This window comes from Aythya marila (genome assembly GCF_965140915.1).
Source record: "Aythya marila genome assembly, chromosome: 11".
Classification (NCBI taxonomy): domain Eukaryota; kingdom Metazoa; phylum Chordata; class Aves; order Anseriformes; family Anatidae; genus Aythya; species Aythya marila.
The window spans coordinates 1,703,067-1,847,245 of NC_139052.1; the positions used below are offsets into that span (position 1 = coordinate 1,703,067).

General features: G+C 35.0%; 3 protein-coding genes across 5 annotated transcripts; 2 read left to right on the top strand and 1 right to left on the bottom strand.

Moving 5' to 3' along the window:
- Positions 1-1,937: 1,937 nt before the first annotated feature.
- Positions 1,938-29,612, top strand: FGF7 (fibroblast growth factor 7). Its single transcript, XM_082769496.1, has 3 exons — positions 1,938-2,454; positions 28,771-28,874; positions 29,411-29,612. Exons 1-3 carry the CDS (start codon positions 2,169-2,171, stop codon positions 29,603-29,605), a joined length of 585 nt encoding a protein of 194 aa, XP_082625622.1. The 5' UTR covers positions 1,938-2,168; the 3' UTR covers positions 29,606-29,612.
- Positions 29,613-34,868: 5,256 nt separating this feature from the next.
- FAM227B (family with sequence similarity 227 member B) lies at positions 34,869-50,891 on the bottom strand (the record flags this gene model as incomplete). The annotated part of the gene is made up of 8 exons (XM_082769142.1): positions 34,869-34,957; positions 38,207-38,338; positions 40,711-40,837; positions 41,529-41,630; positions 46,651-46,755; positions 48,259-48,326; positions 48,986-49,235; positions 50,841-50,891. The coding sequence occupies 8 exons, from the start codon at positions 50,889-50,891 to the stop codon at positions 34,869-34,871; spliced, it is 924 nt and encodes a 307-aa protein (XP_082625268.1).
- Positions 50,892-53,019: 2,128 nt separating this feature from the next.
- On the top strand, positions 53,020-62,760 carry DTWD1 (DTW domain containing 1). 3 transcript variants are annotated; one of them, XM_082769479.1, is made up of 6 exons: positions 53,072-53,149; positions 53,520-53,699; positions 55,197-55,501; positions 56,526-56,669; positions 57,515-57,788; positions 60,808-62,760. In XM_082769479.1, the coding sequence occupies exons 2-6, from the start codon at positions 53,624-53,626 to the stop codon at positions 61,035-61,037; spliced, it is 1,029 nt and encodes a 342-aa protein (XP_082625605.1). In that variant the 5' UTR covers positions 53,072-53,149; positions 53,520-53,623; the 3' UTR covers positions 61,038-62,760. The 3 variants fall into 3 exon arrangements, with proteins under 3 accessions (XP_082625606.1, XP_082625605.1, XP_082625604.1); XM_082769480.1 differs by lacking the exon at positions 53,520-53,699 and having other exon boundaries at positions 53,020-53,149; positions 60,808-62,758; XM_082769478.1 differs by lacking the exon at positions 53,072-53,149 and having other exon boundaries at positions 53,229-53,699.
- The last annotated feature ends 81,419 nt before the right edge of the window (positions 62,761-144,179 follow it).

Below are 144,179 nucleotides of genomic sequence, written 5' to 3' on the forward strand. Positions count from 1 at the left end.
TCTACAGAGTGGGAGGAGTGGCAATAGAAGAAAAGCAGGTAATGATAAAAAGCATTGTTATATCAAGTACAGACAACTAAAGGTAAGTAAACTATTCTTGATTCATGAACTAATTCCAAACTCTCCTTCTTACTAGTATCCTGCAGAAGGGTCTGAAGCGTATTCACATTAAGCATGGAAATTAGACAAGATAGAGCTATTGAAAACCTAGCTTCCATATATTTTACAGATACATTCATCAGAATCTCAACAGAATTTAAGGGTGAAACAGAACATGGGCTTTGGATAGCAGACTGATGCCAAAGAAGGTTATAAGCACAGAGAAGCAGAAAGCCAGGCACATCTATCCATGTCTTTGACTCTGTGAAGTTTAAGCCTCCTGGTTATCCATTGGTTGAAGTATGAGGCCTTATTTCCATCACTACACCTTTTCATTCTCATGTTGTGAGTTTCAGAAACTAATAACTACCTCAATGATCCTTGTGGGTCCCCACCAACTCAGATATTCTATGATTCTACCTACATTAAGGAAGGCTATTTCCTAGGAGCACTTTTTCCTTCATGTTAATAAAAGTTGTGCTTAAACGTCAGGCTTTCAAATATCCAAATATGCATTCTCATTTTCCCCTAGTGGCTAATCAAGTGAAAATCTCAGTGATTTTCCTTGCAGTTGTTCCTCTTTTCAAGTCCATGATATAAAAATATGCAGCACAATCTATAATGGTCACAGCACACTCTCCACAATACATAATGGATCCACATGTTTCATATACCCATCAGAAATGCAATAAGCAGACTATGAATCCACCAAGCTGTACAAAAGATTTCAAAGAAAAGTGAGATAAATGTGTATGAAAGAGGAGGAGACATTTTTTTTAAAGACAGAAAAATACTGAACTAAACCAAAGCACAGAAACATTAAGTAGCACGCAAAGCAATTCTATCCACACACCATGGGATGTGTACTTTTAGAAAGTAGATTCTTGGAGATTTAAAGTATAAACTATGTACATAGCTCCCTCTGATGACCATTGGACACGATACAATGCAAGTCTCCTTTTATTTTTGTTCGTGCATTCAACTGACAGCTGACTGGTTAAATTCTAATTGCTTCCAAGTGAGGTCAGCAAAGGTATTTATCGAAAAGGACTGAACAACAGACTCAACACACACATGCACGCGCACGCATAAGCACACACATCTCTCTAGCGTGTTGATTTATGGAAACAATTACAATTTTGGTGGAGTCTTTCTGAGCTGAGAAAGTTTGTAGCTACAATAGAGTATCTCATGTTGCAAAAAGCAGACAACAGAAATGGAATACTTGAGTATCCAGCTCTTATCAACAGGAACAAGTAAGTTATCTGTCCTTTACAGGAACATTCAACAGTTTCTAACAACTAATAACCTTTATCTTCATTTGTATATGCTAGATGCTAAAAAGCATTAAGAAAACTATTTCTTTTAATAAACTGTAAAATGTAGGAATAAAAATACAGGCTAAGACTGAAGTCTGTCTTGAAATTTGAACTAGAGAAAAGTTATCTGATAGATTGTGCTAATAGCGAAGATATATGTATGAAGCAGAATTTTACCATGCATGATAAAGTTGTTCAACTGAATAAATATGGGATTTTTGGACTGATTTAAGACTGAGACAGAACTATGTTTACAATCAGTTTAAATGTCTGTTTATGTAAGTTGATATGTGAAAGATATCTATTGTATATCTATATATATTTGCATATTTGTAAAAGTCAGCTTAGCATGTCACACATTTATGTATAGTACTTTTCAGTAGCATAATGTGTCCTTGCACGTTTGTAACAATTGAGCATAAAGACTTACACTTGAACCTTTTCTCACAGATCTTTTACTTTCAGTGCAAGCAGCAAATTCAAGTAGTACAGAAGGTCACAACAACAAAGGTTTTTATAACTTGTGTCTTTAAAGGATATTCTGACTGAAGAGATTTTTAAGAAGCTCTTCTATTTCGCCATTAACTATTAAGGAATAAACGATCAGAATTCTAGAAGAGGGAACTATCTCGTTTAAATGAATCTGTAACTCGTAAAGACAGAAGGCAGGTCGGTGACCTAACAGCAACAGTCTACTTGAGATTTAATTTTCATTATGTTGTTCATGAACACCCAGAACACTGCACTATAATGCACAAATGGATACTGACATGGATCCTGCCAATTTTGCTCTACAGATCATACTTTTACATTATCTTTCTAATGGGCACTATATCTTTAGCTTGCAATGACATGACTCCAGAGCAAATGGCTACAAATGTGAACTGTTCCAGCCCTGAGCGACATACCAGAAGCTATGATTATATGGAAGGGGGGGATGTAAGAGTAAGAAGACTTTTCTGTCGAACTCAGTGGTATATGAGGATTGATAAGCGAGGCAAAGTAAAAGGGACAAGAGAAGCAAACAACAACTACAGTAAGTAATATCTTTGCTTTTCCTATTTGACTTCTAAGTTTTTAGGCACCATTGTTTCCCCATTCCTTGATTTACAGTAATTTCAAAAGAATTTTGTATAATGTACTGACCATTGTATAAGACAAGTTTTCCAATTAATCCTACAGCAGGACATTTGTTATTGATTTTGAGATGCGTCATTTTAAACACTACATTGTAGATCTGCTAATGTATTAGTTACAGCTGGTAACTATTAGCAAACAGAGCCTATTTTAACAAGTGAATTAGGTTGTAAGAATTAAAATGTATAACCACAAACTCTGCTCATAAAATACTTATGAAACATTAAGCCACGCTTATATAGTCCACAAACTACCTAAAAGTTCTGTATATTTGAGTTCACAATTAAAATATATGCAATACTAGAAAGTTCAATGGAAAGAATTATGTAAACTGTCTTGCAAAATCTTTTAGATAGCTTGCCAAGCCAGGAACAAAATCTATTATAGTTTCTGCAGTTCATTATTACAATGATCATGATGATGAAAAAATATTCTCTCCTCTTTCTTCCAAAAAGATGACTCATCTACAGAGAATGGACATATAATATTTTGCAAAGCTGTACCAAATACAACTTTTGAACTGGCAAAAGAATTGTTGTACTAATCTGTGTTTTTCACACATACACTATATAACTTCAATTTACAACTACTTGAAGGCATCAGTTTTACAATCACTATTCCTGACACTTTGGCTTTCATGTTATTACACATATACTGCATATTTAGAGAAATATGACAAACTTTAAAAGATTATATATATATATATTTTTTAAATATAACAAAAGTACTTAAGATTATATTGCATGTTTCAAAACAAAATTAGAAGGAAAAAGTGCCAGAGACTTGCTGGTCTAGTGTTTATAGTCATCTGAAAGATCAAACCTTTTCCAAAGATGCTATTAAATACAGTTTTAATATAGGTTGCATGTCATTGTATTTTTTTAATAACAGCAGCGAAATATAAATAAAAAGTAAACTTCAAGAACTGTTCTTAGTGTGATTCAGCTTTCAGCTGAAGTTGACTGCATATTTTCTGTAAAAATAGCACTCCTCCATGTTAAGCACCTAGATAGTGAGCTTCAAAGTTTATTTCTTTACTTCATGATTACATTAAGTATTTGACAACTTATGTGGCTAAAACTTCATTGATTAATGTTACCATTTCTTTTGAAATTTGTTTCCATATGTCTCCTTTCTTTCTACTCTATTACGTAGTGCAAACCCTATTGCTCATTCATATGGCCAGCAGCCAAATGAATTATTTGGTCCATATTCAAGAAGACTCCCATTGAGTTTCAGGAAAACATTGTTACAATAGAGATCCATAGGGGTAGTTTGGAAGTGAATGTTGCTCCCACAAAAATAACTGGAAAAAACTATTGAAGTAATTTCTTCTGAGTTTTCGCATATAAGTGAATATCCTCTGTGCCCATTTTTTTTTCCTGTTATTATTTACAAACAAATACTTTGAAAAGATTGTGGCAGTATATAGAGCTGAACAATTTCATACATTTGCTCTTTTGCGGTTCCATGCTACTAAACTAAGAACTTGGTTAGTAATTTAGCATTATTTCAAATTCAAGTTTCTCAATTCTCTGCAGGATTCCATGTTGCTGAAGCACACTAATGATACCCTGAAATGTTCTGTAGTAAAACCACTAGAGAATATCAGATCATCTTGTACTAAAGGCAAACCGTTTTCTTGTAGAGTTTTCTGAGCACTTTATTAAAATTTACTGATTTTTTTTTTTTTTTTGCCATCATGAATTATAGAAACACAACCTTGAGTCATTAAACCCTTACATATATATTGCAGAGAAAAAAAAAAAAAAAAAACAACAAAAAAAAAAACTTTGAACACTTTCTGGTAAATGTAAAGCAAATCAGGAGAAAAATAACAATCAATACTCGAAGGGTTTATCTGGTAACTGAGACACACTACAATGAAATGTCTCCATTAAATTTAACTAAAGTATATGGGAAAACTCCCACCATCTTAAACTTAGGTCTCTTGCTTGAATTTAGCAATTCTACATTAGGAAATAATGCTTTTGTTGGATAAGCAGAATAGGGAAATATAAGCAAAAGAAACTTGAAAAATGAGAACACATTCTCAGAGAAACTCAAAACTATCATAAAAAAACACAACATTTTTTGTCATATCCTCTAATCAACAAAATATGTAAAAGGCCTTTTTGAAGATGTGTTTATGGTTCTATACTAAAATACACTTAACAAAAGTGGTATGAGGGGGGAAAAAAAGACACTAACCTGCTTTCCCTATTTTTTTTTTTTTTTTTTTTTAAACATTAGAAGACTAAACTGGATATTTTTATCCAGGGCTTCTGAAAATCAACATTTAAAAATTATATCCATTACTAAGATGGATCAATTTGTGTGTTCAAGCATTCTTGTTCTGTGAACTTCAGTTCTGGAAGTTTTACATTAGTAAAATGTAAATTAAACCTGTTTCACAGGATTGAATCCCAGAACAGTTGCAGCAAAATTGATCAACACAGTATGAAAAACACTGCTCTTATTAGGAGTATCTTCATATTTTATCCTAGTTTTCCACTAATAAGTTCCATTTTGTATCGTTTACATGTGTTACTAAAATAAAAACATGAAAAAAATCACATTTTTAACCATAACGACTTCATAAAAGAAGCTGCACTGACAGTCTTGCAGACAGAGTACATTACTTGTTTTCAGCCCATGAATTGTGAAACAATTTTCACAATTAGAAATGTCTGTAAAATGATAGACTCATCATTCTACATCATAATCTTGGCAAGTGCCAAAAATTTGCAGAGTTTGTCTCATCAGTCAGAACCACGAATATAAGAATGCAAAGATAGTGAGAAATTAAAGTCTTTGTGTTCTAAACTTCTCTATTAAGTTACGGAATAAATATATACATATTTTATAGATATCTTATAAAGGTAACACCTGAAAAAAATCTTAAGATGCTAATTTAAGAGCCACTGTATTAAATGTATATGGACTGAAATTCTCAAACTTAATACTGGAAGAAATCTTTACTGATTGTAATTAACCTGTATTCATCATACACTTGTTTAAAAATACAATAGAAGTTAACTGTTTTGCCCAAAAAAAGTGTGTACTGTGTCAATAAAAGCAAATTGATGAGTCCTGTTTACAACAGTGATGACCTCATTAGTTACCCAAAGAAAATTATTCTGTGCACATTTCAAAAAGCAGTAGAGCCTTCTGGTGAACACAAAACTGATATAATACAATAGTAAAATAAACAAATAACTCAAGAGTAAACAAAGCAAATTTCCAATAAGCAGAGGAAATCTCCTTGCACCTGATAGAAACAGCTCTGCTTTCAGTCTGAAAACTAAAATGTAGAGTGAGAATTGCCACACACTGAAAAACTAAAACAAGAAGCCAAGCAGCCAAGATACAAGGCCATCCAGAAAAATCTGTCATTACTCATAACACCTTTTTTCTTTGACAATCACTTCTTATACCTTGTCCACACATAAACTATTGGCTTTTTATTCAAAAGTAAATTTTGTATCTTGTTCACATAACATAATCTAAGTTAGCACACAAAATAGACTTCCAAAATTCATGATTGTAAGAAGAGTGCCTGAGCAGATCATGAAGATACTATGGCATTTTGTTAATTCTCTGTCTCTGACAAAAAATAAATCTCTCCATATTGCTGCTTAGCTTTTAATTCCATTTTGCGTGTGAACAGAATTTCACATGAATTATTTGGTTTTGTTCCGGAAAAAGGAAAGCAAAAATCAGAGTTTATTTTGCTTCTATCTGAGAGGATTTAAAACTACAACTGGATGATGCATTTAGGACTTTCCATGCTCTGTTGCCTTTGGAATCTCATTTTAAAGACTTCAAAGGGCCTCTTAGTTACAAGAAAAGCCTTCCTGGAACCTGAATCCTAACATGTCTGATCCTATCATATTCCATGTGTGCTCTAAACCCAGAAAGTGCCTATTTCTTCCTCTTCTCAGTGGAGACAGCCAACCAAAAATATAAGAAAATAAAAGATAGCCTAGTGACATCTTGGCACAAAATGGGCTGAAATCTTGGAATAAAGTTCTTTTGAAAACTACTTCTCTTTTGATCAAAATCCAACAAATAAGTGTTCAGCATCATTAAATGAACTCTAATTCAGTTTTGTTCAAACAAACCGTAAACTGCTAACAAAATGCAGTTTATATGCATCTTAGTGGTTAAATATTCAAACCTTCTTAGAAATCAAAAGTACTTCCAATAGCATTTTATATATACTTCTTAGGGAAAAACAGATGTCAGGCTACGTATGCTATGCTGTTGCACCAAATTTTATTTCTGTTGTTTATATGCACCAAATTTTATTTCTGTTGTTTATATACACATTAAATAAAGGAGCAAGAAGATAAAATATTTGAAAATTAGGTAACTCAAGGCAGGTATTGATGCACTAGATTCAATTAAGTGTTAGCAAGCTCCAGCTGTAAAGCCTGACTCTGCAGCTGCATTCTTGATTTTTCAAGAGTTTGTTGGTTCAGCCAATGAATTGGCCTAAGTAGAAGACAAACCCACACTAAAGTGAAAGTGCTTTTGCTTCACTGCTAATCTTTTCAATCATTAGAATAGAAAGAGATTTTGTTCAAATGACAACATATACATAGCTTCCAATAACAGCCAACATGGCCAATGATGACATTCTCTCATACAGGGGATTAATTAGATCTAAATATAACAGATTTCCCTACTCTTTCCCTATCTCTAGTTCTTTGTCTAGCACTGGTGGTAATTACTAGCCCCTCAAGTTTGAACCTGCAGAAGAGACACTGTCTATCCCTTGCCCATATCTTACCACAAATCCCAGCTTTTCACTATCAATTGCTGCTGAAGATGGTTAAGTTTAAGCAAAGATATTTACTGAAGCAGCTGGGGCATGGCTGTCTTCCTGCTTTTACTGACTTGTTTGATAACAGTAGCCTCTGGGGGAAGTGAGGAGAAGAAAGGAGGGAATTAAGTCGAACTACCGCAGCAAGATTCTTGAGAGCTCACTTACCAATGCCCAGACCAGAGTTCAACTGACATTGTGCCATGAAACACACTAAAAAGTGTTAATTACTTCTGAATTTACCTCCTGAATCTCCATCACCTTGTCTTTGGTGTGGTATTTACCAGAGGAAAAATAGATGTGAAATCAGAACAGTAGCAGTTCATACTCAACATTCTTCTCACTCTGAACAGGAGGTGATTGCATAAGCTTTGTGAGGGGAGAATCAAGCCTCTGGGCTCGGGCACAGTCAGCAGCTTCAGAAGCTAGAATATACTGACAGGGCCATGTCTGTTTGTGCTTCAAAAGGATGAGCTGAGAGATGTGATTAGCAGAAAAAAAATAGGTTGAGTTTACATACATTGTGCTTAAAATGATTCATGTGTCTTTGATACACCTTTATAATTCAGACGTGTATTGAGTTTTTCTGAATCTCTCAATATTGAGATTTATCAGAAGTGAGAAATGTTACATTTTTATGGAACCATCAATTAAGTCTAGCAGCTGGCTGCATAAGGTGGTAATGAATATATTTTAAAAGATAAAAATGCAGGTTTTCACCCCCACATTTTCCTCCACTATTTAAAATTTATCAATGAAAAAACAAACAAACAAACAAACAAAAACAAAACACACACACACAAACAAACAGTATTGTATCACTAAGCATGTTATTGCTCCATCCTGAAGAAAATTTGCTGAAGTAGCCCTGACCTGAGACTCAAGAGACTTGAGGCTAATCCAAGTTTTTAAGCAACTTGCTTACAGACTCTGGGAAAATTCTTCAACCTCTCTGGGTCTCTACAAAAGACAAATTACACACCCCTATGTTAAGAGCTTCAAAAATGATTAGTGAAAAAAATTCCAAGCCTACAAAAGAATTGTGTGCTAATGTTCTAGACATTAAATACTTTTATTATAGAATATTGACTAATAGAATATTAATTAACTAAAATAAACAAAGGCAACAGCTAGACAGAAAAACACAGAACTCAAATCTTAATGAAGCAATTTTCCATGTAGATAAAAAGATTTTGGTAGACAATTCCTTATACAGCCTTTCTTACAACACAAAACCAAACTCCAGACACATCCCTTCATAGCTTCTAGCTTTCTGTATTGTTTGAGTATCTGAAAGCGAATTTTTTTTTTTTATTATTTTTTTTTACATTTCTAGGATTCTGGAGTACTATGCAAAGCTGATTTATCCCCCTACATCTTTCTTAAAGCTCAGGAAGATCAAGACATCCTAAATCATGTAATTATACCATTCCACACTGCAAGATATACCAGCTAGCAGTATATTTTGGAATGTTTTCTTCATTAAAACAGAAGAAGTTTAGGCAAATGAAGGCTGTTACTCTCCTTGGGTGGCACACTGCTTTCATTACATAATTGGCTGTCTATGACTATATTTGGCAACTGTATTTCAATTGTCTTTTTTGACCTTTGACTTTATTTTTACTTCTGGATATGAGCTGATGGAAAGGTCAAGTTAGCCTCCTGGTGTATGTAATTTAGAAACAGTACTAAGGAAAAGTTAACAGTGAAGATTCCTATGACAATAACAGAGGCTAACAATCATAGCACTGAATTGTCACACTTTAAAGCTTTCATAACACATGACATCATTTATACAAATGGAAAAAATTCTTTGTAACAATTGGTGTTGAAAAGTTGGAAATGGATATTCACAGATGTGGCCCACAACTTCGTGAAAACACACACAAAAAAGTAATAAAAATACCAATGCAATCAATACATTCTCCTGACTGTTATTTAGCTTTGGAAACAAATAACAAGATGAGGATTAAATCATAGTGGGATTTGTTTACAGTATACACACACTGTTTATGACCTGAACATTTTATCAACAGAACACTGAAATGTTCTAAAACAGGCTGAATCAGACAAAGAGACGAGTAAATCCAAGTTAGCATCAGAAGAACTATTTCAATTAATTCCAAGTGAATACTTGCTCTTATGAAGTTATAGCAGGAATCTGACAATTCAAACTAAAAACAACAGGCTGAAATGATAAAAGAATACAGATATTCAATTAAAAACACTGACAGCTTCCTACAAGATGTCATCTTTCAAATTTAACCACAGTCAGAACATGGACAGATCAATGAAAAACCATAAATGAAAACACAGATAACATGTCCATTCCATAGCACCAAAATAACTTCTAAAACAGGGGGAGCAACAAATATCACTCAAGTCCACCACTTCAACCAAAATATCTTGTGAATACCTCTATTACTTGTAGTTTTTTTTCTGAGTCTTGCGGCATTAGTACTTCAACCTTTAATAGCACATATGCCACGCCTAACTTCTATTTTTGGTAAGCTGCTTTGCTTTTTTTTAATGTATTAATAAACACTGGGAGGTGCTATAGACTAAAAAGACGATGATCAGACTTGTCCTTGGTCATTTTGACAAACAGGAATTTGTCTAACTAGAAAGCCACATCTTCAAAATAAAAGAAAGCCCATGCTAATATTTTCATTGATCATGTGTGCTAATTTTATAAGCTTTTATTATGACCTTTAAATGTCAAGTGTGATTTAATACTTCAATCAGAAGGGACTGTTTACAGTAAATACATGTAAATTGAGAAATTTTGACTCTTACAGACATAGATTATTATATGAACATACAGCTGAAGATACTAGTCAGAAAACTCACAGTCAACATCAGATCTTGAAAAGGTCGGATATGGATCTGGTCTGGGTCAAAGTCCCAGAGCTGCTCAGGTGTCATAGTTCTATGGGCTGTTTGCATGCACAGCTGTAAGCAATACAGTGGCAAATGTAAAGTATCAAGTGCTTGTCAGGTGTGTGGAAGTGCCCACTACAGAAGCTTTCTGGCCCTTTTGAATAACAGGTACACACCGTTGTATGATGATGGTAGGTTTGAACTTGAGTGGCTTACATGAACTCTGAGAGGGACAATGGTCAGGCTTTCTAGCTAGCCATTGAGCCAATGGATTTGGTAGAAAATTGGGGTGTTCGCCAACTCAAGAGAAGGCAGCACAGAGCAGATTCCATTCACTCCCCCTGTAGCTTCTGCAGCAAGGGCTTTGTGAAAACAAGAGTTGTACTCCCTGACAGACACTCAGAAGGAAAATGGTAAAGATAACTGAATCCTAGGGAGTGCAGACAGTACTAATACAATTGGAGAGTACACCTTTCACCAGCAAAAGCAACTTCAGTTCCACCCTCCTAATTTATTTCCACCGGAACAGCTTAGGGGCTGCATGATGAAACAGAAATCCAAGCAACTGAGTCCTCATTGGTGAGATTTTACAGGGATTTAGGAAACAGCTATGTGAATCTAGTAATGAGATTCAAACAATGAGATTTGCTTGCTAGGGCTGCCTTACAAGCAAGTACAAAATCTTCCTCATCAACAGTCCGTCATGTTTGCTCATGGGGGGAAACTGCACCTGAGAAGCCTTCAACTCATCACAACCATATCACTTAGTATATTATCACAACCCCACATAAGGACAGTGAAAGATGTTGGTCCACAGTGAGATTCACTGTACACTACCCAGCACTATTGCTTGTATTAGTTTAGCACAACTTACCAATATAATTCCATAGAAGTACAAAAAGAAAATCTCTACCACATAATAAACACCTGACATATGAGCTACAAGCATGACAAATAAACAATATTTGGGGACAGGGAATTGGTATTCAGCAAAAGAGGCTACGTGCAAATTAGCAGGTGACAAAAGTGATTATCCCATTTCAAGCAAGCTCCATTCTTCTAAATGAACCTTCTATTTCTTTAACTAAGCATGGAGATCCTGGCCAATATTTCCAACACAGATTTATAACCAAAACTGAAGAGAAGGTACATGAGACCCAGGGCAAGTGAGTATTTCTTTAGAAGACTCTAAGATACTGTACAAGTCAGAAAAAAAAAAAAAAAAAAAGAAAAAAAAAAGATTTTTTTTTTCATAATTATGATTCCAAAAAAAGTATTCATCCACTCAAGAAACAAATACTACCCCCTACCTCATCAGATAAGAAATGTAGAGAAAGCCATAAAGAGATCCGATGCGGGAGCCTTTTCCCTGTAACAAACCCCCCTTGCTCACTGTTAGCCTCTCCTTCCTTCCACTTACTCATGTAATCATGTTCAAAACACCTGTGTTTTGCTCTCTTTCACATCCTGCCACCCCTACAGTAGCGGTACTCTGTTTTAGAGTGCTCCTATTCAGTCTAAGCAGTCTCAGCAGTCAAGAGACAAGTTTTCTTACTGAGGTTCTACAGTAAAAGTGGTCTGGCATATTCCTCTACCTTACCGCCAATGTAACAGCCATACATTGGGTGAACTGGTGTTGGAGTTTGTAGTTAATATTCATTAGCTCAAAGGAAAACAAGTGTTACAAGAATTTTGAGTGTAAGCTAAGGAGAGCCTACATAAATTATAAACAGCAAGAATTCCAGGCTGCTTTCACACGTCCCTTTAAATGCATTTAATCTTGAGCAGCAAAAACAATACACCGTTAGTACAACTATTCTTCTAAATTATTGTACACCCATTTCAGTCAGAATGTTCAAATGAGCAAAATGGTGCTCAGGCTACTTGAATGTAAACATCAAATTAAAATTACTTAGTATGCCTTCTATTCTGTCTGCTTCTCTGTGTGGCTTGAGAAATTCAGTCTATAATACTGCAAATAACTGTCATGCAACAAAATTAAAGGAAAAAAAAAAAGATTGCCACATTTTTCTAGGAAACTATTACCACATCTTTCAAGGAAATCATGCTCTGCTAATTTTCTTAACTAAGTAATCCAGTGTTTTGAATTTGAATACATCTATTTTAATCATATTGTTTTAGGGCATGTTCTGAATGATTTAATTATGATTTCTAAAATGGCACTTTCATCCAAAAGGGACACTGGAAGCAAAACCGGTCTATACTAAGATGGTAAAACTAGCATCATTTAGACAAAACGCATGTGATTTTTCATATGACTCATAAAACAGCAGGCATAAAAATCCTAATTTAGTAAGGTGGTGAACAGCCTAGCTCTGATCCAACCAGACTATTTAAGAGGATGTGATGAGTTCCAGTGCCTATATCATTTAAGCACAAAATGATCTAGTGATAATGATGTATTTATGACAATTATTGTGGAGAAATTATTCAAAATTGTTTTAACATTTGGAATGTTATACATACCTATCTTGGGCAAGAGCAAAGTGAAAATTAATCCAATTTTTTCTTCTTATATAGCAAAATATTTTATAAATATGAGCAGGTATTATATACATACTTTCTCCTTTTCAGACAAGATCTGTAGACATCTCAAAGACAATTTTCTAGAAGTGATGACAAGCACTTGAGTGATATTTCAAGTTACATTTCCAAAAGGAATACTTAAGCCTAAACCTCACAGCATATATATATGGTACTTACATTTCTAAATTACTTCAGGTGATATTTTCAAAAGAGTGAAAGTAGACATTGTTATCCACTGAGACAAAATAAGTAATAAAACCTGCATTTCCTGGCCTCCTAATCACTTGCAAGTGACAATCTTGTATCCATAAGATATACTTATTATTTTTTTTTTTTTAACCTGCTGGGGCTAAATTAAAATGCATGACTATCATTAAACAAACAAACCTCTTTCCTTCCCTTTCCACCTCTTCACATTAGCTGTTCACTATTTGTTTGTATCTGTGATGCCTTTTTGTTTGTGGTATATGAGAAAATATAACAAACTTCAGTTTTGTACATGGTACACAAGAAGGTAATTATGCTTGTTTCCTCAAAGAAAATTATGTGAATTCCAAAACTAGAATGTGTTCTCATCCCACTGTAGGCAAGGCAGGAAAATGCACAGTATTTCTGCCTGTATATAGCACTGTAAATAATGATGACCTTTGCTCACAACTTAGTATACTGTCTTATTCACACTTCAACAGTGCAGGTATGGATACTTTCAGATGACTTCAACTTAAGTGTAATTACTAGTTAAAGCTCCTGTTCCTAGGAGTTAGTTACAACTCCTAGAAAAAATTTACTTTATTCCAGCTCTAGACCCATCAGAGGGGGATGCTTCTTTTTTTGTTCTCCTCTTAGTCTCTGTTAGTTACCCCTGGCAAATTATGTATATGTCATCTATGGTGTGCTGCAGTTTATCTCATAGGTGGTATTGTACAAATAAAATAAAGTAAATAAAAAATACTGATTTAGTTTCTGTTGAGCTGTGCCATGTTTATTTCATTAACATAGGTTTCTGCCTAAAAAAAATATTCCTTTCTTAGTGTTTATGATATTTGATTGAAACATTCTCAACAATGCAGAGATGTAATCAACATGAGAAAGTAATTGTAGAGAAGTACAGCATTAACTCTCTTTTCAACATATAGTCAAGATATGGGTGTTCTACTCTTGCAGACATAATGATCAACTATAAAGAACTATCAATAACAGTCTAAATAGTTGCTTTTGAAAGTAGGAAAAAAAATTGCACAGCTGTGGAGGAGTTAAGTTACTCACTAGTGGAAAAGCTATCTATCCCTGTGATTCATCAGGAAAAGTTTGCTCAGGAGTTGAAAGACCCATATTAAGAAAGAGAAAAATACAGTCAGTTTGTAAAAGCCTGGCTCTATTGAAATCAGCAAGAGTTTTGATACTGATGCCTTCTAATGGACTGAGGAGTCAATCTGAAGGATGCCAAATAATAACTATTGCTTTTGCAAATCCACGTGCTTTTACTTTAAAATGGAGTTTCATAAAATTGGCAATACAGACTAGGCATAAAGAAAAATGAAATTCTTCTTCCACCATTAATACCATTAATCTCTTCTTGACTTTCAAGTCAGAATTACTTATCTAGCTTACCAACAGCTATCTCTATTATTCTACTGAAGGTACACGCTTAAGGGCACAGTACATCATAATACACCCAACTGATGATATTCAATTTGAAAAATATCTGGATATAACTCCTCAAATATATGTTGAAAAGTATATTTCTGCATAGAAGATACAAATGGAAGTTTATACTAAGTTTTTGGACCTATATTAAAACCACAGGTCCACATATCTATACCAAGTAGAAACTGATTGGATTATTTACACTGAATAAATTTAACAGTAGAAATAATATAATCTATTTTTGTACACATCTTTTACAGTGTAACATTTGCATTCAGATATGAGTCATGTATACACTTATAGTCACGCAGGTGGCACAAAAGGAGCAAGTTAAGAACAGCAGTAGTACTTTGTTTCATTCTGTATGGTAAAAACAGACCTTCCTGGTCAATTTTGATACTATTTCTCCTGCTTCTTGTTGCAATACAGCTGAAGTCACAAATATTTTTAAAAAGAAAAGGTTTATTCACTACATTAAGTGCTTGGAATAGACATAATTGTTTCAGTCACAGCAAATAGCATAACAAATTCTTTACCAAGAACAAGAATTTATATATAATTTTAGAACGTATTAGTATGGTTACAGCCAAGCTCCGTGCTGGCATAATTTCATGGTCTTCAACTCAGTTCTAAAATTTCCTGCAGAGTTTAATATTACACAGTAACTTTTTCTTTTATGTTACAATCACTAGTAAGAGAAGAAATAATCTTCTCCTTACTTCATAAGGAGAAGAAACAATCATAAATACAATGCAGAAACAAAAAAAAAAAAGACCTGTAAACCGAATTTCATAAACACAAATTTATAAAATCTTAATGCAAATCATCCACTAAAGAAAAATTAAACTGAGGCAAACCCTTTATTTGTATGTATAGCTTCAGCTTCCCAGTTCACATCCTAATATTAAAAACCCACCAAGATTCATCTGAGTCCTCTTGCTCTATGAACCTATAGTAGAAATCTCTGCCATGTTACTCTGCTTCCTTACAGAGAACATTTTACTTTCCTTGCTTGAACAAGGTTCTTGTTTAAACCTATTAGCTGAAATGCATTTTCAAATATCTACATATTATAGGCCAGCTTCTTTCCAGATTTTAAAGTGGTCCATGTATTCTGGTACAGATTGCTTATGTATTACTTCTGTGGAGCTCACTAAACTTCAAGACATCAATACATATAAAAGCAAAATAAGAATTATGTAAATTGTCACAAAGAAATTAAAAAGTGAGGCATTCCCAAAGGCTGTTGTCTAAAGCTGTTATCAAATGCTTGAGTGGCATGAAATCTTCCATTTGTCTTAAGATCAAGAGAAAAGTATGTCTTAATGCTTATGCCAGTGACTGCACTGTAGTTTATCAAATTGGCTGTTTGATATTGTCACAGATGGAAATTTGGAATTCTACCAATATAATAATATGGCTGCCAGCATGAATCTGAATTTAAGATATTAAACATTTTAACAGACTGGTCATAGACAACTTTATTATCAGCAGTCACAAAATAGCGATATAGTATCCGTGTGCTGAGAGCCAAGAAAACTACTGCAGGCAAAGAAAAACTCACATCTTTCCTTCTGCAGTTCAGGGCCACAGAACATATTCCTTAGTTGGTAAAGAAATTGAAGTAGTTTCTATCCCATTTTAAATAGTTTTATGTAGTTTATTGAGAGACCACTGTTATGGCATAACAATTTTACTAATGTTTTAAAATTGAAGTTTTAGTTTAATTTCTGTCAAAGTGATTAAAGAATTTTTTTAAAGGACTTGATCACTAAGAGCTAGGTTTTTAAGGATGTTTCAGTAACAAAGGTGGAGTTTGGCAGTAGTACATTCATGAAAATCCTCCTTTTAAACAAGCCTGTAGGTGGGGCTATCTGAGGTAATGCAAAGGACGGCTGATAATGACACAAGGCAGCTTTCTAGCTTCATGGTTTCCATTTAATATACCCTTAACTGATCTAAACAATCATAATGTAATTGAAATAAAGGTAACTGCACTTGGCATATAACAATTAGAACAAAAGCAAGGGAAACTGTTTATATGTGTATATATATATATACTAACAAATAATGCATAATAAAAATGTGTTGTGCTTTAAAGATTTTTTTTTTTTTCATATAATTTGGCTAAACCTATGCTCTGTTAACTGTTTAGTCTGCTAACTTTATTCCATTACATTTTACATTTTAGCTATGACCAATAAATTCTCTTCAGAAGATACTACTGTCACAACACCCTGGAATGTGTGCAGCCCTTAGTTCTTTCTTTCTACTTTTAAGGGTACAAGTAATTTCAACTAAAATTCTAGGACATTATTTACATGCAACACTTGAGAAGACCAAAGCACAGAAAGGCTGTGGACCTGTGACAGATGATGCTTATTACCTTCTATACTGTAATGAGCAATCCCAGTTGCTACTGGAATCAGGTTTCATGGCCACCACAAGTACTGTTATGACACAATTGTTCTGGAAAATAAGATCTGTCAGCATATTCTACTAAAATAAAAACAATTAGTTATATACCCAAAGTATCTGTATACAAACCAAGCCCATATCAGAATCTGACACAAACAGTATTCACCATAGAAAATATTTACATGACACTAGCTGCATTTGTCTTCACACTTGCTTCATGATAATATGCACGTGAGCAAAACTTGGTAGATAATGCATAAGCATTTCTATCACCAAACTCAAAATGGTTACCACCTCATTTCCCTCTACATCCTAACATTTGAAGTCAAAGCTGAAAAGAAAAAAAGAAAAAAGATGGGTTTTGATGTGGCATCATAAAGCTAGAAGAGAACTAAAGATTAACGAGGAAAGTAAAACATTTATAAACATTTTATCGTGTAAATAAAAACAGAGGTTTAAAAAATCTGCCTGTGTGTAAATCAATGGCAAATATCCTACTGATTTTCTTAGAGTCAGTTTTACATCTTACACAAAATTTTTGGACTGTTAAAATGGTGTGTAAATAGAAGTAAATTAATGATATCAGATTAAATAAAGACAAGGAGTTATTAAGCTATTTAGGAAAAAAAAAAAAAGGATTATTGGATAATTGATGTACATTTTGATCAATATACTAAGACAGGAAAATATCAGGTAAAAAAGCTATGAAAAAAAAAGATTTATTTATTGGAATTAGATTAGATGATCTGGATTAGATGAGATTAGATTAGATGGATTAAATTAGATGATCTGGTTGATCTGTATTTTGAGTTGTTTTTATTTATGTTTTTTCATTTTCTCTTTCTGCTTGCTTAGTGTTCAGTGTTTGGTCTAATATTCCTTTTAAACATTCAACTAAAATCTAAACTATTTGTCAGCAGCAAGCCAGAACGATTTGAGGGGCTATATCATATATTTATATGTCCAACAATGTTTTGAAGGCAGAAAGAATGAGCCAGATGGTTTTTATCACTTCCCACTCTGTGGTGCAGCAAGGGGTTAGGATGGTTTTCTTATCAGATTCTTACATTTTGTACCTTGAAAGGAATTATTTACTGCCTACTTGTGTTCTTGTAGACACTGTAATTGATGTATTTAGATGTCTGTTGTCAGCTATTCCTGCCCCAGGTAGCAAATCTGATTTAGAAATCTAACTAAAATGTATTCAATTGGGTAGTGCTTGCCCTACATTTTATAAAAGTACTTAGAGGAGGAAAAGATGTATCTATTCCAATAGGGATTGCAGTGTTTATGAATTAAATGCTCTCCTAACTGCATGAAACAAAATCTTACAGTTCGAACTTTAAAATCATCTAAATACATTTGCTCCTATGCCAGAGGCCCTTAAGTATAAAATTAAGCTCTGGAATACTGCAGCCAGCTTCTCTCTTGTGTGTTTACTTTCTCAATTTTATTTAAGTAATTCAGTTCCTAGCCGCATTGGGAAACATTTTCACTATTAAAAATATATTTTAGTACAGTTCTAAATAACCCTGAAAAATAGGAAGGGAGTTTTGTCATTATTTGTCTCCAGCATCTAGCTACAGCACTCATTCTCCCAAGCCCACGTCAGTGGGCCAGAAAAGCTGCCACAGGAGCAGCTAGAGAAACTACATGATGCAGAACAAAACAGCTAGACCTTGAGGGTGATGGGATACTTCATTCAGAAAAAATGAGTTCAGAGCACAGTACCATGTTATGCTATCTTTACTACTGCCTGCAACCAGTTTATACCAGTAATAAGCTGTAATATCACATAAAATGCACTTGGAATTGAATTTATTCAGAACATAGAACAGATAACATATAATTCAATTTCTTATACACACAAAAGATATCTGAATATGGACTACATTTCTTAGAAAATCAGAAAAAAAAGTCTTCCACAGAAAAGACATGACTAATTTTATGACAACTATGATGCCTAACTCTACACAGGAAAGAGGTAAGGAAATTTAATTGCCTGTGGCACAGGAATAATATTAAGACACCATCTCTTTATTAGATAAAAATACTGGATAATAACAAATATTGAAGAACAAGGTAATTTATTTGTAGCTTTACTTTACAGAAAAATTTGGAGAGACCTGTGGCTCTGGTCTTATGTGAAATTTTCCAAATTTTAGATTATTAAAATAGTTGTAGGGACTGAAACTCTAAAACTGGGAAGTTTTGTACCACTAAATGAATGTATCTCATTTTGCTGTGAAAAGGTTAATCAGCAGTTTTACATACAGTTACACTATTCTGAAGCTAGATCCAAGAAATCTGCAAAACTAAGATAGATCATTTATTCTAGCGAAATTAGCACAACAGACTTAAGTAAGAGATATCACTGATTTGAGTTCGATTTGTTGTACACATTCAGCTCTAAACTATTAAATCATTAATTTTCATAGTGGTTTGAAACAGTTTTGTTTTTGTGAACAGGCTTATCACACTTTTTTCCATTTTTAGTATCAGTAAATATTAATATTAATATCAATAAATATTAATACTTTAATAAAAGAGTGCTTTTTAAGATAGGGGATTAAGATTTGGATTTTATAGGACACTATTAATTCTAAATATATATATATATTTTTTCATTGTAACCATATGTTTAGCTCCATGGCAGTTTTTATTGAAGGGAAACAGTTTCCAGCAAAAATGAGAAATGACTATGTGCTATATGAGAAGCTGATCAAGAAAATATTTTTATGAAATGCACAGCAGAGATCAGCAAAAGTGACAGGTTCTAAATAAGTTTAACAAGAAATGCACAAGTGAATGACTGACTGGGACAGCATTTTATTCAGTTGTTGATACTATATCCTACTGTTCACATGTCAGACCTTTAAACTGAAATTTCCATAGTTTCACAATCTACTTTAGAGAAAATTGTCACACCCTTTTGGTTTTGAAGATCAAATCAACAGAAATATTGGAAAGACAGTGGTCCAAAGCACTAATGTTCCAAAGTGACATTTAGAGGAGAGGAGGCAATTTAGGGTCAGAATAGCTAAGATCAATTCTTCTTATTCTGTCATTTAGGATGAAAAAGGAAGCATTTGTTTTACAATCCTATCTAACCCACCAACATGAGCAGAAAGCCAACATGAAACCAAACCCAAACAATACAGTATAACAATGGAAAACACCCTTAGAAATTCTAAGCTATTTCTCTTCAGTTCTCTATTCACCACAATATCGTTACTAAAATCCACACTACTCCACTACCGTATGTAGTGGAGGTAAGCTTTACTGAGTGTTGTAAAACAATGAACACTGCTTTACATTTATCAATCTGAACAGACATTTCAGTTCCCTACTCTATCTTCTCCCCTCTGTTCTGTTCTTATCTTACATGTTTTATGCTATCTTCATGGAATTATCAAGTCAGCAGTTTCTTTCAGATACCTTGACACAGCACAAATTCTGTAACTAACATAACTGTCAGCTGCTGAGTATCCCCAGGACAATGGCTTATTATGAAGTTGCTCTATCTAGCAATTAACTGTTTTAATCAGTTTTTAGTATTAACAGTGGAGAAATTTATGAACCGTATAATGTCAAGTAAGAAATCTTTAAAATAACCAATACATGAAAATCCAACAAAGTACAAAAATATTTCGATTAACTTCTGTTTAGCAATTAGTGCACTATTTTTATTAAGTATGTCTACTGTTCTTGTGCCCAATGAATTGCAAAACAAACAAACAAAATAATTAAACATCAGCCACTGATGCTTAACTAAACAGATGTTCTGCATGCAGGCTGTCTTATAAATAAATATTGCTTCTTGAGGATGCTTGACCTGAAAATACGTTGTATCAGGTCCTCTAGGAATACCTCTCCATTGTTGGTCATGCTTCCTCAGACAATTACAACTTTCCTGTCTGGAAATCACAAACGGGAGTGAAGCTGGAGTTTTAAGTGCTTTGGGTATTTGTCCATGGTATCCAGATGTCTGGCACCTCACTGAAGCAGTAGATTCAGCCGTTCTACTGAAAGTCCTTGACAGGACTTTCACACTTTTACAGTCCTCTTCATACCTAGAGTGCTTCAGATAGTCTATGCATGCACAGCAAATGCATGCATGGAAACAGCACACAGACTTGAAATAACAGCTTTTTAGTCTTTCATACTTTCATATTGGTCTCTGCCATAAATAGCAACATAATTTACATGTGTTTACACCATAAAGTCCATGTTCTGAGTATCATGCAGAGAAGCAGGAGCATTAGAGGGGAAAAAAAAAAAAAAAAAAAAAAAAAAAAAAAAAAAAAAGTGATAATGAATGTATGGATGTATGTACCTGATAAGACATGTATGACACCTTGTTTTCTGTTACCGTAATTAATGGTATATTCAAAACATATATACAGACAGAAAACTCCTGAGTATGGAGGGACCAATCTCATCTCTGCTGTGAAAATTATTATGACATACACTTTTTACCTAGTTTATCTTACTAAGCATAAGAACATGTGTTCTATGAGGTACTGCCTCGGAAACTCTTTTACTCTCTTGTTAAGGAGAGTACAAAATACAAATGAAAATTTGACATTCTATCAATTGTAATTTAATAATGGGTGGATAGTAGAAAAAGACTTAAATATTACAATATCTCTTAAATCAATAGCTTTGTTTGTTGTGAATTTTTTACTGTTAGATTTGAGAGGGAATGAGCACAGAAATTGCTCTACCTGAAAACAAACTTTAAAACATATGTGTTTAAAAATATTACTGGGAACTAAAATAGTAAGCACAAACTAATGCTTTGCATATACATACATACATATATTTTTTTCTTTTAAGAAATACAAGGGGATAAATATTCTTGAAACCAGTAACTTGCAAAACTACACAATGAAACTACTCATTCACTTTCAGAAAACAAATACCAGTAGACTTCTCTGGAAAAACATTTCAAATGCAATAAGCCAGCTAATGTATTTACTGTGCTCCCTCACTGAATGCACACATGCACTAATAACACCATGAAAGTTTTCCAGAATTCTCAGTGCTTGACAATCATGATCTGTACTTTCTTGCTTTAAGAGGCACAAATATTAACTTATTAAATCCCAAATCAAAAGAACAAATTGCATTAAATACCATAAAATATCATCTTGTAAGCAATGACGAGAGCATTTTTCTTGGCCTTGAATCATCTCTCTAAAGGTCACTTGAATTCATAAATATGTACTCCAAATCTAATTAGAAACACAAGTCAGACATATTTTAGAAGTTTCATTTTGTTTTGACTTATTCTCCATCCAAGTTTTTTCTACCCCCTCTTTTTGTATTTGAGATTTCACATACTTTATCTCAAGACAATCCTGCCTAGGAAAGGGTGTTTCACAAGCACATTCTTTGCAAGTGCTTAGCTGTCAGTGCCAGCCTCCTAACCCCTAAAAATCAGCAACAGAATGTTTTTTCCACTTCACTGCACAGAGAGGCCACAAGAAATAAAGTACTGCAAATATTAAAAAAAAAAAAAAAAAAAAAAAAAAAAAAAAAGTAGATTAAAAAATGGTATTGGTATTTTAAAGCATTTAGAATATTTTAAAAATCAGTCTTAGGTATAATATGTTAGCTGGTTCCTTAAAAGGAAATGATAATAATATATAATAATAACTAGCTTCTGGACTTTTGATTTTACTTTTCTTTTGTTAAAAATCCCCATTTCCCTTTTTTCCAGCATTTAGAAGACTACAGAAGTCTTATTAGCAGTAGGAAAAAATTAACCTCTCTCTTGTAAGAAAGAATATCACATATTCATATATAATATACATGAAACATACGTACCCAACAGAACAGAAAAAAACACCCGGATGAAATTGCTGTTGGCCTTACTGAAAAATGTACTGAATGCCAAAATTTCTCTTTGTATTAATGTCTACAGAAATTCTGATACTAACAAATAGAAAAGTAGTGACCAGAAACATGAGACATCCAGAGGATATCAGCAACATATGAAACATTTAGAAACAACTCCAGCTGATGAGGGACTGAATACAGTATACTTTAAAAACTCCTCCTAAATCTTCCTGAACAATCTTATCACCCATCATACTGAGGCAGTTCCCTAGCATGTGAAAAGATATCTATCTAGCTCAGTAGTTTTGTTCTCTGTTCTTTTCCAAAGAAGCCCCAGGTGATTCAAAACAAAACTATCAAATACCACTGGCCCAGGAAAAATAAATAAATAAATAAATAAATAAAGATCTCACATGAGAATGCTCAATTTTGTATAATTGATATAGTAAAATGCCAATTTTTCCACATAAATTTCCAGCCCAAGGTACTGTCCTGTCCTCCAGGTCATAGCCATGAAGTCCGTAAGTACAAGTGTCTAAAGCACTGAGAGAAACTGTCATTCTAGACCACAATGCCAGGAAACTCACCTAATTTATTATGCAATTATTGCCAAAAAATTAAAAAAAAAAAAATCTACCTACTAAAACTGCTGTGTCAACTTAAAGGGCTGCTTTGTGTCTTTTTTTTTTTTTTTTTCTCTTCTTTTTCTTCCCCTAACGTGTTTTATATCAACTATCTGATACTTCATTTTCCCCAAGTGGTTAAAAGACTGTTGCCAACACCCATAATCACCTTCTTCTAAAGAGAAATTATAGTCCATCTCAGCTGAGTGTCCTTTAAGTACAGCATACAGAATTTCATCTCTGCAGGAAACTTCATTCACTTTGGGAATTTTAAGCTATACTGGATACACGGACCATACAACCATATAGAATTGTTTGGAATTTCATGCTGACTTAATAGAAATTACAGTTGTTTTCAGTTTTATATGCCCATTTTCTTTCTTTTTTTATTTTTTTTTCTCTTTCTGGCTTTAATTTGATTTTTTCCCAGTTATTTCGTGGTGTATTCAAGTCTTCTTTTAATCCCCTTCTAAATTTTTACATGGATCCTTTAGAAAGTAAAAACTGAAAAACATAGTTTATATTTTCATTTTTATCTGATGATATATAAGACCTCTTTGTAGTTTGGCCATGTTGACTTCTCATCAGCAGCATCTTACCAATTTAAGCATATCTTTAAATAAATTCTGAATTTATTAAAATATCAAAAGAGTACTTAAATGGAATGATTTACATATAATAATTTTCTCTTTCCTATACTAGATTGGAAGCTTTTTTCCTTTTTCATGAATAGATATTGAAAGGATGAGAAGTTCTTACTTCAAAAGGAAGCATCTAAGAATGGACTTGATAAAATATGGCAGTGAATTGTATACTATTACATTGAGGTTATCCTTACAAGGTCTTCTGACTGTGCATTTTAGTTCGTCGTCATTTCTCTGAAGAATCTGATGCTACATAAACAATTAGAAACTGACAGAGATAAATCCCACATATAAGCCAGTTTAGTATTTTTTCTTTTTGTGTGGTGTATACCCTTTAGGTGTAAAAGTGCCTACAAATGTTACACAGCATAGTAGGTTTAGTGGTTTACTTCTATTATCATTTTTCTGTGGATACAGATATTTACCTTCTTCCAGTCAACCAGCTAACTACAATTAAGCATGAAGACTTAAAGGTCAGCTACACTGTTCATAGCAGAGGAGTAATGAAAGTAATACGTTTTCATTCATGTAAATTCATGTCTTAAGGGCAGTTGAAAGTGGTGTATTAGAAAAAACACTCTTTAGCTTTGGAGAGATTTGCTTGACTCAGGTTACCATCCTTGCAAAGCTGATAAAGCTAATCTTTAGAGTATACTGCTATTTTGTTGGTAATTTTAAAACTATCAGTTACTCAGAATCAATCATCTTCCTGCATTTGTAGAAAAACAAGATTATTAGGTTACTTCCCAGTAAACTAAATGTCGTTACTGTTGAGTCCCATTAAAGACTTAATGGTACAGAATTAAAAAAAAAAAAAAAAAAAGAAAAAAAAAAAAAGAGAGAGAGAGAGATAAAAGGAGAGTTTAAAACAGAAGAAGAACAAAAGAAAACCTGAAAAGATCTCATAGAAAGATCTTATTCACAGACTTGGCTGAATGTAACAGTCAAAACTGTATTATGAAACGTATACACTAAGAATATAAGGATATAACCATATCAGCTCAGATCCAAATTTAATTTAGCCCCACATCCTGTTGGCAAGAATCCCCAGTAGCAGATAATACAGAACAGACAGAAGAAACAGGAAATATTGGTAGCTGACCAAACCTCTGGTTGAACAGAGTTATTACCTCTTGACACCTACTGACGTATTAGATTCCTATTTGAAAACAAACAAACAAACAAACAAACCAACCTGTCTTTTTGCTATTATGTAATTTTTCTTGTAGTAACGGAGTATCAAGAACACATACAAAATAAAGACAGACCAATGCGATTACAGTGCCATATGGTGTAGTATAATGTGATATGTTGGCTTAATACAGATTCTGAATGAAAATTAAATGAGGAAGGACAAATCAAATCACTTTATTTTAGGGATTTTATATTTTATTCTTTTGTATATTCTCTAGCAATTCCCTGCTTTAGTGACAAAATTATTAATAATATAAAAGCTCATTTTTATATTTAAATACATTATGAAATTATAATTTGAAGAGACAGTGATTTCCATTATGCACATCTCTTTAACCTCAAAGTTTGTGCTGTGTTTAAATCAAGGAGTTTAGAAGTTTCACAGTGATAGTATCTTGTAAATAAGTATTAAAGATTCCTTTAACTATTTCATCAAAGAACTTGATGCATATCAAGTGCATAACAGGTCTAGAGGAATGGCTGGTTACCTTATGGATCTAGTATGTTCAGAAGCACCATGTAAAACAGTTAAACTAATGAAAGCTCTGTCTGTATTAAATTTAATATTACTCAAATATTCTTCCTGGTGGGAGACCTTCAATACTGGATGAGAAATTTACATATGTGATACAAGAAATGCTGATACAGATAAACTAAAAAACTTCCAGTATACGACTTCTCAACCATAGAAATCTCTATAGCTTCTGTACATAAAGGAAATAAAGGAAAGCATTTTGACTTCATTTATGTACATGATGGCACTTTGTAATTAACAGAACAAGCGAGTTCCACACAAAATACTATATACTGAAAGATCACTGATGAAATTCTCAGTTAACATCAGCTATCACAGTTATAAATAATCATAATGTCATACTTTCCCCAAAGTTTCCTAGAAATATTTCAATTTCCTATATGCTTTTATTTAAAAATATAATTTATTGTAGTAGTTCTACATTTCTGAAATGAACAGAATTACTGAGGCAGAGACTCAAGACGAAGAAAAGGGGGCTTACAATATGCTGTCTTATTGCTAACTAACTTGGGTCACATGCCTTAAAATAGAATGAGGAACTTAGTGATGATTCACTTGCAGATCAAGTAAGAAAGTGCATGTGAGATGCTGCTTGAGAGACCTAAATCACAAAAGTGCTTTGCTGAAAAGGGAAAAAATCATGGTAGTTTCTCCTTTGAGGATTGATTAAGACACAACAGAACAGAAGAGACATGATCTAGATCTGGGAACAGAAAAACGAGTACTTGCATTGCCTGTGATAGGCTAGAGCATTCTGTGAAGAGAATCACAAGTACACAAGCAATATTTCCACTGACCTCTTAATGGTCTCTTTTATTTGTCTTTAACTTTGCTAATAGTACAACGTTTTTTATGTTACATATATATTGGAGAGTTCATGTCAGAGAGAGTTTAGTTCCCTCACTAAAATTTATGGAAAGATGCACAGAGAACACCTTAGAAAAGTGGGATTAAAAGACCTAAAAACATCTTTGGATGAGAATAAAGCAGAAAAAACAAGTACCCCAAACCAAAATATAGTAATTTCTACAAGTAGTATGTCAACTTCCACTTCAATAAACAGAAAAAAAAAAATCTAAAATAATATAAAAATTCTAATAATAATATTGCTTTAGGCAAAAGCTTTTGGCATTTCGTTTTTAAAAGTAGTACTATTTCTTACTTCTGTGACTTCAGGCAACAGCAGATTACTGAAGGAAACTCAGTTCCTATTAGCATGATTTGTTTTACAAAGTTATTCTGAATCTTTCATTTTTTTTAGTTCTGTATAAATAGAAAATTCAAACATAGACTTAAAAACAAACAAACAAACAAACAAACAAACAAAAAAAAAAACCAACTCCTTAAGATAATGGCCAGCACAGGCAGAAGAACAAATGGATATAAACTGTTGCTGAAAAAATGCAGATTGCAAATTACTACAGAGTCTCTAGCCATTAAAATAAATCAAACTCTGGAACAGACTTTGGCGGAAACACTGGGGCAAAGAAATAACAACTCCAATTTAGTATTGGAAAAGTTTATGAAAAGAGAATTATCTGATGCAATTCCCAGGCTAGCAGAGCACTGGACTTGATGACCCAGAGATCCCGTCCACTCTTATATTCTTTGTTTGGCTAGATGCAGATTTTCATCTGTTTTTCAGCCTCACTGTGGTTTCTCTAAAGAGAAATTTAAATGAAAGTTAATATAATTTTTGTAAGTTTCAGTTAGAAATTACCCTTTTTAAGAATTGTTGCTAGGCCTGCAGCAGAGTGGAACTTGTCAAGGAATTCTAAAAGCTTTACTTAAAGTTGGCTTAGCGTAAAGAAGTAAATGTGTTCAGAGAGATGAATGCCCAGCAGGGGACACACCAAGAGTAAGCAATAACAAGCTAGGACTGATCCATCAGTAATACCAAGGAAAAGGAAGAAGAGCAAAACGGAACAGAAGAGAAAGGAAAGGACAATAGGATATAGTAAAAAAATATAGGGAAAGAGAAATACCAGCAATATTCATGCCTTTAAAAACAAAACAAAACAAAAACAAACAAAACAAAACTAACCAAACGAAAACTAATTAATGAAAAAAAATATGATATGTCGTAGCTGTAATGAGTCAATAAAAAAGTGAAAGAGAAAGAAAGGAAATGTTTTGTTTGGAAGGAAGGTCATCTTTCAGGTGACAAACTAACACCACTCTCTTTTGCTCCCCCTTCCACACAGGTATAATTATAAACTATTGCTTAAAACAAAAAAAAATAATTATACTTAAGCTTGAAGACAACCTGGCGTTCCTTAATACCATGTACCAACTCCCTGCCTTTTCTGTCTTTTTTGTTTGTTTGTTTTTTTAACCTAAATATATTTTTATATTGCAGGTAACTTATATGTATTGTAGGAACTATAGAAAGGTGTTGCAGATATACATCATCCACGTGAAAATAAAGTAATTTATAGAAATTTGTAGAAAAACACCAAATGTCTTCTGTTTTTGAATAAATAAGTTCTTGGTGAAACTTTTAATTATTTTCAAATACAGGTAACTTTGCCATTTCTATCAGTCATAGAAGCATACAAAGGTCAAGCAAATACTTTATCTTATTTAAGTCACTATGGTCTGTTTTCTATCACTTGCAGGTTCTAAGGTTTACACTTGTTCAAGGCAGTGATACAGCTACATCAGTCTTCAAAATCAAGGCTTTACACAAATTCTATGAACCTTGATGGCTATGCTATGTATATAATTCTTTCAAATGAATCCTGAGTATAATAAATTCTAAGATACAATGGTTCTTTGAAAATGTAAATGTTGCTTGTATTAACATGGCAATTTCAGTAGACATTTAAAATTTATCATGTAATTTTTAAGTGGCCGTATGCACATGTGGTCTCATAAAGAAGATTTAAAAAATCTAGCCCTTTCTTCACATGAATAAATACATGTTTTTTCTGTTTTCTAAGAACTACTGATGTGGATATTCAATAAGCACAGAAGTATATTCATTTAAATAAATCTTATAAATTGACTAGAGAATAAACAGACATTTTACGGTACTTACTGTGTAACTTTGCAGGTATTCTAGAAATCAGAACAGTGGCAGTTGGAATAGTGGCAATCAAAGGAGTGGAAAGTGAATACTTTCTAGCAATGAACAAGTCAGGAAGACTCTATGGAAAGGTATGGATGCTAAATTCTCTTCAGTTGTCTAACAATCATGCTGACTTTTCCAACAATGATCATGTACAATCTTTAAAGAAATGTATTTTTAGCTGTAGCACCTACAGCTTCATATGAAATAGTTTGTATAAAATACAGTTTGTATAAAATACATTTCTAACATCTTAAAATGTATCCAACACATACCTAACTTTCATGCCCACTTAAAAAATCAGGGATCAGAATTTGTATACTTTTTTAAAATGTGAAATATTAATGGGGAATGTACAAAGCTATACTATCCAATACTCAGATTTCCTAAGCCAAAGTTTACTGAAGTAAAAGTTACATTTTCTGAAGTTACTTATACTTAACTAATATTACTACTAATATTATTATTTATTTAGCTTTCTTATTCAATTAATATATGTTAATAATATTAATATGTGGATTGTATGATGCATATTCTTCTCCCATCTTCCCCAATCTAATTATTGTATGATTCTTTTTAAGAAAGACATGTACTTACTTTACTCTAAATTATTTACTCTCAACAGAAAGTATGCAATGAAGATTGCAACTTCATAGAACTAATTGAAGAAAACCATTATAATACATATGCTTCTGCAAAATGGACACACAAAGGAAAAGAGATGTTTGTTACACTAAACCACAAAGGTGTTCCTATGAAAGGTAAAAAAACAAAGAAAGAACACAGAGCATCCCACTTTCTTCCTCTGGCAATATCCTAATAAAACATGATCTATAAAGAACTAGTTCCAGCAGGAAGATTATTTTTAAAGAAGACTATTTGACAAGGTATCAAGAGAGGCTGGAATACTACTGAGAAACTGAACAAGCTGGACTTGCGCATTTATGTTTATTTTTAAGAGACTACATGGAAAAGATTTGAAAATATACACAAAACGAGATTTGTTAACTAAAAGCTGTAAAGAATTCTAAAGAGTTGTACAATCATTATCTTAGTCATTGTAACTGGGTAGTTTCTTAAATTAATTTACCCTGAAGAATAAGTCATGACTTGATTATCTGATAATATTTTATTTAAAAAAATAAAAAATAATAAAAAAATCTATCTGTTTCTTAAATATGGCTGCTATAATAATAATAAGCAGATGATAATGTTGTGTAAAATATGTCAGACTTTAAGGCTGCTGGAATGAGTTGTCAGATTATCAAGTCAATAGGAAGTGTGGAGGCTGAGCAGTATTTTAAATACTTCCCCCAAGAAACTGCTATCCTATACATAAACTATATGAAGAAAAATATATAATCTTTTAAATGTCTATTGTTGTATTCAGATAAAAGAGTTAGTTTGGAAAAAATAAGTTTACTCTACTACAAAATGTTCCTATCTATTAATGAAACAAATACTTAATGCTGCTCTAAAAGATGTTTCAAAATAGTGTATGTAAAAAAAGAATAGGAATAAATAATGTACTTCATCTCACTTTTCACAAAGTAACATTTTATATAACGATGAAGCAAAAATTCAGACATATTAAGGTATTTTATGTAACATATCCTATCGTTTGTATAATTCCTGTTAGGGCATACAGCTTTTAATGTTTTTGTTTGTTTGTTTTTGTTTTTGTTTTTTTGTTTGTTTGTTTGTTTTGTTGTTTTTTTTTTATCCTTATACATGCTTTTTCTGTTGTTACAGCATTAAACTTTATTTTAAGTTGTATTTGAACTTCATTGTTTTAAGTTATTTAAATATAAATATATTTAAGTTATTTATAAAAAAAGAAAAAAAAAAAAACTTATTAAGCTGCATCTGTTTCATATGCTTTTAATTCTAAAGGAATAACAAAATGGTCTGGCTGAGATGCATGAATTTTTTTCTGTGACCAGACACAAAGTCTAGTACACAACCCTCTTGCCAACATACATTGGATGGCAGACAAAAATGACAGCCTGCAGCAAATCGCACAATGGACATCTCAAAGGAAACAATGCAAAAACGTACAAAAATCTTCACCACACACTCATGCTAATTGAATTTAATAGGAAGCTCAGAGTTATACTAGGTAAAAGATAGTTGCAACAGGTACTGAATAAATCCTCAAATGGTGAAACCTATACTCACAAGTACAGAACTATGTAAGAGCCTATATAACTGATCTGAACCTTCAGCTAAGATCCATGTGACCTGATGAAGAAGAGACATTTTACTTTTCTAGCTATTAAAGTGTTCAGCTAAGCCCTACATGACTAAAGAGTTATATCTGTTCAGTTTGCCTACAGTTTTCTTGGTATTGCAATTTCTGCTTAAAGATCACCAAAACTTAGATAAAACAGATCCTGGATGATCACTACAAACTCGGGATGGAGTCAAGTCAGTTACCAATGGATTTATATGCTCTACTTTTCATTACAAGTGACAAGAGCCAATCATTTTTTTTCTACATATCAAGTCACTTCTTTGTAACTGCACTCAAGCAAAACTGTCTGCAACAATTCTCTTTAACAAATATATACTTTTTAAGAAGTACTTGTTTAACAGATACCGTGATTTGGAAATAATTTGTGATTTTTGACTTGCTAATATCAAACATCAAAGTGTAGATATAAACTAATCTATGCAGAAAAAATTGTCAACACAGCTACATCTGTAAAGTTTCGCTATGCTTTTGCCAGTTTATCTATTACTTGTTCACTAAACATAAGACTGTACTATCAAACTAAGAAATTTCTTTCAACTTTTGAACAAACAGTCTTAAAGGTTAGGACATATCCTTGTTTGTTTTATTCCAGTATCTTATGGAAAAGGTGAACAGAAAAGCTGGATCAGATCATCTTGATCAATTTTCAGAGTACTTTTAACTTAGAAAATCTCTTCTAGAAACAAATAAATTTTCAGCTGCCTCCATAAAAAAGGGTCTACTGCTAAAAAGAGAGAATGTTCATAGCAATGACCAGCAGTAGCAAACTATTAAAAGATGAGGATGAATCAAACAAAGGAGAGATTCTACTAGAGTTTAACAAGTATTATTCAAATAAATGCCAGAAATCCCAATAAAAGCCTTTCATATCCATTATACTACGATCCAGTCTCAACTTCCATCATGCAATATACCATACGGGAGGTTAAATGATTCTTATGAAAACAAACAGATATACCTTTGAGGATATGATTTGGTATTAACCTTTATAACACTAAAAGTTCAAGAAAACCCAAAGAAAATGGGATACAAAAGCCATTGTACACTGTAATTTCTTTGTTATTGCTACAGATACCTTGGTTTTAATCTAGCTTTATTGTTTGTTTACCACAGATATTACAAAATATAAATAGACTGTGTTTCAGAACTGAAATATAAACTCCTGTGGTTTAAACAGCCATTCTATTTAGCTACCTTCAACAACTACTCACATTTCCCAGAAACTGTTCCATTACACAGGCTCTGAATTTTAATTAACAAGGTTTTTCTTATTTCTTATCTTTTGTATTAGTGTTGATAAATACACTGTGACACAGAAATGAGCTAATCTCACTTGGGGAATCTTATAGGAGACTGCAGAATCTCTATCCTTGGAGACTTTCAAGACCTGACTGGACAAAGATTAAGCAAATCAGTCTGAATTCAGTGTGAGTCCCACTTTGAGCAGGAGATTGATCAAGTGACCTCTTTCATCCTTCCAACCCAAATAAGCCCATGATTCTAGATTAAAGTTATTTTTTCTTAAAATAGCCATATAGAATTCAAAGTTCAACTTATTTGAGCAACTACATAAAACACATTTTCTATGTTAGGAAGATAATTACACATTTGCCTTGTAGTAGATCTATAATAATTTGTATACCGTTATAGGTATGCAAAGTGATGTAAATGCATTCCATAAAACAAGAGATAATGACAATTGGACAATTTCCATGACCTTTAAAAGATGAGATGTGTTATGGTATAATACAGCCTCACATTTAGTTTTCTGTATGAAAAAAGTATGAACTGCATGAAGTTCAACAAGGCCAAGTGCCGGGTCCTGCACCTGGGGCGCAATAACCCCAAGCAGAGCTACAGGCTGGGAGAGGAATGGTTGGAGAGCTGCCAGGCAGAGAAGGACCTGGGAGTGATGGTGGATAGTCGGCTGAATATGAGCCAGCAGTGTGCTCAGCTGGCCAAGAAGGCCAACGGCATCCTGGCTTGTATCAGAAACAGTGTGACCAGCAGGGCTAGGGAGGTGATCGTCCCCCTGTATTCGGCTCTGGTGGGGCCGCACCTCGAGTACTGTGTTCAGTTTTGGGCCCCTCGCTACAAGAAGGACATCGAGGTGCTTGAGCGGGTGCAGAGAAGGGCGACGAAGCTGGTGAGGGGCCTGGAGAACAAGTCCTACGAGGAGCAGCTGAGGGAGCTGGGCTTGTTCAGCCTGGAGAAGAGGAGGCTCAGGGGCGACCTTATCGCTCTCTATAGGTACCTCAAGGGAGGCTGTAGCGAGGTGGGGGTTGGCGTGTTCTCCCACATGACTGGTGACAGGACAAGGGGGAATGGGCTTAAGTTGAGCCAGGGGAGTTTTAGGTTGGATATTAGGAAGATCTTTACTGAAAGGGTTGTTAGGCATTGGAACAGGCTGCCCAGGGAAGTGGTGGAGTCACCATCCCTGGAGGTCTTTAAAAGACGTTTAGATGTAGAGCTTAGGGATATGGTTTAGTGGGGACTGCTAGCGTTAGGTCAGAGGTTGGACTCGATGATCTTGAGGTCTCTTCCAACCTAGAAATTCTGTGATTCTGTGATTCTGTGATTCTGTATCTATACTTTTCTGTACTTTAAACCAACACCATGCATGTCATCTGCAATAATCAGATTACTAAATGATTAATCAAGTCAATAATAATTGAAATACACTTGCCTACATTTTAAATGACTATCTGAAGAAAAGAGGCATTTTCTTTATAAATAAGATGGAACAAAAATTAAGTTCACATTAAATCAATAGAGTAATAAGAAAACACCAGCATTTCACACTCAGCAACCAGTATTTGAATGGTCTAAACATTTCATAAGCCTATGTAATTTAACTCCTTGATATTTTTTTAAAAACATACAAATTCCATAACATTTAACATATGCAGAAAATGAAAATGGTAGGTTAGTTGATTCTTACAAAATCAGGGAAACTCTCCTAATCAGAGTAGAGATACATACTCATAAATAACTATTATACTTTTTATATTAATATTTAATAACAAGAACCAAAAATTCAACTGTTTACATCACTAGATGAGTTTTAAAATGTTAACAGTTATTTTTTTTTTATTTAAAACAGGAAAGAAGCAGAACTTATTAAGAGAAAAAAAATAATTTCTCTGCGCTGTTAGCAGAAGATTAGGACTGTATTTAAACCAGAAACTCAGAAGGGAAAATATTTTAACATGACCTTCTATTAACTTTAATGATATTCAGATAGTAAAATTTCTGGAAAAGCTTTTTAGCAGTGTACATTTAAATTAACAGTCTTACATAGAATACAATTGCAGAATTTAATTATAAAAATTGTCAAACAATCAACCACATATCATTAAAGTTACCAAGAATTAAAACTTGAGCTCTGTAGATAGCTTTGCAATACCTGTCTGAGGAAAGCTAACTTGTAAATCTCATTCCAGACAATGAAATTCTGTAACTGCTTACTTTTCAGACCTAAATAAAGAAGACTATTTCCTTCAGTTCTGTTTAGAAGGCAGATTCTAGTTTACCAATATTGGTTTGTTTTATTAGGAAACGGTTTTACTAAGAGGCCCAGCACTTGACAAGTTTGACTCATAACACAGAGGGAAAAAAAAGAACTCAACTCAGAGGAAATTACTTCCTGATGAGAATAATGTTCCTTCAGCAGTAACCAGAAAATATTACTTTGAATGAATATGCATATGCTTGTCACATAAATTTTACAGTGCTTTCAGACTGAAGTCCAACACAGAATCACAAAATCACAGAATTGTTGAGGCATGGTGGAAGGCACCTCTGGAGGTCATCTGGTCCAACGCCCCCACTACAGCAGGTTGCCCGCAACCATGTCCTCAGGGCTTTTGAAGATCTCCAAGGAGGGAGACCCCAAGGAGAGCTCCATTGCTCTGTCACCTACACAATAAGGAAGCGCTTCCTGATGTTCAGGCAGAACATCCCATGTTTCAGTTTGTGCCCACTGCCTGACACCAGGCACCATTAAAGAGTCTGGAGCCAGCTTCTTTGCACACTCCCTTCAGGTTTTTATAAACATTGATAAAATCCTCCAGAAGCCTTGCCTTCTCCAGGCTGAAGAATGCCAGTTCTCTCATCCTTTCCTCATATAAGATGCTCCAGTCCCTTTATCATCAATGTGACCTTTATTTCATTGCCTCTCTTTAGTCCATGTCTCCCTTGTCCTTGGAAGCTCAGAACTGGATGCAGTACTCCAGGGGAAGGATCTCCCTCCCTATTCTAACTAATTCAGTATTATCTTCATTCCCACATTCCCATTATAAACATGTTGCTTTTTTATTTTTTTTTAAATAATAATGTTACATGTTTTAGTCAGAACTCAGGACAGACTCCCTTCACAGTTACAACAGGTTGTCTACACATAAACGCCATTTACTATTACCTTGGACAGCACCAGTTTTAATGGACATAAAGCAAGTCATTGGCTAGTGGCTGCTGAGTCATGATTCATCTACCAGCCTTTGAAACTTGGTTCTGCTACAGATTTCTCATATAACTTTAAGCAAGTCACTCTCAATGTCCTATTCCCTACATAAGAAAAACAGGTACAAGTCTGATATGTGCTGCTAATACATTAAAAAATATGGCCACACTAGTTTTACACTGCCATAATAATCTCAGCAGGGCTCTAGTCAGCAAAGAGGATGTTGCTGAGTTTCTACCCAGACTCACATTTCTGTCAGTGTACAGGACACCACTCTGTCACAGCCAGATTGTTCTGTGTTTTCATGCTAGCTAACAAGGCTAGCTTGTTATGTCTAAATGAGTTGCTGTGTATGCATAGTACAGGACCATAGTAATAAGTGTATTGCATAGTACAGGAACACTACATGCAACCTCCAGAGGAAAGAGAACATGTGGAAACCATGGACACTCAATTCTTGTGTAGGACACTAAATTCTTGTGTAAGATAGCTAACTTGCCTATACAATCAATTCCTATTGATCTCACTGGAAATTAGGCAACAGAGAGGATCTGGGAAAGCAAGAAGCTTCTCAGCAGTTTTAAGTAAGAACAAGAGATTATTAAACAAAAGTGAGAGCGTCCTGCAAGCTTAAAGCAATGTGGTAGAGCACAGAGCAGGATATTAATAGGAAGAGTTAAAATAGTAAGGCTGCTCCCTTTTATTTTATTTTCATAGGAAAAAACAAGTCGTTCTATCTTCTTTTGGAGCGAAGTATTAAGACCACATAGCTTCAGTGACTTCAAAAATTACTGCCATTAAAATAACCTCAGGCTAGAATTATTATTATAATCAACAGCTGAGGTGATTTATTGAACCTGCTGCACAAATAATCACTTTCTACTCAGTTTCATATTGTTGTTTTCATATACTAGCAAAGTACTATAAGGTTCAAAGGGCAAAGGAAATATGATTATACCAGAACAAAACCATTGGAATTTATAAGTCATGCAGATGTTTCCACTGGTTTTAGGTTTTCTAAAAGCATATTGTATTTTATACCCAAATGTTTATCTGACAATTGTCTTCAACAACATAGATATATTTCTGTTTCTAAAAACTGTACTGCAAACAGAGCAACACACCAGAAATGGATTTGGTAAACAAGAATTTCCTTTCAAAACCATAACTTGATGAAAATAACACAGACTTTCAATTTAAAAGAAACAGCAGTTTTTGCTTTCTTTTATTTTTTCCCAATTGTACTTGAGAAGAAGTACTAAAGTAAAAAAGGAAAATGATTTAGGAAAGCTAACAGACAATATGTAAGTGAAAGTGAAATTATTCACTTTATTTAGCCACAGGTGTATGTAGCCAATCCATACAAAGATTCTACAAAGCTGTAATTTGTAGAGACCAAATCCTTCAGATTGTTATCAAGCAACTCTCCTTGTTGCTTAGATAGCCCACCCCACTAGGAAAAATCCACACCGTTCTCTTAAATCTACATTACAAGAGAAAGCTTTGTGAGAATGATGGCACACACTAGAACACTTCCCTGTCTCTTACATGTCCACAGAATTTCACTATTTCAAGGTTTCCTGAGTACAGCATGTTCCAAACTTTCTCTCCTAAACGTTAACGAGTACAAACCACTACCTTTTCTTAAACGTTTAACATAACTTTAAAGAAAACTTGTCAGTGTAATATTGAAAATGATAGAGGGTGGGGAGCAGGAAAAAAATTGCACAGAGATATCTTAGCCCATTCACATAGATTCCATCACTAAAAATTCCTAAAATCATTCTTCAGCTTAAGACTGGCTAAGAATTTCTATTTTATATAGCCAATCATACACTAGAAAATGCACAACCAAAGAATCACAGACTTCACTGCCTTAAATGACACCTTTGATGCAAATTTATGAGTTTTCATCTGAATTGTTTTGCAATAAAAATAAGGTTTCCTTACCTTGGTGACTGGATAGTGATCTAAATCCAGAATTAGGATGAGCCCATTAAAAAAAAAAAAAAAAAAGGAGGGGGAAAAAAAAGGCAAAGATGGGAAAAGTTGGGGCAGAAGGAAGACTAAAAGTAGCAAGAGAAGACTGGCAGCCTAAAACAATGGCTGTAACTTCCGGAAGGAAAACTGAAACTTTAGACATGGGAAATATGATAGAAGAATCTAGCCAGCTTGAAGAAATAAAATGTCGGATCACACATTCAAAAAGGGAGCAAGCTAGAAGCATCAGCACAAAAAGCTTGAGATAAGATGTTAATACAGAAGTAGTGAGAAAAAACAGTGGTCTAATATCAAAGAATATTGCAGCCAAAGATCTGGTCCACCACGACAGGGAAGACAAAGGGGAAGACAGCGTAAGTGAGAGCCAGCAGCAAGAGAAAGGAATGGGAACAGTCATAAGTAGTAGAGGACATGACCTACTGAAACCATCAGATTTTACTAGCTGAGTCTTAGCTTCGGCAACTTCTTTAAATACCTTGTAAAATTGTTTACAATAAAATACAAGCGTCAGTATATGGGAGGATATATGCTTAGAGTTGATCCACAATTTATCATAAATTGCTACAACATTTTGATTCTGTGCAAAATAAAAATATTACTAGTAATTTATGCTGACAATTAGATTTTGCAATCTACTATAAGTTACATTCCAATATTCACAAAGTAACATGCATTATGAGATAAAAAATGTTTACAAGACTTACAGGCTGCTGGGGATCTGGCAGATCCACGAGCCTGTATGTTAGCAGTAGCACCTTCACTATTAGGATTTACTGTGGAAGCCTTAAAGCTCTCAAGATTCCATTTCTCCCATACACATTTCCTTGGTTTCAGACCTGGAAAACAAAAATTAAATTTAGAAAAATGTTGGTGTTACTTCTGAAAATTACCCCATGAATCTTTCCAAATTAAATTAAAATTATTTTATTTCTTTCCTGACTCCAATGTTCAAATTTTTATGCCCATGCTCAACCTTAAGCTTAGGAGCCACGCCTGTTTAACTGAAATATAGCCATATATTTAAAGTAAACCAGCATCTTTATGGACAGATTTTGCTATCTCCTTTCTACTTCTGCTTGGTTTTGCACATGAACGAATATCCGTATTTTGTGGTTGTTCCAATTCCAGTAATTTAATACATTTGCATATTTTTTGGTGAGGTTGTGAATTACTCTGGCAGCAATACATAATTTACTTTACTCAGTGGTTTTCAGTATTCATTCCAGTAGAATTTTGCACAGCTCTCACACTATAAATTTCATGCAGATACAGAATCTCTGCCATAGCAATAGTCTTCTAGTTTCTTGGGGTTTTGTTGTTGTTGTTGTTATGTTTTGTTTTGTTTTGTTTTTCAGTCTGACTAAATTTTGGTTAATTCTGTCCATCATCTCTTTATAGTGGTTACACATTACAGACTCTACTGTGGGTTTATCCAGCTCTTCCAAGTTAAAGGCCCACTTGAGGTTTGGTGCACATAACCTTGAAATACGTAAACCTTCTCTAAATTAGATTTTTCAGGGTATTTTTTTCCATACATAATTTTCTCTGTCTGTAACTAAAAAGAAAATTCTGCCCAAGAAATGGTGACTGACATAGAGAAAGGTTTTGAGAAAATGTTTTTGTATTTTGTGTCTACTTCAAAAACATATTTCTATTGCATTTGTCAATCAGCTTCAACATACAAGATAATGAATTCCACATTGTTATGAAACCTGAATAAATGAGCACTAAAGATAGAAATCTGCTCTAAATCTAAGTTTTGGAATGGATATTAAGTAACGTATACAATCTAAGAATCATAAACTCTTACTGTTAAGACAGTAAATACAGATATTTGATCACAATACTATTGCAAGAGAAGCTTCTAGTATAGGTACAGTCAAAGCACTGTAAGAATATTTTATACAAACTGACTGTTTTTTCTATAGGGAGATCAAGGAATGATCTCCTAGTCTTCTGTTTAACTAAAATATATATATATATATAATTACTATGTTCAGCAGCTTTTCTGGTAATAAGTACAGTTTTTCTCAGGGCTTGAATTTTAAGACTTGTATCCTGACTGCATTTATGTGCTTACCATAGATTCTTCCAAAATATTTCTCCTACAGGATATCATAAAGAAAGCAGTGAAATTAAATCTGCATTCATCAGTTCAATTATAAGCTATGTCTTCAGATACGATTATATCCTTGCTGGATAATTCTGCAATAGTTAAGCACTTTTACAGCTAAAACAGTTATTCCAGAACAGTCACTGCAGTAAAGCAATGACTGGGCTGGATTACAGACTGTATATAACCTTAAAAATAGAGTACTTTCTTTTCAGTGTCATCCTGATAATCACCACCTCTAAAAAGATTATCAATTCCTATCCACTCAAACTTTGAGACATACAAACTTTGAAAGACAGAGACATCAGAGCTCATATAGTTCTAATACAACATGAATAAGGGGGACTAGATTTTCAGATTTAACTTTGCCCTTGAAATAGCTTCATTTAATGGGGAAAATATTTAATTCTCATCTTATACATAATCTTATCAGGATATACAATCATCTTATACAGGAACATTTCCAAAAGTGTAGGTAGATTGTATCATGATAGAGAGATAGAAAGACAAGCAGGTTCTGTGAAATGTCTCACATTCTCAGCAAGACTTCCTCACTATTGAACACCGGAAGGTCCAGTTCAGCTTATCTCACCATGCAAATAAATAATTAGAATGTAGTATGCTTCCACAGGATCAGCTGCGTTCAGACAATAGAATACTAAACAGGTTTGCCAAGACATTTATACAGCATAGTTTAAAGTAGGTTACGTACTTTGTTTGACATTGTTTTGCCAAAAACACTTTGAAATGTCAGATCCAGTTTTATTTTTTCTTAAACTAGAAAGAGAAATAATGTCATGGATATCCAGCTCAGATTCTTTGTCTTCTTTCCAGACTACTGTTTTACACTGTTTATTCATATTTATATACCAATAATAAAAATAATAAAGATATTGTTATCAGTGCTATTACCAGCATTATCACCTGAGCACAGACTGGCAGCTTTGACAATAGTATTCCCAGTACTGAATTTTCTATATATGTATATCATTACTAGGGAAAAAAGCATTAGATTCTCACTGAAATGTACATCTGGTGGCCTGGACAAAATATGTCTCATAAAAAAATAAAACACAAAAGAACAACTACCAGTACCTGATATCCACTGAAAAATTAAGTCTACCAATCCATCCTTAAAATCATCATCAAAATTTTTAATGGATTCAGGAAATGCTTCACAGAACGTGACATAGATGACTTGTGACAAACAGTCAGGATACACCTACCAAAATAAGAATAACACTGTATCTACCCAGGTGACAAGAAGAGCTTTCATATTACATTTTTTTTTTTAGTTAATGTAAAAATATTAAAGTGAAGTGTAGTAATTGCAAAACCATTCTGCTAAAAAAAAAAAAAAAAAAAGTACAACCTTTTATTACTTCTGTGAAACTTTAGGCAACAGTATCATCTGTAAGGGAACTGATTTGGGAACTCAATAATTTGCTTAGCCAATGTATAAGTCTAAGTCCCCAGATAAGACTCGGCTAGACAATACTAATTTAAACAAATTATGTACTTTGAATGAGTCGCTTAGGGCTAAAATTAGGATGCAGAATAAAGCATTACATTAATAACATATTAAGTATATTAATTTGTTAATATTTAGCTAATCACAATAGTTAATTAAAAACAAGAAAATTGGAAATATCTCATCTTTTAATATTGTATTATTCATGCATTATGTGAGCCAAAATTTGACTTTTGATAAAGAAGTGATAAGTTCTCTCTTTTCTTCAATATTTGTTTCCTCTCTTCTACTTACATGCATGTATCTCCAGTTCTATTTTGTACCAAATGCTGCCAAACTGATTACATGTAAATTTGTTTATGTGACATGTTAATAGTTTTATGAGCCCAAATATAGTATCTCTATACATATCATTGAAAATACTACGTAAGTGTTCATTTACCTGAAAAAAAGTGTCTTTAGCCTCAATGGGAACAAGAAGAAAAAGCACCACAAAGTTTTCTGCAATTCTATCAAAAAAGTGGTCTTGATCTTCTTGGTTAGGCTTCAAAGGGAAAAAACAAATCAGGAGAGAATACATCAGCGTAAATTCAGATATTGTTGTGTGCTAATATACTGATGCAAGAGATTACTGAAGCTCATGTTTATTCACATATGATGGGAGGCATTGACAATGCAAAGGAGCACCACTTATTCCTAAAATAATTCCACCTCTTCCTACAATATTTTGTTCTAAATGTATTAAGAGTTTTTTTTTTTTTTTGTAGTATATTGTAGTAGTTCCTGATTCAGAATAGCACTTAAGAACATGAGTTATCTGAAGCGTATGTTAAGTATATCAGCTAATAATTAAGATGGACTCTAAGTGCTGTACTGAATCAAAACCGGTGTACATAATCATAGTCTCCTACCATGTGAGTATTTTCCTTTTCTTCTTAATAATTGTGACTACCCAAGATAATAGAATACATGCATTATGTTTGTAACCTAAATATTGCAAAATCATATCCTATGTAAGTCCTAGCACCGTTACAACTGTGTAGACAATTTTGATCTAAAGGCATTGTAAGCATCGTGGTATACACCTGCTAACTAAAGTAGCTCATCATGTGCTCAACTACTGCTGTTTAAAGGTACATGTAAAGTTAGTCTTGGACCTACATTTGATGTAATTAATCTTAATTAGTAACTTGTTGCATTTTTCTACTTACAGAATCTATAGATTATTTCTTGGATAATAACAGACCAAAGAATGCTTTAAATTCATTCGTACCTTAAACTTTTGGAGAAACCACCACCAAAAAGAATCCTGAAACACTGAAATAGATGATTTTGAGAGAAACAAGCTTCTCCAAACTTTAAGAATGTCTTTCTGTCAAAACAACAGTAAAACATTTATTATATTGAGATTTAAAAACAACAACAACAAAAATAGACAAAAAGTACAAAGATTTTCATTTCGAACACAGTCTACAAGAAAGTAGGAAACTTCTTTCAGTTCAAGGAAATACTGATGGGAAAAAAGCTTGCAAAGGAAATGCTTAGCTTTTACTGAGAAGAAAAGGTACCTTTGGGTACCTCAGCATTAAGTTATCAAAATATGGGGACTGATCTGCATTTGCTGGATACCTGCAAATCTCTCAGCAGTTTAGTGCTTTTATTTTCTGTAAACCTTAAACTAAAAGTTTAAATATATAAAAATATATTATTGGATATATATATATTATCCAAAAAGACAAAAACTAAAGTATACAGAATGAATAAGACAGCAAGTCACATTTGTTACATTAAAATCCTAACACGATTAAAAATATTTAAAATCACAAATATTGTAAATTACCACAACAGCAAAGCAGATACAGACACTGGATTAACTTTGACATTAGGAGGCAAGCACTGATTCTAAATTGTGTCAGAACTCTGTGCAGAAGCACTAACATGATCTTGATATTCCTTGCATCTTGGTTAGCTCTGTACATTTGCACATATTCAAACAAAAATTTTAAACCAGTCCTACAATGACTTTTTAAAAAATGTGGTATTCAGAAAGCTCTATGAGGTTCTAGCTTCGTACTAAAAACAGAGCTATTAGGAATAGCTGTAGATTATAAACTCATATGAGACTTTTATCCAGTCTAAATAGTAAGGTCAGCAACCAGTCTTTGAGCTCCAAGACATTAACATTAGGGTTTATGAAAAAACAAAAAAACAACAAAACAAAACAAAACAAAACAACAACAACAAAAAAACAGTTTTATATTTTGTAGGACTAGAGATTATTTCTGTATTGATATTGTACTTTCAACTTAAACAAGAATATTTCTGTTTGTATTTAAACATTTTTACTCAGAAAAGTTACACTCATTCACAGATATGCTTTGTGTCTTGTCAGTGGGCCACTATTTAGACAGAAATTATCAAAGCTGCTCAGTTATCTGAAATTTAAATCCATCCTCCACACTGCACTACTCCTTTCAATCAGTGTGACAGTATTTGGACTGGGACAAATGACAAGAATTGACAGTTTCTTTCCTTTATAAGTATATTCATTCAGAAAAATGTAATATATAAATAACATAACATTTCCAATATTCTTCAACTGTTTTAACAGGATAGACCCGGGGAACTATAGGCCTGTTAGTTTGACCTCAGTGCCAGGGAAGCTCATAGAGTAGATTATCTTGAGTGTCATCACGTGGCATTTGCAGGAGAAGCAGGAAATCAGGCCCAGTCAGCATGGGTTTATGAAAGGCAGGTCCTGTTTGATGAACCTGATCTCCTTCTATGACAAAGTGACGCACTTAGTAGATGAGGGAAAGGCTGTGGATGTGGTCTACCTTGACTTCAGTAAGGCTTTTGACACCGTTCTCCACAACATTCTCCTCAAGAGACTGGCTGCTCATGACTTGGACTGGCATATTCTTTGTTGGGTTAAAAACTGGCTGGATAGCCGGGCCCGAAGAGTTGTGGTGAATGGAGTCAAATCCAGTTGGAGGCCAGTCACTAGTGGAGTCCCCCAAGGCTCAGTGCTGGGGCCGGTCCTCTTTAATATCTTTATCTATGATCTGGATGAGGGGATCGAGTGCACCCTCAGTAAGTTTGCAGATGACACCAAGTTAGGTGCGTGTGTTGATCTGCTCAAGGGTAGGAAAGCTCTGCAGGAGGATCTGGATAGGCTGCACCGATGGGCTGAGGCCAACTGTATGAGGTTCAACAAGGCCAAGTGCCGGGTCCTGCACCTGGAGCACAACAGCCCCAAGCAGAGCTACAGGCTGGGAGATGAGTGGTTGGAGAGCTGCCTGGCAGAGAAGGACCTGGGAGTGATGGTGGATAGTCAGCTGAATGTGAGCCAGCAGTGTGCTCAGCTGGCCAAGAAGGCCAATGGCATCCTGGCTTGCATAAGAAGCAGGGTGGCCAGCAGGGCTAGGGAAGTGATCGTCCCCCTGTACTCAGCTCTGGTGAGGCCGCACCTCAAGTACTGTGTTCAGTTTTGGGCCCCTCATTACAAGAAGGACATCGAGGTACTCAAGCAAGTCCAGAGAAGGGCAACGAAGCTGGTGAGGGGCCTGGAGAACAAGTCTTACGAGGAGTGGCTGAGGGAGCTGGGCTTGTTCAGCCTGGAGAAAAGGAGGCTCAGGGGCGACCTTATCATACTCTACAGGTACCTTAAAGGAGGCTGTAGCGAGGTGGGGGTTGGTCTGTTCTCCCATGTGCCTGGTAACAGGACGAGGGGGAATGAGCTAAAGTTGCGCCAGGGGAGGTTGAGGTTGGATATTAGGAAGAACTTAATTGAAAAGGTTGTTAGGCATTGGAATGGGCTGCCCAGGGAAGTGGTGGAGTCACCATCCCTGGAGGTCTTTAAAAGATGTTTAGGTGTAGAGCTTAGTGATATGGTTTAGTGGAGGACTGGTTAGTGTTAGCTCAGAGGTTGGACTAGGTGATCTTGGAGGTCTCTTCCAAACTAGACGATTATGTGATTCTGTGAACATAGATTGTGAAATTCAGTATGTATAATACTATTTAATGATAAGGTAATTTTCATAGTCACAAAAGTATTTTTTTCTTTTGATTAATAATAAATTCTTGTTATGAAAAATGGATCAAAAGTCTTGATTTCAGAGTATCTGATGACACCAGTAATCCAAATTAGTGACAGTTTTATGTTAGTAACAACTAGACTCATATTACTTTTAGGAATCTGTTCTTTTTCTTTATACATATTTCTTTAGCAATGCAATCCTACTGATGCTACATAATGAAGCAATTTTTTATATCCACTTAAGTTATCAAATTTTTAAAATGTTTCTATAATTAGAATCTAAATTCATCCTTAAAATAAATTACTTTTCCCCTTGTCATTAAATTTATATGCTAAGTATGTTTAATTATCTAATTTGTATTAGATTACATTAAATATTTGCATTTTAAAAATAAATATTAATTATGGATTAAAAACTTCCACTTCAAGGGAAAACTAGAAAAAGAATCTAATGTACTGTATCTTGGCCTTTCACAGTGCCATGAATTCTTACTCTACTCTACTACAAAATGACTTATTCAAGGAAAATGTTATCCTGGGTCAACTAACTGGCGACAGGAATAGAGATCACTACCTGAAGCTGATCACATACACAGGAGAAACATAGCTCTAAATTACCCCTATTTTTCAAACATTACTGAAAGCACTGAATTCACACACAAAGAATATGCCTTCTCATATGTCTGCTAGGGAAATAACTGAAGAATTTAAAGACATTGCTAATTCCCACTGAAACCAGTAAAAAAATAGAATAGAAGGGTTAGTGTTACAATAATACTGTAAACTGTCATTTACAAATCTCATGGCTAATTTAGTCCAGGTGGAAAAGCTTTACCTTTACATAGAAAAATTACCTCACATCAGTCATATAAAAGATGGGTGCATGCACACCAAAGGAATTAGCATATTGTCAAATAAATCCTTCCTTGCCTGACAAAACAGAACTGTTAACTAGCATTAATTAACAGTACACATGAAGCATCTTTCTCACATTTTTCTGTTGCAGGTCATATACAAAGTATAAGGAGTATCTTCACTTTTTAGGCCCTCAGGTGGGAGACAAGGATATACTAGAGTATGCAAAAAAAAACACCAAACAAAACAAAAAAAGCATGCAATTTAAGATGATGTGTAACATACATGCCAAAGGGGAATGAAAACAAAACAAAACAAACAAACAAACAAAAAACAAAACAAAACAAAAAGCATATTCTATATTGTAATTCTGGGTTTACCTTGGTTTTGAAATTCTTTTTAAGTTTAATATTAGTTTATCATTATTTATTTTAGTACTTTCATTATTGGTCAACTCTGGGACAAAGGACAGGGCAGCAAGAAGAATCCTCCAACAATAATGACTCCTAAACATAAAAAGCTCCTAGATTTGTCAGTTTTGTAACTTCAAGAAATGCTAACAGCAATACTAAAACATGTATGAAAATGAAACACGATGAATGAGTCAAAATATTTGCAATACTCCTTATCAGCAGCTTCTGATTAGGCTACTGAAACAAACAGTACATACTTGGAAATGCTGAGCTTTTATAACTAAGTTCCAAAGTTTTGGAGCTTCCAAATGTCTTGGTAATTCTAAAAGTTGTTTTATCTTGAAACCAGGGTAGTTACAGTTCTAAAAAGAAAAGAAAAACCTTTAGTAACTAAAGCTGATTATCATGTTCCCTTTGTGTTAATGTACAGAGAAAATACTATTTCAAACATATACTTTTTTTTTTTTCTAAAGTAAGAAAAAACTATTTCAAATGTAAACTTTTTTTTTTTCTTTTCTAAAGTAAAACCTAAAGACTATTCTATAACAGATGTGTTCACTTGCTGGTGATGCCATTCTATAAAATATTTTCTTTAGTAGTTGCTTTATTTTATTACACTAAGAATCAGTCAAAATACATGAAATGACCACTGCAGTCTTTGATACAGTTTGTTTCTTGTGGATTTCTACTTCCTCAAAACTTTATTTTCTATCAGAAAATATGACTAATTTAATTCCATGTTTGTTTGTTTGTTTGTTTGTTTGTTTTTTATAGTTGTTGTGCTTTTTGCTTCTTTCAACCTATATATATTATTTTTTTTCAATTTCAGATGATATTAACTATTTCTTGGCCACTTTGACTATATCTGCTCTGTCTTGTCAGCTCTGGTATGAGTTTCCAGTCATGCACAAACTTTTGATTGTCCATAAAGCTGAACTTTAATAAGCCAAGCTACAAATATATTTCCTTATGTTAAAATTTTTGCATCCCTCAACATATTAACTCTATGGGTTATTACTAATTTATGGCCCAGTTTGGGGAGTATTCACATTAGCATTTCAAATACCACATTCAAATATAAGAACTCATTTATGCCTGATTATGCCCAGAGTTTAACCAACAACCAAGACCTATTAGGGTTGAGACATTCCAAACAATCAAGAGACACATTTGTTCTTCTTCAAGTCCCTCGCCTAGCACACTGGAAAGTCACAGACACTAGTCTCCAAAGATGTGACTGTAATATGTCAAATGAATAATATTAATCGCCATATTTATACTATGTGGAATTTCCATTATGCAATATATCTAAAATTATATAGTCTAAAAAAATTGATACTGAATTCTGAATGAGTGAATCTCAAGAGTTTTCTTTCCCTTTGGTATCGGAGGTATTTCTCTGATTTCCAGTTTGAAGAATATTCATAAGACAAAATACTATGTAGTTTTAAAAATATAATTAATGTAATAAAGCTCACCTCTACGTTTCTACCTTTTGATTCCTCAACAATGTAGTTGGCAAACTGAAAAATGTTTAAATTCATAATTCAAAATTAATGCTATTTAACTGAATTATATAAATAGTATTTTCAGCTAAGACAATTCATAAAATGAAATGTGAATTTACTTGAGACTAGGAGCAATGGTTTAAAACTGAAAGTTATATGTATTACAAAATATCCTTGGAGATAACAAAGAAAAAACATTTTTCAAGTTTTTTTGTTGTTGTTATTGTTTTGTTTTGTTTTGTTTTTCCCACAAGGATACAGAGATAAATGTAATCTCACTTCTGGATCCAAGGAAAAGATTTGTAAATTTTGTCTTTCTCATTTAACCATTAAATAGAATTAAAAATAAGAATATACCTTTACTTTCTGCATCTCACTTGTCCGAGTCAGTAGTTTTTCTGCATCAGTTTGCTCAGAAGTAATCTCTTTAAAAAAAAGGCAAGTTTTAGCTAGAAATAGGGTCTGGATTGATGACTTTATGGATTAAAATTTAATCAGGAAAAGACTTTTCAAATATCTGGATCTACATCTAAATGTTTACATGCATAAAACTTAACACACTGTATCATCCCACTGCATCACTGGAATGATTGGAAAGCTTAAAAATACCTATTTTTATCTTTCTATATGTCTCATATTTTCTTTATAACACCAACATCTGTGGAGAATGACATGTTTTCGTAGTCACTTTGGTTAGGCATGAAACAAAATGTTCATAAGATCTAGGCAGAACTGGAACTTTAGCTTATTAGATTTTTTTTTAATTACAAATTTAACACTTCACACTTACAAACTGAGGAAAAGCTGAAAACAATGATCTGGAACAGCACCTTTCATTTAAATAGTACCTAGAAAATTTGTAATGTGCACATTTTATTTTACTTAAATTTCTAGAATTTAGCAAGCTGTTAACCTCCAATTTGTATCTACATATGCAGTCTTAATTTCTTTGGCTATTACTCCAAGCTGTTTCCAAGAAGTAGGCAGAAATCACCAGTTATGTAGGCTTTTTAAAGGTATTAGATTTTTTTTTCCTCATTTTCTAACTATAGTTGCTATTTGAAAAATATAAAATGACTGTTACTCCGTTCAAGGTCAATAAGCTGTTCCTCTAGATATGCTGGTCCACACTGTAATGAAGATATTTTTTCAGCATGTTTCTTTAGATCAGTGATGCATGATTTTATTCTGTTCTCCAAATCTGAGAGTGAGCTGACGTTCAATGGAAAATGTTCATACAGAGATTTAGATAGAGCATTGAAGGAACAGTCTTTTTGTAACTTATCCACCAAAGAATGAGGCTCATCCAGAGAGACGCACCTTGGCCAGCTGTTCTGTAATCGATACATAGTAAAAATAGTTATTTTTGAATATAATACAAATTAAAAGATTAAAACCTGTGAAATTTATTTTGAATAAAGATTTGTAATACTGGCATAAACGCATTTTACGTATATCTCATAAGAACTTCTAATGTTGGCAACATTATTAACATAGACTGCAATTTCCTCCTGTCCCATGTCCTGCATCCAGAGGTGATTATATCATCTCAAAAAGAGAGAAAAACAGAAATAGGCCAGGGAGGCCATTAGAGCATACACAGAGTAATTAAAAAGACTATAACTTTTCAGTTAGAAAAGGAGATAACTGAAGGAAAAAAAGGTTGTTATGTTTCTAAACAGACAAATAAAATCACGTTCAATTTAAGTTCTCTGAAGGGATGGTAATGCCTTCCATCTGTTGAGAACAGTCTTGGAAGCATAAGAAGAAACTCTGCTCCTTGGTCTAGCAAAGAATTTAAACCAGTAGCTTAAATATTAGAACAAATTGTTGAAACCAGTAGTAGTCTTTTGAAGTTAATCATCAACTTGGTTACTTTCCTGAAATAACTTAGGAAGCGTTAATACAGAGTAGTCAATCTGTTTTTAAAACCTCTAATACAGCTGAAAGACAATGATATGTTTTATCATAATAGTAGGACAGCAAGACAAATTATTCACCACTACCACCCCCAAATCAAACGGAAAGCAAACTGTTAATACACGTGTTCATTTTAGTGTAAAAAAGGAAAGGTAAGTAAAACCAATTAGAAAATTAAAACATAATCATATTTTGTTTTGATGTTATCCCTAATTAAAATGTTTCATCTTTTTAATGTAAGATTGCTCCTCTTAAAAACATGTCTTTTAAATAAAAATTAAATTCTTATAAGGAAATGTTCCACTTGTCAAAATATTTTTACACATTGTTGTGTCATTGTTTCTGTAAGAAAAAAAGTTTTGGTTCGATGCAGAAGATCAATTTTTCTCATAGTTCTGTAGTTAAAGGCTTTGAGTGAGGCTTTGATTTGCAAATAATGTAGGTAGGTCAAAAAGAATTTTCTGTTTCCTCCAAAAATAATGTAATTTGGAAGAATCACTGATATCCACATTACATTAAATTCTTTAACAAAATATAAAGTCATATTGAAAGATTTCCTAACAGTCTTATCAGTACAAGAAAACAAAGAAAGCTCATTAAAAAACAAAACTAGCTATTCCCCTTGTCATACTCATCAGAATGTTTTGCCTCAGGACTCAGGACTTTGTGTTATGTTAGTAATGCTGTGGACCAATCAAATATTTTAAGCAAAGCTTGGGTCTGTGTCATCACTCAAGCATGATTCCAAGAGTACAAAACTTCTATACAGCAGACAAAAATTTTCTCCATGGTTTATCTTTGAGAAAAAGGAAAGTTAACAACAGAAAGGTTGCTCTCTTGAAGATTTGCCATTTCTACAGACCTCTTAGTTTCCACTGCCTGAGGGTCTAGGAAATACAATCTATGTTCAAACTCAGTTCTCAATATTTATATTCACATGGCTTTGCTCATGACCCCACTCCTGCACATTCACTTCACCATACACATGGGTAGTTAAAATAATAAGCACTCAGACTCACCAAACCTTGAGACTGTAAGAATTCTTCAAAAGTCAAAGGAGGCTTTTGCATTTTTCTACTGACATACGGTAAGAATTGTCCTTGCCAGAATGCCTTAAAAAAAAACTAAGATAACACATATCAGCATGTATTTAAACTTTAGATAATTAAAATTGACAGTCAAAGCAATCACCGTAGCTTACATAGAGCATGCTCATGGTCATTTCTTGCAATAAACAGAAGAATCACCCCACAATCTTAATAGAAACATGCTGAAAATGTGAAAAATACTCAGTTTTTCAGTAATCATAGAAAATAATCATAGATGCAAAACTTCCATTTTCTTCTAAATATCTCCACACAAAATATTTATGATATTTTTAATGTACTTATAAAATGCACACACACACACAAAGCGAATGTCCCCATCACCTGGTCGTGCTGTTTTTATATATTCAGTTTTTGTTCAGGAGTTGCAAGCAATGTGAGGGAAGCAGATTAGCAGAAGTCTTAATGAAATCAGTCAACTAGTATATCCCAATTTCAGCACAATTAAAAACACAAACACAAATTTACACTGTTACTATGTCTGAGCAGAAACCAAATTTGAGAAATACCTGTTTAAATATATATACACGTACATATTTTTAATAACTTGTGAAATTAAGAACTTGAAACAGAAACAATATAACAACAATTTTGAAGAATGGTTTTGTTTTGTTAATATCAGAGCTTTCAGGTGCACATAACTGCACAGTATAAAATACAAAGCAGTAATTCAGATTTCAGATCCAGCCTTTAAATGATGAGCTCTGTTGTTCCCAAAAAGCTCCTCTCTGGATTAAGCATCCAGGGAAATCATTTAAGCAAAGTAGGAAATAGGATGTTTAGTAAAACCAACTATAAATAATTTGGCAAGAAAGAATTTTAGAAGCTATTACAAAAGTCTTCTCTGTGTCAAACATTTGTCATTCCAACATAATTAACAACTGCATATCAAGAGGTGTTGTCACAGCATGAGAAGAAAAAAATATATGCATCATGAAAGGTAGACTTTTTTCTTACTACTGCAATGTATTACATACTGCTAGCATGAAAAACAAATCAACTCAAAGCAAAACAAATAACAGAATTCTGGTAGATATCCTCTGCCATTGACTGCAATACCACTGAGGTCAATGAGGTTTTAGGGATGTAACTGAGATCAAAGTTTGGCATGAAATCTGCCTATAACGTTAATTTTTTCCCCTAAGGCTATTGTAATTAATATATCACAAACTTTATTTGACCGAGTCAAGAGAAATATTTTCTACACCAAAATTACTGCTTCAGTTCAGTCATTTCAACCTAAAAATTCAGTTACTAAACACAGAATATTGGATGTTACTGTAGAGCAACATCCTTAATCAGGTCAAAGAGTTCCAAGGAAAAGGTCCGAAGTCCCTGTTTAGAGAGAAACGTAAAACAACAAAAAAGAAATACCACAGCAAAATTCTTCAGCGCTTGGTGTCAACCACAAGTACTACTTAAGTAGACTAGGTGAAAAAAGTTCAGGGTAAAAAAAAAAAAGTGAAGTAAACTAGCATTCCAGGAGTTAACAAGGGACCAAAACCTTCCACCACAAGCAGGGGTGCCAGGGAGCAACCAGAGCCCACGGGGCAGTACTGCCTCCCCTGGAGACACTGCCTCACGGCGATTAAAACGAGGGTGTCAATTTCATAGGGAGTGCAAAACCCCGGAATAAAAAAAAAAAAAAAAAAATCTCTCGCTGCAGGTAATGGGATGTGTGTGGTTTCTGTTCACGTTTTTTTAGCACAAAACATAGAAATGGGGCAGAGCCCGTTCAGGGCAGGAGGCCTGGCCGTTAAAAACGACACCTCAGCGTCTGGGCTGCTAAGATGGTCCCGCTCTGCTGCTGCTCACAAGAAACGGGGCAAAGCCCTGAGCTGGAGGCAGATGAAGGGCCAGGGAGGTGTGCGAAGACCTCACAACTTCAGGCCGCAGTGAGGACACGGTTCTGTGGGAAGGAGTCAGTGAGCCAGACAGACAGCTAGTCAGCCAGTCAGTGTGTCTGTCAGTCAGTCCATCAGTCTGTTAGACAGACAGACAGTCTGTCAGCCAGACCGCGCTGCCCACAGGCCCGCGCGTGCCGTTGCTAAGGCCCCTTAGCAACCGCTCCCCGCCACCGCCCTGCCGCTCACGTCCTTACGTCCCCGCACTCCGCGGCTGCCGCAGCCCGGCACTTCCGTTCCGGGGCCTCGGGGGGCCGCGGAGGCCGCAGCGGAGGGAGCGGCGAGGCGCGGAGCGGGGCCGGGCCGGGCCCTGCGCGGGTGAGGAGCGCCGCGGGGCCGAGGCCCGCACCTCGCCGCCCGGGGCTGGGGAGGGAGCGCGGCGCGGGGCAGCTCCAGGCCACGGCCGCCCTCCGAGGCCTTTGCGGCCTCCGCGAGGCCGGGGCAGGCGGTGGCAAAAAACCTGCGAGATTTAAATTCCGAATTGCAAGCAGGATGCGGAGGGAGACCCCCGCAAGTGATACTTCCCGGGTTTTGGAGATTAACTACAGATGGAGTGGTTATTTGCATTCTTGCAACTTGCTGTCTGAATCAGGATTTGGATCTTACAGATGGTGTAAACTGCATTGTTGTCTTGTTCTTTTTTTCTTTTTTTCTTTTCTTTTTTTTTTTTCCTCCTTCTTTGGAGAAGTCTGCTGTACATATTGTGAAGTAACATTTTGAACAGCTGTTATTCTGAGACAACAGAGGTTTTCCCGTGCCATTTCAACAGCACAGCTCTTATCAGTAGCAACAATGAAGGTGTTTTGGGGCATCACAGTTAAACGCTGCAGTTCTGTAAGGCATCCTATCAAAAAGAATCGGTTTGCAGGTAGGGAATGTCTGTCAAGTTACAGGGCCTTTTTGCTTCTTGAGGATAATTATACATGTTAGTAGAGGCACAGCAAGCTATCACTGAGACATAGTGGATGTTTCTCCCTTGGCTTTCTCTGAGATACTTAAAGGCAAATTGCACTAAAGAATCTGTATGCTTTGGTGTTTTTGGTATGATTTGGTGTTTATTGTAATGGCCATCCCTGATCTTTCGAAAGTTAAAGCTTGTCACTGGAGCAGGGGGAGATACCAATGCATGCATAAGTATTTATTTTTACCAGAAAATAGCAACTAATTTTTCTGGGATTAGTTAATTTAAATTTATAATGGAAATTAGCTATTTTGTTTTTGTTGTATGTCAAGTAAATTACATTTGTTTTTATCTAAACAATTCATTTTGGATCACATCTCAGGAATTATTGTTTGTTTTTGTCAAGCATAACTGTTTTGTTAGATCATTTCACAAGCGTGATTCCTGACATAAAAGGCAATGTAAAGTAGCCATAAGCAAATATGAGGGATGACTGCTTTCATTGTAAATGGTGCAGCACCAAGCGCAGAAGGCAGTTCATAACTGCTGAAGGCTGCTCAGGGTCATGAATATGGACTGCTTTGAAGACCAGGGAAGACCTTGAGTAACCTAGTCAAAAGGGTTTCACTAAAGCTGTGCCTGAAAACACAAACCTCTGCACAAAGCAATACTGATTCCACCTGGATCAGGTATACAGTTGAGATTCTGATATGTTATTCAGAGCACACAGAGAAAACGTTACGCCAGCCTCAAAGGGTGAGACAATGTCATGAAGAAAGCATGAAAAAAAATATTCTGTCAGTGTTATTAAATCAATATGAACCTGCAGAATGAATCTAGACTGTCAGCACTTACTATCTAGGATACGGAGTACCAAAGCCATGTGTTTGCTTTTGCAAAAATTTTTTCAGCCTCAAGCCTTGCTCCTGGAAAGCTTCTTTTATCTCACAAAGCTCTGTCAAGAGGGATTTCATTCAGGTAGTTTGGCCTGCAAATAAAACACAATAAAATTCAGCATAGAGATCCAAGTCTGTGTAGTTAACTTATCTCTTATGGCTTTCTGTCCTGTAGACATTTAATTCCTTGTCAGTAGTCATACTGGTAAGTAATGGAACTGCTCATGCAGGTAACAATTGTCAACCAGTGCTTTTACAAGCTTTTAGACAGGTCCTACCAACAGAAAAAAAATATAATTCTGCACAAGTGAACAGAATTAGTTATCTGGGTAAAATTATGAATGTATGTACATGTACATTAAGAACACAGAGCTCACGTTCTTTCTAGCTGTGTACATTATGCTCTCCTGAAATCTGTTTGAAGTTCTTGGTACTATAATAAGTGAACCAGATTATTTTTTCTTTTTCTGTTATAGAAAATACCTTTAAGTATTTTTTTGTTAAGTAGGATCATATAGAATCATTTCCTATAAATTTGTGCGTAGTATAATGGATTTTTATTTAACAGGTACATCATATCGTCTGTTTCATCTAAGCATGTCTTTAAATTCATCTACGTTTTTGAATGAAGAAAACGCTCAAGGACCAAAAAGAAATAGAGAATGTTTGGGAAGTCTAGAATCGCAGACTCCATCATCATTTCAAGATAACCCACTTCAACAATTACAGTTGGCATCACATAAAGTACTTGAAAAGGCACAAAAAAGTGGGAGATCAAAATGCCCACGATGCAATAGTTCAAGGATGTTTTACTGTTATACATGCTTTGTTCCTGTTGAAACTGTCCCTACCAAAGAAATTCCGACTGTGAAGGTTAATGTTTCTTATGCATCTTTTCTAATATTCTTGTGCCTTTTAGTTACCAGGGATGGAGAACAGACTGTCCCTGACTATTTCTTTTCTGATTCAATCTTTATGAACAGTAATCTCTAACACAGTAGTGGTAATATATGAACAAGCTGCAGTTAGATAAAATTACTGTATTTGAGGAATTACATGTACAAGCACTGATAACGTTCCACTCTTCCTGTAAATGTTTATGTACCTAATATATAGAAGATAAGCTGAAGTCACTCAACGTCTCATGCAAATGGCCGTTTACAGTTAGTTTTCAAGTTTCTTTACCTTCATTCTTCAGTTTATAAGAACACTGGCCAGAACACCATGCATTGTGAACAAAAGTGTTATTTGTTCATAAACAAGAATAAATGTTACATAAAATGTGTGCTAGAAGGCATATCTAAATGTCATGGTTATAATTCAGATAACCGCTCTTAAAATATAAATAAGCATAACAATCTTCAGTTACAATATCTGGGGAAACCATCAAAGGTGATAGATATATGTTTTCCAAAATCATTTAGGAACTAAAATGCGTTTTGAAGACACTACTCTGAAAGTGTTGTGAAAGAACTTTAGAAGTACTATGGAAATTGGAGCTATTGGCTTTAGGTATGTTTCAATTAAATGGCTGTTTTTGTGATAAGTTGAATACCTAATACAGATGAGTATTCATATTTAGGATCATAATATTGCTAAACTTAAGCCCGTATTTTGTTTATTATTTGATCCTATTTCTAGGGCTTTTAACCACACTACTGTTGCAGTGTTCCAAATTGCATTCATTGCGTACTTAGGTATTTACATGAATTGAGAGAAAGTAACAAGTGAGTCTTGTTGCTTGTCTCTAGTTTAGTTCTAAATTGACTTAAAAGTATCATGGTAAAACTATTTAAAGGAAATACATTAATTACCTGCCCATAGGATTTCTCCTGGATTTTGTATAAGCTTTTGTGTATACATATGTGATCATAAATATTTTTCTTTCTTACTGTAGTTACCTTTGAAGATTGACATTATTAAACACCCAAATGAAACAGATGGCAAAAGCACCGCTGTACATGCTAAGCTCCTGGCACCTGATGATGTTACTATCTATAAATACCCTTGCATTCCAGAATACAAAGAAAAAAGACATGAAGTAAGAAATTTCATATAAATAACAAGTGAGATATTAACTTGCATTTATATGCTAATTTAAATTGAAGTTAATCTGAAATCTAAGATTTACACATCCAATCCATTATTATTTGACTACATTGAAAAGAAAAAAGTGTATGTATCTCAAAGAGATGTTATTTTCCTCAAGGAATGAGACATCAAGGAAGGAATAGTTGGTACAGAGGCAGAGAGATGAAAAAAAAAAAAAAAAAGCAGAAAGAACAATGGACAAGGCAGGCAAAAATGAGAAGAGACTACAGTGACTTCATATTCTGGGCTTTCCAAGCCACAGATTCTGAATGCCACAAGAAGCTACTGAAAAAAAAAATGAAGTAAAGCAAATCACTTTCTGTTGTAAAGCATTTGTGGGACCTACAATAGACAGAAGGAAAGAAGAGATTATTTCTTCTGATCTAGAATCTATGAATGAAATCAAGGTAGAAGCTGTTCTTTATGGCCTTCTTGCCCCATATATTGCAGCAACAAGTGAAATAGAGCTCCTTCAGATATGACGCCATTCGTTGTCTTTGATGAAAAAACTTGTACAGAAGCATTAGAATTGGTACTAAAGGCACAGATGTGACACTTAATTAAAAATGTATGATGTCTTTACTCTTTATTTGAATACCATCCTTTATCCTTTTAGATGACAAAAGATAAAATATTTCTAAAATATTACAATATTTGAAAAGATACTCTCCTCTTCTACTTAATGTTTGTGGGTGGGGATGGAAAGTTTCAGTGCTTCAGTGAAACAATTCCTAGTGTTCTATTAGCATACTAGATTTTGGTAATACTGAGATTTTTTTTGTTTTCTTCATTTAGATAGCACTTATCTTTCCTGGCTCCAATTCAGTTTCAGTAAAAGATATTGCTTTCCATCTCCAAAAACACAGTAAGAAAGCTGTTTGTGACAATGACGATGACTGTTCCAGAGAGCCATTTCTTAAGCAAGCAAAAATAGAACCTAAAGAAGAAGAAAACCTAAGTGAATTTATCGCAAGCAACAGGAATGAAAGCACTGGACTGAAGAAAATAATATTTATTGACAGTACTTGGAATCAAACTAACAAAATAATAACTGATGAACGACTTCAAGGTAATAAATAAATAAGTAGTTACTGCTATAGTAATGGTTTAATGAAATACCTGTGTATGTAAATCATAAATGATATGAAGATGATAACAAATAATACAAATCTTATAAATGCAGACAATCGTATGCTGGGCTGCATCAAAAGAAGTGTAGCCCTTAGGTCAAGGGGGTGATTCTCCCCTTCTGATCTGCCCTGGTGGGACCCATGTGCAGCACTTCCCAGTACAAGAAAGACATGGACCTGTTAGAGCGGGTCCAGAAGAGGGTCACAAAAATGTTTAGAGGGCTGGAACACTCTTCTGTGAAGACAGGCTGAAAAAGTTAGGGTTGTTCTATCTGGAAAAGACAGAACAGTATGGAAAGAGCAGCCTTCCAGTTCCTAAAAGGGGATTACAGGAAAGATGAGAGGGACTTTCTGTCAGGGAGTGTAGTGATAGGAGAAGGGGTAACTAAACTAAAGAGGGTGGTTTGTAAGCCTGCATTCATATATGAAGTAAATCTAGCTAATCGTACTGCAAGAAAAAGCAATTGAGTCCATTAATCTTAAAATCAGATAGCCTTAAAAACTTTGACAAAAAATACTTTTTTATCTTCTTGGAAAAGTGGTATAATGTATCTTTAGAAACCAAACCAGTTGCATTAAAAGCAGGAAATACTTGAAAGTTGGTAATGTCTAGGATTGATTATTTCATTACAAGTGATCACTAGACCAGAAGAGGAACAGTTGCATCTAATGTTAATAATTACTTTCTCATGAGAGTGATGAAGCATATTGGCAACATCAAGATGGCTGTTACAGGAACAGATTGCTTTGGTATTTTTTCTGTAAATTTGATTCATTTTGTATTAGCAAAATGTCTTACTTTATTAGCTTGTTCTCTTGTACAAGGCTGAATCATAGATCTATTTTTTTGTTGTTTGCTTTTTTAAGTTTCTGTGCTTGCTTTCATTTCTTCAAGAAAGTGGTAGCCTTTACCAGCACTAGGGTTTCTTGAACTAGTCAATGTCCCAGTCCACTATATACAAGCTGTAGGGACAAAGAGGTGACTGAAGGCTCAGAGAGGCTTCAGCACATATGAAAGCCTTACAACTTAGATGCATTTTGTTGATAAGTCTCTTAGATGTAAAATAAGTGACTAAATATGATTAATGCAGGATTAACAAAACTGTAAGCATTCAGTTATTATTACAGTGGAGGGAGCACAGGGACTATTTTGTGATAATAGGACGCAGCATATGGGAAAAAACAGAGGTGTAAGGTAAGGTGGAAGATCACTCGAAAAGGTATTGCCTGCTAGAAGATACAGGAGAATAATTTTGTAAGGGAATGTAGGTTATATTCAGTATCTAACCAGATTTAAAAGTATTACCATTTTGGTTGATCTCAGATACACAGAAATATTCATTTCTAATGAGCTTAAAGTATGTGGTTGCTAAAAAAGCAAAACCAACATGTTGATTTCCCCAGTAGTTCAAACTTTCTTATGAACAACAAGTGTTTGTAAGAAAACATTGCCTTTGGCTATACAGATACAGTACAGATGACAGAAACATGCTTAGTAAACTGTAATCCTTAAGCCCCTCTATTTTTTTTTTCTCTAAAACTCCTAGAATTCTGTGTTTGAAAGTAACTGATCGTGCATTTGTTACATTCAGTAGCATCAGTGGTTTTGACTTCAGTGAACCTATGCTTATATTCAAACCACAAATAGGTGGGAATTTACACTAGAGGAATCATCCCCTAAATTCAGTTCACTGCTGTTGAAGTGAAAACTTCACTGGATTCTATGAAAGTTTTCACTTTGATTAGGTCTGAGACTTCACTTCTTTTCCTTCATGCATAGTGGAATAAGGGCTACCCTTATTCAAAGTAAGGAAAGGCATGGAATTAAACCTTTTTAGGGAAACAAACAACAAATATAATTTATACGTATACATATTATTATTTACTAATTATTTACTATTATTTACTATACATACGTATAAAATACTTATGTATAGTAAAATAAGATGCAATAATTAGATTACCTTATTTTTCATTTGGACTTTACTGAAACTTCTGTCCAAACTTACCTGTCCGTAACCTCCAAGCACAGACCATAATGTTTTTACTTACACTATTACTTATACCAAGCCACCCCATGACACAACCTTCATATCTGATTTTAATGTTTAGAAACAGATAAATTTTATAACACAATTATATTATTATTGCCTGGTGTATATGCTATTTCTTTATCTCATTGTCCACCCTGTATACAGAGTGATTACATATTAAAGTGTTTTTTGGTTTAAATAGTATATGCATTTTAAGGAGCATAAAAATGAAGATAATTGTTTAAAATTCATCTGATTAATAAAAACATTTACAGACTGCAGTAGATAAAAAAAAAAATCATATGCCATACACACCAAGTTTCCTGCTTTCATCTCAAGTGGAAATACGTCTAGTTTCTAATAAAATTAATGACCAGATTCTGTCATTCTTTCTTCTGAGTAATCCCAGGGACATTACAGTTACTTAACAAACATTAATTACAAGAATCTGGCTTTTAGCAAACAGATATTTCTCTGAGTTCAGCAAAACTGACAGAGATTGTTTTATACTAGAAAGTTACTAACTTTGCAAGAGATGAAGTTAATCATTTTATGAATACTAAGTCTTTGTAGGTGTGAGATTCACTTTTGCCATCCGATCAGACCCTGCATCCAAACTGCAGTTTCCTAAATGCTGTGAGGCTGAAAGAAGCAAAATAATATCCTGTAGGTTTTACTTGCAAGTCTGGGGACTGTAACCAAATTTTGCAGCGCTTTCATCAAATTTCAGAGTGGTGCATGAAGAAGGATAAAATGATCACCCTCATTTTTCAAACAAAAATGACAGTAGAGGGAGGGAAATTATTTACATTAAGGCATCTAGCAGGCTAGCAGCAAAGCCAAAACCAGAAGAACTGAAGGCTTTGCTTGACATCCTGTCTACCAGTCCATTTTGTCTTACGTGTCAGTATTTTTTTCTTAATAGGGTTGCTACAAGTCGAGTTGAAAACAAGGAAAACTTGCTTTTGGCGTCATCAGAAAGGAAAGCCAGATACATACCTTTCCACGATAGAAGCAATTTATTACTTCTTTGTGGACTATCACCAGGAGGTTTTGAAAGAGAACTACAAGGGACAATATGATAACCTGCTTTTTTTCTTTTCATTTATGTACTCAATGATTAAAAATGCCAAGTGTTGTAAAGGAAAAGAATAAATTAAGATGTCTCTGTCTATAGGTAACATTTTATTTTGTTTCTTTTGTAATGAACTGAACACATGTAACTATTTTTATCTTACTGAAATGTGGAAATAGATTGTACTGTTAGAAATAGATATAATGCTGCTTCAAAAGCAAGCAAAAGACCTCATGTCAAACACACAAGACTGTAGAACTACTTAGATGAGCAGTCTGATTAAAATTACTTAAAACACTCATGCTTTACTAAATACTACTGTGTTTGAAGCTCAGACCTCATCTGCTAATTGCTAATCACAATGAGTATTTCATGAGATGGAGATTGGAGTACTTGGCCCTCATCCCATAAGGATTTCCCTAATTAAAAAAAAAAAAAAAAGTAATTATCATGCTAGCTTTTTTATTATTAATTTTGTTTCAGATGCTTTGTGTGTTTTACCCAGTAAGTCTGATTTCAGTTTTGTAACAATAAACCTTACTGAAATGATTAGGATGATACTTAATTGGGGTTAGGGAATGGCAGAAAAATGAAAGGCAACATTAAGTGAACAGAGTATAATTGATGCACTTTGTGATGATGTACTTAACTGTGGGAAATCGTTCTAGTAATAGAAAAGAGTCATCTCTTTAAACATTATTGTGCGTGTGTACACAAATCACAGCACATGATTGCTGTATTGCCATCCACATACCGTTATATTAAGAGTACTCTCAACTTCTGGATAATTTTAGGCTTCTTCAAACAGCATTTAAGCTTTTATTAAGTAAGATTATTATAGACATTATTATTTTGGGAAACACTAACCTCTGTCATTATGGCATATCATAGTAAAATTTTGTAGAAGCCACATGCTTGTATTCTAAGCAGCAGAAAGGGCTCATTGCATTGTTGGAGTTACCTGAAAATGTAGATATTTTTGCAGGACCTAAGACAAAGCAATTTAAAGAGACAAGAAATATGAGAGACGGTGGTTCTGACCGCAACATTTCTGACAGGACTTCCTTAAATTAGGCAGACCATGAATCTGCAGTGTTACTTCTTTTGCAGTAATAATGCAGATTTGCACAGCATAAATAAAACTTCAGTTGTGCTGATTTTAATTTTGGTTGGTATGTGTAGCACTGCTGGCAGAGTTATCATGTGTGAATGTAGTTATGTGTGTGTGCCTTTGCCAGGCTCTATCAGTACAGGTAATACTGGCAGAGGTAAAAGACCTAAGTTACACCTTTACAAGTAGAGTTTTATAAATAACATTTTATCATGCTAAATTTATCATGCCAAAAATTTATGTTGGTAAAAATTCTAGCCTTAAGATAGCAAAAAATGTTTGATTACAGGTACAATGTAAGATGGATAAATATTTTGGAATACTGTTACTGAAGAAAAACTAAATCTTGTCAAAGTGACCCAGATTAAAAATAAAATTTTGTTTTTTTTAAACAAAATTTGCAAAGTCTTTGATTGTTTTCCTCTACAAATCTGGCTATATTACCATCTGTAGTATACTCTCCAGGAGAGTACCCTCTCAGCCTGGTAAACATAGAAACACTGCCTTGAAAAAACTTCAAGAAACTATTTTTACACTTAGCGTTCCATACAGGCTTAAACAACTGATTCAATGCTTTTTTTTAATGCTTCAAAATATTGAAGAAATCAAAGTAAACATTGCTTAAAACAAGCTACAGATTATATACTCTTTGTATAAGTTGTACTTATCTTCGGATTCGTAATCGCATCTGCACAAGTAAATGCATATAAAAATGCGATTCAATGAAAACCAAAACACATCTCCCCTGTTTGCAAGAAGAAACGCTAGTTAAGTTATATGAGTACATATGAAGCATGCGAACTACAACAGGACTACAGGGAACACAGACTTGAAGTCAGAAAAAGAGCACTTAAATTGTATATGTGTTTGTGTGCATGTATATATAGATATATATATGGCACAACTGTAATGTGAGTTCATATGCCAGGCAGTGAGAAAAATCAGTCATGTCTCAGTGCTATTGAAACAACACATTTCTTATTCATTTAGTTATTACTACTGGGTTATTTTGGCTTTTTACAATGATTAATACTATTTCCTTTGGTATGAATTTTGATAGTCTTTTGACATTTCCATCTGTTCTTTTATTAAAGATTGCTGTAATATTTTTTAAAAATCATGCAACTGATTTTAAATCACACAAGCTTGAGGAGGAAACTTTCACCCACATTAAGCGAACAAAAATAAAATGAACACACTGACCTAATGTTTTACAAGAACCAGAGAGAAAAATCTTGGGGGAAGGGGAAGTTACTTCCAAGACATATTTCCCTGAAAACATGTTTTTTTATTTAAGGAGTAGAGGTCAGATAAAAGCTTATATAAGCTGTTCGTTGTTACTTTTGGAAAACAGTTTCATACCGTTAAAGATGGCTTCCAAATTTAAGTTTTGTATACCTCTTTATTTGAGCAATGGGAATTAAGAATCTATTCCAAAAGCAAATTAATTTTAATTCTCGGGTGAAATCAATGTACAGAAGAGATTTTAAATCTGGACGCTGTATCCAAGAACTGCGTTCAGATTCTTTCTTCCATTGTGACTCTAGCATTACACTGAGGTTCTTCTCATACCAAATGATACATCTAATATCCATAATTAATTGCCTATTGATTCCTGTGATAACCTTTTATAAGGGCAGGAAGGTAGTTATTGTCACTTCTGCTGCAAATCTGTTCTGTCTGAGCAGCAGATGTACTTTTCCCTTCTTCTGCTCTCCCCTCTCTAAAAAGATTTAAAACTTCTATTTAAATTCAAAACTGGTACAAGCCAAACCAACGAAGTCATCCACTTCACACTGAAAATGTCTCAATACCTCTTACACATTTTTCCAGCTGTTAGATTAACAAATGGTTTTGTTCCACCAAATGAAAGCAATCAAGTGGTTAATCCTTTCAAGTGCAATTAGCAGCACTGACCTCCCTGTTCTTTAAAATGAGGGTCATGGGGAGGTAAAGGCCAGTTCTGGGCCTTTCCTTTCATATCAGAATACCCCTTCACTAACTATCTCGTCTGTTTCCAAAAACATCAGAGAGCAAGGGGGAAAACAGGCTTCTACTTCCATTAGCAGTAACTTAAACAGCCATAAGTTACAGGGGGAGGAAAAGGAAGAGCATCTCTATCTATCTCTCTTCACAACAGAAGACATCTGGCCTCCTGTGGGGAGGCCCCAGATAACAAAGAACCTGTCATTACAAACCTCTGAGATGTGTTCAGAGAGCCATTTTACCTGCAGTCTGGCTCATTCATTTCCTGCCACTGAAGCCATCTGCTTTTGCTTATTGTGGGTATTATTGTTCTTTGTTTGGCCAGGAGCGTGAAGTGGTTTCACTTTAACATGCCTGTATGCTTGGTCAGAGGGAAGATTTAATCCTTTTCTCAAAATGAATAAGAAGGAGCTCAGAAAACAATTCCTTTCCTGGAAGGCAGCACAAAAGTCATCCAAACCTAGGTTGAATAAAGGGTCATGGCAGTGCATTGGGTAAAGATATACCTAGATGGAAAAGAGATGACAACTTTGAATCTACAGCAAAAACCTTCCAAAGAACTTGTAATCCTACCTGATTTAAGTCCTTTGCCACTGCTTCTGGAAATTTTTTTTCAGGTCAAGTCCATTAGGTTTTCACATGTCACATAGGCTTCTTTAGCTCCAATTGCACAGTTATGAAGTAATCCATTCTTACCTTCCTTTTACATTGAGTTTCAGTATTTACACTCAGGCTTTTGTCTTAATGCTTTGCTTTAAAAATCATGTCTTTCCTAGTAAGCAAAGATTGTATAAAACAGAAATTGGCCTGAAAATCCACCCACCTAACCCTGTCTTTGAGAGTACCAAAATAAGGGGAGGAAAAAAAATGTATTTTCCCATCTCTTACCATAATGTAGTTACTACACTCTCAGGTACCATTAACTTCTGCATCAAAGTATTTCAAAAAGTTGTGCATCAGCTGAATTCATCCAAATAGTTTTGCAACAAAGCTTAATGGTGACTGTAGCAATGTTAAAACAGGAAAGCTTTCCCACTAAAATGAAAAGATTACATGACATTAAGGTGCTGATCTATTGATAAGCAGAATATGAGGTTACCATTAAGGTAATGAATGACTCAACATAATCTCTAAAATGTTATCCCTTGTCTCAAGAGACATTATTTCAATGTAATCCTAATGCTTTCAAATTTTGTCATTAGTAAGAATGCTGATTTTGACTGGTGACACTTAGTAATACCAACATTCAAAGTATTTATGTGAAAAAAATACAGCATTCTTCCTGTTCACTTGTGATCACATATATGTATTCCTGCCATTTTTAGATGGCTTCTGAAGAGAAATCAGATGCTGTAGAATTTAAGTTGTGTAACACATTAAACTTTAAAAACACCTATAACAGTGTGATTTCTTTACCACTACCTGCCAGATGAAAAAATATTTCTTAAGTGTCGCAGCAGGAGGTGGGAACTGCTTCTGTAACGCAAACCAGACTTTGTATTCTCACATCACTGAAAATGGAGATCTTTGTCTAACCTCAGCAATAGTGGTGATATCATCAGATTCAAATCAACTATGACTTTACTGTTAACTTTTCAGACCAGTGGTGTTGCAATGGAACGTTTAGAAACGTAACACAGAAAAGCAGACAGAACCTATCAGTATTCCTGAGACTGAGTTACTACTCTACCCATGATCCCATGTGCTCCACTTTCCCCACCTGTAATGTTAAGTCTCAGAATAACATCTCTGCTTATATAATATTGGTCCCATAAGACAGTTGAATCCAGCATGGAACCTAAAGGCTAAGTGTTACTTCAAAGGTTCTGATGGCAAAATTTCTATTTCCAACACAGGAACAGAAGAGCTATACAGAAGTATACATATATGTATATAATCATATTTATGCACGTATCTCATTTCTAGTGATAAATATGTTGGGACAAAGGCTACAGATTTTCTTCTACGCTACTAATGTCTTAGGGAACATGAAAGATGAAGCAAAAATGAAGTATCAGAGATAGCAAGATGCAGGGATAATCTGTTACATATAGAAAACAAGTATATACTTTAATTAGATACAGTCACATATCTGAGGCATGCAGATGAATAGCCTGCCTAGGAATTCATTTGTAAAGTTTGAATGGGCTTTTTTTTTTTTTTTTTTTAAATAGTTGTATACAAGCAGAGTGCTGGATATGCCTCCAAACAATACACTGAAAACAAGTGATATTTCATACCTTTTAACCATTCTGATTATCACTGCTAGTGAGCCCAGTGGAGTTCCCTACTCTTGTCTTGTGAAGTATCACATTTCCTTTGCATCGCTAAACATTGGATTTGGGGAAAAAAGCTGATCACTGTTGCAGAAAACAGCTCCCTGCATGCAGATGATTCAGATGACCTGCAAGATACATCACTGTGAAATAGAAAAGCTGCATTAAACAACATAATATCTGTTTTGAATAAATGCATCATTGTGTAAAAAATGCACTCAGTAATTCATAATTATCTACAAACTCATGTTACAGTGGTAGTAGCATACTATTGGGCGCATTTGGTTTTTCTTTTGTTTTGACCCGAGAACAAACTATGGAAGTTTCTCTTAAAAAACCTTAATGGAATCTTCCAAGTAATGGAAACTGCGCAAAAATCTTATCTTGCAACTTTTCGACCATGATTCAATAAAAAGTTGTAGCTATTTGAATTACATAAAAATACTTGGAACAATGAGATTACACTAAAAGTTCAACAGAAAATTAAATAGATAAAATGGGTATACAAATCTACATTGCGTGTTCATACATATCAGCATTGATGACTGCTAATAGATGGTCATTAGATCTTAGAATGAGCTAACCATTTATAACTTGTTCTCCAAATCACTAAGAAGATACAGTAGCAATGACTTTCAAGCTAGAATATTGATTTAATATATATATCACTCACTGAATGAAAGGTATTGATCTTATAATTATGAAATTATGAAGCCCCAGTACCAATATAACAGTGCCTCAAACATCAAGCACTTGACTTAGACTAATACCAGGCATGAACATGAACACCTTTGATGCAGGTCTCTTTTCTCCTCATGTGTCTTCTGTCCACCTCTTGACTTTTCCTTGAACATGTATATTCCCAAATTCAGTTAATTCATGCCTCTGAGTGTATCATTCTCTGGTAAAAAGACTAGTTAGTTATGATGAATACAGCAAGAACACTAATCAGTTGCTCCCCCAAACAAATGCAAGCATATTTAGTTTGTGAAATTAGTACTAATTAGCAGTTATTATGGTTTTCAAAATTGTTAAATTATAAAGGAACACTTCCTACAAATTTAAAGGTCTTTGAGATGTGTTGTCTTTGTGCATTCACAACTGTAAATATAGAGTATGGCTTAAATCAGAACCTTTTTTGCTCTGCTGCTATTGGAAAGCATATACATGTATTTCTTTTGTGTCTTGCAAAATATATGAACTCAAAAAGACTTTGCACACCAATACCTCTCAAAGAACCCCCAATTTCAGATAGGTAATCTTCCTTTCTTCAAGTGATTCCTGCAAACCGGGCATGACATTCATGCAGACTGGGTATTATGACTGTTAGCATGCTGACAGAGTGACTGGGATTTTACTTCAGTTCTAACTCAGCTGAACCCACATGAAACCCAACAACTGAGAGGCCAATATCATCCATTCATGATAAGGCACAGCTGTTCAGCTCATGGACATGGCATGCCATAACGTGGAAAACAAAACATCTTGCGTACATTTCAAACAGTTCAGGGTTCTGGCACTACACATACATCAGTCTGTTGCAGGGACTGGAGACATTGTGCCCTGAATCTGCTGGGAGTCTGGGCATTGCAAAAACGTTTATCACTGTAGCTTTGGACAGGGGTTAAAAGGGTATTTCCTTGCAGGCAAAAAGTTAAATACATACATCCAGGCATAACAGGGCATGCCAAAAGAGGCCAAAAGGATATACAGGTCATGACAAATTAATTCAAGAATAAAAATGCAATGAAAGAAATTAAGCATTGAATTACACAGAAATTCTGAGTCACCTGCACAGAGGAATGCAATGGGTCACAATCCACCATTTGCTTATCAGAGAAGAGGACAAAGGAGCAAGGGCACACCCACTCTGATGTTAAGGAAAATGCATCTGTCTCATGATCATGTTCATGGCAGCCCATAGTGAATCTGCAAATGCATGGCCCTCTATGAAAAATTGATGTGATGGATGGTGATGTTTGCATTGCTGCCTTTTGACTACTGAATGAATAATAAAATAATCAAACCAGTGTTACACTGTGTCATGGTTCTGCAGTGTCCTCCTACAACACATAACTTGGACGACAGATTAATTTTCTCCCAGTGTTAAATCTTCCTGAGGCACACACTTGATATCCCCATCTTTCTGCATTACCCACCAGGTATACCCTGGTCCTTGGGCAAAGACAATCCCACGAGTGGGTTCACCATGGTCCTCACCACAGGCCTCTGGGGACTTGTGCTCTGGCACCTGGAGCACCTCTCTCCCTCCTTCTTCACTGACCTTGGTGCCTGCAAGGCTGTTCCTCACTCCTCTCGCTCTCCCAGCTGCTGTGTGGCGCAGCGTTTTTTTTCCCTGTCTTAAATATGCTCTCACAGAGGCGCAAAACAACATTGCTTATTGGCTCAGCTCTGGAAAACAGTGGGGCCCTTACCAAACATGGGGCAGCTTTTAGATCCTTCTCACAGAAACCACCCTTATGGCCCCCTGCTACCCAAACCTTGCCACGTAAACCCACTACACACTGTTTCTCTGATGCTTTGGTTTTTGACTAACAATATTTTACTAGTTTACAAATTCCTGGTTTTATGCTAGTATTTACAATATTTTAATTTTGTTACAAACAGCATGAAAAACTATTACTATGATTGTATATTTCATAATATACCTTCTGTCCTATAAACTGAGATAAGACTTGGCCTTTACTCTGCAAGAATGCATTTTTGTCCACATGATCTAGATATCACACAACTTCAATAAAACAAGTTGTCTGCAAGGTAAATGACATAGACTCTTCATTTTGTGCTACATTTCATTTTGTTTAAAAAACAAACAAACAAACAAACAACATTTTATGTCTCAATATAATCTTCAGTGTATTATCACATCGATTGGATATAACTTCTGATCAAATTTCTGTCTATATCTGTTAATGTCTAAAAGTCTTGGTTTCAAACATACTTTAGGACTCCTGAGTCCACAATGAGTTAAAGAAGCTGAGTTCCATAATTTTTCTCAATTAAAAACTGAATTGCATAAAACATTCCTAGGATGTACACCATTTTAGGCGTCTCATATAATCAATGTGTTTTGTTGTTTTTTAAACCAAGCTTGAATTGTATCCTTCCAGCCTAAAGATCAGCCTTAGTACAATTTCTGAAACTCTGTATTTGCTTTGGAGTTAAATGCTAATGAATTGTGCAGAATCAGGCTCTTTGTCAGTTTAAATATATATATATATATATATATATATATATGAGTGTGTGTGTGTATATATATATATATACAGCATCTTTTCTGAAAAAGGATACTACTGTGGCTTCCAGAAAATAAGTTTGCTCAAGTTAAAACCACATACTTCATCTCAAATGTTGTTGCTAATGCTAACTAAAAATACTGTATTTCAAAAACATCAGAAAAGTTTTCTTTCTTTTAAAAATTTTCAGAGATTTAGTTTCATGACTGAATTGCTTGCCAAACGCATCATGAATTCCAGCTGACTTGAAACTGTATTTTAGAGTGATCAGTGTGCAATTGAAACATTCTATCTAGCTTTCTCTGTTCACAGGTTTTCCTTGGGAAAAAGCAATACTGCAGTCTTTTTATTATTATATTTACAGCAGACAAGGAAGTAACTTGATACAGCTTCAATTTTCAGAAAACTCATGTAAAGCAACTCAATCTACTTCTTGAAGCAGTTGGATTGTGGTACTTCCTCTTTTAACCTCACACAAGTCTAAGTATGTTTAGAGTTGTTAGCTTCAATTTGCATACCTATGTCAGTTAAGAGTACAAAAATGCTTGCATTCTTTTCCATCAAAATTGCATTGGCAAAGAACATAGCGTAGAAATCTTTGCATTGCCCAAATTTTCCCTTTTCCTTTAACATGGCTTACTTTATCTGGGGAACTGGTTTAAACTTAATGACTGGAGCAGCTGCCAGGGTATTTGACAGTAAAACTATTCTGCCAAACTCTTAAATGCACGATAATTTCTAATATGGACACAGCCTAACAGTGATTTTGCTCATTTTGAAAGGAGAACCCACTAAAAAAATATAAGGGGTAAGAAACAGGACAATCTTGAGTCTCTTGAAGTCCATGAAATCATAACACTGTAGACTCAAGGAAGAAAGGCAATACGCAATACTGTAGCTGTTCATCATATGAATGGTCCTATGGAAGTGGCCAAGATCCTAGGATGCTGTGATGTTCTTCCTTCTCTATGTAGGCAATGGACATTTTCAGTTAAACTTGCATTTACATATATTCATCTTCCATATGAGGCATCAATTCAGAAAAGACATTTCTTGTTCATCTTTCTACATGTTGGCACTTGCCTTGTGAGAAGAAACATCCCATAACTAATAATGTATGAGTTCTGTCACTGTTTTCTAGTACCTTTTTTTGCTTTCCAGAGTTCCAGTACTGGCATTCCAGCAATAATAGAATTGGGATCTTCCTGTGCTGCTGAGTTCACTGGGTCACTTGCACTAACACTCAGAGCCAAATCTGTATCTGAGACAAAAAAAGGAAGTATATTACAAAATGTATTATTTATGAAAGAAAAGCCACTGCTTCAAGTTATCAAGACAACACCAAAGCACATTAATCAAGCATACAATAAATGATGACAGTTTGTTGTTTCATCTAAATGAAAAAATTAGGTCCATCTGTTGGTGTTCAAATCTAGAATTGAATCTTGGCAGTTACATGTGCTAATGAAAACTATTAAAAAAAATTGTGCATTCTCTGTGTAAGATATGAAAATAAACACTAAAGATTTAAGAGGCAGTCTTACACAAGGCACATTTGAGGCTAAATAGAGTGCATATGTGGAATTTGAGGATGACGTCCATGATGTTATAACATGTAGTTTATTTCAACACTACTCACTTACGTTTCAAATCTACAATCCCTATTTTGTTTAGTTCCTCAGTTCAATTGCTCTGCATATGAGAACTACTCCATTCACACACAATCAATTGTATGTCCAGGAATTAACATTTTCAGTAATCAAAGAGATTCCACAGCTTGGGTTAAGATGGTAGAACACAGCTCTAAAACTTGCTAGTAATTCCTAAAACCTCAAGCCACAGTGCTCATGAATGGTTGGTGTATTTCTAGTGTAACTCTACTAATGAAAAAAGTCTTAGTTTGGAACTGTAGTACCAACAGTATCAACTAGATCACCACTATCCTCATACCCATCAAATCCATCAAACTGTTAGTGGGTTTGTGAAATGTGACTTTTGCAAAAGCAGCAGTGATTCTCCCCCAAGCATGTTTATCCATGTTCCTGCCAATTCCACTTTTTTTTTTTTTCTTCAGTTTGCACAGTGAAAACCAATTTTCACAGTTAAGGTTGATCTTGATGGTCTGTAGTTCTGTTCATTCTCCTGGAGTCATTATTAAATCAGCATCACATTCTAGTTTCCTTTCCTCCAAACCTTCTTAACCAATAGACCATACCCTCAACAACAGTTCAGTAGTTTAATGTTTGAGTTCCCTTAGTATGTCTGTGTGAATACTGTCTGGTCCTAGTATCTTGTTGCTTATTCAAGTAACAAATTTGCTCTAACAGCTTATACATTCTGACATATCAATTCAAGATCATTGTTCAGCCATCCATGCATAAACAAAAGTTCCGGTAAACAGCTGTCAGAAATTACCTCACAGCAATGGGAAGAGAACAAAAAAAACAAAACAAAAAAAAAAAAAAAAACTTACTATATCCATCAACAAAAAAATGGATGAAAAAATTGATGGTATTTGGGTTGCTAGAATGATGCTCTGCGTTCATTAAACAACTGCAGTTCCTTTTCCAGTAAAATCAGTAGCATGATTCTCAGCAACTACTGCAACATCAAGAGTGTACACATCCTTCTGTGGTATTTCAGAATGTTATATGAATACAATAAATTTGTTACCAATACAGTATATTTTATGAAAAATTATGTTTTATGCATACCAAGCAAAATGCAGTAGGTATTATCTATGCAAAACATTTGATTCTTTTTATTTTGGTTTTTAATTCTTTAATAATTACTCAATAACTCATTTATTAAAACTACTACTTAATTAATCAAATCTAGGCAAACTGCAAAGTAACAAATCTTAAGCGGGAAGAAAATACATAAGAAAATACAAGTTTAATTACTTAGTACAGCTTGACTACAAGACAGGCTGATAATGTGTTAAGCCTTAACTGGAAAACCATATCTTGTCCATTTCTGAAACATCACAAGGTACAGCAGTTTCTGCCCTGGCATATACCCTGCTACAGTGTGAATACCAAACCAGGAAAACAAGAAAAGGGAAAAAGAGCAGTGAGCTGAAAAAAATAATAATAAAAAAAAAAAATCTGCAAGTGTAGAAGCAGTCTTGTTTCTGTGTACCAGATGCAAGGAGAAAACCAAAGAAACGCTACTAGAAATACTACTTAAACAGCCTGTAACAGATATTCTTATAAGGAGAGAGAGAAAGGATTGAAATAATTGAAAAAATTTCTTTACGTTATCCTCTATCTTTTAAATACTACTTGAGAATGTACTTGACAGAATTGTTCAACACAGAAGGCTCTATGCAGATCACTCACTGAGACCATCCGTCATATGTACTGCACATATACAGAGTACAAAAAGGATTTAGATCTAAAGGCAAATAGAACTTATATTAACAGCAAAGTAAGGATTGTTCTGAAATAACTAAGTTGTGGTTCAATCAGTATTGAAGGAGCCACTTTCTCTCTTGTTGAACACTGAGGGAACATAAAGAGAGTAACGTCCCAATCTCATCTTTACTCATCTTTTTAAGAAAATGTCTATATTGTTACCAAATTGATAAAAACAGGGGGAAAAAAAAAAAAAAAAAAAAAAACAACTCTAAATTCTTACTGATCTTTTGGCTTTTTTTTTTTTTCTTCCGTATTTTATGAAAATACATTTTCTGTGAGCAGTTTATTTAAATAAGATAACATTGTGGCTCAACTCCCTAGCTGGTGTAATTTGCCCTCATTCTGTTGAGGTAAGATTCTGTTGTCTGTTGTTCAAAGCAGCCGTGGCAGTTTCTGCTAGTTTAAGGGCAGAATTCTTATTACAATAACATTGATATTTTTCCCTTGTTCATTAAGCATTTTTATTTTGCCAGCAGTAGTATGCTTTACCTTGGCTGACAAAGACCAATGTAAATTGTCAAAAACCTCATGGTTAGATAAAAGCAGCCACTCATTTCTCCTGAAACACCAAATAGCTTTTCACATTTCTCTGACTTACCAACATTGGAAAACAACAAAATTCAGATACCAGTGGCATACAAGAGAGAACTCAATTACAAAGAGGCATTTTAATCTAAACCCTAAAAATTATATTTCATCCTTGGCAGGTTTTGTTTAGTTTCCCTTGTTTCTTTTTGTTATGTTTTAAGTGAACTGAAAAAGTTATAGGTACTGGCTTGAATCAATTTCTCTGCAGAAACTCATTTCATTCATTATCTCTGCATATCACAGAATCACAGAATTGAAGGGGTTGAAAGGGACCTTGATAGATCATTGTGTCCAATCCCCCTGCCAAAGCAGGTTCCTTAGAGCAGGCTGCCTAGGTAGGCGTCCAGATGGGCCTTAAATATCTCCAGAGAAGGAGACTCCACAACCTCCCTGGGCAGCCTGTTCCAGTGCTTCATCACCCTCACTGTGAAGAAGTTCTTTCGCATGTTGGTTCAGAACTTCCTGTGCTCTGTCTTGTGGCCATTACCCGTTGTCATGGCTACCTGTGGCTCCCAGGAACCCAGCAAACAGAGGGCAAGGATGTTCTGGCCACACCATTTTTATGCCTTCTTCAAGAGTCCTCCAAGTGACTGAGAGGCATGAGCCAAAGGAATTTAGTGTACTGGTACATAGAGAACAGCCTCCAGTTGCTGCTGCATAGGTCTGTTTTGATCAAAGAGGGGAAATAAAAGCAGTTTAATACAGATTTGTTTGGTTTCCCTGGTGTTTCTAAGAGATTCTAAAATACAGACAAATATAACGTCAAGCTTGCAGCACCAAATACAACTCTACAAGCAGATTAGCCTCATTACAGCCATGAAACTACACCTATTTCAGACATCTTGATAAAAAGTATGTGCATCATCTTGTCTTTCCAGACAGAGTTTACAGGGTGGATAATGAGTCAGAAAAACTAAAACTGTCAGCTGGAAAGATTTGACATGGAAATCTCCAGGAGAGCAAGACATCATAGTGCTGTTTTACTATAGCTAACTCATAAACCTTTTATCAGCCATCCTCTCTGCTTTTCCTTGGAGCAAAAGCACATAGCTTGAATCCCATCTTCTAACCTTGGCCCAGTGGAGCAGAACAGCTCTACAACAGATAAAACAGTGAAGAATTTTTACATGATGAAAACACAGCCAGCACAAGGTGACACAAAAATCTGGAAAGGCACTGTTGAAATTACCAGATTACCTGTTGTTAGTGTCCTCTGGAGCCTCTGGTTTAAAAGTCAGCAGCCTCAGAGGAAGGGGGAAGGCCAAGAAGCAGCAAAGACAGATTTTTGTCTTTCTTCCTGATGTTATAGGTCACGTCCATCCCCAGAGAATTGGTCTTCCTTATTTATGTAGCATGGAATATATTTGGAAAGATGTGCCATCCTATAAACTCACAATTTATGCAGGAAAAAAAAAGAAATCCAAAACAGACAACTGACTGAAAATTAAAACTACAAATCATTAGCAACCTGAACATTGATTATTTTAAATTTTTTTTTCATGTTTGACACTGCAACATTCTATTTGGAATTCATTATTTTAATGCACGTAAAATCTCTGACCTTTTAAAATATATATTTTTTTGATCTTAAGGGGAAGAGTATATAAATATCTTGACTAATAATAAATTTATAGATCTTGAGTGTTTTCTGTGGGATTTTAATGTAACTATGCAAAACCAGCAGCACTTAACAGTTATGTTCTACAGCAGCCTGCTTTGCTGAGGGAGGCACTTCAGCAGTTCTCTTCCTTTTCTCTGTATCATCTCCTCTCCTTTCAGAGGCCCCTCATTATGATGACCCATCCATTTGGCTAAGGGCTGCATGCAGCTGCATCTGAAAGAAGCCAACAGTATTCTTGGGTCATCTGGGGAAGTCTGCTCATTTACAACTGTAGGTATAAACCATGCTTCTACCTCCTGTAACTTAAGGGAGAAAAGACCTAGGCCTCAACTCAGGTTCCAGCTGAGGTACAAAACATATTCACTGGCTACACAGCAAATGCTGAGCAGCTTCATTGTAATGAAAAATGAATGATTTCAACTCACTGGCTCTGCTATCCTGCAGATATGAGATATGTGAAAACTGAATGTTTCCTTATCTCTGTAAATATTTTCAGTTTATAGTTATCCTACAGATATCAAACTCTCCTAGAATATCATGACAGAAACTTTTTGTTGTTATTGTTGCAAAATGAAAGTGAATGTTGGCCAAGATTTGTCATTCTTTGAGAAATCTCTCAGACTGAATAGCTGATTACCCCCCAAAAAACTTGGCAGTGTTGAGTGACCCATTTGTAGGAAGAGACATTTTTAATTTTAGGAGAATTAGCATGAAGAGGGAGACTCAATGAAGTAACTTCACCTCATACTTCTTTGCAATAAACAGTACTATTCCAAGGGTAAAAATGTTTTTAAGGTCTGGGCCTAAGTTGTCTGCCTTTCCACTGTCCTCAGCTCTATGTTAGAGGACTTCATTATTTTTTCAGATGAGGTGAAAGATTCACAAAAAGTGTACACATCTGAAGTTAGGAACTTGTTTATTAGGGTCTAATCATAATGAACAAGTCTAACTTCTATTGTAGCAGAAATATACAAGACTAAATCCATAAAGTTTCAGGATATGACAGATGGTGTAGACCTCATGAAATTATGATTAGCGTTGTCTCTGTCTAGGGCCTTGGTATGATATTTTTCCCCTATGCTACAGCATTACAAAAAGGTGGGGACTGTAATGCTGCCAAGATATACATTGTATTATCAAATGGGATACTTCTAGTGAGCCAAGGCTTCTTACTAGAATGGTAAGATAACCTGTGGTTGCAACTCAGTGCATCACAAAGCTTTCAGCATTCAATAATGTCACATACCTCCAGGACACTATTAAATGGGCTTAGTGTAAAATGCCAACTCATTACCATTCTCTACAGGAAGTCACAAAAATGCACTTTTTGAATACATCTGAACACAAGGTTTTATTGCAAACATAGGAAAGAAAAAGCACAGCTTTCAAAACACAACAAGGGTTTCAAAACAAAACAAGGTAATGGAAAACACAGTCAGAAAGCCCAGGACACTCTAACTTTTCTTGAGGAAGCACAGTATATACATAGGAACAGAGACAATTTGGTGTGAAGTTTACTAATAAAGTGTAGTGAGCTGTAATTATTAGCAAAACTCAGAGGGGAATGACTGCTAACATCAAATGAGACAGGTGACATATAAGGAGAGGAAGAGCTATTTCATAATATCAATATTTGGATAATAAGCATGAATTAAATTGTGAATTAGATTGATGCAAACAAATTAGAAAGTATAATAGTTTGACATAATTAAAGTGACAGTGAAGAGTGAAATACACAGAATGTTATGCATGACTTGATGTAGCCTGAAAAGCCTGCTATTGAATAACTGAATAACAAGTATCTGAACTCTCATCTGGGCTAATGAAGAAAAAATTCAACTCCTTTATCATTCCAATAGCTTGGTCTAATCCAATTTCAGTTCGAGTTCTAACAATTTCCATAGGTTTACCTTCTGCAGTAGATGCTGTGCCATATCCACCCCTAATGACATCTGGCAAAGATATGCCCTAAATGTGAATGTACTAAATGAGCATATTGGTCAGAACAACAGTTCTGATTCCTTTAAAAGAAAACCAAAATAAATAGTTCATTTGCTGTAAATACCCATGTCGTTTGTTTGGGAAGGCAGACTGCATTACTCCTCAGTTCATTAAGGTTTACTTTAACAAGCTGTGAAGCTGATACAGCAATAGTTCAATAGTTCAATGTTGCATTGCCTTTTTTTTTTTTTTTTTTTTTTTTTGGAAAGCTTCAGCATCCTTCTTGGCACAAAAATCATACATTTTGAAGACATTTTCAGAAATGCCTTTGAGAAAACCTTGTTTTTCAGCCATTTAATTTTTTTTCTTCTCCTCCCAGAAGTACCTTAATATTTTTTCCCTAGCAAAACAAACATGTTCTTTGTTCAAATAACAACATCTCCGTTCTTGCTTGTTATGAAACAGCACATTTCCCCAAAAGTGTTTGCTGGGTGAGATCCGTAAGTGAAGACTATTCACCTTTTGTTAAAACAAACAAACAAACAAACAAAAAAAAAAAACCTTACATTAGTGGTTTTACAAATAAATTACATTGCTGTTATTTCTTTTTCTAATTGTTTTTAAAGTTCAAGTGCCAGATTCAGTGCACTAGAAACTGTTCACATGCAGAATGGTTACAGCTCATGCAATGCTATGTAAGTTCTCTTATACCCCAGAATGACTGCTATGATCTGACAGAATCAACTCTCTCAAGAGCAGTGTTTTAATCTCCATGCCTACATGTGAGTGCCAGTCAATGCCCACTCCACCATGCCTGTTACCAGCAGGAACTGTGTGCATGTTTACACTGTACAATAAAGCAGCATGTGGAAATGTTGAGCTGTGGGTAAAGGAATTATTAAAAAAAAAAAAAAAAAAAAAGCAGGGTAAAAATGGTTGAGTGCTACCCTGTACTGTTTGCAGTCCTTGAGAAGGCTGGATATCTTTACACAGCTCCATACCATCTCTGAGTGTGGTTTGTGGAATTCTGCAGGGCCTTGCAGCCTTGTTACAGAATTTCTATAGGGCTAGATAAACATTCCGCAGAGTGTTTTGTTGATTCCTCATAATTTATGCCATTTTTTTTCAGCTAATGTGCAAGACTGAATTATGGCTAGCAATCAGCACATGCTGGATGTGCATGCAAAAGCTTTATATTACTTTTATTTGCAAGTGAAAAAGTTCAAGAATTGTTCTTTTGAAACTATTACCATAACTGAGTAGAATGTTGAAACACCAAGACTGCACATTAATCCATACCATAGCTTGGATACAACATAAAAGTTATTTTACCAGTTCGCTGTCAGCAAACCAGCATCTTCAATTAGTGGTGCCCAGGCAGAAGTGATGCTGAGTTCAGCAAACTTGGAAGCAAGCTTGGCTGCTCTAACACTGTACGGAGTTTAGTACTAGAATATTTTTTAATGCTGATGCACTGAAAATTAAGATAAGCTACAGATAGAGAATAAAAATACCAAAGATATTGCTCTCCATGAAAATGAATATATATTAAGATATATAGAAGGAAAACATATATTGAAGGTACATGTCAAAAATGTAGAATTTTTTTTCAAGGAGTTCTCCAAAATGGAAGTGCTCCATCTCCTGACATACTTCACAATTCATAGAATCACAGAAAGATTTAGGTTGGAAGGGACCTCTGGAGGTCATCTGGTCCAACTCCCCCAACTCAAGTAGGGACACCTAGAGCAGGTTGCCCAAGGACCATGTTCTGACAGTTTTTTTAAGATCTCCAAGCAGGAAGATCTCTTTAGGCAACCTATTCCACTACTCTGTCACCTACACAGTAAAGAAGTGCTTCCTGATATTTAGACAGAGCCTCTTGTGTTTCAGTTGGTGCCCACTGCCTCTTGTCCTGGCACTAGGTACCACTGAAAAGAGCCTGGGTTCCTCCTATTTGAACCTTATGATATAAATTATGACAAAACAAAAGCAGTTGGATATATGATTACTCTGTAGTAGCAAATAGAACACAGTAATTCAAAACACAAAACATCAGTAGCTGTATATTATAATAAAGTGGAAATAACTGATACATAAGGACATAAAAGACCTCTTACTGCAATGTCTCTAGCCACTGGTTGTTCACATCAGAATTTTAGGATTAAGGCTCTATGGAATTTACATGAGATTTAAGCTCTAGAAAATCCAACAAAAGAAATCCTTGAGACCAACATCAACATCGCTCCTAATCAATGCTAAAGCCAAAATCACCAAAATTCTCTTCTTTGTTTTCCAGTGCTACCAAATTCATTAGATTAGGTTGTATAGGTCTACTTCCCTTTCCATCTCAAAGGAACTAAGAGAATCAGGCAGCTGCCACCTCCTTAAACTGCCTTTTGAGGGGTGGGTAGGCCTCTCAGGAACTTGGTCCTAAGTTTCATATGACAGACTGATGAGTACCTAACGGTTTTTCATAAGCCACTAAACAAGCAGCAAAAGTTGCACTCCAATATAGGGCCCAGATTTTGAGAACATCAGCTGAAGGCTGAATGTCAAGGTGTGGATATTCAGTCATGTGTTCGGCAATATATGTAGGACCCACTGCCAAACCAACCAGACTGTGAAACGCAGCTACAAACTGAGGAAAGTCAGAGATTTCAATTTGTTTCGCAATGGTAAGACCGGCAAAATGAGATGATTTAGATCCAAGATAAAACGTTACATTGTGTTTCATACTCAAAGCATAAACAGACTGTTGAGCAAGAAAGGACTGTTTACTTTTTAATGTTGTTTTCCTTTTCCTACAATGAAATAGAAATATAATAGTTATAGGAAACTTTAACCTAATTAAGTCTTTTCCAAAAATGCATTGCTAGAACATTTTAGGATGACAGCTTATAAGAAAGTGAGCCAGAACAGCACTTCTGAAGTGACAGTTTCTTATGTAGGGCAGAGAGTTGCGTGGATGCACCCATCGGAGTTTCCAAACACATTTTGCCTACAGGGAATCAAGACATGCAAAATGCCTCTGGAAGCATTAGAAGACTGCCACAATGTAATAATAAACTGGCAAAGTACTGCCTTTCCCTCTTCCCTCAACCTTTGAGGATTTCTATTGGCCTCCGCAGTATCAGATACAAAATCCTCCTTAGAGAATCAACATTAAAATTGAAATCTTCTTCCCCTGTAAATTCAAATTCAGATTAACTGAGTCACTTGATGGCTACAGATACCTGTTCAAGCACTTCTGGCTGAGGGTTTCAGTGCTCCTACTACTGCTCATGCCTGACTCTCCAGCAATCCCAATCACAACAAGGGTATTTTCCAAATCCAGATCAGAGATATTCTGGCTAGACAACTCTGCCAGCACACCTGCACAACACACACCTGAGCCAAAATGCATCATCTGAAAAAACAATGAAAAAGTGAACATGTAGCACAGCTGTGCTTCAAGCTTTATTCTTTGTAAAGGAATATAAAGGCACTGAAAGACTTTAATAATCTCCTGAAAGACTGAGAACTAATAGTTAATATTTCATCTTTAAATAAAAGACAGATTTCTTCTTTTGTTTATTCATGCAAGTGAATATCATTTTCTGCTTTTAAGACTAGCACAAATTGCTTCCTTTCACATTTTCTGGTTTCTATATTTCTTTATGACACCGATCCACCAAGCAACCATGAAACTAATTAGAATCCCAGCAACTCAGCTCCAGGACCCATTGACACGTATTTGAGTAAGTTTTCAATTATCATAAACAGTGACATATTGTTTTCTAATATTAGTCTACAATGCCTGAATTATTGTCTTAGTCTTTATTGTTTTCAGGCTTAGTTCTTAATATTCTGTCCCAAGAGAAAAATACTTATCACATTAGTTCAAGCTAAAAGTTTTGATACCTTTGGTAGATTTGCCCTTCAGCCAACCTAAAACTGTTTCAGCCGGAACATTCTTTATGGGTAGAAAAAGGTACATTTTAATCAAGCTAAATATAAAGTTCTGTTTTTCTCATATTTTGAATTTTAAAATGTTTCGCTATAAAAAAGTATCCTGAAAGTTCTATGTGATCAGATTTAGTGTTCTTCCTTCTGATATTTAAGAAGGAAGAGTTTTCAAACAATAAATTCTTTTAACCCACATCACTGAATATCTTGAAAGTATGATTTCAAAACAATACAATCTAAAAAAACCTATGATGCTGAAATCATAAAACAGACAGGTTTGTCCATTCAACAGTTCTTTAGAACATTCATAAAGGCCAAAGACCATGTACATGTATTGGCTTATATCTTCAAGAAATATTTATGGGCTTTTCAGAAGTCTAAGTCTTAGACTTAGGTTTGATGAAAGGCAAGCTGTCATGTAAGGACATTAGTGACACTAAGATGAAGCAAATTTATAGATACTATATCCTAGGAATCACAGAATCACAGAATTTCTAGGTTGGAAGAGACCTCAAGATCATCGAGTCCAACCTCTGACCTAACGCTAGCAGTCCCCACTAAACCATATCCCTAAGCTCTACATCTAAACGTCTTTTGAAGACTTCCAGGGATGGTGACTCCACCACTTCCCTGGGCAGCCTGTTCCAATGCCTCACAACCCTTTCAGTAAAGAAGTTAAAGAAGATCTGGTGTTAAACAGAACAGCTGAATGACTGGCTTTTATTATGGCCAGTGGAAGAGAAGTGACATAATGAAGCAAAAAGCAACATAACAAGCTTCCCAGAACATACCTCATATGTATTCAAATACTCATCTGTACAACTAGAAAAAAATACGAGCTTCAGTGACCTTGTCTTTAAGGAGGAACAATGCAGCATATAACTTTGACCCAGTATTTATCTAATTGTTAATCCAGTCCTCACAATTAATCAGGTAAAAGTTTAAGTGTAAGAATTTGAGAGTCCTGTATTTGTGTGTAGAAGATAAACTGAAAATATTTGCTACTGTTTTCAGTTCACTCTGAGTGCTCTGTCTTTGAGGCATTTATTGCATGTAAGATTTAATTGATCAGGTGTATTACTGCACAGAGGGAAATGTTTTACTTAGCTCTTTTAATCAAATTATGAGCTATTCTAGTTTGTTAATATCATTGCAAAGAAAGGGGTTTCAATAGAAAACTGTGAAACAAACATTTAGAATACAAGCTGTCATTATGTATATCGACTGCTATCTGAACTTCTGATAAGTTCCAGGACATTCATCAGATTTTTTTTAGTTATGATTTTATATTTTTTAAAAATGTAAAGAATTAATGAAATCTGACCCCTAATTTCTTTCAGACTTGGTATTGAACAGTTTTCTAGAATGTAGGAAGCCTCAACAGCAGGTAAGAGACCCAGTTAAGTTCTGATTACCATCAGATTGTTTTCTTCACAAAATATTTCCTTTCTGTGTCTTTAGCAAAGACAATTGCTGATGAAACTCTACCTCTAAAAAGGAACAGCTCAGTTTTAGTAAGTTCTGAACACACGTATCTAAAGATAGATTGAAAAATAACAAGTAAAAGTAGAGATGGTATCTCTCCTGATGTACTTATACTAGATACTGCTTGGTACTTCTGCAAATGAATTAGGTTCTTTGATGAATTAGTTGTCACTTTGACTGAATGTCATGGATCTGGAAATGCAAAGTTGTTTTCTCTTGAATTAAACATAGCACAGTCACAAAGGACTATGCTCAAATAAGGACAGTAGAAGACAAAAAAACCTATAAAATTATCTCCCTGGCCCTAGGGATAAGAGATTCCATGATCTAATAAAGAGGGATGGCAAATATTTGCCCATAAAAGCGAAGAGTATTCCTGGAAGGCCTGATTCTGTACATACCCCTCATTCTTCACTGCTTATAGTGTTAATGTTTCAGCCAGAATCAGGCCCTTTGCTTGCTGGTGTGAATTATTTTGCTAGCCAAGACCACCCTGCTAGCTATGGAATTACTTAACTATTGAACAAAAGAAAACATTGACTAACCTGCTTAATATTATGTCCAATAGTGTAGAGAGGTACCATGCCTGTTACAAACACTGCTTCAGGGAGAAGGCAGAGATAATTATATTCTGGAGGATGTGTAGTTCACCTGAACATATGTAACATTCTCGGTGTAATTAAGAAGCTACCTGTTGGCATATATAAATTTTACATGTAAGAATGAGTAAGTAAAAATTATTGAGTATTTTTTATTTGTACATCCCTTTTAGTTAAAATTGGTATGACTGTCTAATTTTGTGTTCTGCAACTTATTCCAGGTTGCAAATTCAGTTATCATATTGTGTCAAACTTTCTCTTCTTTCAGTAAAATTCTTGATTTTGGCAAATATTTGTACTCACTTTAAATATCTTTCTTATTCACTTTCAAAGTCAGGCCTTCCTGATCCATTGTATTTATTTCCTAATCTTGTAGCACGGCTATGGTACTGCATATGGTATGTTTGGTTAATTTTTTCATGTTTTACTTAGAAGGGACTTTGTGTTGACTGTTTATGCTTTTGTTTTTTTTTTTGTTTTTTTTTTTAATATTAAATATATCAATTTCTACTTTTTTTCTTCAAAGCTACAGAACTTCATTTTAGATGATGCCATCTGTTTTCTCTAGTCTTGAGTTTTAAAAACTCCCTTATAATTGTTTTAATATTTGTCAATAGCTTTTCATCTTCAATTAGGTGGAACCCATCCTTCTGTTGTAAGCTGTGTGTATTCCATAGGTTTCCCAGCTCCTAATAAATCTGAACGTAGTTTTCATTCCTATCCATGCAGACATGGTATTTGGAAATATTTTAGAAAATATGAGCATGAAGATTCTTGTCTTTCATCACTGAATAAATTAAACTGTGCTTCCAGCATGTCTCATCCACTTTATCATGCCACTGGTTGACCACTCAGAACTAAGAAAGTGACTAGCTAGCTTATAAGACCTGCTACATTTGCACCCACAAAGAAGTTACCATGAGGTCCTAACCAGCATGACAAACCCACTGATTGAAACAGCTCTTAAACAAACTACCCAGCACTAGAGAAGTTCCCAGATGGAAACCCTCTCTGTAGAGGGGTCAATCTCAGTACAAGTGTGATCAAACTAAAATAAGAAAATGCATTTTATTCTTATTTTGTTGAACATATCTCTGGTCATCTTATTACTCACAGAAATATCTAGATTTGCTACAGACACAGTGGGTATAGACATACGGCTGATATCTATATTGGCTTTCCTATATTTAAAAGCAATGATCATTATACAATTCTTTGGTTGCCAGTAAATTTTCTGTGTATGAACATGCATCATGAATCTAAGTAAAGATGAAAGCAGCATTGCTTAGTACCTGGAAAAGAAGTTTTGAGGTACAACTCCTAATCTCATTTGCAATTCACTTTGGGTAAATCATTAACCTCTTTCTGTTCAAAATTCCTAAAAAATTCCTGAAAAATCTATCATAATGAAGCACAAAAGGGAAGAAAGAAGCAGACAGTACATCTACCAGAAACTGCACTTATGACTGATATGAGAGGCAAATGGAGTGCAGGTGTGATTCTCTGGGTAGCGTGATAACCACTATTTCAAGCAAGAACAAATCTGGTCATCATTTCAGTAAAAGGAGGAAGTGGAGAAAAGTGTCAGTCCTAAAATACCTACCAACCTTATAAACACTCAAAAGAATAAAAAGTATTTTTCTTCATAAATGATAAAATAAAAGCAGGCACAGAATCCAAGCTCTACTCCCACTGAAGCTGTGTTACTGACACCCATTTCCCACTGTCTCCCATGACATCCTACTAGCAAAGGTGAGAAAGTGTGGGATAGATGAGTGGACGGCAAGGTGGGTTGAGAACTGGCTGACTGGCCAAGCTCAGAGGGTGGTGATCGGAGGAGCAGAGTCTGGCTGGAGGCCTGTGACTAGCGGTGTTCCCCATGGGTCAGTGCTGAGTCCAGTCTTGTTCAACATCTTCATCGACGACCTAGATGAGGGAATAGTGTCTGCCCTCAGCAAGTACGCCGATGACACAAAGCAGGGAGGAGTGGCTGACACGCCAGAAGGCTGTGCTGCCATTCAGCGAGACCTGGACAGGCTGCAGAGATGGGCAGGAAGAAACCAAATGAGGTTTAATAAGAGCAAGTGTAGAGTCCTGCACCTGGGAAGGAACAACCACATGTATCAGTACAGGCTGGGGGATGACCTGCTGGAGAGGAGCTCTGAGGAGAAGAACCTGGTGGGTGACAGGTTGACCACGCGTCAGCAGTGTGCCCTGGTGGCCAAGAGGGCCAATGGGATCCTGGCGTGCATTAAAAGGAGTGTGGCCAGCAGGTCAAGGGAGGTGATCCTCCCCCTCTACTCTGCCCTGGTCAGACCTCACCTGGAGTACTGTGTCCAGTTCTGGGCTCCCCAGTACAAGAAAGACAGGGATCTCCTGGAAAGAATCCAGCGGAGGGCCACAAAGAAGATACGGGGCCTGGAGCATCTTCCCTATGAAGAAAGGCTGAGAGACCTGGGCCTGTTCAGCCTGGAGAAGAGAAGACTGAGAGGGGATCTCCTCAGTGTATATAAATATCTGAGGGGTGGGGGACAGAAGCATGTAGCCAACCTCTTCTCAGTGGTTTGTGGGGATAGGACAAGGGGCAATGGCTGCAAGTTAGAGCACAGGAAGTTCCGCACGGACATGTGAAAGAACTTCTTCACAGTGAGGGTGATGGAGCATTGTAACAGGCTGCCCGGGGAGGTTGTGGAGTCTCCTCTGGAGATATTCAAGGCCTGTCTGGACGCCTACCTGGGCAGCCTGCTCTGAGGAACCTGCTTTGGCAGGGGGGTTAGACCCGATGATCTTTCGAGGTCCCTTCCAACCCCTACAGTTCTGTGATTCTGTGATTCTGTTTCCTGCCCATGCTTTTACATGCCTAACTTCTATACCCTGCTTTTGCCAGAAAACTAGTTTTGGAATAACAGAATCTTTGTCAACCTGGGTATGAAGTGGAGACTGCAGAGTCCTACAAATGCATATGGGGCTGCCAAACAACATCTCTTCAGTTGGGCAAATATGGAGAAATTGTTCTGTTCATTTAAATAAAAAGGGAAGAAGAAGAAATATGTCAAATTCCTCAGTGACTTCTCACAACCTTTATTGCTTTAGTAGGAATACAGACTACACTGTATCATCTGAACATTATTAAAAGATGCAGACCACACAAATAGTTCAACAATACTTCCTTGGGAGAAAATATTATTGCTCCCAGTACTAGTCCATTTGACCATATGTGTTGGGAGTTTAAGGAAATGTTTTTCCCTCTTTAGGAAAAGACGAGATCATTTCATTAATCCAAAATAATACAATATTTTACTTGGAGACACATTTTGTCATCACTTGCACAATGTTTTGTTAAAATATACCCAAGTATACTCTAAGCAAATGAATGTACAAATCCGAATTTCTCTTACCAAGACAAAACCCAATGTAGTAATAATACAAGAGTCTGTCTATCTCACAGGGGATTAATTTTTGGTTAGATTATCATTTTAGGAAGTTGTAATCAAAACTTTAAAACTTGTACAAAATTTGTCTGATATTAATAAAAGAAAATAGATTTCGAAACTCAGGCATGAAAAAGATGATACTTTGGATGACACATTCCAAGTCAGTGATGTCAGAAGGAGGCAGTAAGAAAGATCTTTCAGATACAGCGCATAATTTGGCTATAGAATGATTCACTAACTGAAATGGACTTCTTTCACTCTTTTATTCCTTTAAGACCAAGCTCCTGTACCAAATGGAAAAAAAAAAAAATTGCTTTTCTTGAGCTAATAGACATTTCTAATGTTACTCACTTTGTATGGGAGCTTTGAAGGTCATGAACTCTTGAAAAGATGTGCTACATGCATCCTTTTCTGTTATCATTTATATTATTTTTTTTCCATTCTATCATTGTTTTTAAAGGGAGTTAATGTGAAAAGACTTGATCTTGTTTATGAGGAAAATGTTATTCAACATAATCAAAACCTTGCTATATGATTCATTTTCATTTCATACATGCATTTCAACACAGATAATGACATCTGGAGTTATGCAGTATATACAGGCCCTGACTCAAAAGCGTTTGAAAACAGTCTATGTTAATTTCAATTGGCCCTGGATTGGATTGCTAACCTATATCATATTGGCTCTTTATTGCACATATAATTAATATCAGAAGTTTGTTGTTAACAAGAGGTATACAATGATTCACCAAGGAACTTGAAAAGTTGAATTTTAAATCTTTCAGTGAGTTGGAAAACAACATGATATATTAGCAACCCTAGCTTACCACTGTCTGCTACTTTTCAATGTTAAGCCACATTACCTTTTGGAGCTCATTTTATTTCTATGTAATGATTTGTAACGTGGCTCATATTTAAATGCCAAACTGACTACAACAAAGATCAATGTATTCCCTTGTACATTCTATATAAATTCCAGCCATGGTCATCATCTTCCTTGATTAGAAGTGTGGCTATTTTATTTATTTATTTTTTAACATTGGTGCAGAATGGGATGCTGTTTTGGGGAAAGGTTCTAGAAATCAGACCCTATCTTCTTGTTACGGAACAACACGATCATGATGGATTTCTACAGCATCTGGCTTTTCTTTATATCATGACAGAAGTTCTCAATTCAAAGTTGTCATGGCTACTCATATATCCTTCTGAAATTAGTAGGATTACTCATGTGAGTAAATAAAACCAGATTTGGCCCTTACCTTATACCAATAAAAATAACCTTTTCCTGTAAAATAGTACTGATCATTGAAGTCAGTCAGTTGTAAAAACCTCATGTTCTTACTGCACCAAATTTGGCTTGGTATGTGTCAGACATAGTATACTTGATGCTTCAGAGAAAAAGAACAAACCCCATCATGCCTTGCTCTGCCCTCCCAAAGATTAAATGAGAAAAATGAAGTCCTATGCTACATTCCTTAAAAGCTGACATGAATATGCTTCTCCTTACAAACACTTCCTTAGCCAAACAGTAATTCCAGCTTGCCAACATTTGTTTAGCATGAATGTACTTTGGTTTAATGCTACCTGCAGGCAGATACAGATTCCTGTCAATCTTAACTCGCCATGACAACAGAAATTAAAGCTTACTTTCTATTACATCCAGAATAAAAATAACTGAAAAGGTCTGTCTGTCTAAAGAAATATCTTGCATTTAGTAAGTCACAGCCATCATAAGAGTAAATCTAATTTTTCGTGTATTTCACAGCTGACTCCCATATTAACTGCATATCTATTTCCTTTTCAATTCCCCAGAATAAGGGGTCAAAGGATGTAGGAAGGTATACAGGCTACTGCTACTACAGAGACTATGCAGGACCTAGCTTAACGCTGTCATATCGGGGTTGAAATCCCTTTCATATTCTGAGGCTAAATGTCTGCTTGCTTCAATCGAACACTATGCCCTTATAAGCAATGATGCCCTACCTTCCCTGACCTTGGCAGAGAGATAAAAGTGTCAAACCATTTGACATTTCTAGTACTTGCACTACTTCAAGTCCTTATGAGCATCACATGCAGCTCACCTATTTCTATTTACCATAGCACCTTCGTTCAACACATTGTTGAGTCCATAAACTATCTGACACTTGAAGTTACGTTTCTTAAAGTACCTTTTAGTAGCTCAGCAGATGTGCCGACTCTCAGTAATGTATTCTTTACAAAATACAAGTTCAAAGTGCAACATTGGTTTTCGTGTAAAGTTTTTGTAAATATATTTTTGCCCTATTTCAGTGTTCGAAACATGCAAGAAACTCAGTTCACATTATCATATGGACTATGAGTAATGGTTTTTCATGGATTGGTTAAACTCACTAAAAAAATCTCTGCTTTCATACAATACATTTAATTTTATAATCAAAAAATTTTAAGTGGTGTTGAAACTCGCCTTCATTACCAAAATTCTTCTAATGACATGATCAATAGCCCCATAATCTAAATCATCCTTTCATTCAAACCGAAAATATTCTTTGTCAGGAGAAATAGCTTTAATAATTTCAAGATGTTATTGGAATAAATGCTACTGGCTTGAGTAGCCATTCTACTTGGCAAGACTGTGTAACCAGTGTTCACCACGCCCTGATGAGAAAGAAAAATAAATAGTTGTCAAAGCTTTCATGTATTATCTTGGAAAAATTTCACATGTCCTCCACAGATCTGATGCCTGTTTTATACATGCTAGTAAATCAGATTTGCATATTACTGTAGACATGAGTTACTAAAGCTTTGTTTTACAAGTTAAGGATCTGTTTAAAACGAATAGCTTACTCTGATGCATGACCAAAGAAAGCCAGCAATTTTGTCAGAAAGCCAGAGACCAAATGAGCTGGGAGGCCAGTCAGGGAACTAGTCACAAAACCATATGGTCCTTATTTTTAGGATAAGAAATCAACTACTACTTCAAATTTGAAAACACCTCACGATTGTCTGATAAGAATCACATTGCACAATGTGTTTCCCAGATTAACTGTACTCCAGTCAACCCCAAGGAAGAAGATATAGGTACCTTCATATTTAAAGTCTTTGCAAGTATATCTGGATGAAGATCGTGTTTCTTTAACATCCTTTCATATTATTATGAATGCACACCTTCAAAAAACACTGAAGAATTCTAATGCCATGCTCTGAAAACAACTTACACTGAATTCTGATCTTGAACAGGATACTCTAAATGATTATTTCTTTTCATTGCATCATTCCACGATAGCCATCTGGACATTGCAGTTGCAAGTTCATCCCATATGCAGCCACACATGTTCATACATGTGCACACGTGTTCAACACACATCTTAAAGGAAGACATAACAATATCATGATAAGTAAGTATGGCAACCACAGAAGTCAAAACAATGTAAAATTGAAAAGGTTTTGGTTGGAATGTTCTTTTCATCTAGATTGCCAGAATAGGCCGGTATGTATATCTGCTATCTGAAGGAAAATAGACAATGAATGCTGCAAGTATTCTGCTATTGCTTTATGCCCCACTTCCCAAGTTGGTTCCTAATGGGAGATGCCTTACCTTTTCCTCCTCAGGAAAATTAGTGCACACAGCATTTTTAGTTGCTTTAAATAATGGCTCTTTACAAAGGAAAAGAGATGACAGTACTACAAAGAAGAAAAAGTGAAGCACTGCAGCTATTACCAATGAGAGTAAGGCAGAGAATAAAAGGTGTGTAGAAGATTTTTCCTCATTATGCACAATAGTACTTGGCTTATTTTCATGCTGGAATGCCACAGCTTGGGTAAATTTTCCCACTATGTAAGCTGGATATTTAAACTATAGAGCAAGCCATTGAGCCATATGGCATACAAGCAGACCACCTGTGTGCCTAAAAAGCCCAGTGCTATACCAACACCAGAGCAACATGACACATGAAGTCTAGGCAGAAAAAAATAAGCAGCACACATGGGGAGAAGATGCAAGCAATATCCAAACTGCTGATTATATGTCAATGATGTCAATGATGAATGTCAACAGAAACAACCTGACCCAGAACAACATACTTGGAAATGGTTCAGTAAGAGAAATACTTAAGCTTGGAAAAATCTACATGAAAACTAAGAACTTCAAATTTTAAACAGAAAAATAACAGAAATATTTCTTTCCCCCAGAGGAAAAGACAAAACTGGCCTTTTTCCATTAAATTAAACAGAGATAGCAAATTTCCCATCAGTTCTGCAAACTGTAGAGTTGGGAATTATGCAAACTTCACTATCTTTAATCAAACCCAAGCATTAATGATTTAAAACTCTTTTGACAATCAATTTAGCACAAAACCCTGGAGATGCAAAATCAAGGGACAATTGTAGACCCTTCTAGAACATCACTGTAAGCCAGCAAGTTTATTAACAGCCTTATTTCATCAGTTTCATTATATTTGCCATTCTTCAGGTTTTAACTGTATGAACCAGAGCACTACAGAAAAAATAATCTTCCAAATAAAAAGAAAAATATCGCTGTAACTAAGTTGGAAATGTGACCCCTGAAGAGATAATGACAGAAAAGTTTAAGATTGATTACACCTTCACATTTTTTTTGAAAACAGTCTCACATTTTGGACAGCATTGTTCTGGAAAAAAAACGCAAAATGAAAATTGTTTAGACAATATTTCAATAGACAAATAATTATACCTTTATATCATGTCACCAATATATATGACATGACTTTTCCAATTCACATCTGAACTTCATCTTCATCTAAAAACAATAATCTTGAGTTGAAATTTATCATTTATATTATAAAACTGTAAAACAGTGACACTGAACAATATCTTCTAAAAATTTACTCTTTTCTATATTTGGAAGTGGACAGCGGACAGCTCAAAAGTCTTATTAATAAAGCTCTAGGGATGAATTTACGGGCATTTTTGGTATTATTGTTAAAGATGATGTTACCATGCTTATAAAAGTCACAATGCATAAAACGTTCAAAGATGGAATGTTGGTGTCTGGGTAATATTCCAATTTGTGGTTTCATTACTTATGAAAGAAAAAAACTCTGCTTTAGTACTCCACAACACATAGGTAAGAATTCCTTAACAGATCTACTGTGTCTTCATGGAAAAAGACTGTCTTAATTACTATAACAGATTACTTGTATTCCCCCTGCATGTCAGTTATTTCTAAATGCTGCAGTGCAATCTACGCACATTACACATGTAAAGTTATCCAGGATAAGTCATTTCTGCTGTACCTCCAGCCTTAGCTCCACAGTTACTCATTGTTCTTTCATCCTCGCAGTGATTAGAATTGGAGCTTTCTTCCCCACCTGCATATTTAAGAAAGTAAACCAAACAAGATTAATAATTCTAACTAGAAACAAAGAAAATGATTGAGTAGATATATAATACTTCTGATGCTTCCAGAAAAAAAAAAATAATAATAATCATATTGCATATGAATATCTAGATAAGTGCTTATTTCACTAAGCGTATTATATTGGGACAGACATACGTTTAAGCTCTGCAATAGTTATAAGCAATATCTAACGTGGTATAAGAGCTGTACTAATATCAATATCCAAGTCTTTATACTGTTTGGTAAATAATACCAGTTCTGCTTCGATATATTCTTGAGGCTTTTTTTTTTTTTTTCTTGACTCCTGCTGCTGGGGAGATGATCTTAGAAGCAGGCAAATCATGCCAGGGGCAATCCTGAGTGACTGCAGCCCAGGGATGACTGCTGCTGAGGCAGGGACAGCCGCAAGGAGCTATGGCATGTGGGTGACCCTAGTAGACAGAACATGTTACACACAACTCCATAGTCAAAGGAAATGAGAAGGACCAAGCATAAATGTGGGGAAAAAGAGGGAACTTGAGATTAGGAAGGAGACAGGAGGAAGGAGGTGTTTGGCTAAAGTTGAGCCTGGGAATTCAGGAAGAAACATATTCCGGTGTTTAATTATTTATGTTTTCTTTCTTCTGAATATCCAAATCAGTGATCAGAAATGTATGATAATTCATAATAAATCAAGTAAAAATTCTAAGTCACAACTCCTGAGTGCAATACATTAGATAAACCTCAAAAAATTGTTTTTAAAGGATATCCTTCAGTGCAAATGAGAGCAGAACTTTGACCATAATATTTTAGTGTTAAACGCTATTTTAGATTATAAGCCATATTTTCTTACTCTGCCTACTATCAGATCCTCTAACACCCCTTGCTTTGTAACTTCTGCTGCATCCAGCCCAGTAGTGTCACTGGTGATTATCAGCATCTAGAGAGATCAAACAGATAGTAAAGTGTATTCAATGATCACTTCCTCCATCACTTGTTGTGTCTGCAATATGCCTTATCTTCAAAAGCACTTGAACTTTAAAAGAGCATCAGTGGCTACAAACTATATATATTATTTTTACTTCCCTGAAGTACTATAAAAACTTATCTCAATAATGCAACACAGTTAAACAGGTGATTTAGGTAATAAGAGCAAGTGGTCATTCATATAAAGCATGCTATATGTAGAAAATAGATAAGGTAGAAATAAGTTGGATAAAAAGTTAAAGAAAACATTGCTAGAGTCACTATATCACAGGATATAGTTTTTAATATAAACTTTGTTAACAAAAGATGCTAATCCTGATTTGTCCAGGTATCTAACTGTTTTCCTTTACTAAAGCTCTTCTCAGACATGAATTGACAGGTACACTGAGAAGGGTATCAGAATGCAGAGTTCAGCCTTAGAATGAAAAAAAAACAGACTGTTTTAAGATCCTTAAAAATCACCGAATGTCCCTCTAAGGCATGATGTGATTTAATGCATTTTTACATTTAAAATTATTGAAATTGATCAAGCACTTGCCAAAAATAAATGAATAAATAAATAAGGCAGAAATCAAAACAGAAATGTAATACATTTACTCGCAAATTTTATTTCCCTCGCATGGACTGTATTAAAGCAGGTGAGAACAGACAGTTTGAGTCCTATACTGTAGTGTCCTGCAAAGCAGAAGAGGATCTTGTACAAGATCCTCCTGGGGACCACCCAATCCTGAGCCCTTGGGGAAAACTTAAAGGTACTGATCAAAAAAAAATAAATGTATTCAGAGACTTGACTTCAAGACACTTGGGAGACTTGAGCAACCTTCAAGTTGTAGTCCAGGTTTCCAGCACAAAAACCTACTTTGTAAACATCATCAGTACCAACTGTACCTTCACAGGAGAAACTTGTCCTGCCACCATTATCTCACCAGTAAAATATCTGCCGAAACAGCTGACAGCACTACTGATTTGTAGCTACAACATGTAAAAAGAACATCTTGTAGATAGGTAGTGACACTCTCAGATGAGAAGATTCAAACTACTGTGGCAAAAGTACACGCATGAAATGTCACATACTCCCGAGCTCAGATGCCAGCATACAGATCACAGGAGCGAAGCCAAAACCTCTTGAGATAAAAATGTAAACCAATTAGATAATTAATAGAAGCCTCATAAAATAAACAATAGTTATAATTGACATCTTAAAGCAATAAATCTAGAAAGAATACATTCAAACATCAATCCAATTTATACCAGTGGTTTGAAAATTAAATGCTTGGTGGAAGACAATTGCTGGGAAAAGAATGCATACCAAAGGTGCAGGCTCATAGCATAAAGTGCTTTCTGCAACTGCAATATCTTATTTTTTCTTTCTGTGGATCAGCTAACATGCCTATACTTCACTGTCAGCACGCTTGCACAGAACATGGACAGTGCACAGATCTGCTCCCAGCTATTCCAGGAATTCGCAGCATAGATTCCCCTGCTAAAGTAACCAGTTGATGATTATATGAACTTTACATGAACTAGGAAACAGGGTAAACCTTCCAGTTACCTTCAGAAGGAAGTAAACCTTTGAAATATAAGTTGCATTCATATTTATGTGCTTCTTAAGCACTCCTCTACTACTTATTCCTCCCAATAAGCTATTGCTCAAAAGCCTTTTCAATTTATTGTTTGTTCAGAGAACAGGAGGTGGCCCAGAAGACATTCTTGAAAATATTCTTGAAAATGTTTTGCATAAACTTTCTGTACCTGTATGGACCACACTAGAATAAAGATGACATATTAAAAAATAATAATAATAAAAATAAAAATGAATATATATCTTTGTTACAGCAGGTTCTCTTTTTTTGTTAGCAGCATTTGTTAGGCTTGGTTTGGCTTGTTTGGTTTTGATTTACTAGGGAATTAATGAAAGAACCACTGATTTTTTCCGAATTGCTGCAGATATTTGTTAATGAGAAAGGGAAGGTTGTTGTATTAAGTTTGTTTTGCTTCCACCTTTTTTTTTTTTCTTTCCCATCAAAAAACGTTTTTCAGGCTAGTTAACTATGGATTTCTTAGAGCATTACAGCATTTGGCCAAAGAACTTCTGCATAGCAAAATTTAACAGTCAGAAAACTTTTCCATCTTCATAGCTTCCCTATTTAAAACATTTTTTCTTACCTCCTTCAAAATTTAAAATAAAACTAAGCTCTAGCACATAGTAAAATCCTCTTTAATCTAAAAGTGATACTTTCTACAACTGATATAAACAACTGATATAATGTCACTGGTCTAAATGTTACTGCAAGGTGCATCCAGTGCAACTCTTGTCTATCTGGATATGGATGGCAAAACAGTTGGTCCATTATCAGCAGCACCAGGCAAGATGGGCAGTTGATCTGGGAATTCCTATGCAACTCTACAAAATAAGTAATTTTTAGCTAACAAAAAAGGAGCAATAATCTATCCCCAGTGCAGTTAATGGCAAAATTTCCACTGGCTTCACTGAAGTGAAATTTTACCCAGTGGAATAAAATTAAAGACTGGCAAAACTGAGAGATGCTGATATGCATGTTGACCCAGGGCAAAACACGTTTTCTGTATTAGTTAAAAAACTGTTTTCCTCCTGTGGATACCATGTGCTTTGTTGTCACAGCCATACAATCCTGAGGTAATAATTTATTTTGGTCTACAGGCAAGTAAAAAATTTTAAAAACAAATATTTTAAGAGAAGCTTATATATATAAAAAAAAAAAAAATCAGCATTATTTAGAGTCCTGTGTTAGGCTATTGCAGGGAAACCAGAGGTTTTGGCACTAGGTTAATTGGATTTGAATACCTTCACAGACAGAAAGAGAGGTAGAATATGTGACAGGAAAATACTATTCATCTTCATAGCCAGATTGTTTAAGTTTACCAGAGCTGTCAGGGACCTTTTAGAGACTAGTTTCATGATTTTGTTTACAGTTCTGTAAAGAGAAACAATATTGACTGCTGACATTATCATGACTTGTAATTTTTCCCCCTTAGCTTCACTGTGGCTGAGCTCATAAAAAGTGATTTAACTTCATTTGAACTTCATCTCCTTCTGACAACAATATAAAAAAAAAAATGCTTTTAGTAAGGTACAAAGACACAAAACTGAATGGCACAATTTAAGTCATGAGGTCCTGTGTCCTTCAGCTGCAAGCACCACACATAATCTTTTTGTAAACCTAGTTTGGCTTCAGAAATATCTAAGTAGGAAATGTTTCCTATCAAGTGAAATTTGAAATGCAAGGTCACAGCAGTAATTTCCTTATAGATACAAATTAAGGAAAAAAATCCACTGGAACAAGTTGTTATACTGTGGATGAAGATCTTTCTCCATATCTGATCCGATTCAAATCTTACTGATGTCAGACGAAAAACTGTTCAAAGATGGAAAGATGAGACCACATGCTTTTTCTGAAGGTACAGGACAAAGTCTTGTTCTGTGTCCCTAAAGATTCAGGACAAAGCAGTAACTGCAGCAGTGGACACAGTTAAGAAAGCAAGACGATTCCAGCACAGCTACAGATCAGTATACTCTGTATTACTTATTATGTTTATATAAAGAGAACTATACTTATTTACATAATCATCAAATGACAGCTTGATATTTAGCTTACTGTTTGTATAGAGATGCATCAACCAATTATTATCTTTTCACTTTATTCTTCAGCACAGACGTGATAATGTTTAAAGGATTTTATTCACCTCTCCAATAGAATTATTTTTTCTAATGGCACTGAACTAGGATCACTTTCCTCTGGAAAAGTGGAAATCCCCAGCTGCTGTCAGCTAACTCCCAGCTCATCTTCAATCTACTTTGCTGCTCGCCAACTTACGTCACCTCACTTTTTTTTTTTTCCTTTCTCAAATATGGAGAGAAATTTAAAAGGTAATTTCTGGATTGTATACAATGCTTCAGTTTATTCTGACCACAAATGTTTAAAAACCATCAGGGAATGAAAAGGTCACATCAAAGCTCTCTAAATACCAGCATGTGAGACTCTTTTTCTTCTTTAGTAACCATTATTGAATCTTATTCTGTGCTTTCTTTGATATTGAGGTGGTAGCAGTACCATAAGCTTACTTTTTTCCTACACTGTTAATGGATGGTTTACTCATTTTATATTATCTCAGTTTGGATGGACAGACAATAATCCAGATCATATTAACTGCTTATTTCTGCACAGTTTTGTTCATTAGCCACTTGTGTTTTCCCAATAAACAAAACAGACTGATAATTTATATTTCACAAGCAAGAATAATAATAAAAGTTTTAGTCCAAGGAGGCTGGAAGAATTAAACAGTGGCATAATCCACACTTTCTCTCTCTCTCTCTTTTTTTTTTTTTTTTTTTAAATCATAAACAGAGGCTTCTAATTCATTTAGCTTTCACTTGCTCCCACAGTTAATTCGTCTTAGATACTCACTGCCAGGAGGTGAAAGAAAGAGAAATTTGAAGACTGGCACTCTATAAGATATTTAATAGGTATGTTAAAAGGTCCATAGACTGTATGGCTATAGAAAGTGTGGAAATATGAAATACTGGGAGATGGACCTCTCTACTGAGTCACTATTATTCTAAGAGGGAAAAATTACTTGTAGATTTCCTGAAAACATGAGAGCAAAACCTGGCAGGGAACATAAAAAAAAACACCTCTTCCCTCCCATCTTTAAGTAGACAGGAGTCACAAAGTAGCTGTTTTTCATCTTTGTGCTAAGCCTGCCAACCAGGTAGGCTTACCAATTGTGTTGGTAGTTGCACAAAGGTGTCACTGTTACCATCTGTCTGGAGCTGGTTTAATTACAACCAGAGTGAGGTTTTTCATTGGGATAATGTCAGAAGCCTTGACATAAAAAAAGCTTAAAACATAAGATATTAACCCTTTCTGTTCTTCCCTACCACATTCTTAAAACAGCATCCTAGTATAGTTCCAGCTTTCTCAATGTAGGATGTGAAGCTGAGGATCTCAAGAAACACTAGGAACTGAATCATCATTGGAAAACAGTTGTGACAGCACTGTGAAAGAAAAGTGGGAAATAGGACAAATGGCAGGGAGGACTGAACCTCTTTTAGCTTCTCTTTCTTTGTCATATCTAAGCCTGCATATAAACAGCACAAAAGTAAATAAACATGCTCATGTGGCAGTTATGATGGAATCAAGGCAGGGACTGGTTGAAAGCTGATGTGATATCAAGACTTACAGGGCACTCCAAGCAAGTAGCAGCATGAGAACGTAGGTATCAGAGAGGGTCTTCCCTCATATGATAGCAGCAGAAAGAAGGGAGGACAAACTGCTGCTCTGCAGACCTCTGTAAATGCTGAGCTTCTGTATCGAACAAGTCTTCTATAAAGCAGTATGAGATCTTGGCCTGGATTGTTGTTCAGATTCAAAAAACCCAACCACTAGTGGTTTGAGTCAGCTTAGATATCCTATTGCTGTTTTCCTCGATGTACAATGGTAAAAGCATTAACCTTTCAGTGTCAGGGAAGAAATGCATAAAATTACTTTGTTATACCATGTTATACACAATGCAGAAAACATAGAACTACATTTGTTCTATACCTCCATAGTGGAGTGTTATAAAATCATAAGCAGTGTTAGGAAAAGTTGTTTCAAGATGACTTCTGAAGAAAATATCAGTGGCAAGCAGCAAGCAAGTGGCAGTGAAAATGCCTTGTTCAATGAAGCACCTGTGTTTGGTATCTTTACCAAATTGATTCTGCTTGAGATGAACTGCTACAAATTTTAACTATTTCAATGTGTAGCCTATGTACGTAAGTAACTGATAGAAAATTTAGTTTGTGGGGGTTTTAGTTTTGTTTGTTTGTTTTTTAAATGAGTTTCTTATATAAATCTAACTGGCTCTGAAATCATTTCCAAATCTGAATTGTTTCAAAATGTGTCTTATACTGAAAGATGGTTTGGTCAGTAATGCAACATGATACTACATGGGGAGCTGGAGTTCAAAACTAGCAAGGAGAATTTTGCACCTTTACTTTTCAGCGGCTGTAAGTTTAGGAGGAGTAATAGTTACCCAATTCATACTGTCCCCAGGGCTAGGTCTCAAAATAAACACAGAAACTTCAAAGACAGCTTGAAGTGGAACATGTAATACCGAGACAATCCTGTTTGCATGTTGTGATCAGTTCACGCTTTCCTTTGGAAATAATCTTATATTACCCTTCTATTTATATGAGAGATTATCATGGAAAAAATAATAAAAAGGGATATGTTAAATATGACATGTTAAAGCTAAGCCAAATACAAGACACACTTATTGATGGAATTTCTTACCATATGTTTCAACAGATTTACTAAAACTGGTTTTCTTTTATACCTATGTCCTTAGAAAGGACACATTTAGTGTATTTTATTAAAAGGGTAATACTTAAGTAGAAAAAAAAAAAAAAAAAAAAAAACACAGAACTGATACACAAGACATAATGTTCAATTTTTTGGTAAAGAGGTCACAACCAGTTGTTTAGGACTGCCTGTGTAAAGCAGAAGTCAGAAAAAGGGGTAGTATCCCTAGAGCTCAGTGCTCCAATTTCTAAATTGAAGATCACTTCACTGACCAAGATTAGGTTAATTCAGGTTTTTTCAATCCCTTCTTTGGGTTAGACTGGATGCCCCTGTTGGTGAGAAAAAAACATCCTTTGCTAGCTGTGTTTTTACTTCATGTAAGGAAGACTTCAGCCCATCTGGAAAGCAGGTTCTAGAATCTGACAACATTCTAGTCTTCCTTCTATGAGATTATTCTACTGGTGTAGAACAGCCTACTGCAGAACAAACAACACTCCAGATACCACTAGATTATAAGAATATCAGTAGTGCACTAATGCTGTAGTCTGGTAGTACCCTGCAAACACTGGCTGTCATGCTAAGGGTATCATATCCTTCAGCAACTTACTCCATTGCTAGAACTGTAACTTTGCATAAAGTCTTTCTAGAAGGTGTGAGTTCTGAGCTGGATGGATAATACTGGCAGGAGTTGCATTTTTCTTGAACAAAGTTGCATCATGCACTTCTAGTTCCTCATTTAAGCTTGGGCACAAGACATATCATGCTTGGTTAATTAAATTTAGTACTAATAATAATTTAAACTAGAATTTCATTCAAGATTCAGTTTCGCCTTATGCTGACCTCTACTACAATTTCAGTATGTTCACTATAAAAAGTACAGATCATAGAATCATAGAATATCCCGAGTTGGAAGGGACCCATAAGGATCATCAAGTACAACTCCTGGCACCGCACAGGTCTGCCCAAAATTTAGACCATGTGACTAAGTGCACAGTCCAATCGCTTCTCAAATTCAGACAGGCTTGGTGCAGTGACTACCTCACTGGGGAGCCTGTTCCAGTGTGCAATCACCCTCTCAGTGAAGAACCTCTTCCTGATGCCCAGCTTAAACTTCCCCTGCCTCAGCTTAACACCATTCCCATGGGTCCTATCACTGGTGTTTACAGAGAATAGGTCATCTGCCTCTCCACTCCCTCTTGCGAGGAAGTTGTAGACTGCAATGAGGTCTCCCCTCAGCCTCCTCTTCTCCAGGCTGAACAGGCCCGGTGACCTCAGACGCTCCTCGTGTGTCTTCCCTTCTAGACCCTTCACCATCTTTGTCACCCTCCTCTGGACACTCTCCAACAGTTCAATGTCCTTCTTGTACTGTGGTGCCCAGAACTGCACACAGCACTTGAGGTGAGGCTGCACCAGCACAGAGTAGAGCAGGACAATCACCTCCCCTGACCAACTAGCGATGTTGTGCTTAGAACAGATCCTAGCACATAATTTAGACTGCAGGACCAGTGATGGTAAAAGAATAAATAAACAAACAAACAAGAGGCTAAATCCATTTGAATTAAGTGACCAGAATTCTATCAGTTGGGCAGGTGATGCATCTGGCTAAAGGTTACATAAATCAAAATCTCGAATTCCAAAGAAAGTACAAGTCTACATAGCACTGGCATACAAAATATTCAGTCCTTTACTGCAAATTTATCAAGTTATATCTGCTTGACATATGATCTCATAACACAGGTAATTCATCTAATATGGTGCAAATACAAAAAAAAAAACAACCTTCAGGTCATCAGAATAAATAAGGTTTCAGAGTATTTACATAAAATACAAAACTTACCATTAAAACAGCATCTAAACCTAATATTGTTTTCACAGCATTGATTACTGCTCCAGCTACTTAGTATTGCTCATCAGAAATCTTTTCTTCTTTGCCAATTTTATGTTCTATTTGCACTTTAAACCCTTGTTTTTAAAAACGACTTAACACCAGTAGGAGAAGCTACAACCCACTTCCCACCTTTAATTTTCTTTGGTAACTCCCACAACCAGGTTCTTACAGTGTATAGCTACAAAATAAATGATACAACTAAATACAAAGACTTTTCCTCTAATTCATACTAACTTAATCTTTATTTAATTCCAAAGGCACAGATAGCATTTCAACCCATATCCACTGACATCAACTGGAAGTTATCTAATCACCTAAGTTTGAAAACTCCATCCATATATCACTGCCAGTAAAGTTTTATGCACGTTAAGTCATCCCTAAAGAAATATAATCACTGGCTGACCTCAGTGAGATTGTTAGCGTGAGAGAAGGTGGCAGGATTGGGCCCTAAGTTTTCATAAATAACACAGACCATCTCCAGATGGACATTCCAATGTTAGTTTTTATAGTGTCTTCCACAGCCAGCCCACATGGTCTCACAAACACATTCATAAATGCCAAAACAATAGCAAATTAAAGTTTGTTTTATAGAAAGGCCTTGGCTCAGATGCTGTGTATACAAGTTCACACACTGTTTACCCTGAAAAAGGTGTGGAACTAACCACAATGAGGTGACAACCTCAATTCCAGTCACACATGAGGTGGGAAAACCAATAACACAACTGCAGGATGAGGAAAGGACCCTATTTTTCCTGGCTCGTGAGTGAATAAATCGTGCTTTGTTAATAAAGAAATGAAGTCATTTTATAAAGCAGACTGAGGAACAGCTGTCTCTTCCCCATTAGCACATATATGTGCATGTAAATAAAATATTTACGTATAAATATATTTTTAATATATTTATATATATAAATATATGCCTGACTGCACACACATTTCCACGCTAATTATGCTTATTCACAGAGGAAGGAAGTCCTAGATTATTATTGTCCTAGCTCTCTATCCTTTGCAGGCAGTAAAATATTTTCACAGAATATCAACTTCCCTGAAGTCAAAGCATTACATCCACCTTGTGCTAAGCACTGGTCCAGGGATGACATGTCACCTAAATCCTGCTTGTGCTTTCAAGATAGGGTTTAAGTGATGGAAAGGTTATATATTGCCCTTCTATCTCTAATATACTCCCCTGAATCTATTATGTTTACCTTTATGACTTACCTGCTATGAAGATTTACCTTTTATGGCCAAGATCTTCCAGAACGCTGTCAAAATCCAACGCTGCCTGAGAAAGTAGCATGCATAGAAGACAAGGGAGATGCCTTGAAGGATGAATCAGTTTCACCCAAATACCGTTCCTTTCCATTTTAACAGTAAGGTTCACACAGACCTGATATTTTGACCCAAAATAGAAGAAAAAAAAGGAATCAAATGTTTCATCTTACCTATACTCATGTTATTTTACAGAAGTTCTGTTTCTGCAAATAATGTTTTTCTCAAATGCTATACATAATTACATCAAATGGCTGATTGTATAGATGTCGTTAAAACTTGGTTATTCCTGTAATTAACTGGAAATAGTCCAAAGCTATATATTAATTACTAACACAGATGCAAAAACTAAAACATATTTGCTTAAACATACACTGTCAGTTCAATGCCAGAAAACAATCTACAAGAGATTGCACAGACCAAGCAGATACATGTGACAGGGACATTCCTATTAGTAAGACTCTGAACAAAGCCATATAGTATATGTATAGTGCACATCTTGCACACATGGCCTTAAAGCAAAGCTGAGAACAGCTATAAGAACTTTGACTGAAAATAAGGAAACAACTGCCAGTATTTGTAACTGTCCAAAAAAAGTGTCATGAGGAGTTCACTGGAAAAATCTGAGTTCCATCCTACATGCATGTATATCTTTTCAGGCCATTAAGATAACAAAAACCTAAAGAAAATTTTATTTTATTTTATTTTTTAACTGAAAAGGAAAGCCTTTCTACATAAAGTGATACAAAAAATCGTAGCTTTCCGGTACAATCCTGGGAAGACACACAACTGACTCTGTTGATGAAAGAAGAAAATATGCTTCCTCCTCACATTAATGGCCCTTCTTTGTCCTTTGGGAGAAGCACAGCAATTCATCACAGTTGACAATTACTACATACGGTCCACTTGCAGTATCTCAGACACTTAGTTAATGAGTAGCAGGTATGGTAAAGCAAAACTTCCCTCTAATCCTTGGCCATTTACTCTAGGAAGGAAGGAAGGAAGGAAGAACAGAATACCTCTGATGTAAGATCTGAGGAATCCAAAGGAGAAGCAAAAATGGATTCTGGAAATGCTTAACCTATATCCTGTTCTACCCCACATGGCTAATGGAATTATACAAATATAAGAAAAAAAGATTTAACCCACAGTAATTTTTGTTTCACAGATTTTTCTAAGGTCAAAAAAAAAAAAAAAAAAAAAAAAAACCAACCCATACTTCAATTTCATTTTACTTTTCCTTCCCATAAGAACATCCTGATACTTGCATATTGGTTGCACAACTTAGGTAGAACAGGTTTTCACCACTACCCTTCAATCTCTAGTCAGTTCTATAGCTCATGGTATCAATTTCCAGTCTTTGATATTATGACAGCAGTACAATACGGTCTTTGAGACTTAGAGTTTTATATTGGAAAATTTATTTTCATTTATACACATAGTTTGAAAAGGCTGAATCCTCAAGTTTCATGTCCATTATCATGCAAGCAACTATGATCATTATCCTGAAGTAGAATATTATTCTAAAAGTTTTTGTGATATAGATGGCTTTGATTTTAAAAAATATATTAATAGAAATTACAGGTTAAGAATAATTCTTCCCATAGTTACTTAGTTACTTTGGGGGGAGGGAGATTTATAAAGTCATCTTTATAATGAGGAGGATGATTTACCTTGACATTTGGAATTTAATTTTCAGAGACATCTCAAGTAGATATCCGTTCATGTATACCAAGAACTTGGGCAATGCTTGCACAAACTTTTTTCTGATACGGGAACATATGCAATGAAAGCTAAGTACTCTGACAGCACATTTACACATTAAGTACAATTGAAGAAACCATCTTAGTACGACCACATATCACTGATTGCATGTACAGATTTGAATGTTGGAAGAATACATGCCAAAATTACAAGAACTTAAAAGCTGAAGGAGTAAAGTAATGAGTAAAGTAATGTACACCTGAGGTTTAAACATTAAGATCAACAGACAGAAAATTAAACAAAAGAAAAGCAAGATCACAACTTTGTTTTCATCTTTAGAGCTGTGCAAGATAGTTTCAAGGGATAGTATAGAAATACAGCAGTTTTTGCAAGGTACCAAACTTAAAATTACTAATTCTTAAATGTTAAAGCAATTGGTGAATATATTATAGACCGACATATACAATCACAGAATCATCTGGGTTGGAAGAGACCTCCAAGATCACCTAGTCCAACCTCTGACCTAACACTAACCAGTCCTCCACTAAACCATATCACTAAGCTCTACACCTAAACATCTTTTAAAGACCTCCAGGGATGGTGACTCAACCACTTCCCTGGGCAGCCTGTTCCAATGCCTAACAACCTTTTCAATTAAGTTCTTCCTAACATCCATCCTAAACCTCCCTTGGTGCAACTTTGGCCCATTCCCCCTCGTCCTATCACCATGGCTGAATAGACCAACCCCCACCTTGCTACAGCCTCCTTTAAGGTACCGGTAGAGTACGATAAGGTCGCCCCTGAGCCTCCTCTTCTCCAGGCTGAACAATCCCAGCTCCCTCAGCTGCTCCTCATAGGACTTGTTCTCCAGACCCCTCACCAGCTTCGTCACCCTTCTCTGGACTTGCTCGAGCACCTCCATGTCCTTCTTGTAGTGAAGGGCCCAAAGCTCAACACAGTACTCGAGGTGTGGCCTCACCAGAGCTGAGTAAAAGGGGACAATCTCTTCCCTAGCCCCTGCTGGCCACACTGCTTCTTATGCAAGCCAGGATGCTGTTGGCCTTCTTGGCCACCTGAGCACACTGCTGGCTCACATTCAGCCGACTATCAACCATCACTCCCAGGTCCTTCTCTGCCTGGCAGCTCTCCAACCCCTCAGCTCCCAGCCTGTAGCTCTGCTTGGGGTTATTGTGCCCCAGGTGCAGGACCCGGCACTTGGCCTTGTTGAACCTCATACAGTTGGCCTCAGCCCATCGGTGCAGCCTATCCAGATCCTCCTGCAGAGCCTTCCTACCCTCGAGCAGATCGACACACGCACCTAACTTGGTGTCATCTGCAAACTTACTGAGGGTGCACTCGATGCCCTGATCCATATTGTCAATAAAGATGTTAAAGAGGACTGGCCCTAGTACTGAGCCCTGAGGGACTCCACTAGTGACCGGCCTCCAACTGGATTTGACTCCATTCACCACGACTCTTTGGGCCCAGCTATCCAGCCATTTTCTAACCCAACAAAGCGTACACTAGTCCAGCCAAGAGCAGCCAGTTTCCTGAGGAGAATGCTATGGGAGAAGGTGTCAAAAGCCTTGCTGAAGTCAAGGTAGACCACATCCACAGCCTTTTTCTCATCCACTAAGCGCGTCACTTTGTCATAGAAGGAGATCAGTTTCATCAAGCAGGACCTGCCTTTCATAAACCCATGCTGACCGGGCCTAATCGCCTGCTTGCCCTGCAAATGGCACATGATAACACTCAAGATTATCTGCTCCATTATCTTCCCTGGAACTGAGGTGAAACTAAGAGGCCTATAGTTTCCCAGGTCTACCTTCTGGCACTTCTTGTAGATGGGCATCATGTTTATCAGCCACCAGTCAACTGGGACCTCCCCTGATATCCAGGACTGACTGATGGAAAGTGGTTTGGCCAGCTCTTCTGCCAGTTCTCTCAGTACCCTCAGGGGCATCCTATCCGGCCCCATCGACCTGCATACATCTAAGTGCTGTAGTAGGTCGTCAACCATTTCCTTGTGGATTGTGAGGGCCACATTCTGCACCCATCCCCTTCCGCCAGCTGGGTATCTAGAGAATAACTGGTCTTGCTCCTAAAGGCTGAGGCAAAAAAGGCATTAAGCTCCTCAGCCTTTTCCTCATCTCTCATCACTAAGTGTCACCCCGCATCCAGTAAAGGTTGAAGATTCTCCTTAGTCCTCCTTTTCATGTTAATGTATTTATAAATACATTTTCTGTTGTCTTTAACAGCAGTAGCCAGATTGAGCTCCAGATGAGCTTTGGCCTTTCCATTTTTGTCACTGCACATCCTTACAACATCCTTATAATCCTTCTGAGTGGCCTGTCCTATTTTCCAAAGATCATAAACCTTCTTATTTTCTTCCTAAGCTCTAGACACAAGCTCTTTGTTCAGCCAGGCAGGTCTTCTTCCACGCCGGCTCATCTTTGGGCACGTGGGGACGGACTGCTCCTGAGCAATTAAGATTTCCTTCTTGAGGAGTGCCCACCCTTCCTGGACTCCTCTGCCCTTCAGAACTGCCTCCTAAGGGACTCTGCCAACCAGTGTCCTGAAAAGCTCAAAGTCTGCCCTCCGGAAGTCCAAGACTGCAGTTTTACTCATCCCCCTCCTGACTTCGCCAAGAATAGAGAACTCTATTCGTGCCTTGTTGGCCTTCCTGCCGATCCTAACCCATAGGGACTCAACCTTATCATTTCCAGTCTGTCTCAAGTTCCACAGCATCAAAACACTCTTCACACCACCACCCCTTCCGTGCTGCCTGTCCCTTCTGAAGAGCCTATAGCAAGCCATTGCAGTGCTCCAGTCATGGGAGTGGTCCCACCATGTTTCAGTGATGGCAACTACGTTGTAGCCTGCCTGCTGCACAATGGCTTCCAGCTCCTCCTTGTTGTTGCCCATGCTGTGTGCATTAGTGTAGATGCACTTCAGCTGGGCCATTGCCTGCTCCCCAGACCCTGACATTGTTCCCCTGGCACACCTCTAACAAGCCTTATTCCCTCCCCATCCCCCTTCCTACCTAGTTTAAAATCCTCTCAATGAGCCCTGCCAGCTCCTGCGCTACTGTCCGTTTTCCCCTTAGAGACATGTGGGACCTATCTGCAGTTAGTGGGCCGGGTGCTGAGTAAAGCACCCCATGGTCAATAATGCTGTATCATGGTCACCACAGTATTTTCTTATATTTCTGAATATAAGAAAATTCAGATCATAATTAATATGTTGCAAGACACTGAGTGTTAATGAGCAGGCATCCTACATGGTCTGCTTTTTAAAATATATGTATGTATACAACTGATACCTTTTGGGATATCAGAAAAGAGACAATATTTAATATATTTTAGGTGCCATGAGCAAAACCACAGGAATATTTCTGAATGTAATTCGGCTGGGACCTTCTAATCCATCATGCCCTAAAACAAATTTACAACCTTGTGAAGACTATAAGCCAGTGCATATATACAAGATTAACAGTGATGTTTCTTTCTGCAGGTCAGTTATGAGAATATAGTTAGATACTTTTGCTGTACAGACAAGCTTTATGTTCTTCTGATAGGAAAGAAAAGAGACGATTTTAAGTTACTGAAAAAGTATTTGTACAATTATTCTGTTTTAAAATCTTTAGCTGTCTTTTATGTAATAGGCCTGACATATAATTCAACATACTGTCAAATGTGGACATCTGTTTTCAGTAGACACTGTTTTCTATGTTTACATTCATTATCCTAGTAATAACATCAGTAGTGTTTTTTTTTTAATCCATAGATATCATGAGTTCATGCTAACCATTTATAGAAGTTGTTCTTTTCTGACATAATTAATCTGTCAGACACTTAAAGTTCTAAAATTACTTTACAACAAGCATTTTGTGCATCCAAGTCAAACCTGCTCCAGAAAATTAATTTTCCACAGCTCTTCTCAGTCTGGTTATAATTGGTAGCAACCTAAACCACATCTTTGTTTTCTCATACTCTAAAGAAACACCAACAACTTAGTTAAGGACACACAAAAAAGTATAACACACACAACACACCATTCTAGGCCTAAGCTCATTGGCAAAATACTTTTTGCAATATGCCATAAAATCTATTAGAATTGTGGTTATTCAGGAATTATTTTCCAGAATTGAGTTGTGAAACAAGCTCAATAGCTTTGTCAATCAAATAAGAGTTCAAAGTAAAAATGATCCAATGAATTCTATCATCCAGAATAAACTGCAAGAAGAAACAAATTAGAAATGTAAATTGTGTTTTTGCTTTAATGATATAATTTAGTTACTTAATTAAAAGTATTAACATATAGGCATCTGAAAATCCATCAAAATTTTAGCACTATTACAGACATCGGAATGCCATGTTATATTTACTGTGACTGGAGGAAGGTAGTTGCAACAGTTCAGAATGATTTTAGTTTTGCATTTTTTTTCTATTGGCAAGACGCCAAGTCATTTTTATTTTGGTTCATAGCCTCTTATCTTCTGTTATTTGTACATAACAATTCACAAAATACACTGCTACTAAAAGCTTACTAGGAATTCAAGAATGGATAGCCTAAGAGAAATTCAGTGTCACAAAACAGGAGAATCAAATAGAAAGTGTGAAAAGGAAAAAATAAGCATTTTTTGAACATTTTCATTCCAGCTGAATGGTGATATCCAACAATTTACCAGGATAGTCTTTGGGGTTTTGCTATCGGTTTCAGTCAGAAGACGAAGATATCTGAGGCATGTATAGTGAGACAGAGAACCGTTATAACTCATTTAGATACATGTAGAGTATTCAGCAGGGGAAAGCACTATCTGTTCAACCACGACATAATTTAAAGAGCTAAATACAGATTTATTAGTGGTATGAAGCATGATATGTAGTTTGCACTCTGCTTTAGAGAAAGGCTAGCATCTCTTACTGTTATTTTGTTTTCATTATTTGTATGGAGAGAGACTGAGAGGCCTCCCATATAAACAAAAATTAGTGTGAAACGTTAGATTTCTAAGACTTTTCAACTAATCACAAAATTAGCTCAATCAGCTAGCAGTGTCTGTGGCAGTAAGCCTCATCACAGGCATTATGTTTGTATACTTTGTCTGTAAGAAGTCTTCATTACAGTAAAAATGCTTCTGTTATACTGCTAGCGGTACGTGCTAAATTAGTCTAGTTTAAGAGCACATACCTTTAACATCACCATTTTTTTAAGAGCCCAGCTTATTTGATTTCTTATAGCACAAACAGCACTTGAGCAATATTTCTCACATGATTCGAGTCACGCTTGAAAGACAGGAAGCTTTAAAAGTTTCCTATCATATGAAATCTTTTAGTATTTACATTGCATTTAATTCTGTATATTCTCTAAGCACTTTGAATTAAATATACCAACCAAACATTCCTTTAAGACATGTCTTCCATATTTTATTGATTTCTCTTTGTGTTTTCTCAACATTTTCATTGCAATTTTCAAAGAAAGTCCCTAAGGAAACAATGGCATATTAATTGTTTAGTTTATCCTTAGAAGAACGGTAGTTTAGATTATTTTATTATGTTCCAGATGATGATTGCCCAACCAGATAATGTAAACAAAGTAAACTGGAAACAGTTTAATCACGAAAAACCATTCCTTGGAACGCTGTAGCGATGCATTTGTAGTTGAGAGATACTCAACAATTCAGTGCACAGTGCAGGGAAGATTACTGCCATATTAGTGATGAAAAAATAATGCATAAAGAAAAGAAAAAACTTTATCAAAGGAGTAAATAATGCAATTTAGGAAAGAATACAAAAAGGTAATGTAGCATCACTGTATATGATTCTTAATCTTGAGCTTATAGGTGCAAGATTGTTTCCCAGATGGAACTATTACAATGGCAAAATGACTTTTAATTTATACCAGATGCATTTCTTGGGAGGTGGTATGGCATTTAGGATTCAGACAGACAAATATTCTTACTTCCTTACTGGTATCTATCCTGAAAAACAAAAATATGAAACCTGCTGCTGCCAACTATATAGTTTTTTTTTGGTGGTGGTGGTGTTTATTTATTAAAGAAAACATTGAGAAGTTTTGACTATGCACGTCTCCAGTGTTTTCTTCATATTAAAATAAAATCAGAATTGAAGAAAGACTTTTTTTTTTTTTTTTTTTTTTTTAATGTATGTTGGCTGGTCACTTACATATAACTGGTCTTTTATTTTCTGTGAATTTAAGAGGTGCTGGCAAAAGAACTGTTGAGATTTTAGATTTGTTCTACTTGCTTAAATAGAATTTAACATTCTTTATACTTTAACTTCCTCTTTAAATCAAACAGGTTACAGGTTTTCTGGAAACTGACATCACTGTCAGAAATTACAGTCAGAAGCAGCCTACGAAAAAGGTAAATAAGTCAACCTTTGTGTGCATCTCTAAAATATCCATGCTGTCTGTACTAAACATATAAAGTACACTGTCATGGAATTTGTTCAGAGACTTGCAAACGGGGATTCTTCATTTTTCCAGATAATTGCACATCTTAATGAAATTCTTTGGAAGATGAAAAAAAATAGGGAAATGATTTGGGGTTCTTGCCATCACACTTTCACATTTATTCTTGCAGTAGTAATTCAAGGTAATTTCTGGAATATAAGGCATGAGGGTTTGTAGAGACATTATTAGCCCAACTAATAATCCATTTCATTTTGTCCAAAAACAGACAACCAGACACTGCAAACCCTTCTTTCACTCTAAAATAGAAGCAGCCAGAACCAAGAAAAGACCACAATACTGTAAGAAACCCTTTGCACTCACAGTTATATCAGACATAGCATACCTTTCGCAGTCTGTCAACTTCTCAAGGTTGAAAAATCGCTTAGATTGCCATCCTGCTTCTGGGTGTAATGTTCCAGCAACACTGAAAAAAGTATTGAGCAACTGATAAGACAATGCACTAAAAATTCAGCCATCACATTTACCCTAGCTGAAATAAGACTCTTCCATGCCCTTTATATTGTTCCAGTTGTCCTATAAGAATAAAAACATTAATATAACAAGCTGATTGGTAAACCCAGACCACATCCATACAGATTTCATTGCCAAAAAAGCATGCGTTACATGCATAGGCATGTATAGGAAAATCCATCGCTCTCCTTTTAATTGTAAAACAGAAGAAAAGACCTTCATATCAAGTGAGGCCCAAGAAACTGAAAATTAATAACTTGATTAAACACTCTGCCAAGTCACAGAAGTGACTCAAGCAAGATAAACAAATTGAATGAAAGTTTGCAGAAAAAAAATATCTTATTTTTCAAGTCTATCCAGTGTAGTTGCTTTATTTCCAGCTATGGTTTATTCAGACTTCAGAAAGATTATACATGCAAAGAAATAAGCTTTTCACATGAGAGAAGTTCTTGCTCTTTTACTGAGTTCCTCTTACACAATTTTTGAGACAAGTCAAATAATAAGAGCCACCTGCCCCCCACATTTCCAAATAAAATCTTTCTGCTGCATCATGGCTAGTAACTTGCTCAATATTTACAGTTTGTAAATCAGTGTTTGGTGTTTTAATATCAGCTAATGTCACGGAGGCACATACTGTCCTTGATGTATTATAGTTATAAACATTTGTTGCACTTCTAGTGACCCTTTCATGTGGGTTTTCTACCTTAAATCAGAAGTTTTTAGTTTATTTAATAAATACCAGAGAAAAGAACAAGAAAAAAGCCAGGTATAAAATACCAAAAACAATGGCAAAATATTTCTAGATATCACTAAATTTCTAGAGTAGGAAGATACATTCAGTCACAGTAGATACAAGGGTCAAGATCAGGATTATCTGTACATAGAATGATAACAAAGAAATAGCATAGAGAGGAACATTCTTGGAGCTTCATTCTTTTTAATCAGATCAATATAATTATATATTTCCATAGGTGCAGAAGTGCAGGCTAAAGTGCTAAGTTTTCTACATTTTGTACTAAGAATTAAATCTTTAGAGCTGGTAAAAGACATTCCTTAGAGTACTATTACCTTTCTAACATTGGTGCTACCAATGAAAAGGCAAAGCCTTTTCACACACATATACCTTCTGTGTCCTTCCTCTGCATAGAAGCATCCTGTCCAATTATCTTGCCATAGTGTTACTACTTCACTACTTCTGTTGTGCTCTTGGAGGCAAATCATTTCCATATTTCATTAACAATAAACAATTCAGTTACATTAAAGACTTAAAAGAATTACCATCTCAGTATGAAAGTTTCTTGTTTTCTAGGTGCCCGATCAGACACACATGGGTGGAATTCATTTTACACTTCCTTCAGAGAAAAATGTTCTTCACAGGGTATTTCAACTGCCCTATCTCAGACTTTTTTTTTTTTTTTTTTTTTTTTAAAAAGAGATCAGTTATCCTCTGGAGGGAAATGGTGAGCATAAATGTCTGCAAAAAAAGGAAACACTGAAAATAATAGGATAAAAATGAGTACTCTATGAGCAATGTTCATCTGAAAGAACAAGTAATATGCAAATACAAAGCTACATGTATGTTCGAAGACAAATATCCAGACATTAAAGATGACATACTACAGCTTCTTAAAATGTTAATTTAAAATTCTTAATGCATCCTCACTTCTTCAAAAATCTATGAGCAAATCCACAGTGAAAGCAATTTCTTTAGAGAATAATCTCTTCATAATGAGTACCAAAACCACATGGACAATGATTCTGAGTGGAAATTCTTTAAGCATTTGTCTTTACGTGACAGAACATTACTCAGCCACTTAAAAATGAAATAATTGACTGAAATCAATCTCCTTTGCTGCAGTAATGGAACTCTTGACCTATGAAGAAAAAGGCATGATGGTGTTTTTTGTTGTTTTCTTTTGTAATTATTATATTGGGTAAGGCTTTTCTCAGACTTTCCAAAGATTAATGAATAATACCTTATTACAACATCACCACATCCTGTATATTACTGTACAAGCTAACTTCTGAGATGTCATAGATGTATTTTATGAAAATGAACTCTAGCAAGTTCACTTTTTGTTTATTCCACAATAAATTATCTTTTCAAAATATTTTAAGTATACAGATTAAGTATACAGGTTTCATAGCAAATGGTAAAGATAAAGTCGAGTTTTCCGTGGGTATTGTGATGATACAACCATCTTAAAAACAAAAATATTAACTTGCTTTCTTACCCATTATAAAATCAATTAAGAATTTTAATATATACCAAAATGAAAACACAGTGCATAAGATTAATTACATTTCAGTCAGTACATTATTTGATACAATGTACAAGTGACATGGACTACATAAAGATCTTTAAAGTAATTTACCCTGATTTATAGATGGCTTTTGGCTAAAGCTGTTATTTGGACATCCAGAAGCTGTTGAAGATATAGCAAGATTACAGGATTATGAATGGTAACAAATCAAGAAGCTCAACACCCTACCCATGTTTCTATAACTAACATTTTTTCCCCTCCTTTCTTTTTTTGTCTTCTCTCCAGTACTTCCATCTATTGATGTAAATCGATGCAAATATTTTACTTTCTGGAAGTAGTGACCAACCCGACACAGTTCATCTTTATTTCATTTTAGCAGGCACTCCAGATCTTATCCAGGTGTATACTGATACATCATACAGCTATGCATCTATATCTCTACCACTTAAATATATTTTCATTGACCTGGGGAGCTAAGTTGGTTATAAATCATCATTACATTACTACAGGTGTTTCTTGCCCTGAGATATGCAAGAACCATCAAACATTTCCATATGAAACAGCTTTTCCAAGAAAACCACACTCGCAAGATTGAAACCAAATGTTAATAAGTAAAATCAATAAGTAAATGAATAAAACAGTTTTTCAAGGAATCTTATGACTTGAAAGGATACAGGACTTCCTCTAGAACATCTACTCCAAAATAGTATGAAGTCTACCTGAAAAACTGTTGTCAATGTCAAGAATGATGAGTATTCCACCGTCTCAGGAAATGCATTCAGGTCCCCATTATTTTCATTTACTGAGCATCTAATTTAATTCAGCTGCATTTACACGTGCCTTACTCACAAGAGACATGATAAATCAGTTTTGGTTTTGCATCACCCTTTACATGCCCAAGAACTGATACCAAGATTTACCTTTCAGCAAAAACCACCCAATTTCACTCCAATTTCCCTTTAAGTCATAACTCCTAAACATTTAATCATTCTCATTCTTCATCTTGGTATTCTCTTCAACTGGTCCACATCTTCTCTCAAATGTAATAACCAACACTGATCATACTAATTGGGCCATAGCAATCTTAATAAACCGATTAGACATGTTACTCCACATTATGTAGGCTGTCTTATTATGCACCTTATGTAGGCTGTCTTATTATGCACCTTACATAACGTCTCTGTTTTCTTATATCAGAAAATGCAGGAGGAACCTAAATATAGCTCATAATGCTATACAGTCTATTGATAATTAGGACAGCTGTGGAGGATAGGCTCCCCCCATGTAATCCTATTTAGAAATTATTGGCTATTATTTAATCTTGGAAAGTCAAATTGAAATTATTTTACTAGAAAGCATATGCAGCAAATACGCTAAATCAGGGAGTAAGACATCCAGTTTAGGACTCTGGGGGAAGAATACAGCCACTGAAGTGTAGCTGCTAGATGAAGCAATATATCTTGTTCAGCACAGAGTAAATAAATAGGATGTATTGTTTATTCTGAAAGAAAATTTACATTACATTTTACAAACAAGGTCATGAAAATGAGTTGCAAAGCATAAAGCTGTGGATTTAGAAACTTCAAGCAGAAAAGGTTAGGCTTCAGATGTTTACGTAGGTCCCATATTGCAAAGCTCAATAGTATTGTAATTTACTCTTTAAAAACAGATTAATAGATTCAAAAGAGATCAACAGATCACTTAACTGAATCAAAATATAATCAGCCACATACCTGCATCTTCTTAAAGGACAGTATTTAAGGTAGTACCTCAGAAACATTCCCACGAGAAGAAAGGAAATATAAAAGTCTTTTTGAGGGCTAGGAGAAAGCAAACTGCAAAGGTATGATGGCACATTTCTGTGAAACTGAATGGGAAAAGTTTCTGAGGCACAACTGAACATTATCAATGGCACCTTTTGGTTTCCCTTAAATTAAAATATCCCAGTTAATCAAGAAACCTGAATATACTAGACAAAAAGAAATGATGTCGGAAAATATATTGGTTAATTGATATGGCATTCACCTTTTAGTATGGTAGAAAATTATCCATTCAATGCTTTGCCTCTTTAATAAGCAATGCATGTTATTTTGCTAAGGCAATTTATTTTCAGAAAAACAAAGGTAAAAAAAGGAATAGCCTCTGGAATAACCTTCATCGTCACCATACTACTGAACACATCACAAAAACGCAGATGGTTAGTCATCTGAATGCAGTCTTTTGCAAAAAGTGATATTGAGCTCAATGCTGTCAAAATAGCAAACTGTGTTTGCAATAACTTTAAAAAAGAGCTGAACTTTAGAACTTTTTTTCTTTTGACTCAGTTTCAAAATTTCTGTCACTATTAAAACTACTCACTGTCCACTGTCTCCTTAAGTAAACTGTCAATTCAACTGGTGTTTTTAAGTATGGTTCTCAATAACCCTGATGAAAAAAGTGACCTACTGATGTGCATATCCCTTCCAGATGTTGTAAGTTTCCCATAGCCTTCTTGATGTGAAAAAGTATAAGCAGATCTTATTGAACTTAAGTGCACCTGATACACGTTTCTGATAACGGGCTGTTTCCTTCCAGCCCTTTGAGCCTCCACACCTGGCAGGAGACACACTTTTATTCGGATGTGAAATTTTAGCAATTAAAAATTCTAAAATGCTAAAGCTGACTTCAGAACCTCCCTACATTTATATGGCTTTGGTAAATTAAAAACTAATATAAAAACCTTAGCCCTGTAATAAAATGGAAATGGAATGAAATGAAATGAAAGCAGAGAAAATTGTTGAACGAAAGGGGAATATTTCTATTGAACTCCCAAACAAAAATACCAAAATGCCAGTGATTATAGAAACATTCCCTTAAAATAGAGAGAAAACATCAAGACTTGATTTGTTTCTCGAAAGCATGTCAAAAAGCTTAAAGTCCAGCAACACCTGTATTTTTAATGTACTTCTTGTACAAAAAAAAAAAAAAGCATTAACCCCAGAATACAATTTTAAAATTACATTTCATAGTTTGCACATATAAAAGGGTAAATGATGATGCTTAAAAGATGTATTTTCCACAGAAGAAATAAAATTTCATTAATTATGCCAAGTTTCACCTATTCCTTTGTGGGACATGTAATAACAAAAAGGAAATCTTATCCTATAAATGATCGGGTATGCCTTAATTTAATGTTGGATTTAAGTATATGCTAAAAAATCAAATGTTGTAACAAGAATTATTGAAACAACAGAAGTCAAGAGAATGACTAGCAAAACTTTTATCTAGCTCAGAGAATTATGAGCATTTCCTGTTAAAATTATTAGTAGAAAAATAACATCTGTAGATCACATTAAAGTGACATTTTTATATTAACCTATTTACTATGAAAGCTTTGATATTTTTCTACGCTGCTGAAAAAAATAATCAGGTAAAGTTTAAAATCTGACAAAATATAATAATTTAAACTTAATAACTGTACAGTTTGGATTGTTAACTGAATTTAATTGATGTTTCTTCTTTGTCTACCTTCTACCCTTGTTCAACCACAAACCTGACTATAAAGATTTTCAGGTATGAGTTCTTTTAATTAAGTTGTTTTACCTACTTGAAGTTCTAGAGGGCTTTTATTTTTATTATTATTTTTTTTTTAAGTAAGAACATTAATGTCTGAATATAAATGAGGAAAATAAAGTGAATTCCAACCTTGCACTATTATAAAGACTAGTTTTATATTTGAACAATTATAGGTATTTTTCTAAGATACTTCTTTTGTCACTTCCAACTATTTCAGATTAATAACAGCTGGTTCCAGATGTCTTTGTTGGCATAAACAAATATCTGAAATCATCATGAGTTGTTGCTTATGAATTCCAACTAATGCTAGAAAAGTTCTTCCTCTTGTAGAAAGTGTCCAGCTGCTAAAAAATACTGTGAAATGAATTCAGCCATCATCCAGCTTTATTAAAACATTTGTATGTCTTAATAAATACAGGATGGCTTCAAATACATGCATCCAATGATGCCACTACATCCTCAGCAAACCCTTCTGATTCATGGGGCTCGATGGATTCCTAAAAGAATAGAGTTTCTGCCAATGTTTTAATAATGGCCAGAAAGAAAATCATACAATCAAAATTCAAATAGATTAAATCACTTAACCTTCATAAATTATTTTGACCACAACTTGAACGCATCTGTAAACCTAAAAATAATATTACTTGACTCAAATCAATTCTCTTCCAAAAATTCTTAAGTAAGTTACATATACTGCATATATTACAATTAGTAAAAACAAAACAAAAAAATTATCTACAAAAGGGAAGTGACTTGACTATATGAAAAGTCTCTTTCATATGCACTGCAAATAAAATAATAATATACACAGATACGCTACTACAAATGAAAAAAACAAAAACAAAAACAAACAAACAAAAAAAAACAAACATACAAACAAAAAAAAAATACATTTGATACCACTAACTGATTTCCAAGACAATCTGCAAATGAAACAAGATGAATAAATGAAACTAGGATTTTCATGGAAGCAATCTATACAGGGGTTCCAATGTCATATATTATAACTTAAATTTTATATATATATATATATATATATATATATATATATATATATATATATATATATATATGAGGAAAGGAAGGAGAAGCCAAATCTCCAGTGCTAAGGAGCATGGAGCACCGTGAATAAAAACCTATTTTAAAATAACAGAACAAAATAGACAAGATCAAAAAAAGTTAAGCAGGTCTCTATAAAGGTGCTAGAGTTATACAAGAAAAATTAGAAGGGAACTAATATTACTTTTTTCAGAAAAAGAATATTGATGCAAAGGCACACCTGAGACTTTACAGAAAGAAAACATGGGGATATGGTAAATAAAGCTTTGAAGTATATAGGGAAGAAAAATACGGAACTCAAGAACTGATCCTCTGTACTAAAGTTTTGAGTTCATGGCCCCTTGGAAAGCTATGCTGAAGGTAAGATTTTAGAAACCATAAATGGTTCTGGTACTAAACAGCTAACTGAGAAACCCAGAAGTAGTAACCAATTCTTTACTTTGTACTGAGCAAAGTGCTGGTTCAAAATGTTACAATGGAGACTGCTCTAACATTTTTCTAAGACCCAAATGTAAAACTTGCTAAGGACAGCTATGGAAAGGTCATCTAATTCTGACAGTTACACAAAGAGTAAGAATAAGCAGATTTCACAGGGTGTTTGACTACATGCTAAACATTTTCTGTAATTTTATTCTATAGACTTCCATCTTACGCATGATCACAACTGAAGTCTATATCTGTATCTTTAACCCCAAATCAAAGCCCTTTCATTTTCAAATGCTATGTCTTCAGTATCACACAATGCACAACTTATCAAGTTGACAGATTAAGGTAGGCTCAAGGTAGACACAAACATGGCTTTAAACTTCTACAAATCTGAATCAACCCAGAACTCTAGAAAAACCCACACTCACGTCGATTAAGATGAGGCAAAATAGCAAAAATATCCATTTGAAGCATACTGTTTTTTCTAGTGTTCACTAAAAGCTTTCCAATACCATGTAATTCTAGAAATTTAATTGCTGCAATTATTGAAACACATCCCCTTCTACAGAGACAGAAAGGGATTTCCCAAGGCTCAGAACGTTAACATATTTTCACAATTATTCATGCTTTCACACAACCCTTGAGTCTCTCTTTTCTGGAACCATGCCAACATCATTAGGAGTGGTTTCCTCTTCTAAAGTTAGCACTGTATGACTTTTGGAATACACATTGTACAGTTACAATGTTCACAGTTCTTCCTCAATTACTCTACCTGGTTTCAGAAGTTAGATGTGGGCAGAAAAAAAACACGCTTCAAGTTATTCAGGGAAAACTTACTTCTTTTTTCATTCTTTCTACCTGCTAGATCAATTCACTTTAGTAACCAAAGCTAATTAATTGCTACTTAATTATTTCTCGTCTGACTACTTTTCAGTGTCTCACATGAGGAGATCCTAATCAGCATTTATCAGACACTAAATAAGTAGACTAGGAATCTTTACCTGGAATAGAGATGAGTACGGAGGAATGGTCTGTAACATCATGATGAATTCAATGGCAAGAGCTAAGGAGCATTAAATGAAAGTAGCAGACAGTAGGCGCAACAGGGAACGGATTCTTAAACTGTAAAACTCCTCGCTACAGGATACTGTAAATGTTGGAAGACAAAGCCTTTGACAGATATTGAAGAACCATATTTTGTTCATAAAGCCCTTGAGCCGCCAGTTGTTAGAAGTGAGGAAAGTAACATAAGAAAGCATCATTACGTGTTTGCCCTGGTTTTATGGTCTTCTATAGCTGTTTTCTCTTGGACACTTTAAAATGGGCTTCAGACAAGACAAGGTGACTGGTCTGACTACTGTGGCCATTTTTAAGGTCTAATAAAAGCTTCCAAGCAGGAGATAGAAGAAATAAATTACAGGACATAGATCAATGCCCCTGCTTGCTTAGATACTATTCAATCATTCATACAAATTATAAAAGAAAAAAACATCTAATAAACATTAAAATGCTGACATTTTTTCTATTGGACATATAATGTCCAATAATGTCACTAATAAAATAAATTCAGAAATTGAGATTCTTTTGGCTTATCAACAAAGTTGGTGGAAAAAGATTAGAGGCCATAGTTCTTTAAGTCATCATTCTCAATACCATTCTCAATCATTCAGTAGACAAAATTTAGGATTTGTGGATTAAACAGATCCAAATACAGTTTCCCATAAAACTTTCCCTTAGCAGCATATTATTAACTTAAAACATGTTGTTTAACTTGCAAGGACTCCACTCTTGGCCCTCCTCACTGCTTCTTAAATCCCCAGCTTGTTTCCTGAAGAAAAAGGCTGATCAATCAAGCATGAGAAAAAGATAAGAAATCTAGGTTGTGACTAAGAAAGTGCATAACTCCAAGGCAGCTCTTTAACTTTATATGATTATATGACTACTCACTGGCCACCTTTTGTGGTGGATGTACTTTAGTTGGGAGCAGTAATTTTGTCACTGCTTGTCTACACACACCTTATAGCCACAAAGAGAAGCCCTGGGACTTACCATTAAATCAGGACATGCTGAAAGACAGCTGTCAGCTTATTAAACTACCAAATAGATAATTTCAGACAATAGGTGTAATTCCTGTCAATAGAAAACATTAGCCTAGACTAAACCAAATTTGAAATGGAAGCCAGACGTGTTCAAAGAGGGAATGGTTTCATATTAACACTTGTTTTCAGTGCTTACACAATCCCTCCAGTCCTAGTAGCTTAAGAAACTCCTTATGCAAGCTAATTTTTTATTATGATTATTTTTATACAATCAACTGTTTCTCTTTTCTCCTTCCATACCCTCTTCATTTTTTTCCTTTTCCACTGGTGCCTCTAGAAGACCACTTCCCCATTGTTGACACCAAAATAGATAAGAAAGGCATCTTAATACTAAATATAAGTTTTGCTGGGTTTAGACGGCAACAGTAAAACTGTTAAAATAAGTAGAACTGTTACAGAACAATCTATTTTGTGAATATTTAGAGGAGTCCTGTTCTGCCTTTTTTTTTTTTTTTTTCCTGCTTCAACACTATACAATTGCAATATGGGGTACTGACAGGTTGCAGGACAAGGCTGGTAGCAGCAAGATGATAATGTAAACAAGCTGCTCAAACCATTATTAATCATGAAGTCATCTTACTACACAATTCTATGACTGCCTACCAATTAAAGGATTACATTAACTGTACAGTCACACATAGCCATTGTATGTTAAAAGGGAACTTGTAAGTATCTGATAATACTCTAAACTAAGAAATGGGGAAATTCAGCAGAACATCAAAACAACATTTAGTGCAATAATATTCTACTTTCTTGAAACATTAATTCTGATTAACTGAGATGTCCACATGCAGATAAATGAAACTGAAACAAGGATATCCTCTCTTGTGTTCCATGACTGATGGTACAGTAGGAGTTCTGTCAGGTCCTGCAGACCTGACAATACAATTGTGGAAAAAAATAACAATAAAAATCTTTATTCCATCTAACACCCAGCTGTGAACAAAATAAACCAATGAAAGAAATATTCCAGCTAACAGCAGAAGATGCACCATGTGTTATTCAAAAACTCTCCTTAGAGCAGGATAAAAGGTAAGCTTTCGAGATGGCAGTTAATAGAGCTCAATGTGGTATTTAGTTCCTTGAAAAGGAAGCCCATGATGAAATTCTAATCCTATGATCAGTTGCTGCACAGGATGTACTCTACACATAACTGACAGGCCATGAAAACAATGACAGACAGTAACAGCTTTCAGTCTCCCTGATATACAACCTCCCTGAAATACAACCAAATTGTTCAAGTCCTTCAGTCATGTTCTATTATCAGTACATCATGATGTAAACATTTTTAACTGTAACAGCAACCTTGCATTTTGGGGGTGTGGGGTGTGGGTGGGGAACCAACATTTGGAGGGCATTGTGAAAGATGCACTTTTCTATAGATCTGAAAGGTGACCAAAGTTATAGGACAAAAGAAGCTAGTAAATGCAAAGATAACATCTTCCCATGAAACAGATAGAGTAGAGAAAGCTGCACAAGCAAATTTGAACAGTTGCCTTATCCTTTTGCTCTTTCCCAGGCATCTGCTTTTGGTCACTGCTGAAGATAGGACTCTGGATTAGACAGACATTTGGTATGACTCAGTTTAAGTCCACCCCACGCAAACAAATTTGCTTCTTTATCACAGTTCTTTTCAAGTGCCAAACAGTGGTATAAAGGCTAGTCTGATTTTTCTTCTCCCTCAGAAATGGATGAGTAATTCTTCAAATAAAGAAGGTATAGTAGCATTTTTCTAAGTAAAAGTGTTGCTATAAATACAAATTCATTAATAAAACAGTATTTTTATTTCCAAATTTATCCTTACTTTGATCATGCTGATGTTCCATCTCCTATTGCCAATGTGACTGCTTTCCTCTGTTTCCTAATCAGCTCTACAACTCATGCCTTTTTATAAACGAGTGACTCAACAGCACATCACTTTTACACATACTGTCAAGTTCCAAAAATTATTGCCAAAGTGGTTTCAACAGCAGGCTCCTGAAAGTTTCTGGTAAGTCAGCCGGTTTTGTAACTACAATAAGGAGAAGATATGATGTAGGTCATTCCTTGCATTTAATGAGTGGGGTATCCTCTTTTGTAGCACACAAAGTCAAAGGAATTTTAAGGAACTGAAGCATTTATCAGAGAATCTCGTTTCTACTCAGCATCATAACTCATCCTCTTACGTGTATATAAACACATACATAGCATACATAATCTCAATACACACAATGAGATTACAAAATACATTTTCTTGTAAAAATATTTGATTTCACTTTTACCTACTAAATGCTAGAAAGAAAACAACTCCCTAAAATTGGCTACTTGAGAAAAACATTGAGCTTTCCAGCTGACACTGAGGATTAAAAAGTAAACAAAAAGACTTTATAAATTGAACTATCAACTTAAGAAGCATTTAATACAGGAATGTGCATTTCTCTAAGTTAGTACTTGGAAGCATGTCCTAGCGTTAACTGCTGCAATTATCATTGCCTAATGTTCAGCCATACCATCCAACAGTTGTATTTTGCTTTTATATTTAATCCTATAGCCAACCACATATGCAACCCAGTCAGGAGCACAGATTCTGCACTTGCATATATATCTTAGAATTCCATTTATTGCGAAAATTTTTACATTCAAACCTAATGTAAGGAGAAAATACTTCTGAAAATTAAGAATCACACAGAATCCGGAGTGCTATAAATTGTTGGATACAGCATGAAAGGAAGGAAAGTGGGCATTGCAGACTCAAAAAGTCATAGCAGGTGAAGGAAGACTAAAGCTACTAAATTCATATCTTCTAAAGCAGCTATATTTTCATGAATGAAGCCTGAAGCTTTATTAAATTAGTAAGTCTAAAAACATTGATTTCTACTCTAGAGTTCAAATCTCAAAAACATGAAAGCAATACAAGTTTGTTACTATGAGAGGAACCAGATTTCTAATCAAAGCAAATTGTTTTGGCATTTCAGTAAAACGCTGATATTTAGAAAATCTCCTGGAGGTAATATAATGACATTAATTTGATGCAGTAATGATTTTAAGGTCAAGTTGTGCTCTTCAACAAAGTCAGGAAAAAGAGTTATACTACATCTGCCTACTTGCATTTCAGTTAATTGGCACTGATCCTGTGCTACTCCTCTCATACAATAGCAGTAATGGTACATTTCTAAGAATTGCTAAGAAACATTTCTGACATCACCCTCTTCAGTAAAGATTTTTATTTTAAAAAGGCTGTACAGAATACTAATTTGGTTTCTTCTCCAAACAAATATAAAAACAAAAATGAGATATTGTTTTTTGGTTCATTGGGTTTTAAGCTTAGTGCTTTTATTTTATGGAGTAAAGAGGAAAAACTTTTCTCATGGAACAGAAAACATACTACCGAAGAGGGAATAAAAAAAGAAAACATGAGAAACCTACTTATCAGGCTATAATGATTTAACTGAGGTGGAAACATCAATGATGGCCTTGTCTGAAAATGAGCTCTGGATTGACTTTCACACTATTTCCATAGAATAGTTGAGAAATGGGAAGTTCATTACTGTGCCTACACAAGTGTTCTTTTGCTTCCTTTGAAGAAAAAAAGAGAGGGTAAGAAAAGAACACAGTCACTTGGCAATGACTGCAGGTGTCACCAGAAAGTGTTGCTACACACCTGATCATCTTTAAGTCTAAAGATATATATTTTTAGTATTATTTACATATATATATATATTTATTGGGGGGGGGGGGGGGGGGGGGAGCGGAGGGAGGATTTTTGTTCTTGCTTTCTAAGCATTCTACAAAATCATGCTGATACACTTACATATCATAGTTTTACTTAGAAGCCCTCCCTGAATGGGACAGAAATAGGCAGTGGGTTTTGGTGGTGGTAGTGATCTTTGTTTGTTTGTTTCATTAACTGCCTTCCAAATGTCTTATTCCTATAATGTAAATGAAAAAACATTTTGTTATTTAAGGTTTTGTCACCATATGTGCTATATGACCTACTATAAGGCAAGTAGCTGGTATAACATAATAGCAGTAGGACATTTGAGAATGCTCAAGTATCTCATGACAGGAGATCTTTATTAACTTAAATGGATATCCTATTTTCCCTTTTTTGCCCTTTTAGCTGTTAGCTAGAATGTAACTGTTAGCACTGGAATAACTGATACATTGTTTTATATAACTTATTTTATTTTAGGAAATACTTGATTTTCTTAAATTTTAATAATAGAGGTTTATTTTAAAATAAACTAGTCTCAGCAAATCCAAATTCTAGAAATGGCCACAACACAATATATATCTGAGTTTCATAGATCATGTCTTGATTTTTTTTTTTATTAAAAAAAAAAAAAAAAGTATGTATTCTTCACAAAAGGTGGCATAGTTTCTGATTTAAAGAATAAGCTTGCAAAAAACAAACAGTAACAACAGTAAAAGCAGCAATCAACAGCTCCGCAGTAATGAAAGCAGTAACAATAGTCAAGAAACCTTAGAATAAGCGTTGGTGAGCAGAAGCAAGCCTACTCTTCTTTCCTCCATCCATACTCACCCCGCAGGTGGCCCACAGCAATGATGTAACTGCCACCCAAGGAAAGGCCGAATTCTGCTCGTTGAAGGCCACCTGGTGGTTGAACTTATGATGAAGGATAACAAGTGCATTCCAGTTCAAAATCACCTGAGTAAAGACAACGTGCTTACACGGAAACAAATTGACCTCTGCACATGAAGCTGTATAACTACGCAAGCCTTGACACAAAATACAGCACTAAGGTCATTAACGAAAGGAGGAAACTACTTCAAAAAAAAAAATCTGCTTATTTCCACAGGCACAAGTTTTGTGTTACAGCACAAGTTACTTAAGGAATTTCATATCCAAGATGTACATTCACTTATTAACAAGTTCAGTGTGTAAAAACAGTCTTTATGGCAACCCTAATCCAGTAGAAATTAGAACAGAATTACAAACATTATTAGAAGTTTCACACTGAATGAGGTAGGGAAGGGAATTAGTAACACCCAAGTCAGAAGTCACTTTTCCATTCAGAGTCTCTACAGACTCCCTGATTCTAAACATATTTGGGGTTTCAGTAATACAAAAGCTGTCTAAGTGATGCTTCGGGAATAATTAGTATGAATTCTGGATTTAAACTCCATTCTTTTATATTTGGTTTAAACTGACTGAATCTCTCTTCTTTTTTTCTTTAAAAGTTGCTCATTCCAAGGAGAAATGAAGTGCAAATCAGGCTATCTTACATGCTGAAGTATGACCACCCTCTAAAGTTGGTAATTCAGACATCTTAGAAACTGTAGACAAGACGTTAATGACTGCAATTAGAAAGAGGTAAAACTAAAACCTTATTTAGGCAATGACAAAGGCTGACAATTCTTGAAGCTGTCTCTGCATCACTAATATCCTTTTAATATAATCTTTGTAATTTTAAAGACCCTTGCAAAGAAGCAAGTTTCAGGGCCGTATGGACTTCAAGACACTTCAATACGTATGCGCTTTTTTTTTTTCTTACATGTATTTATAATAGCAGAAAAGGAAACTTTCTCCAGAAAGCAAAATAAGACAAGGTAAGTCTGCATAGTTGTACCTCAACTGACAAAAGATATTCTTAATGAAAGGAATTTGTTCTCCTCCAAAAGAAGAGTATTTATTTGGGATGTTTGATCTGGAAACAAAATGTTCTAATATTTACTTACTTACCCATGTTCTTTGTGTACTTCCCTCACCAGTTATTGTGAAAGTCTCCTCCATCACACCTGTCAGCTTGTGACAGGAATAATTGGTTTTCATGACAGTCTGAGAGACGTTGATGGCAGTTTAATTTAAGGTGATAGCAAATACAGTGTCCATTCATTTCACAGGTAATTTATTATGATAATTAAACATAAATTCTCCAATATAGTTACACTATTTTTGATACTTAAAGGCTGAAGGTGCCCCTTCACCCAAAGTACATAATTATTTATTTATAGTACATCAGTTACAGTACAGCATTGAAATTAGGTTCCTCTTATAATACCCACTGTACAAGAAAGTACAAAAATGAAAATTTAAGAAATAACAAATTGAAACCTAGGTAACCTTACCATTTTGGACCCTTACAAGCCCCATTCATTCCAACAAAATACACTGTCATGACACAGATGGTTGGTTAGAATCACAAAAATAAAATAAAATTATAAAATAAAATAATAAAATAAAATAAAAATAAAATCTATGGAACCAGACTTATAATAAACTGCTTCATTTTTTAAATTTAGTGATTTAGAGTTTGCTATTAAAGTTTAATACACAATTACAAACAAGAGTTCCAAGAACATTCATCATAACCCAACACCACAATTTCCAGAAAATGTAAAACAAAATTTGTAATATTCAAAATGGCAAAATTAAATTTCATCTTATATCACGTATATTCTCTGAAGATACACTACAATCTTGTTGAAAGAACTCAGCCCCCAAAAGTGCAGATGAGCAGCCTCTGAAAATATTATACATGCTTACATAGATATATGTAAGACTAGACTAGATTAAAGGTAACTAGACTGTTACCTTTCTCTGAAGAATCCTACATACAGCTCCATATGGCCATCAGCACAGTGTCAGATTTGCATTTTTTTAATCAAATAATGCTACAATAATAGTGATAACAATAATAATGAAAATGTTCAAGGAAAACTTCTGTTCACTTCATGTGCTTGATAACCTTTACACAGAAAGAACATTAACTTTGAAAAATCTAGAAATTCATATTAGAACACAAGAAAAAAAGTGCAACATCAAACCTGAAATCATCGTTAAGCCATCAAAATAAAATTCTGATGCCCAACTTCATAAGTGTTAGGAGAACCATAAGAAATTATATTAAATATTTGGGAAAAGTCAAAACAATGTGCAGTTAACACAGTTCCACGTTGCTGTTTCATGGCCAAATGACTTACATTTCCTTTGCAATAAGCCCTGAGGTAATTTTGGACTTTAGTTAACACCTAGGAAAATAAGGATATAATTAGGTAAATATTGGCCAGTACACACAGATTTGTATACACATATTTTACTGCCAAATTACAAGATTTCCAAAAACATTTTAAGAAACTGTTGGGATGATTATCATCATCCTTCTTATTGGTATTTCAAAGACTCACGTCCATTACAACTGCACTGGGGAAGGTTCTAAGACAGATCAATGGAGTGAGAGATCCACAGATAACTATGAATACTAACATTCAAGAAATATGTTATGTGATAGGATTCAAAACTTGTACATATATTGCACTCTTCTGCATATGAGGAACTTTTATTAAGCAAAATAATGCATCATGTCTTAAAATTTTAGTGACTATTTCTTTAAGCTCATGAACATTTTCTTTGTTAAAATGCAAAAGCATTTTATGAAATGTTTTTCACCTTAAACACATCAACAAAACAAATTTGTGTGCTTCACCAAAATAGCTTGCTCATTCCCTATGTTCTGGAATAAAATATTACAAAGGGAAAAAGGAGGAATGTTAAGTCAAAAAAAAAAAAAAAATGATGGACTATGTAGTAACAAAGCCTTGTAACCAAATAAATGAAATATTAAGGGAAAATTATCAGAGGAAAAAATGGGGAGAAGGAAGACAGGGATAAGGAGGAAAGAGACAGACTGAATAACTACAAAAACAGGTGCACTCTGACAGAAAGAGGTTAAACAAACAAGTCTTTCCAGCCATCATCACCTAATTCAGTGTGTGCATGCGTACTGCAAAATACATTGTGGTTTCAGCCATACCGCTGGGTTTTTGCCTTATCCAGATGGCAGCTGTACCTCAGCCACACACACAAACATACATGCAACTGTTAAACTTGTAGATTAAGTATGGAAACTTAAGGTTTGAGCATCTAAGCAACTAGAATAAAAAAAGCAGATGTTCATGATTCCACTTATGCTTTCATAAAAAACATGTTGGCTTTCTGGAAAAGATTAAAAGAAAGCCAAGAAAACTCTATTACAGAGAGAAAAACAATAGTTATGTTCGTAACCAATGTTAAATATACATTATGATGGTTTAGTAACGTCACAGACTTTTTTAAAATCATTAAATGGTTTGTATTAAATGAACATTTACACAGAACATGAATTCATATAAAAGAGAGAATTCACCCAGCTTCTCTAACTTCACACTATGTGAAATTCTCCCAAGAGCATACTTTTAATTACATTGAACTGAATAATTTCCATTCACATTTTGTGACTTGCATTGATTTTGAGCTGGGAATTCTAAGATATGGATTACTTGCACTCTGTAAACATTCTAAGCGTTTCAAGTATTAGCATGAAACCTCAGAACTCATATTATTTAAGTAGATTAAATTATCTGATCAGCTGTGGGAACACAAAATACTTAGAACATTTGGCTATTTTTAGAGCAATAAAACATTTCAGTGTTGATTTAGGAAGTGCTCATGCATTTAAGTGTCTGCTTACACTAAAAATAATATTCAAACCAGGCAATCTTAAGCACTTAATTGAGATTTCTTTTCATTGGAAAATGAATATGCTGAATGTTTATGCATATACTTCAGTAATTTTCTGAATTAATATCTCAAGTAGAAACACTTACACCAAAACAGTTGGATGCCTAAAACATTCATATAGACTGGCATCCGCCCCTTTACATTACAGCTCTATCTGACCATCTGGATTTCTAATAGCAGGATATTAAAAAAAAAAAAAAAAAAAAGTTTTGCTTTAAAGGTTCATTTTATCTCCCAGGTCTAATTACAAATTTATCGTACTTTCCGATAAAAATAGCCATTGCAGAAGAACAGAAAAATAACTATCACACAGAAATAGTCCTACTGTACTTTTAGAAGAAACAGAAGATATAATTATGAAAATACATATTTCAGCATTAGAGAGAAAGGATGTTAAGCATACTTAACTGGAAACTTTGGTTTAAGCTTACTGTACTTTCAAAGCAAATACTGAAGCTCAGACCATTATCAGTTTCTCTACAAACCCTGCTTTCACAAATCTTTTAAATCTCTAATTTCTATTCTTGGGTATTGCCCCCCTAGTTTTCCAATATTCTTCTTTCTGTTCTCTCCTTCCTTATTGAAGGGAATTAGACAGTTTGTCTCAAATCACAATCATCTGTTTCTGTGTAATTGTCTTTTGCTCTGAACCTCAAAGTCAGAGGAAGAAAGCAAGAGAGCAAAAATTCTAGAAGACTAAAATTAACATCTTCATATGTTAATGAATATGAATTAACAGACTACTCATACTTATTTCTTCACTGACTACAATAAAGGATTTTATTCTTTTAAGCACTTGCTTACCTATCTGAATTTTCAATAAAGTTGGAACCTTACCTATTGCTGAACTTTTTAAAAATACCTTCTGAAATCCATAGCAATTAAAGTTCAAAAAGGAACCACTTAATTATTAGTGTAGTCTTTACTTCAGCCTAATTAAGAGGTGCATCAGCAGCAGCAATGAAACTACTCCTTCCAAAATGTTAAGCAGTGTCTTTTTGTTGTTTTTAATTAAAACAAGCTGTATGAATAATAAAACTAAGATGGCCCACCTGATTTTTTTTTCAGTATATATAGCAGTATATAAAAGATTGCCTGCAGTTGACTTATGTAATGCAAAACCAAGACATCTTTCTTGAGTAGAAACAACATAATCTGAGCACTTCAGAGATCAGCATCATAACAGCATATGGGGCAGTATATGTCTGTAGGTTTTTATCCTATAATCATGCCTTCCACATAACTTTTTAATAATGGGGTAAAACAATGGATAGATAAATGATCTGAAATAGTGGTTTGTACTATGTGCTTAGCATGCAACATCACTGGCAAGAGCAAAAGAGTCATAAAAGATGTAGTTTCATATCCAGCTGGAATTTACTGAGATAGCTCACCCCAAAAAATAACTTTTCATAAAAGAGCTAATATTTTTTATTTACTATTCCACAGTAACTACTTAAATTTATTATAAATGACCTTGAAAGCTTAGAAAAACTAGTTGTAAAGTTTCTTATTAGTGAGTTTGAGAGTAAATGCTTATTACATAAGGACTATGTAACATAACCTTGTCATTTTTAAATATCACTCTATGCCTCATTAATTTTCCAGCCAAGGCTCACATGTCATCTTTAAAAAAAAAAAAAAAAGAAAAAGTTATCAAAAATATAAAATAGAACTCAATTTTATGAATATATGGTTTGTGGGGTAATTTTCAGATTAAAGTAGACAAAGATGTAACAAGTACTTGCTACAGCAAGATTAAAAGAACACAATATAAGTAAAATTCAACATCAAACAGACACAATCTTATACATGAGGTAGCTGGTAAAACAGCAGCCCTGATCAACTTTCTGTATATTGAAGTTAATGGAGCACTTAAGCATTATTACATTTTGAGTAAGAATCACTGTTTTCTCTCGGAAAATATATTCTGTTTACCCAAATTGTTCATTGAGTGTTGTAGACAGAACTTTAGCAGGTAGGTTTTGTTTGGAGTAATTCATTTTATAATCCAAATTTATGAAGTAACCGTGACTCAAGACAAATAATTTCCACTCAGAGTAAAACACAAAAACAGTCTCCAAAAAACTTAACTACTTTGGAAAAAATCCAGTTCAAAATAGTAGCTGTATTTGTGCTTAGAGTTTAGCACAAAAGGTGTGAACATCACAAGAATGCTAAGTACAATCCTTAAAAGATTTTTCTAGAAGTACAACAAACTTCTTTGAAGAAAATTGAGATTATACATAATCAAATGTAAAAAAAAAAAAAAAAAAAAAACAGATTTTGAAATGCCAGTTACTTCAGTACTGCCTTAGGAGAGGCAATAGAAGTTTCAGTAGTTTATTATCTCTTCAAAAATTCATAGCATTCTCTGCACTGATATAAATCATGCAGAAGCCTGATTTATCAGGTGCACCTTCCAAAATATCATGCGTATGCACAGAACTAGGTATCTGCACTGCTATGACCATTTACCCTCTGCTCAGAGACATGAAACTGTTGACTCACAGGTGTTTTACATTACACTCAAAATGCAAAACATGCATATGTAAGGAGTTGAAAGATTAATGAGAAGTAGAATTTGTTGTTTCAGTATTTAAAAAAAAAAAAAAAAAAAAAAACTGTAAAACTAACCATACCAACACCAATCTATTTCAACAAAACCTTGAAGTAGCATGTCTCCATTATTCATAGAGTACCTACTATCTTTCCAAAGGAGAGCTTCTATGGATTTACCTAACTTCTTGTTAGGAGTTTCACTCACAACTCTCCCTGAAAAGAGGAAAAGAGAACCCTCATCACTAACATTCATTATGGACAGGGTGCAATAATTTACTTTTTTTTTGACACCGAGCATCAAACTCTGGAATAACATTTTTCCCTCTAAGCAGAGCACAAGCAAACCTTTCCTTATCATAAAAATCAAGTTAGACTAAAATCTATGAAGTTTCATTCTGTACACAGATATATAATTGTTAAAATGATTTTAACAGTGGTGGTGCTGTCAGTCTTCACTGAAATCAGAGCCACTGCATTCCAGGCATTTTACAAAGGCATAGTGAAAAATTTAGCAATATGAATATACAAGTGGGAAGCAGGTAAACAAAAGTCAGAGCTAGAAGGAATTGCTAGATGTGACACAAGTTCTGCCAGGATGAGCTACATGAAAACTTCAGTTTGCTTGTCAAAAAATGAAGGAAACAATATTGATGTTAATATTATTGTATGAAGTTACTGTCCTGTAACAGAATTGTTGTGGAAGTCATCACATTTCAGCTGTTGGGGACTCAAACACAAGCTGTGTCTATGCAGAGGAGAGAAAAGTCAATATTCAGAACAACATTGGGCACCTGAATTGAACAGGCAGGTTCTCCAAGCCACAGCTACAGCTGTTAGAGACCAGTTAGACAAGCGAGACTGCTCTGAATCACTTGTTAGAGGACCTTACAATTTATCTTCACTGACTTCAGGGGAAAACTGGAGAGACTTCCTAGCTTAGTATTAGCTAATTACATCAGGTGCCAAACTTGACTCATGTAAATACCTCCTAGGCTGCTTGCATTGGTTGGCTCAGAGAAGCAAGACAGCCTTCTGCACTACAAATAAAGACCTCTAATTAAATCCACAGATAATAAAATAGACTAAAACAGAAAACTGGCCAGTAAGATCCATATCTTTCCTTTAAAGAAAGATTACACATAGGAAAGAACATGACTCATTACTCTTTAGAGCTAAGGTTCCAGATTCACCTGATAAGAATTGTTTTCCCCTTCCTATAGAGGGACATCACTGTAAAGCTATCACACTAAAAAGCTATCATACTAAACAAACAAATCTTCTCTTAGGATCAAGTGTAGGGCATTAAGAGTGAAAGGATGCTACCTGTCCTTTGAAGCATTTCCTTAAAATCTTGTCACCATGAAATACTTCGATTTTCAAGAAAGTAGGAAGGGAAGAGAGAAAAAAAAAAAAATCATATTTCCAGTCTTTGCATGGGATGGAGCTTCTATAAGCCAGGCTGTATTTTCAGTGGCATTATGACAGAATATTTTTTTATTTCTGTAAATGTTTTGGCAAAAATAGAAACGATCCTCTGGCTAAATGATGTATACCGCAGACAGAAAACTGTGGTTCAGGACAAGCACAGCGCATGTTTAACCATGGAACACAGCTTGTGTTTATTTAAAGAGTGTATTGGAATGCCAGTGATTCTTTTCAGCTGTCCTATTGCTTTTTCCCCCCTCAACTTTTGTTTAATTTTTTCCATGGACATAATAAGGCAATGCTCAAATTTGGAAAAACCAGCAAACATGCAGTACTGTGAGGCAGATGGCAAGATATTCCAAAGAGATTCCATTAACAGCGTCTTGGACATCATGTGATGTAAGACAAAAGTGAACACTTGTAGCAGCCAACTGGAATTAATTGTTCTACAGTGACAACAGAGGTTGCAACCTACAGCTTGCAGGAACAGAAAGCTGAGAGTGAAATCAGAGGCCACCCACATATACAGAGGTGATATAAATCAAGTGTCCCAAGTTTGGTCACTGGTTCCAAATTAACAAAGCATCTGTCCTTAATTCACATACCCTGAAGGTTAAGAATAAAGCACAATATATAATGTCAAAACTGAGCTGGACTGGTTAAGAGAAGATTGCCAAACTGCACAGCTCAATGCAGTGTGCCTATTATGCAACCTAAAAGCACATTTGGTTTCACCCAAATATGTGTTTAGTTTTGACAGAAAAAAGTTCTTTCATATTAAAGCTGTTCATAGAAATGTCATCTAAGATCTCCCACCAGACTTGCAATACATCACACAAACATTTCTTTTCCTGGAAGATTTTGTTTTCACTTTGGAAAAATTCCTCTAGCATGAGCCATATGCTATAAGTATGCCACTGGTTACTTATTTTCTTCATCACTATTTTCAATGTTTTAAAGCTGATCTTAAGTTTCCCACTATGCTGATATTTATAATAATATATGTGTAATTCACATGAAATCTAATAAGTAAATATTTGAGAAAATAAGGTAGGAACTTTTAGCTGGATGATCTGATTTAGCTTATGGAATGAGAATACAAAAGGCTATGTTTCTATAATTTTTTTGCACTGCTAGATCCAGAATTGAATTGTATTTGCTCTTTGCTTCACAACTTCAGGTGGCTCAAATAAAAACACCAAAACAGAACAGCAGGTTTTTATACTCACAAATCAAAACCATCAATTACTAAAAATCTTACTACAAATTCTTATCGCAAGCTTTTTGGACCAACGCTGTTTTGTGTCTGTCCCCTATTCCCATGGCTCAGACAGATAAATGCTAGTCTTAATATTTTTTTTTTCAGTTTAATTCACTGTTTAGTCTACTTTACTGATACAATCTATGTATTCCACGCTCATCGCAATTCAATCTGAATCACTGCTTTGACCTCCTTGCTTTGGCTATCATTTACCTACATGCCTGTGATGGCCAACCTGTTAACATATCACGTTTCCCTCATATATTACAATTTGCACTGAATAATTACAGTAAAAGAAAACCATAATTCTAAGATTTCAGGGAGCAGTTGTTCAAAAGAGATGAGTGGATCACTCCTCAGTGACACCCCTTTTGGTTGTCTATTTTGTCATAGTATAAAAGAATATAAGTGCAAGCAGCTGTCATTTGTTTAACATAAAGAAATAAGTCTCAGTTAATTAGTGGCTTCTTTTAACACCAGCTTAAAACAAACGTGAATTATGAAAACAACTTTTAAACCATCAACACTTAAGGACTCTGTAGCATTATAGTGTATGTAATGGGGTCTGTTCACAGCTACCTCATGCTGACTACAAGCTAGAATTCCCATATGTTATCTCCATTTCTTTTATTGGACTAACCTATTTTTTCTTTAAACTATTCATTTGTAAAATGGTTTTACTAATCTATAGCCCAAAAGACATTGAACATTGGAAGCTAAATCTTTTACTGTAGAAAAACAAAGAATCAACAATGAATTCTTGCACGTTAGGGAATGCAACATCAACATAAAGTAGCATTTCATATGTCACTTAACACAAAGCACCATGGTGATTTCAGGTAATAGGGTAGTGGATTTGCATCTAACCTCTTGCTAAATACACATGAGTTTGGCTATTCTACGGTTTCACTTTTTTAAAATAAAGATTAGTGTTTGAAGTCTTTGATTTCAGCTCCTCATTTCATGAACTCTTTTAAATTAAACTAAACATAAATACACTTCCAGCCATTCATGCTATCAGAAGAATTAAGTACTAAAACATGGGTAGATATTTTGCTAAACAGATTTTATTTTTCTCCTGTTCCATTTCCTGATAAGCTGTCACGATGACCACATAGTACTGGATGTTTCCTTGCAAAGGACTCCTAAACCTTTTCCTAGTATAGAATTTAGTATTAACAGTCATGAAAAATATGTAAACTTGCCATAAGTTACATAAAACAGATCACAACAGCAGTCAAAAATCAGACTGCTAGGCAAGACTATTAGATGCAAAATGGCCTATATGGTACTTACATTCAGAAAAAAAGACTGAAATACATGCAGATTCTGATATTCTTAGACTACCTTTACCTGGAAAAATTGTGATGCCTATAAAATTCTAGTAAGACACTAAAGAAATGAATGCTGGTTTAATATAAATATTTGTCCCACTGTTAGAAGTATTTGCATTAGTTTAATAACTGTATAATGTTAGACAAATTACTCTTTTTGTCTTATAGACAAAAGAATGAGTTTTATTCAAGGTAGCAAGCTAATATTTTCACTGTTTCATACGCTTTTAAATACACTATTACAAAAAGAGCCTCTGTAATGTCTGGCATAACCTCTGTGCTTAGTAAATCCTAAAAAATTCAACTTTTTAGGACCTAAATTTAAAGTTCTTCCCATAAAACTTTTGTTTGTGAAGTCATGCACGAGTTTAGAAATAAATACCAGGTAATGTCTAAACAGAGCTTTAGGAAACATACCCACATATCAAGAAAGAATATAATATTCCCTAAAATTCATCCCCGTTTGCATCAAACAACTTTGACAAAAATACAAATGTGTCATTCAAGCCACAAGCATCCCCAACACAACTATAAAAGCAATTAGAAAGTATGGATTTGCTACCATGTATTCGTGATGTTAAAAAATCTTTCTAAATTCAACATACAGATGAGTCAAAATAAGCTTTTATAATAAATGATACCCCAAATATGAAATGAATTATTGTAACCCTCTAAATGAAGTTTAAAATCTCACCTATGCCATTGTTCTGCTGCTACATCCTTAATTGCTTGCTAAATAACTAACAATCCACCTCTGTTTATCAAAATACATAATTGAATGAAAATAAATGCAGATTAAATGGAATGCTACACATTAATTTAAATGTAATTAGCTTCTAGAACATATGCCATGACTCCAAATGGACTGTTTTAAGTCTAAACACGGGATTCTGTTCATTCACTTGAATAGACTGAATAGAAATCCTCTGGAGGAGGAATTAGAAGGATATCAAACATACCTGTGAAGACTTCCAGTATCTTCTCCCATTGGTGCCAGAACTGTTAAATTCAGCTTCAGTTCTAGAAATATCACATACCCTCTTTACATTGGGCAAAACCCTTCTGCTCACATGAATGGGAAAGACAAAAACAAAATGCAAATCCCAGATTAGTCTTTGCAGGAAAATTTCCTGAGCCTCCCTCTGACAACAGATGATTAGTCAGTGTCTTGAACAAAATCTATACTCTATAAGAAATAAGGAGAGGGGAGAGGGTTTTTAAAAGAGATAAGACTCCTAAAGAACTGGGTAGGATTTTACAATAAGGAAAAATAACAAGATGCTAACAAGCTCCTATTGTGAATTACTCAGTGGAAAGTGCCAACAGGGTAACCAACCCTTTCTTGTGTTCTCTAATGGGGACCTCCACGTCAGGAGATAAATTCCTAGTACTCTCAGACACCTACATATGAACTCCCTTAATCTGCTAATCCAGAATATATGTTCATAATGACCTCCATACAATAAGTGGGATCACTTATTGTCAATACAAAAGTCAAACTCTCATTCCGCTAGCATCCATATCTACCCAGCGAAACACACATTTGCAATTTCTTGTGCTTTTTCTTGGCAGTTTGCAGAATAACACTAGTCATTTGCTAGCAGCTAATAAGTAGCAGTATTTACAAGTGTCAGACCTTAAATAAGAAATTTATGAGTCAATCTTATAATAAACTGTTGTAATTTTCCCCCAGCCAGAAACAGTCAAAAATCACTTCAGAAAAGTGATATTTTTAGAAGCTGTTTATTGTGTTCAGGATATAACCAAAGGAGCAGTTTTTACAATCATATTTAACTGCTCAAGTGAGAATTTTGACTCTACCTGATTTTATTTTTTTCTCTTTCACAAAGATACATATAATATTTATTGTGGAAGAAAAAAAATCTTGCAGATTTACTAGAGTGCTATAGTACTGCAATTCATGGATATAAAGATGATTTTAATTAGAAATCAGTATTGCATTGCCTGGAAAATACTAGAAGTGTCACATCACCTATGGAAAAATGACAGTTTATCAGTTGCAACCCTAAAACAGATGGCTACTACTCTGACCTAAGCAACTTTTTCTTTTTTGAGTTAGGAGCACTCAAAGTTTGAGTAATATTGCTTGTGTTAATATTGTTAGCGAAAGGTCACCAAACTTTCCAGAAAGCAGTTTCATTAAGAGAAGCACATAACAAATATAAGACTATAATCTGGACTTTTGAGACATGCCAAAACATTAAGACTGAACTTAAACAGAAATAAAGATTTCTTGTTTTTACTGTTTCTCTACAAAATACTTGAGGAGAATAACTGAGGGAACAGGACAAGGAAAAACAAAAATATTGCTTAAGTGCTTGAAATTAAATAACAAAATCCTGTTTGTTGACAGAGAGATTAGTAGGTCATATTTCAAAATGCACACATAATGGTAGGGGACTCTTCAGAACAGTGAAGGCTGAAGGGTTTGTTTCCTATTTCTCAGGGTCACATGGCTACAGCTCAGAGTGTTTTAAGGAGCTGCACTTGAGTGAAGGGAAGGTTGCTTCAGATTATTGATAGAAAATGAAAATGGGGATTAACACTGAAGACAATGGGTAGGAATAGCATGTGTGAAAATTCCACAGTTTTATTCTCCTCCGCTGCTGATGCGAAATAAAGGCTTCTTTGTCCTTCATCAGGTTAGCCTAGTTGACCTAACCAGCCTGTAGGATACCTCATCACTTCCAAAAGTAGCAAGGTTTTTAAAATACGTAAATCATTAGTTGGGTATGATATCAGACTACTACAAAATAATATAAACAAATATGATGATAACCTAGGATGTAAGAGTATTTTTAGTTCTTAAGCAGTCATTCTTAAACTTCACAAGAAACACAGCTTTTAATATTTAGAATCATTCATCCCTTCTCTCCAAACTAATATAAAAGGAGGAAAACAAAAAGGAAAGGAAAGAGAAATAAAGTTAAAACTCTTTTAGTTTTCCTGAACAAACTTTATCATTACTTATCATCAAATCCTGTAAGTCTGCTAAGATTGACTCCACATTCAGAAGTAACAGGTAAAACCTGATGGACTTGCAACTTAGTCTCACTGTAAATTAAAACGAAAATGTTCCCTTTGATACACTAGTTTTACTTTATTCTCATCCCTGACATGCCTTATTTCGTACAACACATGGAATTATGTAACTATTTTTTTTAAGTGTATCTTTCTCAAACAGGTTTATAACTAATTTTGGAAATGAGGGTCTGTTAGCAGCTAAAAAAGGTATTTTCAAAGTCAGATTCCTGAATTAAATTCTTTTCATTCCACTGATGCAAATCCTCATCTAAAAGTTGCAAGCCACAAAGGTCACGATGGAAAAAGTAAGTATACATCTACTCAATCTAAGTACAATAGACTCAAGCATACTACACTAATCAAATTTCTTATCAAATTAAGTCTTACCCATTTAGTTCAACAATTTCAGTCAGAGCCTGACATAAATTTGTGAACTAAGCACAAAACAACCAGGTAGTGGGAAAACAGATGCAATAAAGCAGCGCGAAAGATGGTGATAAATTAAAAGTGAGACAAAGTATATTGAGACAATAGGCTTTTTTTTTTTTCCACTTCCTTGAACAATATTTCCTGTCCAGCACTTGCAACAATCTATACAGCATTTGTTATAATGGAGGGAAAAGTCCTGTTCATCAGTAAATATTACTTTAACTTGAAGGACTGAAATAAAGTGGAAGCCCATTTACGTTTTTACCTAAAGGCACATTGGGTAAAAATGTGGCTTGAAGGGGTTCTTTAACATTAAATAGAACATTTCCCATATCTAGTTTCCTAAAGTCATTAAGAGTTAGTGTTTCTCTGCAACAGTAATATAGCAGTACTGAGCTACTGGAGTCAATCTAAGAACAAAAATATTTAGCAGAGGCAGGTTTACTTGCTTTTAGCTTAGATTTTAATGTACTCGTTTTATGGACTGAAACACAATTTCGGTATTTGTGTAACTGCAAAATATGCCCTACACTATCAATGTGCTAGGTCATTTGGCTTAGACATTCACAATACTTCTCTTTAATACTGATCCAAGTACATGTTGTTCTGGAAAGAGTTCAACAGCAGCATTTTCATCTAGAGCCAGAATGCACTAGTTTTCCATTTCTATTGTCTTCTGTACTTCATCTTAAGTGGGGAAATGTATATTAGTTGAAGCATATTTTACTTAATTTTATTTAGTTTTACAGGTGCGCTAATGCATTTGGATAATCTTTAAAGAAAACAGTTGTAGGAAATGTAATTATCTGCAGTATTATTTCTCCAGCTAATTTGTAGAACAAAGCTTAGGTCAAGATACAAGTTGATCAAGATGGAAGTTTTAATCTTTACTAGCGATCTAAATGGAATCTTAGATCCACAGTCTTCAGAGTTTTATACCCCAAACGAACACTATATATTATAGTTGACTCTCATATATAAATTACACTGCCTAGACAATCTACTGTTTATCTACTAAGTATGAAATCAATGATTAAAGAGTATTAAACCCAAGAAGAGCTTGGCTACCAAGCTGTGCTCAAAACAAATTCAAGTGTTCCAGTTAATCTGTATGAAGACGTCCTTAGAAGGAAAGTCACCATGATATGTAATAGACAACACTCAAAAGGAAAAAAACAAGCAGCATTAAAAATTCCAGCTACTTGTTAGCAAAATGCTTCTGTGACAGATTCAAGTAATTTGAAGTTGTGGCACTGAAATTATTTTCTTATGGGCAGAAAAAAGGAGAGAACTCTTAAGGAAAGAAAATTAATCTGGCTTTGTATGAATATGATTTGCAAACAGTAATGCACCCCTGTGATTTATAAAGCCCTTGTTTTTTATTTCTAAAGACTCCAGCTTGAGAAATGTTTCAAACAAGGCTTTAAAGGACCACTAAAGTAGTCTGATCTTTCCATAAAGACAAACATTCCTAAAACCTTTTACTTTACATCTATGAAAAAGCTTTCTCTTTCAAGGCCTTTTGAGTTAACAGCAAAAAGAATCAACATAAGACTTTTACATGCACAAGTTTGGTGCTACAACTGTACGAATTAAACCTGCGATAACAATTATGGTCACTCAAGCAAGTAACCTCTTCTCAAGACATGGAAATGCTGCCCACTGAAGCCACAAATCCTGAAGATCACTTCCTCAAAATATGTTTTCTATATGGGCAAGTATTTTGCATGGCAATTCCATATACCTTAAGTTCACATAAAAATGAGTTCATGTACATGCATTTGGTTGCTCATATATGCATCTAAGTCATAAAATTACAAATCATTAACTACAGTGGTTTTACACAGGAAACATTCGCTTAATTTGTGCAGCAATTTAAAAAACAACAACAACAAAACACACACACACACACTGGGGAGGAGGATAGTGGGGATGAAGAGGGAGAAGGGAAGATTATATTAGAGCTTAACAACATTATCTGTCTCCCTGATCGAATAGTAATGAATAAGATCTCATCCAGTTTCCACAAAAGCAGCTGAACTCCAGGCAGTCCAAGCCATTGTTCCTGCTTCTTTCCTAGAAAGCCCCTAACATTATTCCCTAAAACTATGAGGATTAGCACGGAAAGGAGCCTGATTCTTTTACAGGAATAGGAACAACAGCAGTTTGTGCCACAGACAACCTACAGACAGCAATATAAACCTAAATCAGAAAGTGTAAAACTAAATGAGCCACCTAAGAAGCAGGTTAAGTACTACAAAATGATTGTAAGTGAACAGTGCAGCAGAACTTTTCCCATCTTCTCCAATAGTTGATGCAGAAGGCATTGTAATACTTTTCCAAAAAGTCCTAGAGTCAGTCTGCATGGTCTAATGGTATTAAAAGCAATGATCATTGTTTATATGGACAGCTGATAAAAAATAAACTTTATCTGTAAAAGATCATGGTGACAGAATCCTGATGAACAGAATCACATATTCATGTACTACACTCTTGATGACACCAGAATATTGTCCTTTTCATTGCAAATCTTATTTTATCTCCATCAGAGAAATTGCTTGGGGCTTAAGTATTATAAAGTAGCTTAGGGTACAAGTAATTTGTTATGCACTGAGTGTTAAGACATACTGCCACAGCCTCAGAAAGTACTCATGAAGCAGAACTCCTTAAAAAGATTGTATTTGTTTTATAACTTTTTTTTTTTTCCATTTACAAATTCTGAAGTAAACCTTTCTTTATGCAGAAGATAATAGAGATCAACAGTTACACATCTCAGCAAGTCACCATTAGAAGAGCCATTCACTTGCTTCTAGTAGAGTTCCATCTATATCTGACAAGGTCAAGAGACCACACAATACTTGTTGAATAAGAAAAAGCAGTGATCTTTTTCATGGAACATAATGCCATGTGTGACACAGAAAAAATAGAGCACGGTTTCTCTATGGTTTTCTCTAGCTGACAAAGCTAAGTTGCATTGTTAGAAGTCTTACTGGAGGTGAGCAAGCCTGGACCTCAGCACATTCAGTAGAAACAGGTGCCTGAAACACTATTTTTGTGCTCCTTCTTACCTACATGCACTTTTGCAACAAGTCACCTAGTATCTTCCCCAAGTCTGTCATGGGTGGGGAAAGAATTGCAAGGTAAGCCCTAAGCAGGTATTTATACATTAAAATTATGTTACCAAGGAAACTCTTTGTAAACATGTAGCTTCAACACAAATAAAAGTCCATGTCTGAAGTTCTTATGAAACCCATTTCATAATAACTTCTCCCTTTATAATGTAAAATTCCACAGAACAGTCTGCCTGGAAAGCAGGCATCACTAAAGCATTCACATTTACTTAGAATAGACTCAGACCTGGACACAGCAGCTGAAGTAAACAGAAAACGTATTGTATTTACACATGTGAAATTCCAAATACTTTAAGTATTTCCACAAAGGAAATTAATGGGCTCTTGAGTAAGACGTTCATAACTCGACATAAACCATCCATTACTTTTTGTAAGGGACAACACAATACAGTGCCAAGTAGAGGTACCCTAATTAGCTGCTAATGTGCTGACCCATATTTAGAAGCAGTACAAGTCAGAATGATCTGCACATGCAGTCAGCCAATCCCCAGCATTGTGCTGTGTACCCATAGCCCTCCCTGCAGCCTCTAGAGTTGTTCTTTTCTGTTTGGCATGACTTTTTCAAAGCTTCTTTGCTCCTCCTGGTTGTAAAAATTCTTTGTAAGCAAGTTGGTTTTCAGTAAGCGTTCTTTTAAATCAAGTTCCTCTAAATCATCAAGAAATACTTATACAGAATAGTTCCAGTTGGCAGGGACCTAAAAAGATCAAGTCCAACTGTCAGACTACTTTGGAGCTAATCCAAAGCTAAAACATATCATTAAGAGTGTTATACAAATGCCTTTTAAACATGGACAGGTCTGGGGCATCCACCACCTCTCTAGGAAGCCTATTTCAGTGTCTAAGCAAGCCTTTAAAAATCTACCTAAACCCTGGGACCTCTGATTATTAAAGACTTCCATAGTAAAAACTAATAATTTGCCCTTGATTAGTTTGGCAAACTCTTTAACCTTTGCTATAATATTTTGACTGCTTTACAGTTATAATCCTGGGTCAGTAACGATATCCCAAAGATTCTCAATTGTAATCCTGCTCTGTTTCTAAAAGGAATAGAATCACAACTGCTAGCATTTCCCCTGTCTACAGTAGTTGGAGAGTACTTGGAGAATATACTCAAAAATTAAACTTGAGTTCTGTATGAAACCTGATGAGTTCCAATCGTTTTATAGCTTTTAACTAGCTTCATGTTCATGTTCATGCAGATCAATTCTGAAATCTTTTATCTGTTTATAGCAGTGATCTTTCTGCACAAGTGCCACTACAATCTGTTACAACTGAGATTCTACTATAAAGTAGCAATAAGCAAAACACAACTTCATGATCTCTTACAAAATGATAGTATTGCAGTATTTAAACAGTCAGAAAATTATGGAGAATGGCTTTTTATTCCTCTTCTGGTGAGGAAATAAAAAAGCTCCATGCATTTTATTTATTTGGGTCTGTTTTCATTTATATTACACGTATGTATATAGTTCCTCCTATTGCTTTGAACAAACCTACTTTAATACATCAAGAGAACAGGATCCAAATTTACAGGAGAAAGCATCAGTTCCATAAGACAAAACAGTCTTCTCCTAAGTTTTCAAAACAGGATGTATTTTCTGTGGTTTATTATTAATTCCCCAAAGATATCTGAGGCCCATCAGCCTCCTACAAACCATTGAAGTAGGTCCTTTATTCCAAAAGAAACGGGAAAAGCAGTAGGAGATAGTACTAGTGATACTCTGTCCATGATAAAGTTGTTCTTTTCATTTCTCTTATTGCATGACCAGGCAGTCTAAAGCTGTTGGGGAGCTGGAGTCCATGAGTGAAAACATAACAGTTAATGTGAAACTGAAAAATAAATGTTGGTGTCTCATAAGCTAAGAATTTGGATCAAAGAAAACCCAAAAGGATCAACAAAGCTGTCTGTCTATCAACATTTCTGTGAACATATCTGCCCCCTACATTTCACTCTGTGTTTCAAGCAAATACCCACAATAATTCTGTCTTTCCTCAAAACACCATTTTCTCTACAGTCGT

What these genes read in the sequence shown, in the direction of transcription:
- FGF7 (XM_082769496.1), top strand. Translation starts at nt 2,169, where the DNA reads ATGCACAAATGGATACTGACATGGATCCTGCCAATTTTGCTCTACAGA. An exon ending in AGAAGCAAACAACAACTACA is followed by an intron (nt 2,455 to 28,770) that starts GTAAGTAATATC and finishes GTAACTTTGCAG; the next exon opens with GTATTCTAGAAATCAGAACA. An exon ending in CAGGAAGACTCTATGGAAAG is followed by an intron (nt 28,875 to 29,410) that starts GTATGGATGCTA and finishes TACTCTCAACAG; the next exon opens with AAAGTATGCAATGAAGATTG.
- DTWD1 (XM_082769479.1), top strand. Translation starts at nt 53,624, where the DNA reads ATGAAGGTGTTTTGGGGCATCACAGTTAAACGCTGCAGTTCTGTAAGG. An exon ending in CAAAAAGAATCGGTTTGCAG is followed by an intron (nt 53,700 to 55,196) that starts GTAGGGAATGTC and finishes TTTATTTAACAG; the next exon opens with GTACATCATATCGTCTGTTT. An exon ending in ACAAAGAAAAAAGACATGAA is followed by an intron (nt 56,670 to 57,514) that starts GTAAGAAATTTC and finishes TTCTTCATTTAG; the next exon opens with ATAGCACTTATCTTTCCTGG.